This window comes from Pan troglodytes, chromosome 2 (assembly GCF_028858775.2).
Source record: "Pan troglodytes isolate AG18354 chromosome 2, NHGRI_mPanTro3-v2.0_pri, whole genome shotgun sequence".
NCBI lineage: Eukaryota > Metazoa > Chordata > Mammalia > Primates > Hominidae > Pan > Pan troglodytes.
In genome coordinates this window covers 151,086,550-151,230,728 of record NC_086015.1, presented here as the reverse complement: position 1 = coordinate 151,230,728, position 144,179 = coordinate 151,086,550, and the positions used below count along the sequence as shown (strand labels likewise).

The following is a 144,179-nucleotide window of genomic DNA, read 5'->3' as shown; positions in this document are numbered from 1 at the left end:
GTAGTGACATCTTGCTATATTCAAGGCACTGAGCTAATCCAGTGAATAGTCACCATCAGTTTATATGGCAGGTAATCATATTGTTTCCATTGCACAGATGAGGCTACTTAGAGAAGTAAAGCAACTTGCCCAAGAAAACATTTCTAATGAAGGTAGAGTTAGAATTTGAACCCAGATCTGCCTGACTACAGCATTCATGCTTTGATCCACATCTTTACTGCTCCTTTTTGAACAAAGCCTTCTCTGATTTCCCTGATTTTAGGATATGATTTCATGCACTGTGATATTTTTACACATGGGTACAAATTGAAACTTGTAAATTAATAGATAGTACAGGTTGAATACCCTGAAATCTGAAATGCTCTGCAATGTGAAACTTTTTGAATGCCACCATGACGCCACATTCTATACATGACCTCATGCAACAAATCACAGTCAAAACACAGTCAAAATGTTGATTCAGGTATACAATTACTAAAAACATTATATAACATTAACTTAAGGTTATGCATATAAGATATATATGAAACATAAATGGATTTTATGCTTAGACTTGGATCCCATCCTAAAGATTTCTCATTATGTATATGCAAATATTGCAAAATCAAAAAAAATAAATCCCCAAATCCAAAACACCTCTGATCCTAAGCATTTAGGATGAGGGATACTCAACCTGTGCTTCAGATATAATTCTTTCATTTAGTTTCCAAGTGTGCAGTGAATGCAATGAAACACTTTCACAGTCTGGAATGATTTTTTCTACCAAAAGATCTTAATGTATTTGGAAAACTGCCTTATTTCTCCTAAGAGGCAATAAATAATTTCCCCACAAGTTTATTCTCATGTTGCTATTGGCCCTGAGATTTCCCTTTTGAAGACTGACCTCCAACATTTATACAGTCCCAAAACCCCTTTTTGATGAAATATCCTTTAGGTCACATTTTCTGCAGTCTGCCTGAGCATCCAAAAAATACAACTGGTACTAAGCAAAGTAAGCTGTTAGGGACAGTGATGGTGAGAATGTCCTGTTAGTGGTAACCTGAAAGACTCCCAGCATTTTTCTTTCTAGTATTCAACTTTCCAGCTCTAGTTTTCTACCTTACTCTTTTTTTTTTTTTTTTTTTTTGTGGTGTGTAAACTACTTTTATTTTTTTTCTTTTTATTTATTTATTTATTTTTATTTTTTATTATACTTTAAGTTTTAGGGTACATGTGCACATTGTGCAGGTTAGTTACATATGTATACATGTGCCATGCTGGTGCGCTGCACCCACTAACTCGTCATCTAGCATTAGGTATATCTCCCAATGCTATCCCTCCCCCCTCCCCCCTCCCCACCACAGTCCCCAGAGTATGGTATTCCCCTTCCTGTGTCCATGTGATCTCATTGTTCAATTCCCACCTATGAGTGAGAATATGCGGTGTTTGGTTTTTTGTTCTTGCGATAGTTTACTGAGAATGATGGTTTCCAATTTCTCACCGCTCCTATTCAACATAGTGTTGGAAGTTCTGGCCAGGGCAATCAGGCAGGAGAAGGAAATAAAGGGTATAAAATTAGGAAAAGAGGAAGTCAAATTGTCCCTGTTTGCAGACGACATGATTGTTTATCTAGAAAACCCCATTGTCTCAGCCCAAAATCTCCTTAAGCTGATAAGCAACTTCAGCAAAGTCTCAGGATACAAAATCAATGTACAAAAATCACAAGCATTCCTATACACCAACAACAGACAAACAGAGAGCCAAATCATGAGTGAACTCCCATTCACAATTGCTTCAAAGAGAATAAAATACCTAGGAATCCAACTTACAAGGGATGTGAAGCACCTCTTCAAGGAGAACTACAAACCACTGCTCAAGGAAATAAAAGAGGATACAAACAAATGGAAGAACATTCCTTGCTCATGGGTAGGAAGAATCAATATCGTGAAAATGGCCATACTGCCCAAGGTAATTTACAGATTCAATGCCATCCCCATCAAGCTACCAATGACTTTCTTCACAGAATTGGAAAAAACTACTTTAAAGTTCATATGGAACCAAAAGAGAGCCCGCATCGCCAAGTCAATCCTAAGCCAAAAGAACAAAGCTGGAGGCATCACACTACCTGACTTCAAACTATACTACAAGGCTACAGTAACCAAAACAGCATGGTACTGGTACCAAAACAGAAATATAGATCAATGGAACAGAACAGAGCCCTCAGAAATAACGCCGCTTACCTACAACTATCTGATCTTTGACAAACCTGAGAAAAACAAGCAATGGGGAAAGGATTCCCTATTTAATAAATGGTGCTGGGAAAACTGGCTAGCCATATGTAGAAAGCTGAAACTGGATCCCTTCCTTACACCTTATACAAAAATCAATTCAAGATGGATTAAAGATTTAAACGTTAGACCTAAAACCATAAAAACCCTAGAAGAAAACCTAGGCATTACCATTCAGGACATAGGCGTGGGCAAGGACTTCATGTCCAAAACACCAAAAGCAATGGCAACAAAAGCCAAAATTGACAAATGGGATCTAATTAAACTAAAGAGCTTCTGCACAGCAAAAGAAACTACCATCAGAGTGAATAGGCAACCTACAACATGGGAGAAAATTTTCGCAACCTACTCATCTGACAAAGGGCTAATACCTTACTCTTAAAGCCATCACTGAGTCCATTCTCAAACCAGGTGCCTACGGCTGAAGCCAATGCCTGGTTCTCAGGGGAATAGATTCTGAAGAGCAGGTATTCTAAAACTCACGCTGCAGCTTTTCATCCACAACAGTGTCAGGAGAAAGAGATGGCTTCTCAGAGTTCTTTCTACTTTTTATTATTAGTTTATGCACAGTTTTGATCATGACTGACTAGAAGGACTGTAACCTGTTTCTCTCATGCTGTCTGCTGCTAGGATATACAGTAATGGGTAGAAGGGTAAGGCATAAGTTGGAAAATCTTAGAGAAGAAACTAAGAGTTGTTTTCATTTCTGTTTTCTTAGAATACAGAGACTTTATGAAATAAAGTATTTGCAAACTTATTCAAGAGGATAAAAAGGATATTTTAAAAAGAATTGTACAGCGAGTATCAAGGTGACTATAGTTTTACTATTGATCATTTTTTTTTAACGTTGAAGGACTTTGTAACACTTGTGATATATAAAAAAAAAACTTCCAACACTATGCCTTATATATAAAAGATGCTTAACAAATCTTTGAGGAGAAAATTAGAAAGTAATATAAAGGGGAAATTAATCAATACAAGGTTGTTTTCTATCAGCATGCCTCATCAGATCATTATCTATCTATCTATCTATCTATCTATCTATCTATCTATCTATCTATCTATCTATATCTGTTTTGGAATTTCTCATTGGAATCAGTTTTATTTTTTAAATACAACACAGGTCCTTGAGGCTACTTTATATTTTTAGAGTATTTCAAGCGTCATCATGAATATTGTTGGTAGCATAAGAAAATAAGCAGTTGTAAATAGCTCCAAAAATTTAGAGAAGAAACACATTTTCATTCCAAAACAAACACCTGTGTTACAACTGGGTATAACCAAAAGGCCTTCAGGTTTATCCCAACCTTTTATATGTCTAAAGATTAGAAAACTGTCAGATGTCTTATTATGTAAAACTAATACATGCTGTATGAATAAAACCTAAAACATATGGGGAAAGTATTACGTTCCTAGTAACAGAGACCATCCATGAAAGCAAACGAGCATTAATCAGGGATTAATTTGCAGTTGAATGCTATAAAACTTAGAGAATTTCTCCAAAACATGAGATGAGTAATTAAATTTATCCAAAAGATGAGTGAGTAAATCTTAATTTTTTTAACCAAAAATTAATTTACATTTGAACTGGTAGAACTTTGCTTGTCTACTATGTTACCCATTTGCAAAAACTAGTTGAATAGGCGTGCTGAAATTTTCTGGTATGGAATCATGACTCTAAAATACCTGGCAATGCCATGAAATATACAATACAAATTTTTAAATAAAAAGCTAGTTTCAGGACTTTAGGTGGTTACTTTTAAAGCCATCTATTGCTGAAGTCTTATGTGGGATTTACAAACAGTGAGTCTCTAAATCTCCTAATATTTCTCAGCTCTTGAAAGACTTTCTTTAAATTCACATAGAGATAATTAAAATTCTCTAACAAAAGTAACTTTACATTTTTGGCAGGCATTTCTGTGACACCAAAAATACATTTTTGGAATGAATGAATACCAACAGATGCAATATTTAAAACTTCCCAATTCATAATATAACTAAGGCTAAAAAAGTAATTTTCTTACTGACACAATAATTTAGACTTAATCCCCTTCTGGGGAAATAGACTTTAAATGTAGATGTATGAGACAATTGTACTGCCTTTTTCCGAAGTCTTTAATTGGCTGAAAATATTTCTAAGTAGGGCAAATCATTAGATCTTTTTTAACCATTCCAGCATTTTAGTATGTATGGGAGGGAAGAATGCCTAAAGAGTCTCAGGAGACATGCCCCTTCAGGGATGAAGCACAGATTGGGTTTGGTAGCTTGAGCCTCCTCGACAACACATGACATGCTAGGAAGACAGAGATGGAGGACTGAGAGCAAAGAGACACTGGGTGCTGAAAGATGACAGCTAATGGACAAAAACAAGCAACAAACAAATAAACAAAAACTGTACGAGGAAGGGAGGCTTGCACACCACAAACTCTCTATTTGCATAATTGCTATCAGATATCTCATCTTATTTCCTTCATACTGTTAGTCAACAAAGAGTCGCTATTATCTGTGATTACACTTTTCTGTAAAGTTCCTTTATACCACCTGTAAGAGACATGTACTAATCAATAAGCTTTCTTTAATAATATTTTTACAATTTTAAAATATCTTGCTTGAGTTGAAGTAATCAGAGATTCTAAATGAGGAATTAAATAACAAGAGAAGTCTGAAATTTGGGCTCTCGATTCAGAGTCTTGTTAAATAGCCAACACCACAGCCAATTTCAGGTGCAGGCAACATCCCCCTCTTTAGTAAATGTAAACTCCAGCCTAATCTCTGGTGTTGATATGCAATCCGCGAAATTTTGCCAGCAGACTGTGGGAACTCCCTCGTATCAAAGCCTGATGCCATGCTAAGGTTTTTTCCAAATAGAATGGAGAGAAAACAACTATAAATCAAGCTGTTCTTTGTGAATCCAATTCAAGATCCCCTTGTGTTGTGAGAAAATGAGGATGTTTATATCTAAAGGAGGTTATAATGGTAACTGTACCAGATGTAGACTAGCAGGAATTGTGGATATACTGTGTGTGGGAAAAAGATGCTAAAATTTTGCTTTTCAAATTTGTAAAAACAAAAACAAACAAACAAAAAACTACTCTGAATCAAAACCAGTAAACAAAACAATCCAGCAGGAATAATTAAATTATTGTAAGTAACAATGAAAATACTTACTTTTTAAAATCTAAATTATATTGTTTGTTAAGAACTATTGAGAGAAATATATGTATCATGTGTCTGCACGGAAATACAAATAGGTCAGCGTGATTTGGAGTCTCTTCAAAGCATAAAATGCAAAATAATTCTTTTCTCTATCTCCTTATAACTCACAGTTCTTACCAGACTTAAAGAGAATTGAACTTGAGTAATAGCTCCATTAGAGCTCTTTTCCGGGAGCCAGTTCCCGTGGTCTCTCTCTGGGTCCAGCTGCTGATGACTCACAGAGGAAGTGATAGAGATTAGGGTGTATGGGGGGAAAAATCAGAACAGCACAGAAATAAAGCAAATCAACCAACCATTACCTTTGTGCCAAACAGAACAATGGTTTAACTACTGTGGTTCAGAATGATCCTTCTGATTCCACTCATTTATGCTATTCCCGTTGGAAGGACCACCAGGAAACCTGTGAACCACTGTGGAACACACACCGGAATCTATGGCACATCTCAATTAATATTCCCTCCTGACTCAACTAGAACAATGAAGAACATCAAGCAGTTTAATCTCCGGCAATAATTCCTTTTGTTAAGTTGAGAGGTTTACCCCTTGAATTAGGTTCAAGATCGGATTTTCAAAATTAGTTAGTTATTCTATGTATTGTAAAGCAGAGAGCCCAGATTTTATAAACACATGCATACGTCTAGGTGGAACATAATGAAGTCTGTGTGTTAGTTTGGGCTTTGCTACTATCAGTAATTTTTACTTTCTCTGAAATAAAATTAGTATTTTATTAGCTAACAATTGTAACTAAACTGCACAGTTGTTAAAACTCTTTTTACAATTTTCTTTAATGGGTTGGGAATGTAAATAGATCCTTTATATCACCCAGTAAAATTAAATTTGATCAGGAAGATTTTAAAGGACTGCACTGCAGATTCTCAGCTTAGTTACTGATGAACTGAAATATTTCAGTAAGTTAAAAAGCCTGCGTGTTCTCAAATTTGTATTATACATATTATATACTTTATGTTCTCAATGTTTGTAAGATATACATTGTTTATAAGATATACATTTCTGTCTCTCCCTCTCTCTCTCTCTATATATATATTCCTTAATTATAATACTAATTAAGAGATAAGTGTTTTTTATATGATCATGTCCAGAAAGGGGAGTCACTGAGAAATTAACTTTAAATTATACACATATTAGAAACTTTGGTTTTAGTTTTTGATGGATGTTACTTCTCTGAGAAAAGTAATAGCAATTTCCCTATAATATCATATGTTTAGATTATTCAAAATAAACTTTGTGGGATTTCTTTTTAAATTAGTCTTAAACTTTGTTTTATAATAATATGAAAAAAAATATTCTATTGAGGCCCCTGTATTAAATAAAACCCGTCTACATGTATGAAATGATTTATAGATAAAGCATTCATGTTTACAGACATGTAGATGAAAGGTTTATGTTGTATTGACAAAAAAATACTTAAAATAATATTTTATTTTGCCAATTCTGAAAATAAGATTTCCAAAGTAAAAATTCCTTAATCTGATTGATTTCAAGAGATTATTTTACCAAATTCACAAAGTTTTAACATTTAAAATGTTAATATTAGTTAATTTAAATAACTTTGATTTGTAAGTAAATCTGCATAAGTGATATCATCCACAAAGATAATTATTTTTTATTATTTTGCCAACATGATTTGTTAATTAATCTTTCTAAGACTACCTCTAAGTACATTGTAGAATCAGAAAACACTGAAAAATTAGATTTATCTAATATTGAACACAGTGTTTATTCACATTTCCTTGGGAAGTAAAAATCGTTTGAGAAAATTTCTGAAACTAGAACAACAACTCAATCAAATTTCTAGGTATTGTCTGATTTGGTTAGCCATGTAGAAATTTGTCCTTATAGTAGAACATAATTCACTGAAATTTAAAAATCAAATAGCCAGATTTATAATGTCTGTTCTCTGTCTCTGGACTTGCAGTTGCCCAGTGCAAACAGGAACCTAATGTCTATGTGAATCGGTTTGCCCAGGTAACTATTCTTCAGAATGCATATTTAGCCATCCTAATGCTGTGTATTTACCAAGTGCCTCACAGCTTTGGCCTGTTCTGGGTCTCAAGAAACCTTACCAACTTATTTAGATGTTTTGCTTCTGCCTACTCTGGATTTCCAGTTTCTCATTTTGAGGAGAGAGAATTAGATTGGCCCAACATAGTATTTGTCCATTAGCTGTGGACAGCAAGGAATAGAGTCTTCGAGAAAGAAGTTGAGAGTGGGGAGATGGTTATTATCATGAGTGGGCAATAATGTGTGAGAAATGCTGTGCTACTAATAGTGTTTACTCAGCAAATATTTACTGCACAGCTACTACGGATCAGGCATTCCTTTAGGCATCTGCAGATTTAGAAAGTAATAGCAGCTGCCTAAAATCAAGATTAATTTTTTCTGTGATGTTTGGTGGAGATAAATCACCAATATATGGCATCTTTTGACCCAAAAAGATGCCAATTGCATGGAATTCAACTGCATATGTGTTTACACTTTTATGTTTATGACATAAGAGTATTTTATACTTATAAATAATTACTTATAATTTACACAGAAAAATAAGTGTTTTGTTCCTACCATAGGATAGTTATCAGGCTTTTTTCTAACACATAATTTGACCATGTATTCTACTGACCTCTCCATTATATGCTCCTTTTAAATCATTTTGGGGCAAACATATGGGAATTTTACACTATGTTCCTTTGAAGGCAAAAATCCCCACATATATTTTATCCTGTACTTAGTATGCTATCTTAATGTTTAATTAAGTTGTTGCTTTGTATCGTTACAATAAGGAGATGATCAAATATGATTTCACAAATCACACAGTTTATTGTCATACAAATAATTTTTTCTTGCATTCACAATGCTTAAACAGGGGGAAAATAATGAGAACAAACCTCACAAGGAATACATTAGATAAATCAGATACATTAACCACAAAGCGAGTGAGTTCCAAAATGATTAAAGTCTAGATGCTCAATTAGGATGGAAGCTGACCTCTGTGGGAAGTAAAGTCTGATTAAAGTTTGAGGTGTACCTTTATAGAGCAGTTCTCCAACACAGTGGAGACCTGTGATACATAAGGTTCTCTCCATGCTAGAAACCAGTGCCTGGGTCAACGGGCAAAGTTTCTGAGAATGGCTCAAAGGCTGACAAGTGTAGCCTGCCACAGTTTAAAATCTCAAAGTGTCTGTCAAGATCTTGAATCTATATGTATTTTGAAGTCCAGTGGGTTGAGGCTAGTAAGTAACATATGGAATCTGACAAAATGTGATGTAACATTCCTGAGGAAAGAGGGAGTTCACTCTAAGTTCTCACACATGGAATCTAATGTCACCCTCTAGAAGAAAGGAAAAATAAACTCCAAATTTTTATTACAACAAAACATGTATCATTCATGTAGCAAATTATAGAAGTGTTTGGAATCATTTCCAAGCTATACAACAGGAATATTGAATGAATGTATATGTCTACATGTGCTTATATATTAGGAGTGTGCATTTTTACACCCACGTGTGTGTTTCAGCTTATAGTCCCACTTACACACTCTTCATAAACTTCAGTATATTGAGTGCCAAATAACTCATTGTCTACCACAGGGGTATCGACACTTTTTGATCAGGTGATAACTTTGCTTGATTTAGCCAAATGCTTGAAAAAAAAATGACTATTTTTAGTTTTAATACATATATTTCTAATTACACTAATATATTCTATTGGTGTGTATGTATATTAATTCTGTTAATATATATCTTATACTCCAAAAGTTAGAATGAAATGAGTCTAGAATAAACAAAATTTAAAGTATCTACTTTACTTATTAATGTTGCCAACTCTATTACTCAAAACAATATTTGATGGAAGTCATGCCATTTGTTAGTATTTGCGATTTAAATGTGCTACTTTCATAATTTGAAATGTAGACATTTATTCAAAGTTCTAGTTTTAAGTTCAATTCGTATTGATACCTGCTTACTGTCACCACTGAAACAGATACTTCTCAAAGACAAGTAGTCCCAAATGGAAGAAGTGTATTATTGGTCTCTCTTACTAAATCAGAATGCTAATTTTTAAATCTCTTCTCTAATTATGCAAAGATTTTTGTTGAAATTCACTTGAATTTGCACGATGAGTATGTTCAGCTGCATTTTCTTTGCAGGAAACCTGTAAAGTCACTTGTCAATTTTGTGATGGTTAGTTTAATTAAAACTAAGTAACATAGTTAACAAAGCCACTTAACTATACACTATATGGAAATACATCCAAAGTAAAAAGATGTCTTGATGATTCCTCCATTGATACCTTCATACTGTGAACTTACTCTCTTGCCCTAGGGCACATTGCACAAAGGTTCTTGACACAGGACAGTGTGAGGACAAGGATGTCAATTATATATTAAATATTAATAAAGTATAATATACTTCTTTTTCAGGTAAAATGTAAATCTGTAACTTAAAGTTCAAATATTTTGTTTTCACACTTGAAGCAATTGTCTAGTTTACCTAGGTGCATACAACCCACTTGAAAGGCCATGGGCCATGATCACTGACAATGGTAAACTCACAAAGCCTACCAAGCAAATAAATGTTAAATTCTTCCTTTATAAATACTAATTTTTCTCAAAGCATTTACTTCATTCATTTTAGCAAATTTGGATAGGCTTAAAAAAATTCATTCAATTTTAAAATAAGTGTCTATTCAGGGAGGGGAACATCACACACAGGGGCCTGTTGGGGGATGGGAGGCAAGGGGAGGGAGAGCATTAGGACAAATACCTAATACATGCAGGCTTAAAACCTAGACAACGGGTTGATGGGTGCAGCAAACCACCATGGCACACGTATACCTATGTAGCAGACCTGCACGTTCTGCACATGTATCCCAGAACTTAAAGTATAAGAAAATAAAATAAAATAAATGTCTATTTACTATGTCCAATAAATGTATGTATAAATCCACCACGGCATAAAACATATTGATTTCCCTATGAACTGTTAACTTCTTAAATTACTCTTGTTTACAATTAGTAAAAATAGCATTTTAATTGCTAAATTGATTATAAATTGAAGTGCTTAATAATTCTCAAATTTGGGGCATTTCTATACATCTTGGTTGGAAAGAAATAGTAAACTTGTTCTAATTTTATCACTATTATATAGCATATACATTACTACTATAATTATTATTAGGAATATTATTCTTAATTTCCAAATCGTGCAGCTGAGATAAAATAATAGCTTTCCCCAGGTCTTTTAGTTAAAAACTAAATATTTTACTCTTAACTATTCATCTACACATTTTGTTTATGAAAAAAAGTACCCCACACATTAAATATTTTATTCCCTAAGTTATCTTCAATAGCTGCTGTGCTTATTCATGATTATTTCTAATTAATTTTAAATGCCATTCAATAGCCATTGTTCCAACAAGTACAGATGAATTAGGAGACGTAATGATTTTATTGTACAGAGAGTAGCCTGTGTAAACTCTCAAATTAAACCCACACTGTAGTCAAAACTCATTTGATGTTTGCATTTCCTACTTTATAGATGAGATGGTCTCAAAAGGCAGAATAGGCTAAAGATGTGTTGGACAACTCTATAAGTGCAGTCTCAAGACTCTTGTCATCTTAGCTCTCTAAATTACTTCAACAGGACTCAAGGGAATTTAAAGGGGAGAAATGACATGACAAACAATTATATTCTAACACTCTATTTATAACAATGCCCTTTCAGATTATTGTTCCTCTAGACTGACACATCACTGTAATCCCAGGGATGAATCAAGGGACTTAGAGTTAGATCACGCACAGCTTGTAGGCAAAGAAAAAAAAATACGAATGAAGAGCTGACATTCAGGAAATATAGAGTGACTCAAGGATAAATTCAGCTGGGATGAGCTTAATTTATCAATGTCAATAACAACGGTGAACACATCACTAGCATACATGCATATTAATTGAAAATAATTCAGATTAAATCACTGCAGTTTGACATTTTGAGATAGGCACTTTATCTTTTCAAGAAAAAGAGCACTATAAAATCTTTAATCTGAAAACACATCTTAATTGCATGTTATCACCTCCTAATTGCTTCTATATTATATTAAACATTTTGCTAATTACTAGCCTGATCATGGTGTAAATAGCTTGAGGCAAGATCTCACATCCAGCTGAAGACTACCAGGCTCAGTAGGGCCAGGAGGAAGTTCAGCACTCAGTGGATTCAATGGACTTGTATCTTCTTCAGGGGCCACTAACCTTTAATTCAGGTTTCTGGTGAGATAAAGAGATAAAGAGGCAATGGTAAAGATTAGAGATGTTTTATTCGGCTGTCAGATTCTAATATTATTCTTGGAAAAAGGTGGTCTTCTTTCTGATATTACAGATATGCTTTCAGTTGTGGCATATGAGTTCTTGCCTTCATGATAAAAATAGGCTCAGCGAAAGGCAAAGTTACATCTACTTTTAAAGTTTTATCTTTGAGGTATTTGTCAGTATAAGGTCTTGCTAAATATCAATTCCTTATTTGGAATTTTTGGCCAGTATGTGTGTAAAATATTTTATATATAATTAGAATTTAGAGTCCTTTTACAAAGTAGTAAATAATTTAGGATAGGTAAAATGTCTATTACTGAATGACAAATGTTTCTCTGAGAAAAAAATTAACCAAACAGTGACTAAATTTAAATAGTGACTAAATTTTTCATATCATCAAAAATATACACAAACAAAAAGATAAAAATAAGCCTGTATAGTAATAACATTTTTTAAAGTTTATTAAAGCAATTAAATAGTGTTTTTTGACACAATGCTTGGCAAAGGCTTTCTCCTTTCTTCTTGTCCTCCTTCTCTTCTTCTTAAGTAATAATGCCTAATTTTTGCAAGAATTTAAGAAATTGGGATGATTCCACAATATTTTTTGGAGCAAAATTGTCAAGACATAATAAAAGGCTAAAAATGTTCCAAATAGTTTAATATATCTATTCCACTTCTAAGAATTTTTGTGTGGAATACTTAATGGGAAAATAATAATCAGGGCATTATTGATTAGTTATAAAAAACAATAATGCAATAGAACATTATACTATTGTAATAGGCATTTGAGATATTGATCAATATTCCAGTTTTTCTCTTTTCAGGATCATGATAGACAGGATTGCATCTCTCCTTTGAAGGATCATGATAGGATAGAAAGGATCATGATACATAGGATTGCATCTCTCCTTTGAAGTTACTTATGGTCATGTGACTTTCAAGGCAACTATTATGAACTGAATTATGTCTCCCCAAAATTCATGTGTTGAAGTCCTAGCCCCCAAAGTTACTATATTTGCATATTAGGCATATAGAGAGGTAATAATAATTAAATTAGGTCATCAAGATGCTACTCTATCTGGTTAGAAGTTTAGAAGAGGAAGAGTCACTAGATCTCTCTCTCTCTCTCTCTGTCTCTCTGTCTCTCTGTGCAGAAGAAAGGCGATGCATGTGAAGACGAGATGCAAAGTCACCTGTTTATAAATCCAAATGAGAGGTCTTCCCAGAAACCGACACTGAAAGCATCCTGGATTTTGAGCTTCCAGAACTGTGGGAAAATAAGTATCTGTTGCTTAAGCCACTCGGCGAGTGGTATTTTGCTCTGGTAGTCCAAGCAGACTAATGCAACAACTCACAATTGGTAGTATTGCATGAGTGAGAAAAATAAACGTTTTTTGTTTGTTTATTTTAAGCCCCTGAGATTTAGGGACTTTTTTGTTGCCATGGCACAATCTAGCCTAGTCTGATTAAAACATAGCCATTTTGCTTATCTGTTTTACACAATATTTGCCATAAAATAAACAAAAATCAATTTTATAGTATAAAAAAGAAAACAATAATTTTACTATCAGTAAAGAAATATTAAGAACAAACTAGATTGTTACTCTAAAATAGTGTAATAAAATAAATTATCTAATTATCAGAAAATCTTTTGAGTTAAACCACTTCTTATTTTCTCCTGTACTTTTCTTCTTTGTGTGTGTATGTGTGTGTGTATGTGTAATATAAATACTATGTTCCATGTAAACTTTGCTGTGACTACATGTTTCTGCTTCCACTATTATTGATATAATTGCCTCTAAACATTTGCTGCATTAATATTGTTTAAAGATTTTTGAAGCAGTTCCTCAAGTTTCTGATTTCTTTTTTAATTTTGTGACACTGCATCTGGTTTATTTGCTTCCATGTTGGCATTGACTTTCCCTTAATTATCCAGAGAACAAAAGATTATCTTTAATAAAGAAAGAGAAAATAATAAAAGAGAATATAAAACATTAGAGGAAATTAATCCCCCTCTTTCCACTGAATGATATTTGTATGATCTTTTTCCAGATATTTTATTATATTCTCTCTTTAATAATAGCTTAGTGCTGTTTCAAAAAATCTTTTTTAACATTGTCCTCTTTTGCTTGCTTTTAGTTGTCTATAATACTTCTGAATATTATGGGAGAAAAAATATCTTACCTAAGATTTTAATTTTTTTTCAACGATTTATAAGCAATTTGCTCTTAACCTATGTCCGCATGTATCTGTGTCTCTCCCTGCTCCTAAGGTGTGGTTCTCTGGAATTTTTATCCCATGTAATTTTCTATTGTGTTTCATTTTAAATGCAAATATAATACTGATGGCATTAGGTAATTGTGAGGGTTAAATAAACAGAGCCAAGTCCTTAGTGGATTTCATTAAATACTAGTACTCTTTTGCTTCCTTTTTTCCTTTACCTTAAAGTGATAGGAAATCACTTTAAAATTATTTTCTTCAGTTAATAAATGCTATCACTTATTTAAGCTGTTCTTACATTGTCTCTTTTATACCACCACTCTGTGACTTTTCTTCATAGCCACATCTTTCAAAATTGCTCGTCTTTTTTTCTTTCCTTTTCCCTTTTCTCTCTTTCTTGTTAAAAAAAAAATTATGCTCTGAGATTCTGTGCAATCCTCTGCTGTTTAGGTTTGATTTTTTGTATTTGATGAAAGAATAATTATACATAAATATTTCAAATTAATATTTCTGTGTTCTGGATTTTTCATTGGTATGTCTAAACTAAGAAGGGAAGTCTTGTCAATATTTTAAAAACACAAATAATTGCTCTTGGATGAAACTTACACTAATCTTTCAACTTTGTACTGAATGTGGAACCTTGCAGAAGGTTCTACTCAAAATGTTTGCTTCATATGCCCAGTACTACAGTACAGATACTATTGGCTGGAATATTTTATCTCATCTATATTCAAATGTAATGTACAATAGCTAGTTATTCCTGATAGAAATGATACTAAGTAGTAAAATATAGTCCATTAGCTGTGTTCTACATATATAAATATAAATATGTTATGTACATATATTTATATAGTAATTTTAATAATACAAATTATGTTATGTATGTGTAGCAGCAGAGGCTATGCCCTTCTGAATAGATGAATTTTCTTCAGAAGACACTATTATATTTTTCTTGGTGAAGCTTTCATGTAAGTGGAAGTTACTCCTCCTCATCCCCTTCCTGCTCCCTTTTCTAAGAGCTAAGGCTGGTGTCTGCCAATTTGACGGGAGAGTATAATTTTGCTTAGATTAAATTAAAATTCTGTCTTTTCAATTTTGACCAAGAGAGACAAACGTTAATGAAGATTTAGTCAACATGAGAAGATAAAGCTATTTTTGAGCAACTATATAGTTATTTCTATAGAATCACATAGTTTTAAGGTGGAAAAGGACAGAGAAATCATCTAGTTATTTTAATTTTACATATAATAAGCATGAGAAAATGAGAGCATTAGTAACTTATCTACAATAGTTTTACAGAAGTATTTAGGCCAATCATTATATTTGTTCTGTACTATCCAGAGGGGGCCAGTCCAATGTTTTCTGTTTTCTACTTATATAGACCATAGAGAAGCCTTTTAAGTTTTATGTAAACAGATTCAGAATCAACTCAGCGACCATGATGTTGAAAATATACATGAAAATAAGATGTTAACAATTATTCAAAGGTGTTAGGCAGCCCAGACTAAAAATCAAGTGATGTTAGCCTTGTTTCAAGCTAAAGAAATTTTGAGGACCATAAATAGCGGTAGTTTTGTAGACCTCTGTGAGTTATTCCAAAGTTTGAGGCATGTTTTTTCATTGAGGTATGTATGTAAATCAGCATGTTAAATGGCATAGCTTTGTTTAAAACTTACAGAAGAATTTTCTCAATTTTTAAAGCAATGAAACTAATGTTTTCCTACTGCTAAAGTCATTTCTCTTTCCCCATAAATTTGAATTTAATCTTTCTAAAGCATTACTTTCATTATGTCACTCCTCTTTTAAAAGTCAGCAGAAGCTCCCCATTACACACAATAGAACCAAAATTTCCCCAGGCCACACCAGCCTATGGACGCAAATGAGATCACATTAACATTAATAACTGGAATCTCACTGCCTTGTGCCCTCACAAGCATTACACAGGACCTAACCCTCTTGCAAATCACACATCCCACCCAAGTAGTTCCAGAAGTCCCCAGAGAGTGTTTCACTCTTGCTCAAAACAAGAAAACTCCCACTGGCTATGGTTGCTCCCCTGCTTCGATTTGTATTTCTCCCATTCTACCACTCTTGTTTCCCCCAGGCTCTATAGGCAGGGCAAGCTCACGCTTCCTCTAGGCACTGCATGAAGCCAGATGCTGTAACTGTAAACCACAGTCCCGTTCTCAATTTAGCCCTGCTATCTCATCTCTGCCCTGTCATCTTATTCTCATGCTGGGGCTACTTCTGCTTTGAAGGACATGGAAGTTTCTGCTATGGAGGAAGACACTGCCGATGTTTATATGCCACCATTACTCTTTTGGACGCTGCCTTTTCTGGGTACCACCACCAATTTCCAATGGCTGCCATTAGCCCAAGGCTGTGGAGGGGTTTACAGTAAAGAACAGCACATGGTATTTAGCCTTGTATGGGCTATTGGCAATACTGCCTTTTTGCCAATGTTGTACAAAGTTTTCTTTCTTTCTTTTTTGTTTCTTTTTATTTTTTAGGACAGGAAAAATGGGAAGAGGGGAAAACATTTGTTTTATATTAATCAACTGCTATTTCCCATGATACTGGCCTGTGAGTTCTGAGACCTGCTCTAGGAGTGGCATCCCACTGCCTCTGTTAACTAAGATCCTCCCACTATCAAGGTTCACACTGCAAAATTAGTTCTTTGAAGAAGTTCTTCAGTTTACATTGTCAACATCTAAAGCCAGAGTCTGAATCTCATCTAGAGAGCCCAAGTCTGAATCTTACCTCATTTCACAGTGAAGTCCACTTTTTGACTGACATCCACAATTTTGGTCAATCCCATCTGTTCAACCCAATGCCTCATTTAACTCCTATATAATCCCTTCCTCCTTCCCAGGTAATCCTGACCATGGAGGTCCAAGTGTAAGCCATTTCCTAGAGCATTCTGTTTTTGCCTGCATCAAACTTTCCAACTGGTTCAATACTTCTCTGTAGTCTCAAAAATAAACCTGCTCCCATTAAGGGAAGTACAGAAATGTCTTAGGACAAACGCTATGGGCAGTGTCAACTGCAAATCCTAGCAGTTGCCTCCCACCTTTCTTCCTCTCGTCTCACCACTGAGTCTTCTCTTTCTTACCCTCCTCCCTTTGGTCTATCTCTCCCAAGATGTCTGGCTCTCTCCATTAAAATTTGTCTTCTGACTTCTTATAGCTCATTCCTTTCTTACAGAAAGCAATTTAGCTCCTATCTATCTTTTACCTCCAAAGTTGTATATCTACTACTCATTATACACCCAGTATTAGAAGACACTACAACTTATCCTTCTTAAAGGGCAGTGTTTGCCATTAGAAAATTATCTGCCACTGTTCCACAAAAATCTTTCAGTAAATGTAGCTAGACAAAATCAATCCTGGGGGATACCTGGCCTTATTAATCTCATGGATTAACCAATCTCCTTTTCTCCTAATGGGTTTAGTGAAACTCTACTCTAAGACCTTTTTGGGGTTCCTGCTGAATTCGTTTGCTTGGATTGCCATAACAAAGTACAATAGACTAGGAGTCTTAACAACAGAAATTTGTTTTCCCCCAGTTCTAAAGGCTAGAAGTCCAAGATCAAGGTGTCAATAGGGTTAATTTCTTATAAGGCCTCTTTCCTTGGCTTATCGATGGATGGCTACCTTCTCTCTCTGTCTTCATATAGTCTTCCCTCTGTCTGTATGTTAGTCCTAATTTTCTCTTCTTATAAGGACACCAGTCATATTGGGTTAGGGTCCACCCCAATGACCTCATTTTAACTTCATTACCTCTTTAAATACCCTATTTTCAAATCCAGTTATATTCTGAGCTACTAGGGGTTAGGACCTCAAAATATAAATTTTGTGGGACACAATTCCCATCCCATAACACCAGCTTTCATGCTTGCCTGTGATATGGTTTGGATGTTTGTCCTCTCCAAATCTCATGATGTAATGTGATCCCCAGTGTTGAAGGTGGGGCCGGGTATGAGGTATTTGGGTCATGGGGGCAGGTCCCTCAAGAATGGCTTGGTTCTTTCCTTGAAGGTAGGAGTGAGCTCTCACTCTTAGTTTATGTGAAAGCTGATTGTTTAAAGAGCCTGATATCTCCCCCATTTCTCTCTTGCCCCCCTCTCGCTGTGTGACACGCTTGCTTCTGCCTTGCCTTCCACTATGAGTAATAGCTTCCCGAAATCCTGACCAGATGCAGACGCTGGCGTCATGATTCTTGTGCAGCCTGCAATGTCATGAGCCAAGTAAAACTCTTTGTAAATTACTCAGCCTCTAGTATTCCTTTATAGCAATGCAAAATGGACTAACACAGACTGGTTGTTTAGATATTTTGTGTCCTCCCTGCAGGGTACTTCTTTCTGCTCACTACACCCCAAGCATCAGCTGGAACCATCTTTGATTCTTTGGGGCCCTAAAGAAGGAGTGGCCATCACCGATGTGAGACATTTTCATGGGCCCAACCCCTCCTCCATAACCCACACTCACTGGGGAAAGATTTTCATAAAGAGGACAACTTGCCTTCTTCATTCAACCACTCTAGTAAGTTTTCTTCCTACAAGGGGAAAGATTGAAGAAGCTGTCCATCTTTATTTTCCCCATTGGTCCGAATTGACTAGTCACGTTGTTTCCTCAGCTCATTTCTCAGCAAGGAAGGTCAGGGTAAGTTCTCCTCCTATGCAAAAACTCTTGATACATCCATTTTTGTCATAATGAAATCAAACAAGTGAATATTTCTAATTTACAGAGTTCCGAGGAATCCTTTATTTGTTCTGTTATGTCCTATTTTCTAAGCATATATTATTTATGTTACCTCTTTAGAACTTTTGCTCATTCACTCACCTGGAATGCTCTGCCAGTTCTGCAGTTTTATGTTATACATAACCACTCTTTCCAGCCTCAGGTGTTCTCTTTGAAGTGTCCCTATAACTGTAGTTTCCCTTCTTGCACTTCCAATAACTATTAACTAACTACACACTTATATCATATTACATAACAAGTAAAATAGTGCCCCTTCACTTTTGAACTTTACTAATATTCTACAATGGCCTCGTGCAATATTTTTCAGCATTGGCCCAGTTCGTGTTTTAATACATTAAGACATGGCAGTAATGAAAATGAAATTTTATCTCTTGATTTAGCTGTATTGTTTTAAAAAATTTCCTTAAAGAAAGAGAAAGCATGACTTTGAAATACAGCATCAACTGAACATCTCTCGTTCAGTATGCACAGTCATTAATTTGTGGACTAGTAATATGTTTGGAAATCAATTCTTAAAAAAAGAGAATGTGTTCAAGACAACTATCTAATATTTAATAATGGTTCCTTAATATGTTTTAGATAATAATCATATCCCAGTCATTGTGGCAGGTGCTGGGATATAAATACTATTTGGCATAGAGACTTTATCTGCCCATCATCACTTGTCCAGAATAGAGGATGAAAGTCATATATATGGAAAAGAATGAAAAAATTTGGATTTAAGAACCTATTATACTAAAACAATATAAACGAGTGTAACAATGAAAATATAGAGACTTTGTAACACAGAATTTCTCATGATTCCCTGATCATTAGTCCATATCCTGGGAGGCCGGTTTAATTTATGCCTCCCAGGAATTACAAAATGACATCCTGTCTGTAGAAGCACCCTCCCCACAGAACCCTGTAAGCTCTATCCACAGGCTCTGGTAACTCTGCACTCGTCTTTGTGTCTTGCTCTAACCCATATTATTGCCACACACACACACACACACATACAGCAGGCTGTTTCATGCTCAAAATAGGGACCTCAGTCTTCCCCAGAACTTTGTGGTAAATCTTTCCGTTGGTAGAGCTCATAATATTTTGCTTTATCTCTTTTGACAATATAGCTATCACTAGCCTTTAAAAACGATGATATAACATACTGGGCATGCTTTGTGGGGTGCCTTTCTCCAAGGACATCCAGATTCTTTACAAACAAATATTAGGTTGGTGCAAAAGTAACTGCGGTTTTTGCCATTACTTTCAATGTAATGTAATGACGTAAGTAGCAAATGAAATAGGACAATATTCTCTCCTGAATCCTCTACTCAACTTGAGGAAAAATAAAGCAAAGTCAAAAATAAAAGCAAACACATTGAAAGGTTCTAGAATGTCTAGATGATGAAATGACAAGAAAATAAAGAAGGAAAGGAGAAGAAAGCGATAAGAAGCATAGGGTAAAAAGGCTAAAGACATCTCTTGACAAACCGGTAGGAATTTTACTGGGATTCTTGAAAGTCTGAAAATACTCCAACAGCCTACAAGTGCATACACACAGTTAATATCTGAGGATAATTCCTTGATCGACTTTTACAAATGTCAAAATTGCATTTAACAAATACTAGAAAGATGAAAATTTAAAGACATAGTGTTGAGTATCTGCCAAAGAAGGACTGCCAAAATTGTTAATCATAAACCAATGTTTAAAATACATTGGTTTATGTTTGCAGTTGCATACCTATTATTCAGATTAAATAATCTGTCGTTCAGATTTTGCTCCATTTGGGAGTGGACCTACCAAGGTAAATTCTGTTTGTTCTCATTCTCTGAAGGAAAAGATCTTGAACAAAATAATTCAAGGCATGCAAATAATCTATTAACCAGTAAAAATGAGAGCAGGCTGCTATTGTTGACAGAATAATTTGATATCCTTTCAATTGTCTGAATGTGTCATCAGTTCTGATAGTCTTAGATAAAATCTGATCCGTCATTATACGCAAGATTGAAATAACAGTAGCTGGCCGGGCGCGGTGACTCACGCCTGTAATCCTAGCTCTTTGCGAAGCTGAGGCAGGCGGATCACCTGAGGTCAGGGGTTTGAGACCAGCCTGGCCAAAAAGGCAAAACCCTGTCTCTACTAAAAGACACCAAAATTAGCCAAGCGTGGCACATGCCTGTAATCCCAGCTACTCAGGAGGCTGAGGTGGGAGAATCACTTGAACCCAGGAGGCAGAGTTTGCAGTGAGCCGAGATCGCGACACTGCACTCCAGACTGGGTGACAGAGTGAGACTCTGTTTCAAAAGAAAAAAAAAAAAAGGAAAAGAAAAGAAAAAAAATAACAGTAGCTAATATACCTTGAGTATTATTATGTCAAGCACAAGACTCTCTTTTATAGGTGCTTTAAAAGTTATCATGAATTACTATTACTAACTTTACAGTAGAAAAAAAAAAAGGATGCTTAAAGGGCTATGTGGTATGTAAATTAGCCAAGGTCACACAGATTAAGTTAGTATGTTTGGACCTGGCTGGTTCCAAAGTTCTATGCTAAACGATGATGTCATTCCTAGTGGGCATTTTACAGCCACTACTGGATTATTTGCAGTGATAAGACATTCCTATTGCATAAGATCCCGGATGTAAAGGTAATAATGAAATTCAGCTATTTTTATTTTCATATTAATTATATATTTCTTACTTGTTATTTTCACCAGTTTCTTTTTAAAAAATATTGATGTAAATACTTGTACATATTTCTGGGGTACATGTGATATTTTGTTACATGCATACACTGTGTAATGAGCAGGTAAGGATATTTAAGGTGTCCACTACTTCAAGTATTTATCATTTTCATGTGTTGGGTCATTTTAAGTCTTCTCTTCTAGCTATTTTGAAATATACAATACATTGCTGTTAACTATAGTTGTCCTACTGTGCTATTGAACATTAGAGCTTATACCTTCTATCTAACTGTATGTTTGTACTCATTAAACAACCTCTTTTTATCCTAACCCTCAACTCACACACTCTTTCCAACCTCTGATATTTATAATCTCTACCTCTATGGGATCAACTATTTTAGCTTCCACATATGAGTGAGATATCCACATATGCGATATCCACATACATAATCTTTGTCTTTCTACACCTAGCTTATTTTACTTAACATGATGACATCCAGTTCTATCCATGTTGCTGCAAATGACGTGACTTTATTCTTTTTTGTGGTTGAATAGTATTCCATTGTGTTTATATACCACAGTTTCTTTATTCATTTATTTGCTGATGGACATGTAGGTTGATTTCACATCTTTGCTACTCTGAATAGTGCTGTAATAAAAATGGGAATGCAGGTTGTTGATATACTTATCTCCTTTCCTTTGGATAAATATCAGTAGTGGGAGTGCTGGATCATATAATAGTTCTATTTTTAAGTTTGTGAAGAAATCTTCATGTTGTTTTTCATAGTGACTGTACTAATTTACATTCCCATCGACAATGTGTAAGAGTTGCTTTTTCTCCACATCCTTGCCAGCATCTGTTATTTTTTGTCTTTTTAATATAGCTATTCTAATTGGAGTAAAATGATATCTAGTTGTGATTTTGATTTGCATTGCCCTGATGATTATTAACATTGAGCATTTTTTCATGTACTTGTTGGCTATTCATATATCTTCTTTTAAGAAATGTTTGTTTATGTTCTTTCCCCACTTTTCAACGGAATTTCTTAAATTTTTTATTTAGTACTGGTTACTTGGAGAGTCTGAATTATGAGTCCCTTCCTGGATGTATAGTTTTCGAATGTTTTCTCCCATCCAACAGGTTGTTTCTTCATTATGTTGATAGTTTCCTTTGCTGTACACAAGCTTTTTATAATAGTTTAATATACTCTCATGTGTCTACTCTTGTTTTTGTTGCCTATGCTTTTGAGGTCTTAGCCATAAAATCTTTGCCATGAGTCATGTCTCAAAGTGTTTCCTCTATGTTTTGTTCTAGCAGTTTTATAGAATTGGGCCCTATGTTTAAGTCTTTAATCCATTTGTAGCTGATTTTTGTATATGGTGAGAGGTAGGGGTCCAGTTTCATCCTTCTGCATATGGATATCCAATTTTTCCAGCACCATTTGTTGGAGAGACTGGTGTTTCCCCAATGATTGTTCTTGGCATTTTTGTCAGAAAAACAGTTGACTGTAGATATATGAATGAATTTCTGGGTTCATGGATATGCGAATTAATTTATTGGTTTTCTATTCTGTTCCACTGGTCTATGTGCCTGTTTTTCTGCCAGTACCATGCTGTTTTGGTTATTATAGCTTTGTATTGTTTTTTGAGATCTAGTAATGTGATACCTCCAGCTCTGTTACTTTTGTTCAAGATTTCTCCAGCTATTCAGGTTTTTTTTTGGTCATTCTACAAATATTTTAGGATTTTTTCCAATTACTATGAAAAATTGTATTTTTTTTTCTTTTGAGACAGAGTCTTGCTCTGTTGCCCAGGCTGGAGTGCAATTGCACAATTTCGGCTAACCACAACCTCCACCTCCCAGGTTCAAGACATTTTCGTGCCTCAGCCTCCCGAGCAGTTGGGACTACAAGCACATGCCACCACACCCAACTAATTTTTATATTTTAATAGAGATGGGGTTTTGCCATGTTTGCCAGGCTGGTCTTGAACTCCTGACCTCAGGTGATCCACCTGCCTCGGCCTCCCAAAGTGCTGGGATTACAGGCATGATCCACTGCAACAGGGTGAAAAATGGTGTTTTGATAGGAATTGCATTGAATCTGTAGATTGCATTCAATCTGTAGGTTGCTTTAGGCAATATGTAATTTTAACAATGTTCATTCTTCTGATGCATGAGAATAAGATGTCTTTCCATTTGTTTGTGTCTGCCTCAACTTCTTTCATCAGTGTTTTGTAGTTTTTCTTGTAGAAGGTCTTTTAACTTCTTGTTTAAATTTATTTCTAGTGTTTTTTTTGTAGCTATTGTAAATAGAATTGTCTTCTTGATTTCTTTCTCAACTAGTTAATTGGTGTATAGAAATGGTACTAATGTGTGTTGATTTTGTATCCTACAATATTACTAAATTTATTTTTCAGAGCTCAAAGTTTTGCAGTGGAGTCTTTAGGTTTTTATAGATTTTAGATCATACTATCGGCAAAGAGGGCTAATTTGACTTTTTATTTTCCAATTTTGATGGCTTTTATTTCTTTCTCTTGCCTGATTGCTCTGGCTAGGACTTCTAGTACTATGCTGAATAAGAGTAATGAAAGTGAGTATTCTTGTCTTGTTTGAGTTCTTAGAGAAAAGGCTTTCAGCTTTTTTCATTCAATATAATGTTGGGTGTGAATCTGTCTTATATAGCCTTTATTATGTTGAGGTATGTTTCCTCAATGCTTAGTTTGTTAAGGATTTTTATTAGGAAGGAATGTTGAACTTTATCAAAAGCTTTTTCTGCATCTATTGAGATGGTCATATGGTTTTGTCCTTCATTCTGTCAATGTAATATATCATAAACATTGATTTGCATATGTGGAACCATCCTTGCATCCCTGGGATAAATCCCACTTGATCATGATGTATTTTCTTTTTGACATGCTGCTGGAATCAGTTTTCTAGTAACTTTTTTGAAGATTTTTCATCTATGTTTATTGTGGATATTGGTCTGCAGTTTTCTTCTTCTGTTGTGTCCTTTTCTGGCTTTGGTATCAGGATAATGCTGGCCTCATAGAATGAGTTAGGGAGAATTCTTTTCTTTTCAATTTTTTGAACTAGTTTAAGGAGAATTGATGTTAGTTCTTTGAAAGTTAGGTAGAATTTGGCAGTGAAGACATCCAGTTCTTGACTTTTCATGGTTGGGAAATTCTTCATTACTGATTCAATCTTATTACTTATTATTGGTCTGTTCAGGTTTTTTATTTCTTCCTGATTTAATCTTTATTGGTTGTATGTGTCCATGAATTTATCCATTTATTCTAGGTTTTTTAGTTTGTTAGTGTACTGGTGTTCATCATAGTCTCTGATGATCTTTTGTATTTCTGTGTTGTAATGCCTTCTCTTTCTTTTCTGATTTTGTTTATCTAGGTCTTCTCTCTATTTCTTGTTGTTAGCCTAGGTAGTGGTTTATCAATTTTGTTTATTATTTAAAGATCAGACTTCATTTTGTTGATCCATTGCGATTTTATTTAGTCTCTATTTCATTTAGTTCTTCTCTAATCTTTATTATTTCTTTCCTCCTACTAATCTTGGGTTTGGTTTGTTCTTGCTTTTCTTGTTTTGGTTTTTGGTTGGTTCTTTGAGGTGCATGGTTATATTGTTTGCTTGAAATTTTTCTACTTTTTTGATGTAGACATTTATTCCTATAAAATTTCCTCTTAGCACTGCTTTTGCAGTTTCCCAAAGATTTTGGTATGTTGGGTTTCCATTTTCATTTGTTTCAATAAATTTTTTGATTTTCTCCTTAATTTCTTCCTTGACCCTAGGGTCATTTAGAAGCATTTTTTTTAAATTTCCATATATTTTTATAGTTTCCTGTTGCTCTTATTATTGATTTCTAGTTTTATTCTGTTATAGTCTGAGAATATATTTATATTATTTCATTTTTTTAAAAATTTGTTGAGATGTGTTTTACATTTTAACATATGGTCTACTCTGGAAAATGTTCTGTATGCTGAGAATATACTTATATTATAGTCTGAGAATATACTTATATTATTTCATTTTTTAAAAATTTGTTGAGATGTGTTTTATTTTCTAACATATGGTCTATTCTGGAAAATGTTCTATATGCTGATGAGAAGAATGTGTATTATGCAGCTATTGGTTAAAATGTTCTGTAAATGTCTATTAAGTCCATTTGGTCTAACATGCAGTTCAAATCCAATGTTTCTTTGTGAATTTTCTGTGTAGATGATCTGTCTAATGGTGAAAGTGGGGTGTTGAAGGCCTCAACTATTATTGTTTTGAAGTATATCTCTTCCTTCAGATCTAATCATTTTTTTACATATCTGAATGTTCCAGTGTTGGGTACATATGTGTTTAGAATTATTATATCCTCTTGCTGAATTGATCTCTTTATCATTATACAATAACCTTTTTTGTCTCTTTTTAATGTTTTTAACTTAAAGTTTGTTTTATCTGATATTAGTAAAGCTACTCCTGCCTATGTTTAGTTTCCATTTTCATAGAATATCTTTTAAAAAATACTTTTACTTTTAGCCTATATGTGTCTTTACAGTTGAAATGAGTTTCTTGTAAGCAACATATAGTTGGGTAACATTTTTTAATCCATTAAGCCAGCCTATATCTTTAAGTGGAAAGTTTAATCCATTTGCACTCAAGATTGTTGTTGATATGCAAGGCTTATTTCTGTCATTTTATTAAATGATTGCTGATTATTTCATGTGTCCACTGGTCATTTTTTTCTCTCTTAAGCTTATTGTGATTTGGTGGTTTTCTGTAGTGGTGTAATTTGATTTCTTTCTCTTTGTATTTTGTGTATTTGCTCCACAAGTGGGTTTTATACATTCATGAGTTTTCATAATGGTAGATAGTGTTCCTTTGCTTCTAGGTGCAGGACTTCCCCAAGCAGTTTTCTTTTTTTTTTTCTTTTTTCTTTGTTTTTACAGGCCAAGCCTGAGCAAGGACTGTAAGCATTTATTGTAAGATGAGTCTAGTGCTGATGAATTTCCTCAACTTTTGCTTGTCCTGGAAAGCCTTTATTTCTCCTTCACTTTTGGAAAATAACTTTGCTGGGCTGATTATCCTTACCTGGCAATGTTTTATTTTTTCTTTCAGCACTTCAAATATATAATTTCATTCTCTACTGATGGGGGTTCCCTTATAAGTGACTAGATACTTTTCTCTGGCTGTTTTCAGAATTTTCACTTTGTCTTTAACTTTTGACAGTTTGACTAAAATGTGCTGTGCAGAAGAGGTTTTTTGCGTTGTATCTGTTTGAAGATCTGTCAGATTCCCGTATCTGGAAGCCTAAATCTATTTCTAGACTTGGAAAGTTTTCAGCTATCATTTTGTTAAATAGATTTTCTAAACTTTTTGTTTCCTCTTCACCTTCAGGGACACTGAAAATTTGAATATTTGGTTGCTTACAGCATCTCATGTGTAATGTAAGCTTTGTTCATTTTTTTTCATTATTTTTTCTTTATAGGAGGCTGATCGAGTTATTTCAAAAGACCTGTCTTTAAGTTCTGAAATTCTTTCTTCTGCTTGATCTAGTCTATTGCTGAAGCTTCCAAATGTATTTTGTATTTCATTTAATGAATTCTCTAGTTCCAGAATTTCTTGTTGGTTGTGTTTTTGTTTGTTTGTTTGTTTGTTTGTTTTTGAGACGGGGTCTCACACTGTCACTCAGACTGGTGTGCAGTGATGCGATCTCAGCTAACTACAACCTTTGCCTCCCAAGTTCAAGCAATTCTCCTGCCTCAGCCTCCTGAGTAGCTGGGATTACAGGTACCCGCCACCACGCCCAGCTAATTTTTTGTATTTTTAGTAGTGATGGGGTTTCACCATTTTGGCCACGCTGGTCTCGAACTCCTGACCTCATGATTCACCTGCTGTGGTCTCCCAAAGTGCTGGTATTACAGATGTGAGCCACTGAACTTGGCCTGATTGTTTTTTATAATATCTTTTTGCTAAATTTCTCATTCGTATCTTGAATTATTTTTCTGATTTCTTTTTATTTTTTATCTTTGTTGTCTTGTGTCAGACATTTTTACATTTCACTATTTTGAATGATTTATTCAGGATTTCATGACTCTCTTCTTGATTGAATTTAGTTGCTGAAGAATAATGGTGCCCCTTTTGAAGTGTTATATTTCTTTGTCTTGTCATGTTTCTTGTGTTCTGATGACAATATGTGCACATCTGGTGTAATAGTTATTTTTTCCAATTTTTTGAATTTGCTTTTGTAGGGGAGAACTTTTTCCTGAAGATATATCTGTGGTGTTGGGTAAATAGAGAGCTCTTTGGCTGTGATTCTGAATGTGTGCAGTAGTGTAGTCTCCATATGAATTATTTGGCTGTAAACTGTGTCAGTGCTCTCTACAATTTCCTCAATGGCTTTGAGTGTGGTTGTTAGTGGAGGGTATAGTGAAGTTTTTCTTAGGATGGAGATGCCAGGTCTGCTTGTCCTCATGTCTCAGTGGTGGGAGTAGTGGACCAAGTGTGCCTGTTGTTGGGCCCCAGGAAACTGTACACTGTCATTGGTGTTAGTAGGTTCAGATGGGCCAATTCATGGCTTCCAGGTGGCTTTCTAAGGTGCTGGAAGTGGCAGCAGTGGGATGGGCGAGTGGGCAAGTTCTTAATGTCCTGGGCAGTGGGCATGGTGTGGTTGACAGCAGTAGCAGCAGTTGGACTAGCCTCTGGGTTTCAAGTGGTTCATGTTGGTGTTGGTAGTTGCTGTAATGGGCTAGGTGGACCAGTCTGCAGGCCCACAGGTGGCACATCTAGGTGGGTGCCCATTGTGGTGGTAGCAGCAGATCAAATGGACCCAACCTTGGGCTCCTGAGAGGAGTGCTTGGGTGCCAATTGTTGTGCACTGGGCACTGTGGTTCCCAGGCCCTGAGATAGTGTGCTGTAGCACTGGGGTAAGGAGGGGGAAACATCCAGGTTTGGTGGATCTGTCCTCAGGGCCCCTGGTGGTATGTTTGGGGGCTGGCCATGGTAGGCAGGGACAGGGTGATCTCCAGACCCAAGGCAGAATGCTGCAGTGCTGCTACTGAGTAGGGCAAGGTTGGATATTATTATTTTTATTTTCTAAGTGATCTGGCCAGATCTACCAGCACAATGTTTAATAGTGGTAGCAAAAATCAGGCATCCTTTTCTTGTTTTTGATTTTAGAGGAAAAGCTTTTTGCCTTTCACTATTGAGTATAATGCTAGCTGTTAGTTTTTCACAATGTTGAAAAATTCCCTTCTATGCCTAGTTTGTTGAATACTTTTATCATAAACGTGTATTACAATTTTTCAAATGATTTTTCTGTGACTGTTGAGATGATCATGTGTTTTTTGTTGTTATTGTTCTATGTGTATGATGTGTTAATTTGTTTTCTTATGTTGAACCATGTTTGCATTTCTAGAATAAATCCCATTTGGTCATGGTGTATAATCTTTTTAATATGCTGTTGGGTTTGGTTTGCTAGCATTTTATTGAGGACTTTTGCATCAATATTCACAATCAATATTGGTTTGTAGTTTTCTTTTATTTTGGTACATTTGTCTATCTTTGGTAACAGGGTAATGTTGGTCTCATGGAATATATTAGGAAGTGTCTCTTCCTCTTCTATTATATGCAAGAATTTGAAAAGGGTTGGTGTAAATTCTTCATTAAATGTTTGTTAGAAGTCACCAGTGTAGTCCTCTGGTCTTGGACTTTTCTTTGTTAAGAAGTTTTTGGTTACTGCTTTAATCTCTTTAGGTGTTATATGTCTGTTAAATTTTCTATTTGTTCTTGAGTTAGTTTGGTAATTTATGTGTTTCTAGAAATTTGTCCATTTTATTAAGGTTGTTAAATTTGTCAGTGTACAATTAATATTATTTTAGTTTATGTAATATTTGAAGTAAAGTGCCACTTTCATTTCTGAATTTAATAATTTTCATCTTCTCTCTTTTTTTCTTAGTTTATAGGCTCATCAAGTTTGTTGATCTTTGAATTTTGGTTTTGTTGAGTCGATTAAACAATTATCTCTGGGATGCTGGTTGTATTATATATTTTCCCCAGAAAGATAAGAAAAATTCAAGAGGAACTTTTGTACAACTGTTACATAAACTAATCTAACACTTGGAAACTATCAATTTTGCAGCTGTAGAGACCAAATCAATTGCTTCAATAACTGGTCTAACATCTTGGTGCTTGTAAGTAGTAATTTTCTTTTTCTATATAAGTACCCATCAGCCTCTTTACAACTGTATCAATAGGTTAGAGGATAGTTAAAAATGTTAATGAAGCTTAGATATTATAATTAGATGTACATTATCACCGAGAAGAGGACTTAGAGTCTCTCTGGTGTTAGATATAAAAACTGGTGATTTTTGTCAGCTCTCTGGTGATTTGGCCAAAATGGTCTTGCTCTTTCGGATTCCATTCCTTTGCCAGAGGTAGACAAAATTATTATAAATATGCACAAAGCTTATAAAAATGCAAAGGAGAAAAACCACTCAAACACTTAAAAAAGGACATAAACAAGAAACCAAGGCAGCTGGTAAAGCAAAATGGAAATTTTGCTGATGCAGATCCTTGGTTTTCTTTCAATTATAGTTCATTTTGCAGCCTTAAGTCTGTGGTTGTTAAATGCTTTCCTGCTGCCAATCTGAAATGGAGGTGGACAATCCAGTAAACTAATTCCCAAATTACTCCAAATGTGAATCGAATTAGAATAAAACATTTTTGGAAACTGAGAGAGGAAAACTGAAGGGTTATACTGAAATATATAGTTTTCATTTCTATGGAACTCTATTTTTCTAATTCCTACTGGGGGTAGATGTGTTGAAATTCTAAAAGAAAGTGTGTTCTTATGACACATTATTGACATAATTTTCCAAGCCAAAATGCAACTTTGGAAGATGTCAAAACCATACAGCCTCTTAAAAAACTCCCAGTCTCCATCTTTTATGACAAAATGCAACTGGTTTTAAGTATTACTTACTGTTGGTTATAATGTTACAAACATTTAGAAGTTAAATATTTAGAATTTAAGTTCACTAAAGTGCAATAAGCATACCCTTTCAAAAGAAAAGTAGGAAAAGCAGATAAATCTATGTTCATTTATTCCTGTGTGGTTTTTATATTTAATTTTTTGCCTCCCTTAATCCATTGTTATAACCAGTAAAATGAGACAAAACAAAAAATAGTGCATCTAAAATATAAAGACTTCAAAAGACATTCTAGGAAATAAATTTTACAGTTGGAAGGAGGCTTACTGATTAGTAAGTCAAATTTATTTATTTTATCAGTGAGACAACTGAAGTACCAAAAGGTAAATACTTAGTCAAGTTCAGCTAAATTGTCAATGACATAGTCAGGGTAAGAAGTGGATTTTAGACTTCCCAGACCAGGGAGATTCTTGCTAACCTTAATCAATATTATTAATTTTTATTGTATGTCCTATACAGTCTAGAACATTTCAAGTTAGTAGTTTATTCTATTGTCCTCTTTTTGTTTATTGATTATTTTAATGGTGATAAAAATTCCATCAATAAAGCTGATTTTCAACATTTATGATATTTAAACACATACTTTTAAGTTAAGGCAAGTTGATTCTTTTTCAATTTATCTTACTATTTTTCCTAAAATGCATTTATTTATTGACCTTTCATGGGATTTGATAATGACACAACTTATTATTTATTGTCTGTGTTCTGCCTACTTCCAAAAAAAATCATAAGAAAATTGATGGCCTTAAAAACACATATCATGGAATGTAAAACCAGTAAGTTCCAAGAAACAACAGAAAGTCCAAGTACTAAAGATAAATATAAAAATAATTATACCAGAAGAAAATGCTTTATTTAAAGTTATTTGAGCAAAATATTAATTTGAGCTTCCTGAGAGCCAAGAAGAAACAAGAAATGTGATGGTTCATAGAACTCTCATTTGACAAAAAGAGAATATGTCTCATTTTATTTTGTCTTAGGAAAGTCAAATCTAAAACATACAAGTTTTACCAATGTTTTTGTGATTTTACTTTTTCCTTTTATCTGTTTCTTTTTTTTTAGCATGACCCTCATAAAAATAATCACATAAATATAAGAAAATGAATAACATAAGGCATGCCATCCTTTTATAGTCATTTTTGTTCATTTATATTTTAATATTTCATGTTGATATTTTGTTCATATTTTCTACATAGCTCCTAGATAAAAGTAATGGCATAATTTTAAAATTATCCTAAATTGTTTTATATCATCCTAATAAGGCAATTTTGTGGGGAGCCATGATACTAAGATGTAGGTTTGTAACTTTCTGCTGCCATACAGTAATGATTAAAGTGCATATAGCAAGGAATAATTATATTTTATAAAAAGGAATACAAAAGCATAAGTAAAATTCACTTAAAGTTTTCCCATGAAGAAAAGACATTTTTCTGTCTAAACGTATTATACAAACTTTTTGATTTTTAAAAGTAGAAAGAAACTTTTTCATTAAGAGCTGAATACTTGTAACTTTTTGTGTGTTAGCACATTTAAGTCAATTATAAATTGGAGAAACTAATTTTTACAATGTTTGTACAACTCAAAATGTTCACATAATTTTTTTCAAAAGTTTAAAAGCAATTATCATAATATAACAAAACAAAGGATTTTAAAGATAATATTTTAAATTGTTAAGCCAAAAAAAAGTTTATGCTTCCAGTATCTGTGTTCTCCAGAAGCTACCAAGGTAACAATAAAGCTTCTTCCACTCTCCTAAAACTTCATATAAGTCTCTCACATGCTTTTGGAGGGTCAGCTCTTCATCTGGAGCAGAGCTAAAAGTTTTCATTCACACTACTTCTGCTAAACATTGTCTGTTTTCTCTCCTTCCCTTTATTACCCAACTCCTGAAATGCAAGCTCTTCACCACCTCAGCACTACCAGAACTACTCACCAGAGCATTTTTATACAAAGGTCTTTCCAGAATCCCAACCTTACACTTTGTTGAGTTCCTGAATTCCAAAGCAGTCTACCATAACATTCTTGATATTTCACTTTTGTGACTTATCTTCTCTCTCTTCTTGTTTTTCTTTTCTTAGACTACTGCCTTCCCATTACGGAAGTTCACGTTTTTGTTCTTGATAACTACAATTTTAGCTTAGCAGTTTTATTAAATCATCCATTTTAATAGATTTTGCTTCTTTTTCTGATTATTTCTAAATGTAGAACACCATTTGTGACCCACTGGCTTTGTCTCTGTGCCTGTTCTCAGCAGCTTACAAAACAAGTCTATGTAAAGGAAGCTCATACTCAATGTATCCCTCAGATACTACTTTCCTTCCAAAAATGCTACTTTCCTTCCAAAACATACACTTGTTTCAGACAGCTTCATTTCAGCCAAAGGTATTGGCATTATCAATCTCTTAAAAATAGAAAGCTCAACTCATTTTTAAAAATCTCTCATGTAAAACTAAATTTAATATTGACATCTATCCAAATATATCAGAAATAAGAAAATTCACACAATCTAATTTAAACCAAATCACCACAGTTGAGCACAGAACTTCCCAAATGTAATAAAGACTAGTTTACTAACTTCCAAGTTACTTGTTTATTTCATTTTATAGGAGTTATATTCATATTCCCATATAGGTTATTCAGAATTTTTTCTCTCCACACAATTTCATAATCTTCATTTTACCCTATTTTTTAGTGAATGATCTCAGATACCCCTATAGGAAGAAGATTAAAACATGGAACCATAAAAGAAACAATGACCTTGATTGTCTCAGGCACCCATCATGATTTATTGGTCAAAGACTGAATTTTGGTATCAGACTAAATTATATTTAAGTATTACCAGTTATGGAAGCTTAAACTTTCTTACTCCCAAGACGAGTGCATTTTCTGTTGTATTTCCCTTACTTGCAATATTGTATGTTTTTCCATATCTATTAGGAAATTTCTTTCCATATGTAATAAACTACCCAGCTAGGGAGTCTTAAACAAATAAGGGTTTGTTTTTGTTGTATAATAAGTCTGGAGAAGAGCAGTTACTGGCGCTGGTTGAGTGACATAGTGAAGTGACCCCCAGGCTTCAGATGTTCTCCTGGCAGGCTCCAGTTATCACATCTGCATTCCAACAAGAAGAAGCAAAAACAGTGGGTGGGGGTGCTGTCTCAGGAAAGCAACAGGCTTCCCAGGAATCACACAGCTGACTTTCACTTCCATGTCATCATTCAGAACTCTTCTGTGAAGTTTCTCCAACTGAAAGTTGACTGGGAATGAAGATTAAGTCAACCAAACATACCCATATTGTTCTTTCTGTATATCTGAATATTACTGATTATTCAAAGCTTACCTAAAATCTCACCTCCTCTATGAAAACTTCTTCAATGCAGCTGACCACACATATCTCTAATCTTTGTAGATTTTCATTTCAACTACAAAAGTCCCATACAATATACCACTAATATTTTTGTGCTCTAATAATTTTTTTTATTATTTAAAAATTTTTTTGGAGGTAGTGTCATTCTGTTGCCCAGGTTGGAGTGCAATGGCATGTTCTTGGCTCATTACAACCTCTCCCTCCCCAGTTCAAGTGATTCTCCTGCCTCAGCCTCCAGCGTATCTGGGACTACAGGCATGTGATGCCACTCCCGCCTAGTTTTTTTTTGTTTTTTTTTTTGTTTGTTTGTTTTTTTGTATTTTCAGTAGAGACGAGGTTTCAACATACTGGCCAAGCTGGTCTCCAACTCCTGACCTCAAATGATCTGCCCACCTCGGCCTCCCAAAGTGCTGAGATCACAGGTATGAGCCACAGTGCCCAGCCAATATTTCTCATTTAATGTTTTATTTTCTCAAAATTTAAATGTGGATTCAGGGTAGAGGCTGTGTTGTAATCCTTTTTTCTGTCTACACACAACAGGGCACTGTGCTAAGCACACAGTGGTGCTCCATATGATTTGGGAAACTAGATTCAGGCAAATTCAAATCTGAAATCAGGAACCACTAATTTCTTATTGTGTAATTCTAAATAAGAAAATTTGCCCCTCTAAATTTTTCTTTCTCTATAAATGTGTAAGAAAATAAAAGAATACATCATGGGAAAATAGGAGAACTCAATATATGCATGGAACATATATGCCTAATACACATTATTTTCCTTTATCAATGTTTAATTATAATTGATAGCAAAAGTATTTACATATGCTTTCTATAAAATATGATATGCAGAATTTGCATTTTCAGGAACCAAAGACTCACAATTTTAAAAATTAATTTCTTTGGAATTCACTCTATGAGAAAATTAAAAAACAAAACTTCGTTTTCCTTAAGAATAAAATGTATTTCAATTTCATTTAGCATTTAGTTCAAGACTACTAAATATTTATAGCTAATATTTTTTAATATTTGTAGTTTTTTGTTTGTTTCTTTTTTGCTACAATGAGCTCAAGGATTTTATCTGGAAGTTGTGCTTGCCAAGAAAACAGTCTTACTTACAGAATATGTTTATTTGTGGGAGAATGATAAATATTATGGTGTGGGGAGGTAACAAAATCACTTCTCCAAGTTCCTTTCTAGGGTCATCTATTTTATAATCCTACATGTTTTTATTAGTGTGACCTTTCTATTAAGATTTATTTTTTTAGAAAGTTGCTGGATGATGGTGAGGAAAATTCAAATGTATGTAAATATTATTGGGGAAAAATTGTAAAGGGGCTTAACATGACTCTTTTTAAAGAAAATAAATTTTAACTAAATTATTAATAGTTATTATTTAAATTAAATCCTTAGAAAAATAAAGAAAAATACAAGTGAATTTTAAAAAGTTTTATTATGGAATTATTCAAGTATACATGAAGGCAGGTAAAATATAGTACACCTGATATTTTCATAGAGAAAGAAAGAAAGAAAGAGAAAGAAAGTAAGAAAGAAAGAAGGAGGAAGAGGAAGGGGAAGGGGAAGAGGAAGAAGAGGAAGAAGATGAAGGAGGAGGAGGAGAGGGAGGGAGGAAGGAAGGAAGGAGAAGAGAAAAGAAAGGAAGGAAGGAAGGAGAAGAGAAAAGAAAGGAAGGAAGGAAGGAGAAGAGAAAAGAAAGGAAGGAAGGAAGGAAGGAAGGAAGGAAACCTAGTAGCAATAAACATTTATTATCTCAGTATCTGTGGGTTGGAAATATCTCAGCTGTGTGGTTTTGACTGAGTCACTCATGAGGCTCCACTCAAGCAAGATGTTGGCTTGGGCTGCAGTCATCTGAAGTATGACCAGGCCTGGAGGATCCACTTCCCAGGTGTTCCTCTCACATGGCTGTCAGCAGGAGGGCTCAGTTTTTCAGTGGCAGTTTTTGTTGGCAGGCTGACTCGGTTCTTTACCACATAGGGTTACTGGAATGTCCTCATGACATACATGGCCACTGCTTTCCTACAGAGCAAGAGAGATAAGATAGAAGACAAAGAGGAAGGCACCATGCTTTTTAATGACTTAGTGTTGGAGATCACACATTGTCACTTCTGTCACATTCTATTTATTAGGAGTAAGTCACTAAACATTGCTGACATTCAAGAAGAGAGGAATTAGTCTCCACTTGTTGAAAAGAGGATTATCAAAGAATTTTTAGACAAATTTTTAAATCAACACAATACTTTCATCCACTTCCCTCTCACCATTCCAACTATTTTGAAGAATATTCTGGTAAGCACACTATTTCACCCATGAATACTTCACAATGTGTGTCTCAAAATCATGAAAAAAGTAACTATTCCTCAGTGTCATCAAAAATCTAACCAGTATTCAAATTTCTCTGATTTTTTTCATAAAATTTTTAACAATTGGTTTGGTTTGTTAGAATTCAAAATAGACCACCAATTGCATTTAGCACCTTTTGAAGTAGTGTCAAATCCTCCTTAGATTAGCCAATTTGAAATATACTTACAATCAGACAAAGATAAAAGATATTCATACACTGCTTTGTTTCTACACTGTTTATTGTTCTTTTTATAAGAAACACTCAAGGAGTAAGAAAGCAGATTTTCCTAGGTTACCTTTGAACCTGGAATTTGTGTTACCACTTTGGTGATATTCCTAATAAGCCACAGGTGTACACTACAGGAGCAAGTAGAAACAGAGACAGGGATATGATGACAGTTAATTGTCCATAACCTATTTATCCCAAGGAACACTTATACATCTGTTACATATTTAGGTATTTGCTACTTGTCGTTTTTTTTGTGATTTTTGAGCAGAGAAACATCTATAACTAAAGCGCCGTAAAAAGGAATAATGCTATCAAGGGGCTTTAGAGAAGCACGACAAAGGAAGTGCAGCTTTTTGTGTGTTGGAAATGAATGGCTCCATTCATTTCAAAAGGGATTTTGTTTTATATGTACTGTATTGGGTTTGGGCACTAAACACTTGACTCCCATTTCAGAATGAATTAGTTTGTTAAATGCAAGTATTTAAATAGAATAGAAACTCTAACAATGAATTTCTTCAGTAAGTACTTTTATCTTATTGTATGAAATATTTTATAGTGTTATCCTTTTCTTTCACTAATATGTGTATATATGTATGCATTTCAACTTCTATTTTAAGTCAAATAGTTTTTATTTTTATTGTATTTATAAATTTGTTACACTTTTAAATCACTATTAACAAGTCATATTTTTATAAGTACAATTATAGGTAATCTTGCATAAATGATATTCTGTTATAAATGTTCAAAATAAAAAAATTGAAAAGTTCGTTGCTGACTATATGCTAGCTGCATATGAGAAATGTGGATTTAATCATATACTGAAATTAATATTTAACAATTTATCTAGAACACATTTTGAAATATTTAAAATATTCATTGTAGGTGGTTGTTTCTCCAACGACATTCCCACTTTTCCATTTAAATGCCAAATGTGTGTTCTGATATTGCATTTTCAGTGTATACATTTTACATTAATAAGTATCTAACTAATAAATTGCTTCATGATTCATTACTATATGAATTTGCAAGTTTCATATGACAAACGTTCTGTAGCTGATTTTTGCCTGTTATTCAACAAAATGTCAAAAATATAATTACTAGTAAATTTAAACTACTGTTCAACTTTGATTCACAAAGCACAACTCTTAATACTAAGAAATGTACACAAACAAGACTCCTGTTCATAGCTGGCATTAAACATCGAGAGCTGTTGACTTTGTTATCTTGATCCAATTTTTAATGCTTGCTGTTAAGTCTTTCTTTCTCCTTTCTTTTTCTTTCTTTTCTTTCTCTTCCTTTTTTTCTTTTCTTTCCTTTTCTCTTCTTATTTTTTCTTCCTTTCTTTTTTTAAATTTCCAAACCACCAGAGGATGATTTCCTTAAGAATGTTCTCTCAGGTATGTTCAGAATATTAATTAGGCCCATCTATTCCTGTCGGGTAATAACAATGTCCATGGGCTGAATGGATGCTGTGACCTGTGAAAGAACTATTCACATGCTTTAGTCTGCCCTAGCACATTCTTTAACAAGTGAACATAGACCTTTTTCACAGTCATCCTAAATGTTTCAACTGTGTGCTTTATGTTTGCTTCTTGCATCTCCAACCATACAGCTTTTCCTTCCCCTCTTTCGGGGAAGACTTCCTTGCACTACTCATTTCAATGCATCTGCCTTTATGACTACATTACTGCCATACCTATGGGGCTTCTTACTGTATTTGCCTATAACTGGAGGAGAGTTTAAAGAAATTAAATTTATTTAGACTAAATCTTCTGGGGGATGTAAAAATATCTTAAATAATTAGCAGTAATTAAAAAGGATCTATTCAGACTAGATAAAAGGTAAACAGAGTGGTTGCTTAAATATAGTCATTTAAGTATAGTGGTTAGTTGGCTTAGTTTTTCCATTTGCATGTGTTATTTAACCTCCTGTTGGCAAATAACTTCAAAAGAAGAAAAAGCATTGACTTTTGTTTATTCAGTTGGTGCAAAAGTAATTGCTGTTTTTGCCATTACTTTCAATGACAATTATTTTGCACCAACTTAATGGCATAATTTTTTGACTCATAAGTGCTATTAACAAATTGGTATTGTTAAAAAATTAATTATTTTTAATGTAGATGTTGCAACTAACACTGGATATAATATCAAGAAAACAATGCCTGAGTAAAACTAGGGTTTTTTTTTTTTTATTAATTTTTAGTGTGGACCTGACGGAAAGGTATTATGGTTATATTTTCCTATAAGTTTTATTCTGACATTTCTCTACCTCAATTAGCTATTCTTTTTGTGTATTAAAAGGATTAAATATTTAACTATTCTCAAAGTCCTCCTTAAATTGTTTCAAATTAGAACTTGTCTTATGAGTGGTCAGAGGAGATAGATTATATTTTTATGCAGAAACATTTACTAGCACCTGTTAGTATATATATATATATACTATATATATGCATAAAGGTAGTTTTCTAAGTATTTATTCATGCATATATGAGTACACACACACAGAGATTTGTACAAAACAAATACACATAATTTTCTTTTTTTTTTTTTTTTTACAATTTACAGTTTAGTAGATTGGGCAACCACATATGCTGTGCTTTGAGGAGGACATAAAGGAAGACATCTAAAACAGAAACTCTATCATTTGGTATTTTAGTGTTATAGTTCCATTCTTCAGAACTTTATGTGAAACCATATTTTATTTTAAATATGATCAGTTAACATATTTAAAAAATGATAACCAGCCTATGAAAAAATACAAAATGAAATAAAATGGACTGGGAAAAAGAGTGAAAAAGACAGAAAGGAGTATAGAAAATACTGAAAAAATACATGGCAGTCCAAAGATACATTTTTGCAAGGGCCATTCAAACTCAGTCATCCTATGATAGTCAAAAATACGTATAATGATTTTTGGTGCAAAAATATCACCACGAAGATCAGAGCATGATATTATTGATGTTAAGCTTACAGATTTGATCTCTTATAAGACATACAATTTCACTCATGTGTAACTGCCTATTCAGCCATTTTGCAAATGCATAAGAAATACAAAATTAGAAAACAAAAGCAAAATTGCAGATGAATTCATTTTATAATGATGGTGGGTTTGTTACACAACCTTTATATACAGAAGAGAATATATTACTTGAAAGTGTACATAGTCTTGGTTTTTGGGAAACAAATAATGTTTGCATCATTCTGGACTGCAGAAAGCATTAAGGGTTAGCCAGAAAAATCTGGGTTTAGAAAATGGTTCTGCTAATACATTGACTGAGAGAACTTCATGTCACCAAATAGGAGTCTTTACAAGAAGAATAATAATACATTCCTTGAGGAACAGTTGTGAGAAGATAACCTAAGTGTAATAACATTATAAAATAACTATCTCAGGGAAAGAAAGCCTTAACATTTTCATGTAATTAGTTTTGTGTAATATTGCTAAATAGAAAAATTGCTACCTTCAAAATATAGAAAAATACCTCTCTTAGGAAGATGTAATAAAGACATAATAAAAAACTTTAATGAATGTGAAACACAATATAGCACAAAAAGCAAATATATAGTGTTTGGACTATATTTAGAAAGTGAGAATTCTAGGTTATGTCAGCAGGTAAAGTCCCTGTATTTTATGCTCATACCTGCAGGTTGCATTCCCCTCCCAGCTGGCATGGAAGGTCATTGTATACTATTTTGTTCCTCTTTCTCTGGGATCTATTGCTTGTGCTGACTTCCATCCTGCACCTATCCACACCAGATATACCCACCAAGATGCACCAAGCCTGCCAGGAGAACCTTCTAGTTAAATACCATCTCATCTTTTCATAATAATTGGTCTTCATTTCTAGCAGTTCTTTCATTTAATAACAACAAAAATAACCTCATTAATAATATTTAAATTGATACGTTATTATCAAAGTACTAGATTCCATAGTTTAGTTTTATGTCCTTAACTGTCTAGGCGTATTTTGTTATTTAAATTGAAAAAAATACTTACATCTAATTATACACTGCCATTCTATAATTTATACTTGCAAACTCTGAGAATAGATTTAATGAGTATAAATATCCAATAGAGTCCCACTGTGCTGTAAATAAAATAATAATTTTAATATATCATAATATTCTATTAGCATGAGAGACCTTAAAATATGAATAAAGATATGCTAAAATTAAATTATTATAATTTGATACCATGACAAAAGAAAGCATCTGACTTAGAAACTTTTTTAGAAGGTTTTGTGTGTATAATTTCATGGAGGGAACTAAAACAAATCAGGTTATCATGCTCAGGATTTTGAGTAGGTGATTTTCAGGCATCAGTTTTCAAATGGGATGCCACATAAATAAGGTGACACATGAATTATTGACATTATGGCTCAGTTATAGGTAATCAATTTTTACCTCATCATAAATGTAGAAAAAATTATGTGAAATAAAAAGAATACTAAGCTACTGGATAAGGTGGCTTTTAAAGAATGTTTGGGAGTTAGGCATAAAGAAAACTAGCTTTCAATTATACCTCAAATTCTTGTAAGTTTTTCCAGAGAGTATTAGTTTGGATTTTGAGGATTTCTAACACTAATGACAAGCTATATAATTCCTCTGACTTTCAAAAGGCTTACTCTCAGCTAAAATAATAAAATTGTATTTTTAATCTAGAAATTTCTCTAAAGCGACCTGTTCTAGTATAGATAAGCCTGGTCTTATTGATGAGCTTCTAATGACTTATATTAACTAATCAATGGTAATATTGTTCCATATCAGTACTGGATCCTATTCTCTTGATGTCCAGCAATATGATGTCCAGCTCCATCCTGGAATATACATATTTTATACTATTTTATTTTTTGTCATCTTTTTAAAACATTATAATTGTTGTAAGGTAGCTATACCCCAATACAGATTACAATCTTGAAGATGTAGTGACAAAATGAACACACAACCAAAAATTGGCTTTCTTGCTGACCTTAAGAGAGTGATATAAATTATTTTGCAATTTTTATCACTCTCTTAAGGTCAGCAAAGAAAGCCAATTTTCTGTCATAACTTTTCCTTATGAATTTCATAAAAATGAGCAGTTTTCAAATATAAAGATATAATGTGGTACAGAAGAAAGACTGAAATCAAAGTGGAAATCCTGGTTTGTCACTTACTGATCCTATATTTTTAAGAACATTATTTCAACTCTTCAAGCTTATTTTTTCCTCCAAAGTAAGATCAGTATTACTCATAATTCTCTGACTCCAGGAAAATAAATAGGCAAGTTATTTAAAATTTGTATACTATGATAATTATAATATTTATCTTGCAAAGTTGTTGTTATGAATATGCAATCAAATGAGATCTATAACAGTGTCTGGAAAAAACAAATTTCTCCGTAAATGGTTATGTTTTTTAAATGTTGAGTGGTACTTTTCCTTGTTAATAGGGCTCCAAGGCAAAATAAGTGTTTTGAGCAGAGACCCAATGCATAAAAATGTTTGGAGTTTATTCAACCCAGAGCATGCCTCTGAAAAGTCTATCTATTAGCTCCTACTTCTAAAATCCTCAGAACTACTCAAGGCTCTTGACAATCATAGTTCGTTTCTGTTGTGTGTTACCAAAGAACCTTGAACTTTAATTTTAAAATATAATTTACTAAGAAAAAATTCTGTAAATAATTTTACTCTGTACCTAACTAATGATTTACATACAAGAAAGACCAGATTATTGCACATGAAAGTTGTGTCCATCTGAATGTAATCTGTGTCTTTGGGATCTGGACACAAAGCCTGTGGACAATCAGGTAAAAATAACTTTTTTTTTAATGAAAAAGAAAGTTATATATGTAGTTTACAAAAACGAATATATATATACATATATATATATATATGAATGAAAAAATTTTGAGTGGTGATCTATCCACATTTCGGATTTTCTTTAAATTTTCTTAAGATCACAAGGAAATATGGATGCCAAACTTCTGCTTCTGATAATATTAGTATAAGCATTTTGAACGAAACTTCACAGTGAGAATCACAAGAAAGACTAGATAAAACACTTTTGAAAAATCTGCTGAAATACCTCAGAGAAGTAAGAAGACAGTGAAGGTTCACAAAACTTAAATTCAGGAAAAGGATTCCCAGACTGATAAGCATTGTGTTGAGGAGATGTCATTTTCCATTAGAGGCATCTGCTGATGACTGAGAAGTTAATAACCTAATGAATAGTTTGACTAGCTTCCAAACTAAGAAGATGAATTCCAGCGTCTACCAAGAGAGAATATTTTGGTAAACATTCTCATAAATACACTCTGAAATAGGACCCTGAAAGGCTATTATCTAAGAATGAAGAGAAACTCAAAGTAGGCTCTCTACTGGAGCTGCTAAAGCCTAGCTTGAAAGCATCAAAAACTCTGAATGTAATTAAGTTAGCTGGAATTGTAAATGTCCTAACCACCCGCCAGTATCAAGAGTAAATTATTTTTAGAAGATTCAATTAGCACTACAGTGTTTCATATAAATGACTGACTCTCAATGAAAACTAAATTATATACTCTGAGATAAAACAAATGAATGAAAGCCAAGAGAAAAAAGAGTCAATAGAAGCAGCTTTACAGGATGTCAAGATAATGGAATACAGGGAAAAAACAAAATTGAAATCAACTAAACTTAATTAAGAAGACATATAAGAAAATTGAAAAGCTTGTTAGGGAACTTAAAACCACAACAAAGAACAAAACTGAAATTTTAGATGTGAAAATTATAGTAAGTAAATTATAATTGGAACTCAATGAAAGTTTTATTAGTGGCTGAAACAAAACTGGAGAGAGTGTTTATAAACTGGAAGATAAATCAAAAGAAAATATCTGGAATGAAGTCCTAGCAGAAAGAGAACAAACAAATGAAAGAGATAGATGTAAATATGGATATGAATAGATACAGAGAAAGAGAAAAGGAAAAGAGAGAGAGAGAGACATACCTAGACAGGAGGAAAGATAGAAGGAATACTTTAAAAGATAATTACAGGTATTGGGAATTTTCAAAAAATTGACCAAAAAATATCAAGTCACAGATTCAAAAAGCTTCACAAACACAAAATCCAAAAAGCTGGAACAGCATGTGAGCATACACACACACACACACACACACACACAGATTTGGATAATTCTATTAAAAGTTCTGAAAACCAATGACAGAAAATATTCAAATTATCTGGGGGAAAGGAGGAGGGATGACATAATATCTAAAAAGGAGCAACAATTAGACTGACATCTGACTTCTCAATAAAGCCAGACGATAATAAAATATTTTTAAAGTACTGATGAAAATACCTATGTGCCAAGAATTCTATTTCCGTGGAAAATATCCTTCAAAAATACATACGAATTATAGACATTGTCACAATGAGAAAATATGAAAAAATTAATCACCAATAGATCTTCACTAAAGGTAATCATTTCACTCCAGATGCAACTTAGATATGCAGAAAGGAATAAAGAACAGAGAAAGAGGTAAAAGTATGGACAAATCTAAATTAATACAGATTATATAAAATAATAGAAACAGTGTCTAAAACATATATAGCATATAGAGAATGTCAAAATAAATGACAAGAATAGCGTGCAAGTTAGGAGAAAAATAAATGGAGTGAAAAGATTATAAGGTTTTTGCACTGTCCAGAAAGAGATTTATTATGTTCAATCAAGCTGCTATTTTTAAAAAACTACAGAAGAAAGAAAACTAAAACTAAAAGAAATACAACTAAATATGAACAGTAATAGGAATAGTTAAGCCTCTTTTTATTTTTCTACTTCTTTTTAAACTTATATGAAGTAAATGGAGTGAAAGGGATATAAGGTTTTTGCATTGTCCATAAAGAGGGTAGATAGTTTTATTAGACTTTGATAAGTCAAGAATGAATGCTTTAATTCTAGTGTAAACACTAGCATTGTCTAAGTAGTGTATTTCTTACAAATGAATGAGACTTAGAATAACAAGGATTTAATCAGATGAAAATAACATAAGAAATTAAAGAAACAAAATAAGTTGAACAAATACAAATATTCAAATAGTAGATTTAAATCCAAATTTAATTTGGATTTAAATAATAAACTAAATTTTCCATTTCCAAGCCAAAGATTGTCACACAAATTAAAAATAAAATGAATAAAAGAGTAGCAAAGAGCACACTCAGCACTAGTTCTAAATATCATTTTCCAGTAATAGGAACTAAAGCTTCTTAGAGAAATGTCTGATTCCATGACTGAGCCAGGGAATATTGAATGTGGAGCACCTTGCTTTGCCAGAAAGTAAGAAAGTGTTCAAAAACCAGAGAAACACAGCATTTAAAAAGGGCACAGGGGCTGATTGAAAAGAGTTCCTAGTGGTCAAAACTGAAGCAATTTGAGCTACAAAATAAATACTGTACTGTTGTATTAATGATTACAAATACAAAAAATTACCAGATTTAATCAATGTTTTCTTATACCAATTTGTTTTTATTTGGCCAATTATTGAAGCTATTATAATTTTTAAAATTACCTCACTGTCCATTGCCAAATGGCTTCCATGGTCAAAGAACAATGTAATACAACTCAAGAAAAAAAACACAACAAATGTAATATGATTACTGGCTTAAGTACAGGCACATACAAAGACGTGCAAAGATTTTTAAAAATGGAATACCAAGAACTGAGACCAAGTCAGAATATCATAGCTAAATGAAATACCTGCTAGATAAACCTAAGAATTGTGTGAGAAACAGAACCTATAAGATATGTTAAAAAAACAAAAATTTCAAATAAGAAGGTAGCTCTGATATGTTATTTGTAATGATGTCTTTTACACAAGAAATAAAGCTGGAGACAATTGCACTTTTAGATTAAAACTATTGGTTCTTTGTACGTCTATGAACCAGAGGCCTAAGTATATACTTTTAATTTCAAGCAAATATCTTGAACACATCATGGGCACAAATCTTTTTGTAAATGTTGTGAGAGAGAAAAGAAAAGAAGGAAGTATTAAATGTTAAAAGTATTTTTAAAATTCTTACAGAAAGCAACATGACTTAGATACAATATTTTGCATTCATTCAACTACTGTTTATTGAGATCTACTATGTGCTAGGTAATGTCCTAAGTGTTTGGGATAATTTAAAGATCTCACCTTTATAGAACTCACATTCCAGCAGGGAAAGACATGAAATAATCCATATACATAATCAATTAATAATCTCATATGTTAGAAGCTGATGACTGCAATTGAAAAAGAAATAGTATAGGTAAAAGTAATCGGGAGTGTATCAGGAAAATGGTGGTGGGTGCAGATGAATAATTATGAACCCAGAATTTAAGAGATAGTGTTAAGCACAGAAAGAACTTCAGAAAAACTTCAAGAGACAGAGGTTGATTGTGCCTGGGAGTTAGCAAATGATTTTATATAAGAACAAAATATTTAAAAAAGCTTTGAAGTTTTTAAGTCTACGAGATTGGGGACGTAGTGCCACTTTCACTAAAAGAAAGAAATCATTATGAGCATTTAATTTAAAGCTAAAATTGATGAAATTGATTAGGGCAACCTAAAAGTGTGGTACCACCTAGAGATATCCAGATGAATTTTTAAATATTTAGAGAAAACAGTGGGAGTCACAAGGACAACTGGCAATGAAAGAAACTAAAATAGAGAATAAGGTACAATATTTTATGAAATGATTTTTAGGATTTTCTAGTAAAGCCTTAAAAAGTCAATTTGCAAATTAGAAATGATTAGCAAAACTATTATCTTTTGGTATCTGTATTTTTGGATGAGTAAAATTAAGCTAAAATCTAGATCCAAACTGAAGGTCAAGCCTTAGAAAAGGTGTGATATTATTCATTAATCAAATAAGCATATATGAACATATGCATACATAAATATTACATGCCTGTATATGCATATGTGCATTTTAGAGGCAAATATACAAACATGCCAAAGTGTCTGTTTTTAAGAATGAATTGTCTTCACAACTCAACCGATATGGAATATTTTTTCCAAGATTATATTCTCCACAGGTATGAGAGAATTACCTAGAATTTCTAACATGCTGTAGAATTAGACATCTTGAAGGAGATTTATGTTGACTTTCTGCTTGTTTGTTTATTTACCTTTATTTTCCAGCTCCACCACTAGATTACAATCTTCTTGAGGAAAAAGGCTTCTTTTATCTTCGTTCTTTGTCTTCTTTCTGCCCTCTGCACCATGCCTAATGGATAATAAGTATCCATTGTTTAAAAGAATCAGTTAGTAAAATTAATTAGTCGGGACAATATATTCTCCAGTAGTTATTCTCTTTTTTTCTTGTTCTTGTATGATTTCAAATCTGTTACTGAGACTACTTGCCATCATGTTCAGTACTGAGCTCTACAAAAGAAGTAATTAGTACAATATTTGTTCACATATAAGACATCATTTTTGTCTCCTTGCTTCATGTAACCTGTCAGACAGAGCAGGGGAAGTTTTACATTCAATTGCTCTGTATTCCCCAATACACACTAGGAGAAGGAAAAAGCCATATTTAATAGCAGACGTCTGCTCTTAACATAAACCTATATAAGATCATATTAATTGAAAACTGTAGAACATACTGAAATCTCCAGACGCCATATAGAAATGGAAAATAATTATAATTAAGGTATTTAATTAATATCAGTTTAATATTGAATATAATCTTGATATTAAATGTAATTAAATATTAAATGAAACTTCCTTAGTTACACCTACACTTATAACCTATGCTCGTGAAAACCTGCTGATCTATTGTACCTCTATGTACTACTGGGCCGGAGAAGCATGGTATGAGTGTATTCTGATTAATGGTAATTGAAACTTCCTTAAACTATCCCTTTACTACTCACCCTTCCCATTTCAAGTTCCAGCAGAAGGTTTCCAAGCTTGAGCATGACTACTCGCATATTTGGTTTAATTCATTATGTTTTAATTCAGAAGATTGTTTTACAATCATCCAGAATTCTTTCTAATAAATGATAATCTATGAATATGGTTGAACTCCACTATACTCTGATGATGTTATAAGAAATTATTCAAGTTTCTATTGCTATGTAACAACCCACCCCGAAATTAATTCTATGAATTGACTGAGTTCAGTGTGTGGATCTTGCTTGGGGTCTCTCATGTGGTTACAGTCAGATGGCAGCACAGGAGTCATCTGAAAGCTTGACTGGGCTGCATATCTGAGATGGTTTCTTCTCTCACATGTCTAGTGCTTCAGCTGAGAAAGCTAGAATACTAGGAGACAGACTGGGCATCTCCATCTCCCCATGCAGCTTTTTCATGTGGCTAGCTTGGACTTATTTACAGTATGGCAGTCTCAGATAGTGAGTCTTCTTGCCTGGTGGCTGGTTCCCCAAGAGTGCTCCTTCTAAGAGAGCAAGAAGGAAACTGCTAGGCTTCTTATGATCAACTCTTAAAGTCACATCGAGTTACTTTTACTGCCTTTTATTTATTTTATTTGGTCTGCCTAGATGCAATGTAGGAGGAGACTACACAAATATATTAATACCAGGAGCCATAGTTCTCTGGGGGCCACCTTTGAAAAGTTTATGCCATCTTTCATACCCTCTCAAGCCAAGAAAAGCAAACACAATCTACAAGACATGTATTTTGCCTTTGCCTCTTTTTTGTTTGTTTGTTTGTTTGTTTTTGGAGACAGGTTCTCACTCTGCTACCCAGGCCGTAGTGCAGTGGTGTAATCATAGCTCACTATAGCCTTGAACTCCTGGACGTAAGGGATCCTCCTGCCTCAGCCTCCTGAGTAGCTAGGACTATAGGTGTACACCACCTTGCCCATCTAATTTTTTAATTTTTTTATAGAGATGGCATTTTGCTATGTTGCCAGGCTGATCTTGAACTTCTGGCCTCAAGTGATCTTCTCAGCTTGGCCTCCCAAAACAGCGGGATTACAGGCATAAACCACTGCACTCTGCCTGCCTTTGCCTTTGACTATTTGCTTAACACTTTTAATTTTTGAACCAGCTTCAACAACATTCTCTATTACATATCACAAAGAGTAACTTTCACACCAGGCACAAAAATGAGTGGTATGCAATAGACACTCTCTCTTTATGCCTAATTTATGCTGATTATTCTTTTGTTCAGCACATTAATATTTGGAAGAATTCATGGTATCTTAATTAAAATGTCATTTGAAACTCAAAGTATTTCAAGGTATACTTACTGAATACTTATTATGTGCCAGAAACCATGCTAAGTGCTAGGGATACGCCAATTAACATAAGACTATTCTATCTTCAGAGAGCTTAGAATGAGGACAGGCAGAGCATGCAGCTTCCACATTTCAATATCCCCTTGCACAGATTCTCATATAGTTATCCAAAACTCTTTTTCTCAAACCCTCACATTTTATCTGAAATCTCCTTCAGGCTGAAAAGAAACCATCTTTCAGGTTCCAAGAAGAGTTTAGCAAATGAAACAGTACAAGTGATAAATGTTAACTGTTGTTCCTTCTTTCCTTCCCCTACATGATTTCAGGTGGGATTTATTAAGAGAAGATGTATTTCTTCTTCTAGGTCATGAAGAACATTTTTTCTTTATCTGTATCCTCCAAGGAAGCTCATGGTGAAATAGATAAAATGTCAGAAATAATTAAGAAAAATGCAGGGGTATCCAACAATCTAAAATTACACCTTTTGGTGATGCCTAGTTTTTATCTCCTTGGTCCCTTGACAGGTATAAACACCAACTTATCACATTCTTTAGATGGTGGTGTGTTAAATCAATGATGAACACCTGGTGCAGTGAACAGGGAGGATGAAAAGGAAATTCTCTTAGAAAGCAGAGGTCATGGGTTCTAGAAGGTCAATGTACACTATGTGATCAATACAGAATCTAGAATCCCTCAGAATTATTGCATTAAAAGACTCCTAAATCTCTTTAATCATTTTACTAGATTCAATCACACCTCTATTTTATCACTTTTTTAACCTACTATTTTCTGTAACTACAAAAATTGCTGTTTTAAACATTTGTTTCAGTATTTTTTTTCAGTAGTAGGTGTTTAAATCAGTATGGTAGTAAACTCAACACACGGGCAACGTGGACCCCCGTATCAGAAATGTGATATCTCACAGTTATGAGCCTCTCTTTTGTAAAGACCTTGAACATATTTTTCTACCTCAGTTAAAATCCTCCTACTCTAGATATACAAACTAGTTTTAATTAAGTGCACTTAAGAATCAGTTTTTTCCCAATGGGCCATAATAAATAGATATGGACCATTTATTACTATACTATTAATTATTTAAAATACATGCTACTAAAGTCTTTGAACAAGTAAATAAAAAACATCTGTAACTACATTAATTCACCTAATGCTTTTAATTACTCATTAGTAGTGGTAGTTATAATAAAACAGATACAAACTTTTAAATATACCGGTGTCAAGTAATGCTAAATATTTTTATATAACCTTAATTGTTCTAATAACAATTGGAACTGTTCTTATTTCTACAATGTGGATGTAAAAATAAGGCATAGAGCGAAAAAATAATTTTTCCATGTTCTCTCAGGAGGAAGTAGAAAAATGAGAGGTGACAGCATGCTGGCAGCCCTCACGGCCCTCGCTGGCTCTCAGCGCCTCCTCTGCCTGGGCTCCCACTTTGGCAGCACTTGAGGAGCCCTTCAGCCTGCCGCTGCACTGTGGGAGCCCCTTTCTAGGCTGGCCAAGGCCAGAGCCGGCTCCCTCAGCTTGCAGGGAGGTGTGGAGGGAGAGGCTTGGGCAGGAACTGGGGCTGCATGCAGTGCTTGCGGGCCAGCTCGAGTTCCGGGTGGGTGTGGGCTCGGCGGCCCCACACTCGGAGTGGCCGGCTGGCTCTGCCGGCCCCAGGAAATGAGGGGCTTAGCACGTGGGCCAGCGGCTGCAGAGGGTGTGCTGGGTCCCCCAGCAGTGCCAGCCCACCAGCGCTGCGCTCGATTTCTCACCGGGCCTTAGCTGCCTCCCCGCGGGGCACGGCTCGGGACCTGCAGCCCGCCATGCCTGAGCCTCCCAGCCACCGCCTCCATGGGCTCCTGTGCGACCGGAGCCTCCCTGATGACCACTGCCCTCTGCTGTAAGGCGCCAAGTCCCATCGACCACCCAAGGGCTGGGGAGTGCAGGCGCACAGCGCGGGACTGGCAGGTAGCTCCACCTGCAGTCCCGGTGCGGGATCCACTGGGGGAAGCCAGCTGGGCTCCTGAGTCTGGTGGGGACTTGGAGAACCTTTGTGTCTAGCTCAGGGATTGTAAATACACCAGTCGGCACTCTGTATCTAGGTTTGTAAACACACCAATCAGCACCCTGTGTCTAGCTCAGGGTTTGTGAATGCACCAATAGACACTCTGTATCTAGCTACTCTGGTGGGGACTTCGAGAACCTTTGTGTCCACACTCTGTATCTAGCTAATCTGGTGGGGATGTGGAGAACCTTTGTGTCTAGCTCAGGGATTGTAAACACACCAATCAGTGCCCTGTCAAAATAGACCTCTCGCTCTCTGTAAAATGGACCAATCAGCAGGATGTGGGTGGGGCCAGATAAGAGAATAAAAGCAGGCTGCCTGAGACAGCAGTGGCAATCCGCTCGGGTCCCCTTCCACACTGTGGAAGCTTTGTTCTTTCGCTCTTTGCGATAAATCTTGCTGCTGCTCACTCTTGGGGTCCACACTGCCTTTATGAGCTGCAACACTCACCGCAAAGGTCTGCAGCTTCACTCCTGAAGCCAGGGAGACCACGAACCCACCGGGAGGAACGACCAACTCCAGACAGGCCGCCTTAAGAGCTGTAACACTCACCAGGAAGGTCTGCAGCTTCACTCCTGAGCCAGGGAGACTACGAACCCCACCAGAAGGAAGAAACTCCAAGCACATCTGCGCATCAGAAGGAAGAAACTCCGGACACGCCACCTTTAAGAACTGTAACACTCACTGCGAGGGTCCGCGGCTTCATTCTTGAAGTCAGTGAGACCAAGAACCCACCAATTCCGGACACAATTATATATAAATCATTTTCTGTCTCTGATTATTCCATAAAAGTACATTCTTTCAAGTGGAATACTGGATCAATCGTGTGGTATTTTTCAGTTTTGCTTACATATTATCAAATTATTCTTTAGATTCTGGAATATGTTTAGAGTCTGGAAAGTTTTCACCAATTTGTGCTTATTTCATGAAAATAAGAAAGCTTCAGTATCTTCAAACTCTATTCAACATTGGAATTTTCCAATACAATAGTTTCAGTGAGAGCATTTTGATATTCACTTCTTTATTAGTGAGGTTAAACTTTTTTATACTTTATTAAATATTTATATTGATGTTTATGTTAATTGTATATACCTAGCCCTTATCCACTCTTTTGTTAATGTTTTCTATTTTAATATTTTTTCAATTTCTAACATTAAACTTTTTTTTAATCTGGTGGAAGTCAAATTAATCTTCCCCCCTTGCTAGTGTCATGTCATCTTTGCACTTTGAGAATTCTTTTAAAACCTAATAATAGAAAAAAGATTAAAAAGGGGTAAAAAGGATTAAAAATGGACTTTTGGGCCAGGCACAGTGGCATACCTATAATCCCAAACTTTGTGAGGCTGAGGCAGTAGGACTGCTTGAACCCAGGAGTTCAAGACCGACCTAGGCAACATGGAGAGACCCTGTCTCTACAAAAAATTTTAAAATTAGCCAGGCATAGTGGCATGCATCTGTGGTCCCAGCTACTTGGGAGGCCGAGGCAGGAAGATCACTTGAGCTCAGGAGGTCAAGGTTGCAGTAAACGGTGTTTACACCACTGCATTCCAACCTGTGTGGCAGAGTGAGGTTGGAATGCAGTGGTCCCAGCACAGTTCTCTGCAGCCTTGTCTCAAAAAAAAAAAAGAACTTTTATTTATTATTTTATTAACTTCTTAATATTTAGAGTGTTTACAATGAGCATGCATTTGTGAAATAATTTTGTAATTGCAATAATATAAATTTGTGTCATAATTTGGAAAGAGGTTATATGAAGAAAGCATCAGAAAAAAATAAAATTGATCGTTAAAACACAAATAAAGGTTTCAAATCAAAATGAAGAGAACATATTCATGAATTATGAAAAAATCTAAAAACATAAAACCTGCTTATAGTTTTCAGTCTGTATTTTAAAAATTAATAGAGTATAAGAGAAAAGCAAATAACTATGGTGGTCATGGCTTTTTTTTTTTTTAACTTTATACTATCCTAGGTTCTATTAAAAGAAAGAAATTAGCAAAAATATTTTGTGGAGTATAATGCAAGCTACCTAGAACCCTTGACTATGAAGTTCTTGGTAGGTTCATTTTCAGAACAGCAGAAAATTCACCATAAAGTTAACAGTTTAAAATTTAATTAATTCAAATGAAAATATTTTTAAAATAAAAACCATCTCTTGATTTTCTAAACATAGTCTTGCTCAGTTAAGATTATTTGTTTTATTTTACTCGGTTAAATAAAAATAAGTTATACAAGAATTGTAAGGGCAGACACAGTGGCTTAGGCTTATAATCCCAGCACTTCGGGAAGCTGAGACAAGAAGATCTCTTGAGCCCAGGAGTTCGAGACCAACCTGGGCAACACAGGGAGACCTCATCTCTACAAAAAAAATTAATAAATAAAATAAAAGTAACTGTGGTTCCAGCTACTCAGAAGGCTGAGCTGGAATAATCACTTGAGCCTGGGAGATTGAGGCTGCAGTGAGCCGTGATCATGCCACTGCGCTGCAGCCTGCGTGACAGAGAACAACTGTCTCAGAAAAATAATAATAATAGTGATACACTCAGAATGTGTCAAAGTATGAAATTCAACTTTGCTTTTTATCTATGCCTATGAAATAACACTATTCTTCTTGAATGGTTAAGTATACTGAGGAACAGACTGATAGTCTACATGGATATTTGAAACTTGTGTGTATAACATACCTAAACCTACATGACAATTCCAACTCTGTATTTGTAAAACTAATACACAAACATAAGAAAAAACAAACTATGGTGGTCAACATTATTTTACTTTATAAAATAAAATAAAATCTGAAATGTACTGATGGCAAAAGAAAAAAAATTTTAAAGGCGGCTGTGGTTTTTGAAATTTTGAAAGCTATAGTTTTTTCACTAATATTCATAGGCTTAGTGCTGGCAGCCCTTGTTGTCATTTGCTCTTTCTAAATTTTACTCAGGGATAACTGAGTCCAGGGCACAGAGAATTAAGTAAAAATAAATTATTTTTTTTTAATAACTTAAATAAATCATCCCTGAGCAGTAGCTCCAGAGGCTTTTTGAATAGAAATAGTCAATTTGAACTTTTCCTAATTGGTTTTCTTTGGAGGAGTCTTATTTGCTTGATTCACATGTTGTACCATGTTCCAAACAGGTATTATTGTGAAGTGGCTGATGTTAGAGTTCATGACATATGGTTGTGTGATTGCATTTTTTTTTTGTAAAATATTTGTGGCAGAGTTTTTAAAGCACCTTTATGTGGTGAGAGTAGCGACACTATGAAATAAAACTATGCTTATTTTTTGAAATTCAGTTTCCCAAATGTTTAGTTCTAGAAGAGAATTGAAGCCTGAATTTTGTTTTTGAGGTTTCCAAATTCTCCTCTGGTAATTTACCATCCCAACCACACATTGCAGAGTAATGGCCAGTACATCCTATTGCAAAGGTGCATTACTCAACCCTTTGGTGACCACTGAATATCTTCTAGACTGTCTTCATAGTACCCCAAAAGAGAGAAATGGCCCACCTGCATAATCCTGGGAAATTCTAAAAACAACTATAGGAAAGACAGTAATTTATGTACTGAATGCTCCTCTGTCCTATTCGACACATTTTTTAGAGTATGTCATTTTCTAAAGCACTTTGACAGGTCACCTTTAATGAAATCAAAGCTTTTAAGGGGAAAGGACTGATGACATTGCAGCCCTAATATTCTCTCTCTTCCAGATGGGCATAGTGTTAGCTGCTTAACTTAGCACAGTATTAGCTGCAAGATGCATGAGTTCCAAAATGATTCTAAGTGTTCATTTAACATGAGGCTTCCTTTGAGAAAAGGCTGCCAGTGGTGCATAATTGTGCCAAATGTGCAGCAGTTTCATAATGTGGGCTGTAATCCACTAGGAACTAAATCCTGCTATTACTCTCTTTAGGGAGACTTCTAAAATCCTACTCTTCTTATTGTCAATAGTAACCTGGAGTAGTTAGAGGTTACTGGAAATCTCCTTTAAAAATTGCTGCACATATGTTGAAGCTTTCTTAATGTAAGTCACAGTAATGTGTTTATCAATTGGGCTACTGCTAAAGCCACAAGATGGGCATCCAACACATTTCTTCTCTCCTAATAAGTTATTCTTTTATTTTGTGTATTATGACTTTAGTTATAATTTAATCTTAAAATTTAAAAAAATTGACTTCAATAACTGGAATATTTTTGCATACTAACAAAAAAAGATCCTCTTCCGTGGTATCAGTGACACAATGGGATCTAGTTTTATGAAAATGTAAAAGTGTGCAGAAGCATGTCTTTCATATGGAGATTTCAATTCACCACTCATATATTTGTGTGTGTGTGTGTCTGTGTGTGTGTGTGTTGCAGTGTTGACATTCACTCATCTAAAGAACAAACCCAGCAACCATTTCCCAGAGCACAGCCACATTCTGTAACTGTTCAGGCAGGAAGCGAAGACCTCCTCATTGAACTGAACCAACCAGGGGCCTTTAAAGGACAGAATGCAATTATCCAAATTGAAATTTGTCCAAGACATTGGAGCTAGCACCTTCACTCTTCCAGAAAGTACCAGGACTCTGGTTTTATGTCTTAGCTGAAAGTTGATGCCTGCTGTCAAAAAGTGCCTTGCATTCGTATACTGTCAGGCAACCCAGAACTGAAGCGGCCATTTTTTGGAAAAAAAAAAAAAAAAAAAATCTGTACAAATAGTGGATCGGTGCAACCAGGATTCATTGGGGCAGTTGTTTTATTTATTTATTTATTTCATTTTTAAAATTTCTGTGGCTACGTAGTAGGTGTGTATATTTATGGGGTACATGAGATGTTTTGATACAGGCATGCAATGTGAAATAAGCACAGCATGGTGAATGGAGTATCCATCCCCTCAAGCATTTATCCTTTGAGTTACAAACAATGCAATTACAGTCTTTAAGTTACTTTAAAATGTAAAATTAAGTTATTATTGACAATAGTCACCCTGTTGTGCTATCAAATTTGTAAGTCCTATTCATTCTTTCTAACTATATTTTGTACCCGTTAACCATCTTCACTACCACCATATTATTTTTTTTTAATTTTTTAAATTTAATTAATTTTTTTTTTTTTGAGATGGCATTTCGCTCTTGTTGCCCAGGCTGTAGTGCAATGTCCCAACCTTGGCTCACTGCAACCTCCGTCTCCTGGGTTCAAGCAATTCTCCTGCCTCAGCCTCCCAAGTAGCTGGGACTACAGGCATACACCGCCACACCTGGCTAATTTTGTATTTTTAGTAGAGACGGGGTTTCACCATGTTGCCCAGGCTGGTCTTGAACTCCTGACCTCAGGTGATCTACCCACCTCAGCCTCTCCAAGTGCTGGGATTACAGGCATGAACCACCATGCCTGGCCTGTTTTATTTTTTAAAAGAGAAAAATACAGATCATGATTTTTCCCCTCAGACCAACTCACAGCTCCCTTTCTTATCTCAATGGCCAAAAAATACGTTGCATGTAACTGCCTATGATTTATCATGAAAATTAACCCTACCTCTTACCAAAGTAAAAATGAACCTGAGCAATAACTTTATTCTGTATGTTTTCACATAATTTGTATCTAGGTATAGCACATTTTCAATTTCTGCTATTAATACGCCTTCCATACACCATCAAATAATTAATGTGTTAATGAATTTATTATGCAAGCATTGTAGTAATACAAATTCAAGATATAAATTCAGAATTACCAGCATTAACAGAGAAGCTGCATGGTAGGTGTCTAATTACGATTGAAGAAGGTCTTCTTCATAACATGTAGTGAAAAGAATTCTTTGATTCTACTCAGTTATAATCTAAATATACATCAATTGATAAAAATGATATTTCAAAATTTCTAAAGAGAGTACAATTTCAGTATATTCTTCAAATAGACCTAATAAATGCATCTTTGAAAAAGAAAAAGGCTTAAAGCATTTTCTAGTGGCTTTAATTATTATAATAAGATTTGGTTCTTATTAACTAAGGAAACATTAAAGGAGAGGTAATTCTGATGTTAGTTAAAAGGAATGATAATGTAATTCAATTTACAAGTGTAATAGTTTTCAGTTTAAGTTTTATGTTTCAAATATTACACAATTACCTAAGTCTTTCTACTTGTGAGTAGAATTTATTTTCTCATTTATCTTTATACTCATAGAACTAATCCCAAAGTTACTCTTAAATGTACTGCCCAAGCTTTTCTAATTTTTGTTTGGGTCAGAGGGTCAGAACACTATTCTCCCGAGGTCAGGGTCATCCTCATTAGCGTTGCTCTGTTCTGAGGTCACCGATTACGCTTTTCGTCCTGAGAAGCCTGGGGTGCCTGGAAGGAAAGGCAGATGGACCCAAAAAAATCTACCACAGCCATAAGTGCCCCGACTAATAGCAGGTCAGGACTGCCATTTTCGTATACAAAGAATAGCATATTATGACTCTTCAGCTTTTATATTCTTCTTAAAATTCCTCACTGAAAAAAAATGCCTGTAAGTCAACAAGAAGCCAAAAATTAATCAGTATATTGTAATTTAAAAAGTAATGCTTCTTCAATATAAAAGGAAGAGTTTTTAGACAATTAAATTTAAAAGGCAATAATTTATAAAAGTTGAATTTTAAAACTTTTACAGAATATTTAGTGATATGAAGAAATTCTCATAATGTAATTTTAACTAAATTGTGCTCACAATACAAGGTTAGATTGAGTAGAAATTTCATATATATATTAGGATTCCAAGACAATACTACATATTACTATATACCTAAAGGAAACACTTGGTAGGAGAAGCAAGACCAACATAAAAAAGGCTGAGGAACAAGGAATAGGATGAGAGGAGAAAAAGAGAGAGAGAAAAGATGGGTTGGCAGGGTGGTGAGAAGTGATTGTAAATGATACAATTTGACACCCTGGATCCAAGTGTGTCTGAAGTATGCCTGATTTACTCCTAGAATTTTAATTACATGAAACTATAAATCTTTTTTTTTGTTGTTTTCTTAAGTTGATTTAAGGACCCCAAAGAGTCCTTACTAATACATCTGATATTACCTCAATGAATAGGTAATTAACTAAAGAAATAAGCTATGCAATACTTCAAAATTTAAAGCATGGGTATTCATACTTGCATAATGTCTTGAGATTCCAGTGTGTATGTACATCTTATAGAGGAAAAAAGGAATTTATTTCATTTAACAAAATGAAAAAGATGTAGTCAATACTTTTAGGAGTATAATATTAAAGAACATGTTTAATGATTAATCAAAAATATAATAGAAGCATTTTATGTAGTAGTGTTGTTCATTAGATATTAAAAAACGTTTAGAAATAATCAATTTGGCCTGGCACAGTGGCTCACACCTGTAATCCCAGCACTTTGGGAGGCCAAGGTGGGCGGATCACGAGGTCAAGAGATTGAGACCATCCTGGACAACATGGTGAAACCTCGTCTCTACTAAAAATATAAAAATTAGCTGGGTATGGTGGCATGTGCCTGTAGTCCCAGCTACTCGGGAGGCTGAGGCAGGAGAATCACTTGAACCCGGGAGGCAGAAGTTGCAGTGAGTCGAGATTGCGCCACTGCACTCCAGCCTAGCAACAGAGCAAGACTCTGTCTCAAAAAAAAAAAAGAAAAAAATCAATTTACTTAGTCAATGTACTGAATATTTACTGTATGACAGACACTGTAGACACTGAAGGTACAAGGATAAATTAAAGACTTGACAGCACAGGAAAGAGGCACAGCCTAGAGGGGTAGAAACAGGGAAGGAAAAGTCAAAGAACAAGAAAGTCTCACCCAAAATCTGACACCGTGACACTAACAGGCATCTTGCTTATGATAGGTAGAAAGATAGAAAGATAGATAGAAAGATTAAATCAAAAGATAGATTATAGATAAATAGATTTAAAAAATAGTTATGCCCATTTGATACATACACTTTTAAATACATAGCTGTTTGGCCTCCTAGATAGTCTAGTAATAATTCTTTCCACTTCAGAAGTATTTTTTAAAATATATAGTACTTTACGTGGAGCTTTTAGTTATTTTCAAATATTGTAACATTCCAAAGTGAAGTTCCCATGAAAAACACTCTTTATGTGCTCCTTCTTTTTGACTGGATAAAGGAAAGGTCTCAGATGAATAAGGAATAGAGAAAGGGAAGCTGTAGAGAGGTAGGTGAACCTGGAAGTTTTCCTGGGCCATTCCTGGCTGCTGCTTCGCATGGAAGAACTGCTGCAATTCTGAAAGGCACGTGGAGATAGAAGTAGTATTCCTCTGTGATGTCTGAAGTGTCTGGAAATATATGTTGTCTCCTGTATAAAGGGCTAAAGGACTTGCTAACATTACTCTGCAGATTGTTGATCTCAGTTCTCAGTATAAGAGTATCAGATTTACAAATAAAATAGTAGATGTCAATGATAAAGCAGATCTCTTTGCTGCCATCTCACTTTGAAAACATCAGCTAGCATTTTGGATTGGACTTACAGGTTCCTCCTCCCTATGTGATGAACCCATCCAGTGTTCTTTCTCTTTCCATTCCTCCTACTGCTCAGGTACCAGCAAATTATTACACTATATGGATGCCTTGCTTCTGAAACTACTGAACTGGGGCCCAAGATCTTTCACTTTCAAAGCTCTGGCTGAGCTTACAGAATTGTCAATGTATGTTAAAGAAAACTTCCAGGAAAACTGCTCTCTGGAGGATTCCTGTAAAATACTGTACTTAGTTCTACTTAAAGGGAAAGTAACCCAAGCAAAAATAACAGACCATTAGAATGAGGAAAGTAGATTCTAGAAATCAAAGCAGAGGAAACACATTCAGACTGTAAACTCTGCTATTTTAGTAAGTTCTGTGGAGAAGCATGATTAAGGTAATCAAAAATTGAATTGCCAAAAAGAGTGGATCCAGCATATGTGTGGTCTAATGATTATATAATTAGGGAGGTCCTCTTTAAGAATAATCACACAAACTTATGAATATAAAATGTAAAACTACTGTATGTTTATGAATAATAATAAATGAAATCACAACAACAAATTTAAAATTTTCTAAAGCTGGCCAAAAATATACCTGCCTGCAAGCTTCAATAGCATCTCAGTAATCTACTTCTGATTCCAAAAGATCCTCCAGGAGCATCCTAAGTAATTCTCTATTCTCAGTGACATTCTTTTTGTATTCTAGATTTTCCTTGCAAGCAAGTCTTTTCTATTCATATTTAAATGTACTCAAGCCTCTTTTAACCTAACTTATTATTATTATTGTTATTATACTTTAAGTTCTGGGGTACCTGTGCAGAATGTGCAGGTTTGTTACACAGGTATTCATGTGCCGTGGTGGTTTGCTGCACCCTTCAACCTGTCATCTACATTAGGTATTTCTCCTAATGTTATCCCTCCCCTAGCTCCCCACACCACGATAGGCCCTGGTGTGTGATGTTCTCCTCCCTGTGTCCATGTGTTTTCATTGTTCAACTGCCACTTATGAGTGAGAACATGCAGTGTTTGGTTTTCTGTTTTTGTGTTAGTTTGCTGAAAATGATGGTTTCCAGCTTCATCCACGTCCCTGCAAAGGACATGAACTCATCCTTTTTTATGGCTGCATAGTATTCCATGGTGTATATGTACCACATTTTCTTTATCCAGTCTATTATTGATGGGCATTTAGATTGGTTCCAAGTTTTTGCTATTATGAATAGTGCCTCAATAAACGTATGTGTGCATGTGTCTTTATAGTAGAATGATTTATAATCCTCTGGGTATATACCCAGTAATGGGATTGCTGGGTCAAATGGTATTTCTGGTTCTAGGTCCTTGAGGAATTGCTGCACTGTCTTTAGCCTAATTTTTAATAAATTTCTTACGACCCACATCCCTCTCCTAGTAGGACCCTAACACTCTTTACAACCAAACTCCTGACTGAAACTGTTTCTGGCCCCCTTTGACTCAAAAACCCTCAGAAACCTGACCTCTCCCTTCAGCAAAATAGCTCTTTCTAAGATCTCCCTGAGGATAACAATAGCCTTAATATCAAAATAAATCTTTGTCTTCACCGAACTTTTCAGCATAGTTTGTTCTGGCAACATTCTCTCTTCATCCAAAATACTTTTTTCTTATGTGGTGGCAAACGTTGCTTGTCTTTCTCTTATCTCTCTGGCTACCCATTTTCATTCTCTTTTCGTAGCTTCCTATCTTCAGCTCAGTTATTAAATTTAGGAATTCCTCAAATCTCAGTCTTAGTCCTCTTTTTTTTTTTAATTCTATTGTCTGTCTCTAAAAATCTCATTTAAGTCCATAGTTTCAATTGACATCTGTAAAGATTCACAAGTTTATATGTCAAGGCCAGTCCTATTTTTTAGACACCTTCATTTGGTATCTCGTACCTCAAACTGTGCTGCGATCTTCTCCATTAGACCTAACCAGTGATACCCATCCTTTCAGGTCCCAATGTGAGCATCCCATGAGCCAACTCTGACACCTTCCTTTCTATCACACCCAAGTCTAATTCATCATCAAATCCTGTCAATTACACCTTTTAACTATCTCCTCAATTCGTACATGCCTTTTCATATAAACTCTATCACTCTAATCCATGTCACCATCATCTCATAAATGAAGTCCTATAATAGCCTACTAAGAATTTTCCTATATCCTGTCTTTGTGCCTGTTTTAGTCTGGGTTCTCTAGAGAAATAGAAAGGAGATATATTTATATTCATTATATATATATATAAGTATGAATATAAACATATGTCTATATATGTAAATATGAATATAAATATATGTCTATATTTGTATTTATACTTATATGAATAAGGAAATTTACTATAAGGAATTGGCTCACGTGATTTCGGAGAGTGAGAATCCAAGATCTGCAATCTGCAAGCTGCAAACCCAAAAAAGTCAATGGTATAGCTCCCATCTGAGTCAGAAGGCCTGAGAACCAGGGTAGCAGATGGAGTAAGTTCCAGTGTGAGTGCAGACCCATGTATGAGCTCAGATAGTCAGAGAGAGCAAATTCTACCTTATTCAGCCTTTTGTTCCATACAGGACATCAAGGGATTGGATGAGGGACATCGACATGAGGGAGGGCAGTCTGCTTTACTCATTCTACTGATTTCAGTGTTAATCTCATCCAACAAGGCCTTCATGGAACACTCAGAATAATGTTTCACCAAATATCTGGATATGCCCTGGCCTAATCACGCTGACTTATAAAATTAACTGTCATATCACCTACAATCTAATCACCATAGAGTTGTAAAACAGATGCCTCTACACCACAAATCTGATCACTCACTCTCTGCTTAAATAATTTCAATAATTATTTCCTAAGCTTCAGGTACTGGCTCTGGTCCTTCCAGTGACCTGTGACTTCCTGCATGGACTGGCCTCTGCTTACTTTGACATATCACAGATCTATTCTCCTGGATCTCCTTGTTCTAGACTTTCTGGCCATCTTTCCATATTGAGCACTTTTTCATTCCTCCTCCACTCAGCCTTTGTGCTCTTAAATTCTCTTTGGAATGCTGCTCATTCCCACACATTAATGGAATCTCAGAAAAAAATATTACTTCCTTGGGCAAGCCTCCCTAATTTCTGTCCCTACATCACCACCATCATCACTACAATGTAGGTGAGGTTTCTTTATAATCCACTGTAATAGAATAATGTTATTTTCATAATGAGCAGCTAACTTTATTAATATATGGTATTGTTAATCAAGAAAAGTTACCAAGGGAAGCCTCAATCATTTTAGGAGGTCTATTTGCCAAAGTTAAGGATGTGTGCCCAGGATACAGGTCTATGCCTTTCTCTGAAGATGATGTTGAGGGCTTCAGTATTTAAAGGGGACAGGGCAAGATATTGAGAAATACACAATTTTCATGTGAGGAGGGATTAGGGAAAACAGTCATTCATCGCTTTGTCTGGTGGCAGACAATACAGCAGAAGAAACAATCAGGTATGCATTTGTCTCAGACAGGCACAGGGATGACTTTGAGTTCTGTCCCATGTCCCTGCACCTGTGAAGATAAGCTATCAATTTACATTGCCACGGTGAACTTTAACAGAAACACTTTAGTGTAAAGATCTTGGGACCCACAGGAAATTCCTGTGGGCAAAATGTGAGGGAAGTATGTAGCTCTTTATCTTTGTAACCATCTTCTTTAGGAACCAAAATGGGAAGCAGGTTTTCATGACCCAGTTCCAGCTTGACTTTTCCCTTTGGCTTAGTGAGTTTGGGGTCTTGAGATTTATTTTCTTTTCACAGTATTGATCTGACAATATCTAACAATATCTTTTACTTACTTGAGAGCTTTATGAGAGCAGGAACCAATTTTAAATGCACTTTCCATTATGTCACTATCGCCTAACAAATTGCCGTACTGATATTAACCTAGTCAATAAACATATGTTGAATGTTGAATAAAGTAGACCTTCAACCCTTATTTCTACCAGGAAGCATGGCTCTCCATTTTTTAAAAAAGCGAATACCCCAACTCTTGCAAGAATTGCTCCAGGTCACAACTTCCATCCTCCTCCACACCAACCTCTTTGGATTCTGAAATTCTTGATATCCCCACTTGGCTCGTCCTTCATTGTTTTCTTTGTTTGATTTTGGAAATTTCTTTTTATATCATTTATTTTTAATATTAACCTAAAAATTCTTATGAAATACCACTTCTTACAAATGTCTCCTTTTCTCCCAGAATCTATCTACAATTCGAGGCTCCAGAGGTTGTGCCCACCAGCCAGCTTGGGTTCTAGTACCCCAGGGAATAGGGCACCTCCAGGCTTTCCACCATGCCCAGAGGAAATATCAGACAGACATCACCGAAAACAAGTTTACAGTTGGTCCTACTTGAATTACTGAGATCTGCCCTTCCTAGCCTAGAGATAAATACAATAAAAATACAATAAAAATGTATTTATCTCTCTTTTGGGCTCCATCATCACCAACCTGCCAGATCTTGTACTCCTTACTAGGCTAATGTATTAATATATACTAATGGAAAAATATGTTTTAATTTAAACAGAGATGCTCTGGAAGCAGCATTTGAAATGAAAAGATCTTACAGCATTCTTTATTTCATATGTTCTTTCTTTTATGTGTGTTGAGATTTTATTTTTTTTAGATACCTAAGGTAATTTAAATAATAAATTAGACTCTTCAAGACCTAATGTCAATTCTAAAAGATTCTCCCAGAAGATGGTATACTACCAGAATTGAGCTCATGAAAAGGCATAGTGTTCTGTATACTGTATAGAAAATAAATAGGACACAACATCTGCTCTAGAGAACTTGCATCTATTATTAGGGAAGACTACGTAACTATGGGGAAATAGGCAATGGTGTCTTGGACATTTAGCAGTTCACAAGAGTTATTTTAGTGACAACCCTGCACATAAAATTAAAGCATCTTATATATTAGACTGCAGACCTGAAGAAGTCTTTGGAAAACATTATAACTTTATGGACTTTAATGAATTAAGTCAATAAAATAATTGAAGTAGGCCCTCTAGGGAAACAACTACTTTTGTTTAATTAGTCCTTCTAAATAGCTTTTGATGGAGTAACACTGTGTTTCAAAGTAGCATGCAAATGTTTGTTTTGATTATTACTTATTCCTTTAAGTAGCTACAATCAATAATAAAATAATAAGTTTTCATTTATTTAAGCATTATGTCAAAGATGTTGGACTCCAAGCTTGAAATGTATTAGCTCATTTATCTACTCAATAATTATTTGCATTAGGAGCAATATTATGACCATTTTACAGCTGAAGATACTGAGGTTAAGTATCCTGCTCAAGATTACTTAGTTACTGGTGGAAACTGAGATTTGAAACAAAGTATTTGACCAGTGGTTCTCCACTGGGGACAAATTTGGCAATGTCCAGAAATGGTTTTAGTTGTCAGTACTTGGGGAGTACTACTGGTATCTAGTGGGTAGAAGATTCACATTAAATTGAGCTTGAAAGGGACACTCGGTTCAGTATGAGAGCTGAAACAAGAGAGCAGAGTGTTGCCTTGTTTGACCTCAGTTGGGAATGTCCATGTCCACAACTAATAATTTTGGGGTTACAAATAAATTCTTTCAAGTATGCAAATTCACAAATATAGAATCAATGAATAATGAGAATCTGCTGTACCTCAGTGACTGCCCATAATACATTCTTATGCTCAAAGAAACATTAATACAAAGTCTTATAAAATAGTTCAGTTTATTTTTTTCTATACTTTTTGTAGCCTTGTTGGTTTGCCTAAAGATATTACTTAATAGCATGGTGTTATAGGTCATAATTTTAGAAATTATTTAAATTGTTTACTAGGCCACAATCTTGCTTTTTTCATTTCAATCTATCTTCAAGAAAAGTGGTTCTCAATTGTTGATACAAGGTAGACTTACCCACGGAGTTTTGTAAAGATATAGATGTTTAGGCCTTACTCTTTACTTACTGAATCTATTTGCTTCATATTCTACATATATTTTTTGTATATTATGTATATAATGTTTCAGAATTATTGATTGTGAACATTGTGTTCATTTATTTTTATAAATCAGGTGTAACACATATTGAATTTTTGAAAATGGGCTTATCAGTTATCTCTAGAGATAGTTTGTCTAAAATTTTTTTGGAATGGCTTTCTTTTTATACTTTGTAGGCTGCAGAAACAACCAACATTTGTTGTCACTTACAGATTCTCTTTATGAACTCTCATTAGTCCTTTCACATTTGAAAAATTTCAATAATAGATTAGCAATAGCCATTACGTCTCTGTAATCTACAAATAGTCTTTATTTTACTCAGATGCTTATCTGATTTTGTGTTTGACAAAAAAAGACTTTGACATGGACAGGAAAGTCCTTTTCCACGCTGTTGGAACACCATGAAAAAGGGCTATTGCAGGTTCTTCACATTATTGGCAATTCAGAGAAAAGACTCTTGGGTAAAGGCTTCTGAGGACATCACTTATACAACATTCAGACTGGGTTGAGTCAAGAACAAAACAGCTTCGCAAGACTTATAACCCAAAATCTAATGAAACATACCAATTTAATCAATTCTGTTTTTGTTATCTGAATTGAAACATTTTAAAATAATATCTATTTCCATTGGGCCCTCCAGAAATTCTTCAGCTTCTAACTTTTCATGTTAATTCAGTTACTTACATATGTTCAGTAAGAATCTGTTCTCATTTCTACCAAGATATAATTTTTAGTATTGACTATGCAACCAAGGCTTCACCTGGAGTGTTATAATTGAGAATAATGCTCATTTAATCAGGTTGACAAGCAACTTTTACAGAACTATAATTGACTTTACCTATGAAACTGCCTACAAAGTCCTCCCAGGGAAACTGCCTGGTACCTGGCTATAGAGTCACATTTACAAATGGTAAGAAAGGTCATATCAGGCATGTGAGAAAAAAAAAAAGACCTACAAATATTTTGGGGACTTGAAGAGGAAGAGGAGAGAAAATTCATCCACATCTACATGTACTACAGGTGAAATCTGGTATAGATAGTCTTTTGAGACTTGGTTTCCTACCTTCAGGGTAGTAAGTAAGAGAGGATTTTAAAATTAAAATCCAACCTGATATTCTTTATGACAACTTCTAGAAATAAGTTAACCTTCTGATTGCTCAATACTTTATGGCTGTGGACTTTACTCTTGCTGCATATATGCAAATAATCAGGTTAAATATAATGAGACAATTCTTATTTTGTGATAAAGAATAATCTTTCTTTGAGTTTATTAAGATCACAATGGAGAGAAAAATTATTGAAGACTTTGAGGCTGGGTGTAGTGGCTGACACCTGTAATCCTAGCACTTTGGTAGGATGAGGTGGAGGATTCTGTGAGCCTAGGAGTTCAAGACCAGCTTGGGCAACATAGGTAGACCCTTTGTCTACAAAAAAATTTAAAAGTTAGCGAGCCATGGTGGCTCATGCCTGTAGTCCCAGCTACTCTGGAGGCTGAGGCGGGACGATTGCTTGAGCCCATTAGATTGAGGCTGTGGTGAGCTGTGATCACGCTTCTGTACTCCAGCCTGGGTGACAGAGCAAGATCCTGTCTCAAAGAGAAGAAAAAAGACTTTGAAGTAGAGGAAAGAGACTGCTACTACTTATCTTTTCAATGGAGAACACCATAGCATCTGCTGATTAACTCATCCAGTAGGAGTGTGCACTTTACTCTGTCTTCGACTAGGCTATTTTACAATTTTGTAGAAATAGGCATTAACTTGTCTAAAACTAATAGTATTACAACTAATTTCTGTCTATAAATATATAAACTGTGTCTGGTGAAATGCATGTGACCAGTGTATATTAACTTATGCATATTGACCAATTTTTCCAGTTCTGAATTCATTCATAAATGTATTTCAATATTTCTTATCTGATTATAAACTTAGAAAAATTTAAATATTTTTGCACCTGTGTTATTCTCTCATTGATTAATAAGTTAAAATCTTTGACATATGCTAAATTTATATTATATGAGAGTCATGATATTATCTTTTAGTTAGAAAGTTATCTTCTAACATTTCCTACGCAAGAAAATGATCTATTGAGTTTTTGGAAACTGGAAACAGTAAACAATCTATTGCTAAAGCAATATAATGAATGAAAGTTAAGAAAACTAGCTTCACATTATTGTCATGATTCTGAAATTACTTCTTATTTTCACTATTTATATGAATGTGCAGGTTTTTACAGTTTCAAGTGTGCATCATCATGAGTACAGAGAAGGCCTCTCAAATCTATTTGATAATAAGAAAACAGATATTCTTAAAATACCATTGATATGACATCAGAATTTGAGTATAGAAAATATTTATCAAGTGGTTAACGAAAAAAATAGTGGTAAACATGCTTAATGAATAGAGAAAGTGCATGAGACAGAATAAAAGGTACATGCTTAAAAAGAAGCCATGAAGATATACTGCCAGCTACAGATGTTTATGATAGCATAGATATGTCTATTTGGGCATAAATCTGAACTATATCTCCTGGTCTAGGGGAATAAGATAATAGTCCTAGAGTTTATCAATAATTTCAAGGACTACATATTACAATGGCATGGAAGCAATAAAGAGCCTGATATGAAGAAGCTTGTGTTGATAAAGTAGGCGGTCCTGTGAGGCTGAAAGACAATTAAACTCAAAGTCTCAAATTTCAAGGTCTTTTTCCTGTATTTTAAGGACACTGAGACACTATGCTTTCCCATGGTCACTCATGCTATAGTCCTGTCCTTTTTGTCATTAATGAGCAAAGGCCAACTATACTAGAAGCAGAAATTTGCATAGATGCCCTTTTAATTCACTGACACTGACAAAAAAGACATAGTTGAACCTCCAATAGTCACTGATAGTGAACTATGCAAAATATCTTTGCTATTCATTCATACTTTGTTATAAATAAGCTAGATATCTGTGCCACTATTCTAATAATCACAGTCTTATCCATCCCCTCCCTCTACACTGACAGTTTACATTAAATATAATCACTGTCATGTAGTTCCATGGTGTCAGGTAGGGGAAACCTGGAGGATGGAGATCTTGTTTCTACCAGGAGGAAGTGACAAACAGACTGAGCAGAATTCAAAGATAAATAATAAAATTAAGAGAAATACATAAGCAAGAACTTTTTGCTCTACTGTTGAAGGATAAAACTAGCTGAAATGAAGAAAAAGCAAATATTTAAATGATCACAAAAGACAAAAATGTGTATATTATGGGGTCAGGGTTCTACTCAAGGAAGAAAGTTTTCTTTTAGAGGGGATAATCAAGAAAGCTCGCCTGGCAAAAGTTAAGTTATATGGATATAATTATTAAGTTAGAGAAAACACAATAGTCTAATAAATAGAGTAAGATACATACTGTACTCCCGATATTTCCTCAGATCATTTGCTGTTTTTCAGGGGAAAATGAGTCATTGCTAACAAGACACATTGTCTATTTTTTTTTTTTTTTTTTTGAGATGGAGTCTCACTCTATTGCACAAGCTGGAGTGCAGCGGCGCAATCTCGGTTCACTGCAACCTTTGCCTCCCAGGTTCAAACAATTCTCCTGCCTCAGCCTCCTAAGTAGCTGGGACTACAGGCACGTGCCACCATGTCTAGCTAATTTTTGTATTTTTAGTAGAGATGGGGTTTCACCATATTGGCCAGGCTGGTCTCGAACTCCTGACCTCGTGATCCTCCTGCCTTGGCCTCCCAAAGTGCTGGGATTACAGGCTTGAGCCACTGCACCCAGCCACATTGTCTATTTTCCACTTCCCCAGGATTGAAAAGACCTTGCCTGAAAAGTACCTCCAATACTATGGGATCTGGCTAATGAGCCATAGGAATTTTAAATGAGGCCCCCTGTCTTTTAGTTAAATTTAGTACAATTTACATATAAAGATAAATAAGAAAATAGTCCAATAGATTAAGAGGACACACAATTTTGATGGCTTGGAACCTGTTTCAGAATAACGGGGAAAGTTTTAAACATGCTTTAAGGGATAGTTTTCTAGCAATGAAGATATGGAGAAGATATGGATAGACTCTTTCTGAGTCTCTGGGAACCAAGTAAAGAAACTTTCTGCAAAATTCCAATAGGAAAAAAAAATAGAGAGTACTGGTGTACCTACAATGCAGCAATGGGTTTATATGAAGTAGTACGGGTAGAATTTCTGCTAATACAGTTCTACTACAGCATAAACTCTAAGGACAGCATTAAAAGGCTTGGCTTATTTTACATATTTCATAATTCAATTCTTCAAATAGTGGGCACTATAATATGACAGACACTTTGCTATGCAGTAGGGGTATAATACAGAATAAGACAAGGTCTTTTCTTCTGAAGAGGTCAGAATAGATTGTGTTGCAAAGCTTTAGCATTTTACGGAATTTTTTAAATTGAGAGTTTCTCAACAGAGAGTACTGCTTTGTCACGATTAGGAGACCCAAAATAAGACTTCCTACCCTAAGAATTATTTCATTAAAACAGGACAAAAATTACAGAATAAATTACAGTTCTGCAAACTGAATCAATTTGGCTTCATCAAAATGCACTATAATGTCTTTATTTTTCTCATTTTGTCACAGACCAGTAAAAAATTCAAGAACTCCACTAATTTAAGAATCACCAACTTTGACATATAAAAAGAGTTTGCGGTGTTATGTGCCCTCTTCTTTCAAAAGGAAGCGTACGTCTCATCACTGAGTGGACAAGGAGAAGGAATGGAACACACAGACACAGACATGCCCATATATCATCTACCAAAAAGATAAGTACGATAACAAAATCCAATTTTAAAATGCAACATACTTCCTGGGGATTTTCTATCCACTTTTAATATCTACATGTGAATTTTTAATCAAATAATTCTGTAACATCTTGATAAGATCCAATACACTTGTGGAATTTACATTTTTATTGGGGGAACAGGGAAAGGTTATTTTGGATTGCTTGGAATATAACTATTGAAGGCTGAGTCTGAATGTGTTTTAGGATCTGAGAACAGCATGTGGTTGTAGGCATCTGGAAGGCAGGTCATAAGAAGAATTGAAAATGAGGAAAGATTGAGGAAAATATTGGGAGAAAGCCAAAGATAAACTCATAAATTCTGACTGCTTTTGTTTTTCTTCTAAAGACGATGTTCCAACTTAAAAAAAAAAAAAACAAAAAACAAAAAACAAACAAACAAACAAAAAACACCCCTCTTTTCTTTTCTTGAGACAGGGTCTTGCCCTGTTGCCCAGGCTGGAGTGCAGCGGTGTGATCTCGGCTCACTGCAACCTCTGCCTCTGGGGTACAAGAGAGCCTCCCATCTCAGCCTCCTGAGTAACAGAGATTACAGGCATGCACCACCATGACTGGCTAATTTTTGTATTTTTAGTACAGACGGGGTCTCACCATGTTGGCCAGGCTGGTATCGAACTCCTGGGCTCAAGCAATTCGCTGCCTCGGTCTCCCAAAGTGCTGGGATTACAGCCCTGAGCCACCTTGCCCAACCCCACACCTTTTATTGATAGGACTTTAAACAAATAAAGTATAAATTGATAAAAATTAAATGGGTCTGATAGAAATGAGAATAAGCAACCCAATGCCCTAGCTGCAGAAGTTGTGCCTTCAACAATCATGTCTGCCTATGTTCAAAAACAATGGTTTTAAAAGAGAAATAAAAACTGGAAAGGAAAGATGGCAATAGGCTGAAACTCAGAGGACTAGAATAAATATTCTGAACTCAGGAAATGTAAGGAGTCATCTGTGCTCTAAAAACATTTAGTTTTGTAAGTACTTACACTTAGCCTGATTACCCTTCAAGGCTGATACGGAAATTCTAAGGTGGTAAAATAGGAGAGGAGGTTGGATAAAGATGATGAACTGAGCATACAGGAGTCCCCCTTATCCATGGTTTCTGAGCATAGAGGAGTCCCCCATATCCATGGTTTCGATTATCCGTGGTCAACAATGGTCTGAAAATATTAAATGGCAAATTCCAGAAAAAAGCAATTTATAAATTTTAAATTGTAAGCCATCTTAGTAGCATGACAGAATCTTGCCTTGTCTTGTCCTCACCCAGGTTTTGAATCATCCCTTTGTCTAGCATAGCTACACTGCCTATGCTACTGGCCCCTTAGTCACATAGTGGCCCTCTTGGTTATTAGATTGACTGTCCTGATATCACAGTGCTTGTATTTAAGGTCAATAGTAGCCAAACTCTATGTCATTTACCTGACTTCGTTTCATTATGCAAGCATTTTATCATCTGACATTATCACAAGAAGGGTAGGTACACCTACAATTCCCCAGCACAAAATTCTAGGAGACTTTATTTAGGTTCTTTATAAACAGATATAGGACATGGAGGGGGATAAATGATTAGGAGAACTTTTGAGGAAAAATCTTGAAAGACAGCAGAAGAAACTACAGCCAAAAATATCTGTACAAGAGCTGTGGAGGTAGAAGTGGCTCAGGGTTTAGAACCCATACTCAACACAACAGTGAACAGGAATCAGCACTAGTGGAGTCTCTAATAATAACTGAAAATAATTACTCAAAATTCCGCATAGCCAAGCCTCTTGATTCTGATTACCAATTCATAGGTGTGTTCGATAAAGAACTGCTAGAGAAATGATGGGAGGAAATAATCAAAGAAATAGGAGTATTTCTCATTGCCAAAGAAATGAATCTCAAATTTGAAATGAGCTTCATACTAAAAATATTCAAAAAATAATTTTAAAAGCTTGTTTGAAGATTTTTCCCCCAGGCTCTAAAATCAAAATATGCTTGCTGTTATGAACCAAAATATAGACATCTACAAAGCAAAAGTAAACTGCCTATACTTTCCCAGTCCAATACTAGCACCTGCATTAACTAGTGTTAAAGTGATGTGTATTCTTCCACGCTTTCTCTATATTCACTTAAAAAATATGCATACCTTCCTGAAGAGTGATTCTTTTTCCTTTCTTATAACAAAAGTGGGATTACAGTATACCATATTTTTTTATACTTTTTCTTTTTACATATACTCTGTGCATTCCTCTGGAGTCATTGATAGGGCTGTAAATTAGTTGTTCATTCTGCTTAAAATAATCTTTTTCATTATCTTTGGGAAGCTGTCTTTCTCATTTTCTTCAGGTTCCAGTTTATATCGTATCTGTAATTTTCTATTATATAACTTTGTTTTATTTTATTCTTAGTACATAACCACTCTCTGAAATTATTTTTATTTGTTTACCTGTTTATTTCCTACCCTCACTAGAATATAACAGTCATGAAAGATACACTTTCCTTCAGTACTTGCTCTAATGTTCACACTTAAAACAGGACATGAACATTGTAGAGATAAGTTAAATATTTCCTGAATGAAAAATTAATAAGCTCATTCTTTTTTTATAGTTGAAAAGCATTTCACAGCATGAATATACCTTAATTTATTCAACCTGTCTCCTATTAATTGACAATATAGTTTGCTGATTTATTTTTGCCACTTATATAATGCTACAATAACATTCTTGTACATATTTCCTTACTTATTTGTGATGTCATTTCTATCTGATAGATACCCTAAACACAGAAATTGCTTGATTAAAGAATGTGTGCATGTGTGTGTGTATGAGTGTATGTATGCGTGTGTATATATATGTATATACACAAATATCTATGTGTATATATATATTTTTTATTTTAATGGATACTACCCAATATTTTCCAAAGAGGTCATAGCACTTTACACTTCTTCTAGAATGTATGAGTTCCCATTTCCCCACATCTTCATTGGCACCCAGCATTATCTATAGAGCATACTGACATGCACACGTATTTTTGCCAACCTGATGGGTTAAAAAAGTAGTCTGTTATCATTGTTTTCATTTCCATTTTCCTACTAGTGAAATTAACATATTTTCATATATTAATACCTATTTTCCAAAAAAAGGGCTCTCATAAGGAACTTAATTGTCCAGGACCTTGAATTTGGACTTTGCTGTTCCCAGAATTGTGAGAAACATATTTTTGTTGTTTCAGCCACACAATATATGGTATTTTTATTATATCAGCCCAAATTGACTAAGACACTAGGTATTCAATTTTGATTACTGCAGCTTTGCAATAAATTTAAAATTGTGTTGAGTGAGTCTTTCCTCATAAATCATCTACTTTTTAAAGTTTTTGGTAATTTTCTCCTGAAATCTTCAAATAGATTTAACCTATTTAGTAGGGATTCTGATAGACTTTTAAAATTAATTTTATATAATCATTTGGTAATGTTGACATTTTAATGATATTGAGTTGACACTGTGGTTTGGTTCCCATTATCTATTCTTTCTCATGGTATGAACTCTCATTTTAATTCAACCATTCATATGTCCCCAGTGCATCTCATCAGCTTGGAGAGATGTTGAATCCTCTGTATCTCCAGGGGTACGGGAATGTGGCATATAGTAATCAGCATTATCCCATCTCCTAGCCCATGCTTACAGACAGTCCTATGACCCAAGTTGGGCAATGAAACACAATGAGAAAGTGATTGTGGGCTTTTGAGAAAGAAATTTCCTTAGCTCCATAAGGAAGCGCCCATATGTAAACTAGTCTTTCTTCCTCTAGTCGTTAGGAAGTCTAGAGTCCTGACAGTGTTGGCAGTGCCTAGAGATCCCTAAAGGAAGCAGAATAAGGATGGAACTGACAAGTGGAAGGCAGAACAGAAAAAGCAAAAAGATGCATTAAACACTGAATCTAACCTTAAACTTCCAGTTTGTCAACAGATAAATCTCTTTCACTTATGCTTCTTAAATGTCAGTGTGAATAAGGCATGTTAAAACACAGATTCTTAGGCTGCACCTCCAGAGATTCTGATTCAGTATTTCTGGGATAGGGCCTGAAATTTGCATCTCTAACAAGATCCCAAATGGTGTTTCCCACTGACCACATTGTGAGAAGCAGAGCCCAGCATTATTTCAGCTAGTTTGAGTTTCATTTTTCCTTCCTTGCAACCAAATGCATCCTAACTGATGTACCATTCAGGAGTGTGTGTATGTGTGTGTGTGTGTGTGTGTGTGTGTGTGTTTTCAAGGTCATGATTCTTATCCACCAATAAAATTCATTTATTTGTTTATTTATGGAATTTTATAATTTTCTTCATCTAGGTTTTTTTCTTTTCACGGTTAATTTATTTCCTAGGAAAGTTACAGATTTTGTTAATTATCATAAGTACTAACAAGTTATTGTGTGTTTTGGGGCTTTTTAGCCTGTGTGTAAAACATGTATTTCGGTATATTTCATATATATATATATATAATTTGTGTGTATATATGTGTATATACACATAGCCTTTTTTACATTTATTAAAATGATAATGGCAGATGGCTTGCACTGTAGCTTCTTCGGTTTTCAAGATATAAAATCTGTCACATTCAGGATCTTGACAGAAAACAATCAACACACTTTTTCACTAAAGAAAGTTTAGCAGGTTATTTACAGAATAGTTAGCAGGTTTAAAGAAACATGGTTGAGAAGGGGAAGCCTTCAAGTAAGAGATTAAAATAAATATTTTCATATATGCAAAGGTTTATTTCCATTACCACTTTCTGAAAAAAGTGGAGTATGTATATTAGCAAAGCAATAGTCTCGAAAAGGAAAAATGTAAGAAACAAGACAGAGTAGAGAAAAATAATTCTATAAAATGAATAACTGAATCTAAATAATTGGTGACACTCTAAAAATAATATGCTCATAATATTACTTATAATTTTCCCTTATTACAACAGGGCAGTGGTGACAGGTAAGAAAAATGAAGAGAGTTGGGCAAGGTTCCCATCTATCGTAGAGAGTAAATTGATATGGCTAAACCTTCATAACAACTGAAAAATAAGTTGGAATATGTATGTTAAGATTTGAAGGATATACACTAGGCAGGGAGAAACACAATTTGTAACTTCAACCCATAAATGGAAAAAGAAAACCAGTAACAAGTAATCTTGATGGATCAAATTAAAAGCAGATAAGAACAGCACAGTAACAGAGCAGAAGAGTATCAGTGATAAGCAAAGTAATATGGAAAGGAAATATTCGTGCATTTTAGAATTCACAAAACATAAATGGATTAAATTCCCCAAGTCAAAGGTTTGAAAAAAAATACAGTTATCTTTTATTTAAAGATAAGTACCATAAAAGTGATGTTGTAGAAAGACTGAAAATTAAGTAATGATGATTAAGTATTAGGTAAATGGTAACTCAAAGAAAGCAGATATATCAATACTGAGAATGGACAAAAGAGAATTCAAGGTGAAGTACATTAAAAGGGGAGAAGGGATAATGGATGCTGATAACATTATAGGCCAATAAGAAGATACAGTAGTCATAAAACTGCCACATGGCTTTAGAAACTTTTAAAGTAAAAGCTGATATAAATACCAGTTGAGTGTTTAATTCACCAGTTGAGAATTTCACAGTGGTAGACACTTACGCAACCCTTTTAGAAAGTGATTAAGTGAGTAAAAGTTAGGAAAGATGTAAGTCAAAGGTAGCAAGCTTTTTCTGCAAAGAGCCAGATAAGAAATATTTTAGACTTGAAGGCCATGTGTCTCTGTCACACAAGTGAATCCTGCTACTGTAATGTGAAAACAACCATTAACAATATGATGTAGGCCCAGCACTTTGGGAGGCCCAGGCGGGCAGATCACCTGAGGTCAGGAGTTCAATACCAGCCTGGGCAACATGGCGAAACCCCATCTCTACTAAAAATACAAAAATTAGCCAGGTGTGGTGGCACGCGCCTGTAGTCCCAGCTACTTGGGCGGCTGAGGCAGGAGAATCGCTTGAACCCAGGAGGCAGAGGTTGCAGTGAGCTGAGATCGCACCACTGCACTCCAGCCTGGGTGACATAGTGAGACTCTGTCTCAAAAAAAAAAAAAAATGTATATATATATGATTTAGCTGTGTTTCAATAAAACTTAGTTTATAGCTACAGGTGATAGATGATATTTGGCCTGTCACTGTACTTTGCTAACCTCTGATACAGATAATTTAAATAACAAAACAAAAAAACCTGATCATATACAAGGCAATCATTAAACAAATAAGACTTACAGGTTACAATTCGAAATCAACTACTTCCACCCCAAATCAATACACTGTGGAGCTACTCTTTCCCTCTCCTTGGGTGAAATCTACGATTTTTATAATCACTTTAAGAAACTAAAAAAATTCTTCAATCACGTTGACTCACAATGCACACCTAATTCAGTAGCTAAAATATCCAGCTCCATGCGATAGTTGAAACTCTGAGCCTTATTCTACATTAGAGCTTCAGCCTCACTCCAGGCAGCCTTTTTCCCGTCTTGATAGGAAGCCTTCAGTGGGAAGGAAAGGAGGGGAGCATAGGTGACTTCTGCAATACTTTCCCTGCTTATGAGTCTATTGCTTCTCCCTCCTACTCACTGGGATCTTCCAATGCCACAGCAGGGAAGGAAGGGAAAAGGAGGGACAAAGAGGCTTTCTTGATTGATGCTGATATAATTAAAGCTATGGCAGATGTTAAAACTTATTCTTTCTTTGAAGAGTATATAGGTTCCTTTGGAGACAGCTAAAAATTGGTTCCCTTGAGGCATTTAAAAAAATATCCTGTTGTTGGTAACTCAGGTCCAGATATGCCTTTTTCCTCTTTTCACAGAGGTCGCCTTCCCCTCACCCCAGATAGCCATCTTGAGCTGTTTCTAAAATGACCCCTGCTGATCTCTTCCTATGGGTAACACCTAGGCATTCAGCTTAAAGAGTATAAGTACATGAATTGTGATGCTAAACCCCAATTATGGCCACAGTATTTCGTTTGCATCAATGAATGAGGCTTGTTTACTTTGCAAATCTATGAAACCTTTGATAATATGAGTGGGACAGCAGAATGAACATCTGTGTGCTAATATTATCTGGGATTAAAACTTTAGGATTAGTTAATTTACACATAGCCAATCATAGTAAATGTTCAAAAAGGAATCATACACCCAGAGAATCAATCACAGAAAAGGGGTTTCTTGCTATAGACAAGGAAAGCCTTAAGATTCATAGTTCAAAGGCACTTTCTCCCACTGCAGGGTCCCAGCTTTTCTTCTGTTCTAACACTTGAGGAATCTGACTAGACACTACAGACCTGGTTCTGACAATAGTCATTGCACTGGACTCCATCTACAATGAAGATTTATACTGCTGCTGGGAAGAGAAGCATCCCTTTAAAGGAACTTTATCACTACTACCCCAAATAATATGTGTGTAGTAGGTATATTAATAAGAACATGTAGTTGGGACTGACTGGGTAATCTTACGTGTAATCTCTTTTTCAGTTTATAATCCTATACGAAGTGCAAGTAGTTTGGAAGGCTTGCCTTTGATCAGCTTTCACATGTGACAGAATCAGTGGAGTGAATGTCAAGCTTAGACCACTACCCACCAATGTAGCCTTAACATTGGGAAATGCACATCTTTGGCCCACTGTCAGTGGGAATGCTCTTACTATAGCCCTCTACTCTGATGCCACAGGAGCTTCGTACAGTTTACATTCTTTAAATTTCTCAAGAGTGTGTCTGATACTCTAGGGGACACATATCAATCTCTCTGACTGTTCTCAGTAAAGTCTTTTCCATAAGATACTTGAAGTGAATTTAATGGATATCTCATTCTGACACAGAGGGGTGGGTAGTATTTAATGTCCGTCAGTAATTCTTTCCAGAAAAGGCCTCTTTCTCTCGGTTTATTAATTTATCTCTGGCTGAAGTCTAGGTCTGCAATTTACATGTGCAAGGTGTTTGCAAAAGTGATTTTTTAGGATTTTCTTTGCAAAAGTTGTCTAACTTGGTATAGCTCCTTACAGTGGAATGTGAAAATACTTGCCATTAATTTTTTGTGACCTCAGCCAAACCTGACATAGAAAGAGTTTCAATGTAACATTCTGTTACATAAAAGTTTTTAGTATCCATGGGCATTCCATAAAAAGGATCATGTTATCTTTGTACAGTGAAAATCTCAATGAAAACTCCAGATTCAGAAATCACTCAGGCCACATTTTCAGGCAATAAACTTTTGAAATAAAGACAAATGTTCACTCCGATATTAAGAAGACTTTTTAAAGCAACCCTTGGGTAAATTTGGGAGACCAACACTAAAATTAAATTCTAATTAGAAATCAACAATGAGAACACTAGCTCATCATGCGAATGTGATTGACATGCTACACAGAGGGAAATGTATAGTCCTTAAAGCATTTATTTAAAAAAAATAGAACAAATATAAATGTAAAGACACCCTGGGACAGAAGATAAAAGATATGGCTGAGGCAATGCGCTGTTAAGCTACACCTGCACACGGTTGCCATAGTAACAGTGAGTTTTATTTTATTTTTACAGGTGAACCAAGGGAATGCAACACTAGGGACACAAGGGGCTCAAGACATTATATCTCACTAATCAAGATGACAATGAAATATTGATTTTCTTAAACATCTGATGGGATAAAACGCCAGTGAAAACACCAAATTTGGTCAGTATTTTCTCATATTGCCTACTCAAAGCCACTCTACAGCTGAAAATTAAGTAAAACAGAACATACAAAAGTGAATTTGCAATTGTTTAAAGTGGAATTAAATTGGTTTAACTAAAAGGCCAAACAGATTGCAGTTAAATGAAATGGGGTATCTAAAGTTAAGTAATTCAATTCTAATTCACTTGGTTGTAATAAAACATTTAAACATACACATTATGGATATAAGGTCACCCACTGTTTTGAGTCTCCCAAAAAGAAGCTCATAGTTAACTTATAAATTAATTTGAAAGGTTTTATAAAATTGTAAATGTTTTCCTGAGCCTTTAGAAATGCTTTCAAGGGAAATTACCAAGAATGCAATAAAAATATTTTTAGCAGGCTTAAACTGGCAATTTAAACTTTTCTAATATGAAAGATGATGAGTTTTCATAATCTTCTCAGCATCGGAATTTTTTAAAGATTTAAGTATGTTTAAAGAAATAATTTCTCAAAAATATTTTTTCTTCTTCCTATTTTTCTCTGAGTAGAAGATTTAGAATCATTTCAAGAAAATGAAGCCAATGTATACTTTTTTGAGATTCATATCAAGCTAATTTTTGAGTTATTAAAAGATGTTCAGGTCTATTTTATTTTGATTTCAATTCTGTCTTACAAGTTTAAAATATACAGTCAGACTGTATTCAGGTTTTGATTATTGAGTTTTTTATATCCTTTCAAATGCAGCATTGATTAGTATATCATTGCAATGCAAACAAGTGAGTCTTATCCTGCCAAAGAGTAAAAATACAAATATTTTAAAATCATACATACATATAACAAAGAATTGCATTAAGAATAAATAGAGTAGTGTGCATTTATTCTATTTCCTCTCCCCAGATTAGAAGTACAAGAGAGATATATATATTAGTTTTACTGGGGAGAAGTAGGTTCAGAAAGACCACATAGAATACATAAGACTTGAATCTTAAATGATGAGGCAATACTTACCAGGTAGACAATAAGACTGCATGTACTTTGTGCTCCTTCTCACTAACTTTACCCCTACAAGTTAAAGAGGGAGTAATTAAATTACAGAAATTGAAAAACTACATATTATATGGAGTCAATTATTTTGAGCATGTACTTTGGACTCCCAGACATGACCCTTATGTTGAGTGCAGTATCACATGAAGAAATAGATTTCTCTAGAGCATGTAAAATGTTGGTTCACCCAGATAGATTCTGTGGACATGATACTTGTAGTTGTACAGTTGTTTACTTATTTACTGTGATTATTACCATACCGCATCCAGTGAAACTAGTGTCAATTAATAATGCTTTTAAGCTTGTCAGGAAAGGGTAAATAACATCACACTAATAATAGTCTTGAAATCAATGATGAGATAAAAGGGAGGATAAAAACTAGAAGTGCTATGACAATATACTTTTTATTTGAAAAATTAATAAAATATATGCTATCCGCTCAAAAGATTCTGAATAATTTATCATACTTCAAATTTATTCTCCTAAATTTAACACATGTTCTATTTTTTAAAAAAGGATATTAAAGTTTTTATATGACTAAAGAAATTTTTTAAATAATCAACATAAATTCTAATAGAAGACTGATGCTTTTGTGCTCTGTGGCTTTATCCATACTCACTTCCTTGCAGTTTTCCTTCTTGGACATTATCGGTCAATCTGGGTTTTCTTTTGATATTTTCTTGCTAAAATCTGCATCTCTCTCTCTTTTAAAAAAATCAACTGACATCAAAGCATTTTTACTCATATTGAAAACCCTGTTTTTAAACAACTGCTGTTTGTTTCTCTTTAGTAACATCACCAATCCGCTTGGATCTAGGCAACCTTAGCAGGATATATTCCTTTCTCATGTTCTCCTATCCTATTTCCTGCGGAGTCTGATGTAAAACAGATTTTAAAGTTCATAATAGAACAGAGGTCAACATGAAAGACTCTAGGATCCTGGCCTTTGGTTTTTGCTTCTGGTCTTTATTATTACAGCAAATAGTTAGTTGAACTATTATTTTCTGTGTCATATAAAAACATTGGAATGACAGTTCTTTCTTTTTAATCATAGATTGCAATTTTAAAGGATTTTCTAATATATAAGAAGGGATATAAGGGAAAAAAATGATAGGAACACAGTAATCAAAATGAATTGTAATATGCTTAAATTTCTAAAATCTGGGAAACAGAAAGCACATCGTCTTTGTACATGCCCCTCTCTTTCTTTCTTAAATATTTTGATCCAGAATGTGTCTAAGGCAGTCTCTTCTCCTGTGTTTTAGATTCTATTCCCTGCTGTTTCATCTGGAAACATGCTCTGAGGATTTTCTTCTTTTTGTTTTTTTTTTTTTTTGAGATGGAGTCTTGCTCTGTTGCCAGACTGGAGTGCAGTGGCGCAATCTTGGCTCACTGCAACCTCCTTCCTACCAGGTTCAAGCGATTCTCCTGCCTCAGCCTCCGGAGTAGCTGGGACTACAGGCATCTGCCACCACTCCCAGCTAATTTTTGTATTTTTTAGTAGAGACGGGGTTTCACCATGTTGACCAGGATTGTGTCAATCTCTTGACCTCAGGTGATGCACCCACCTCAGCCTCCCAAAGTGCTGGGATTACAGGCATGAGCCACTGCACCCAGCCAATTTTCTCCTTTTTTCTTCTGCATAGTCAAAGTAGATTCTTTTCAGCTTTTAAACACACACTAGTCTCACCCATTTCAAAACAATCACCAGTCTTGTCCTATCTCCAAGGCACCCACAGCTCTGGCCTGACTCTCTTCTTTCCCACAAAGCTAAACTTCTCTAGTGGGTGACCTATTCTTCTCACTCCACTTCCTCACCTTCCTTTCTTAGCCCACACAGTCTGCTCCTATCAGCATCATGCTACCGAAATAGCTCTTGCTGAAGTCATCAAATCAGAGGTCCATTTTTCAATGCCCCTCTCAGCAGCAGTCAACTGAGAAGGACCCACCTTCTTTCTTTAAAACATTCTGATCCTAGGCATCATAATTCTACATGAAGGTGCAAAAAAATGACTAACATCATCATCATCCCTGAAGATCTCACCCTCCCAACCTCTCCCATGTTCTTCCCTTTCTCTCTCATTTTTCTCTCCCCAAATGGAGAAATCCTAGACTCTTCTACTATACCGTACTTTAGGATTTTGAGATGTAGAATTGGTAGAAAGGGAAGAAAAACAACAAAGAGGACAAAAAAAATAGGGAGACTATTACAGAAGAAAAGAGTGGCAATTACATAATAATGCTAGTACAGTATTAAGTAGGTAGATATGAAGGAAAATAAAATCAAAAATGTTCTTTGTGAACAGCATAGTTTTATCCTTTAGAGTAAACTTTTTTTTTTTCTTTAAGTAAGGTAGAAAACCACTGATATGTTTTAAGAAAAAGACATTGTGGCAGATGGGCTCTGATGAAAATGGAACAGAGTGAGAAATTTTATTAAATGGTTAATATTAGCTGGATAATTGTGTATCTTCAAAGTTGTTGACACACTTGGAAGTAAAGAATAGGGGCATTTTGAAAATATTTTCAGTGGCTTGACTTTCTCTTGAGATAAATGCATCCATTCCCACATCAATATGTATCCACTATATGCAAATTACTTCTAAATATATGTCTTCAACTCTGATACCACCTCTGAATAGTAGACTCAGATATCTGCTTCCTATGTGATATTCCCACTTAGATGTATAAAGAGTATTACCAAGTCAAAAGAGAACTCATAGTTCTCTTTTGCACATCTTTCTCCTCCACCTAAAACATATCCTCTTCTAGGGTCACTTATCACCCTGAATGCTACCCCTATCTATTGAGTTTCTCCACAAGCCGTGAACTTACCTTGGATCAACCATTAAGAGAAAATAGTTTATAACCCTCTCTCCAGTTAGAATAATTACAGCTAGAACTAACAGAACAACTAACCAAAGTAGCTTAACAATGAGGAAGTTTCACATATAACAAGAAGTAAAAATGTGCAATTTCAAGAATGGCTTACTCATCATTATATAAGTGATTTCCATACTTCAGCATTTGGCAGTGCATCCTCTTAAAAGCTCAAGGTGGTTGGTGCAGTTCTAAAAATGTGTGATCACAGTGACATTGTTCCAAAGTCACACAGAAAATTTAAAAATGAAAGAATAAATATCATTGACATGCTATTCAAAAGAAACCTTTTGTAGCAATATTACTATCAAGTATACTGGCACAGATGCTGAAATAAGACTTCCTCAGTTTGAACCTCAGCCTGCTAGATGTTAGCTGTGTCATCTTGAGCACATTACTAAATCTCTTTGTGCTTCCATTGTCTTTTTTTTTTGGAGACCGAGTCTCACTCTGTCGCCTAGGCTGGAGTGCAGTAGTACAGTCTCCACTCACTGCAACCTCTGCCTCCCAGGTTCAAGTTCAAGCAATTCTCCTGCCTCAGCCTTCTGAGTAGCTGGGATTACAGGCACCCGCCACCATGGCTGGCTAATTTTGGTATTTTTACTAGAGACGAGGTTTCACCATGTTGGCCAGGCTGGTCAAGAACTCCTGACCTCAGGTGGTACACCTGCCTTGGCCTCCCAAAGTGTTCAGATTACAGGCGTGAGCCAATGCACCCAGCCCTATTGTTTTTTTTAATAAGCATAGTATAATAATAGTATTTGTCTAATGGGTCTGTGTGAGAATTAAGTGGTTTTGTACATTTGTAGAACTTAGAACAATGTCTGATAAGAAGTTAGTATATGATAGTTGTTGTCTGATTATAAACTCAGAAACAATGGATAAGGATGAAAAGGAAACTTCATAACAACAAAATTAAAAATATACTGAGAAGATATAAAAATAATAAGATTATATGCTTATAATTAAAGCTTCAAGATAATATTAAAATAATCCTTCATAATAAATAAACTATGAAAGATTTATGCCACTCTCCCTACTTGGAAACTACTTAATTGCCTACCAAGATAACTCTAGAGAGCATACATTTTATTAATGCTAATAAACTAATTCATCAAACTTTCTAGATGCAAGGTTCATGTACAAAAATCAATATTATCCCTATACTAATAATTGCCAGAAAAGGCATAGATTTCACGTTCTATAGAAACAAAAACAAAACAAATCTTACCTAGAAATAAATCTAAACAAATGTGCAATTCTCTTGTGAAGAAACTCCAAGACATTATCGAAAGACATAAAAGAAGCAGTAAATATTTGCAAGTATATACCATGTTCATGGATGAGAAGACTCAATATCAGAAAGATGCTATGGAAACAATAGTACAAGTCCCCTCCTTGAAAAAGGAATTATTAAATCCAAAATATAAATCTTCCGATAATAAAAGGTTCATCTTTGATTAAAGCAAACTTATGAAGCAAATTATTTCAACTAAGATGAATCATCCAAATAAGCTTTAATAACTATTTCTCACTCTTTCTCATAAATAACAGATATACTCTGATGTATCTTCTGATTTTCTTAAGGAGTTCAAACCCCTTTTATCAAATTGTTTTATTGCAGAGCTGACTTTTAATTATTTAAATGTATTTACATTTATAGGTGTGTTAGAAGATATTAATTGTCAGTAGATTGCATTTATCTTAAATCATCTGTGATGTAAATAGAGTTACATAAAAATCACTAAATTTTCAAAATTATTGTTGTATTTTCATCTGATCTATGGTATTTGTACACCAACACTACAAAATCAGCACTATCTGTATTAGTTCATTATCACGCTGCTGATAAAGAGGTACTTGAGACTGGGTAGTTTATAAAGGAAAAAGGTTTCATTGACTCACAGTTCGACATGGCTGGGGAGGCCACAGGAAACTTGCAATTATGGCAAAATGTGAAGCAAACATCCTTCTTAAATGGTGGCAGAAAGGAGAAGAATGAGCAAAAGCGGGGAAAGCCCCTTATAAAATCATCAGATCTCATGAGAACTCACTCACTATCATGAGAACAGCATGGAAGTAACACCCCGATGATTCAATTACCTCACACCAGGTCCCTCCCACTACATGTAGGGATTATGGGAACTACAACTCAAGATGAGATTTAGGTGGGGACACAGCCAAACATTATTACTATATTTTATGATATTTTTTATGCATCTTAGTGTATTACTAGTTTTATAATGATTTAGAAATAAAATTTGCTAACATTTCCTAATAGCAAAATAAAATGCAGAAGTTTATTGCTTTCATGATGGCAAATTATTACAAAAAGTAATCTGTAAATATGATACAATTCCAATCAAAATTCTAACACAGATTAAGAAATTTGACAAACATATAGTAATATTGTCAAAGTAGAGGACAAAAAAGAGACAAAAGAAATCTGAAAATAAAAAGTGGAGGACTTGCCTACTTAGCTACCAATAAGCAGCTAATATAGTGTGATATTCATGCACAGGGATGATAACCAAGTCGAGTGAAAAGAACAGAGAATATAGTAATGCACATTTGAACATGCAAAGATTTACATGTGATAAAGGACTTTATAGATGACAAATCAAAGGAGAAAATATGTACAAGTAAAAAAAGAGTTGCTGGGACAACTGGATGAATAATAGACATAGTTAGATATATAAATCTAAATCCCAATCACAGCATACACAAATAATTAACCACCTACAATAAAGAACAAAAATAAACCCAATGAATTTTAGAAACATATTCATATTAACAGAAACAGGTAAAAATGATAATCTCATTTACATGAAATTAAACTCACGTTCAAAAAGTATAAAATGATTTTTAAAACAACACCACAGAAGGGAAAATATATTTTTACCACACAAAAACAAAAAAAAGAGGCCAGGCACGGTGGCTCACACCTGTAATTCCAGCACTTTGGGAGGCCGAGGTGGGTGGATCACCTGAGGTCAGGAGTTTGAGACCAGCCTGGCCAACATGGTGAAACCTCATCTGTACTAATAATACAAAAATTAGCCAGGTATGGTGGCACTTGCCTGTAATCCCAGGTATTCAGGAGGCTGAGGCAGGAGAATCGCTTGAACCTGGGAGGCAGAGGTTGCAGTGAGCCAAGATCGTGCCACTGCACTCCAGCTTGGGCAACAGAGTGAGACTCTATCTCAAAAAATAAATAAATAAATAAATAAATGAATAATAAAAAAAGACTAGTACACATCAATAAGAAAAAGCAAATAATCCATTACACAATTGGTCAAAGGGCATGAAAATTAATTAGGAATTAAGATGGCTAATAAACGTGAAAATATGATCATACTCAGTAGCACTTAACAAAACACGAGTAAAACAATAATGAAATATAATCAAATACCTTCCAGATTGCCAGAAATTAAAAAAGTTTAACAAGGCTAAGTTTTGAGAAGAATCTGTGGAAATGCAATTTGTCAGTCATTGCTGATGGTAGTATAAAATGATGTGGCTACTTTGGAGAATTTGTAAAGCTGACCAAACAATTCCTCTTCTATATATTTGCTCTAGAGAAACTCTCATATATCATCACAAGAACACTCACCATGTTATTTTTTAAGCTTTTTTATTTTGAAATAATTATAGACTCACAGAAAATTGCAGAGATAGTACAGAGAAATTCCCTATATCCTTCACCAAGTTTCCCCCAAATGACTACATTTTACAAACTATAGTACAATATCAAAACCAGGAAACTGACATTAATATAATGTGTGTTCAGTTCTATGCTATTTTATCACATGTGTAGGTTTGTGTAACCACCACTGCAATGAAGACACAGAGCTATTCCACCATCACAAAGATCTCCCGTGATCCTATATTCACACTCACACCTTGCCTCCTACCTACCATCTCTAATCCCTGGAAATTTGTCATCGATTTTTTGTCTCTATAATTCTGTCATTTTGATAACATTATATAAATAAAATGATGTGTATGTGACCTTTTGAAATTGGCTTTTTTCACTCAGCACAATGTCCTTGAAAGTCATTCACGTTGTTGCATGTGCCAACAGTTTGTTCCTTTTTATTGCTGAGTAGTATTCTATAGCATGGATATATTATTACAGTTCGTGTAACCATTTACCTATAGAGAGACATTTTGGTTGTTTCCAAGTTTTGGTTATTACAAACATTCATATACAGGCTTTTGTATGGATATAAATTTTCAGTTCTCTGGAATAAATGCCTAGGAGTGCAATTGTTGCTTTTTAAAATAAATGTATCTTTAGTTTTTTTTTAATTGCTGAACTATTTTCTAGAAAATTTGCAAAGTTCACTAAGAAATTCCTCTTCTACATATTTACTCTAGAAAAACTCTCATATAAAAGCACAAAAACTCACTGCCAGGTTTATATAATAGTAAAAACTGGAAACAATCTGAATATGCATCAGAAAAATAAAATGAATTTTTTAAAATTATATTTTTGTTTACTTATGCAATAAAATATTATAAAGGTCTAAATAAATTAGCTAGAGACACATGGTGAATATAAGAAACCGTAATTTCAAACAAAAGTAAATGTCAAAATGACACGCATTATGATTATATATTTATTTTGTAATGTCATTATTATGATCTCTTTTTAGTAATTGTAGAAAAACATAAATGGGAATGGTAAACATCAGATTCAAACAAGTGGTTATTTCTAGAGAGGGAGGGAGTTTAGAGTCGAAATTCAATTGGGAGTTCAGCAAGATATACACTATTTTATTTTTAAAAATAATTTGAAAGACATTTTTCAAATATTTGAATTTGGTAGCATTGGGTGGATGATACATGGGTGTTTCTTTTATTGTTCTCTTTTGTTGCCTGTATGTTTACCACATTTCGTAGTAAAAAAGTAATTAAATGAAAAATATGTGCTTAAAACATAATTTTATTCTTAGATTTAAGTCACAAATACAAAGTAATAATTATCTTCCAAAAATCACAAGATAATAATAGTTGCATTAAAGCCATGTAAATTGTATACATGAATTTTTTAAGTATTTTAAAATTTATGTTTTAAACATTTGAAAATATTCTTTAGGAACTTATTTGTGAGACTCTAATTATGTTAAAAACAATACAAATAAGAGTGAGGAATTAAACAAACAACGGCATATAAGAAAAGGGCGTATAAGAACCTTTAATTAATTGTTGGAAAATGGACAGTTGGTGGGTTGTTTACCAATTAATTAGCCAGATCAGAGCAAAACACAGTGCAAAATACATGTGTCGGGGCTATTACCAAGAATGAGCACATCGGCCTGATATAATTCCAAAGGGGGATCAGGCTCAAATAAATCTAGCACCTAGTGAGGGTGTGAGAAACAAGGCTGAAAGCAGGGAAGTCTGCATGCCTAGTAATCTTTCCCCTTCAACAATAAGATGCTTACCACATAAAAAGGAAATTTCAGGCTCCTTTGTAAAGGAATTGAATAAAATATCTGAGGTGAACTAAGAGATTTAGGAGTCCTACAGCATAATTGCTAGGTCCTCAGCCCACTCACCCAAAAATAAATAGCACTCATTGCAAAGTCCCACCCATGTACTCAACGTGCTTTCAGTTAAACTTTCTCGTCTTGTATTTAAATATGAATCAGCAACCATGGATTACCTGCCACCTAAAGGAAAGCTTGCAACATAAAATAAACAAAGCAATAGATACTAGCAGCCATAGAGCAAGTAAATAATTTGGAGCAAATAGTATGCTAACTAGTATCTTCAGCAAAATTTGAGATAATTTTATATGCACAAAGCAAGACCAGGATGCTATGAAAAGGGAATGTAGAACGAGAAAGTTCTTGGATATTGAAACTGTGACTTTACAAAACTGCACCTGAATGATTACAAAAAAAACTGAAGAATTTTCCCCAAATTGTAGACTCCAGTAACAATGAGGCCCAAAGGAAAAAGGACAAAGATGATCATATGACTAAAAGTCTTTCCGGAAAAAAAAGAGAGAAAATTGAGGGCAAGAATGCAAAGAGAATATTCATGGTGGTGAGGTATGGCTGGTGGTGCTGTCAATGGCACATGGAGAGCAGTAATGTTCTAATCAGACTGATGTGACACTGAGACATTGGCTGTGTTCTTAGAAGTGTGGATTTGCTTGTTTTCCACTCATTGCCAGAGTCTGTTTCCTGAGCCTTTTTGTCCATTCAATGACACTATATTCCCTTTCTGTTGAAATTATCCAGTGTTATTTTCTAGTCATTGTAGATCCTAAGAAAGATCTCAAAGAGCTAGCATACATGCTATTCCAAAGGTACTTGAATAAGGATGCAAAGTTGACTCATTGTGTTTTAGAAAGAAATTTTTTAATGGTCAAGACTATGACACACGTTCCTACTCTAACTTCAGAAAACTAGATTTTTTAAAAATCTAGTATGTGAATGGAGAAAACTGCTCTTTATCTTTCATAGCAAGAAGCAGGTTTTTGCCCCTTGTTAATCTACACAGTAGGTGTTTCCCCTAACATAAGAAAAGGGTATAAATACTAGATAGTCAACAACAGCAACAACAAAGCACCTTACTCCACCACGCACACACACTGCAGAATTAAATATATGTTTGTTAATAAATGAATAAATCGCAAAAAATAATAAAGAATAAATCTCAAAATTAAATGTGAAAATGTTAAAAATAAAATGATGAAAACCTTGTTATGGACAGATAAAATATAATTTTATTTCAATTTCCTTAAATCTCCAATTTATTGGAAAATTTTGTTAAATGCATTCCAATATTTGAGAAATTTTAAATGTTTTATTTTGAAATATAGAAAATACATAGAACAGATGATATATACATACACACATATATGTATATACTGTATATACATATATGTGTGTATGAATATGCATCATATATATGAGGTCACATAAAGTAATAGAATATTCACTCAGAGGTCAGAATTGTAGAACAAATTGTAGTATTAGTCCTTGGGGTTCGTCTCATATGTAAATGGGAAATTTCAATGAGATAAAATAGTCTGTTTTAAATTTGTTTATTTTATTTTTATTTTATTTATTTTAGAGACATGGTCTCATTATGTTGCCCAGGCTGGAGTGCAGTGGATACTCACAGGTATGATCATAGTGCACTGTAGCCTCCAGCTCCTGAGCTCAAGTCATTCTCCTGCCTCAGCCTCCTGAGTAGCTGGGACTACAGATGTATGCCACTGCAACTGGCTCAATTTTTAACTTTAAAAGTCTATGATTCTTAGTAACTTTAAAAGTCTATGATTCTTAGTAACTGAATGTGTGTGTATATGTGTGGGTGTATGAATATAAGGTAAGGATGGAGAGACTACCCCAAAATACCTTGGACTTTTTATTTTTTAAATTTATTATTTATTTTTGAGATAGGATCTTAATCTGTCACTCAGACTGGACTGCAGTGGCACAATCACGGCTCACTGCAGCCTTGACTTCCTGGCCTCCAGCAACACTGCCACCTTAACCTTCTGAGTAGCTGGGACCACAGGCACGCACCACCACGCCCTGCTAATTTTTCTATGTTTTGTAGAGATGGGGTTTCTCTGTGTTGCCCTGGCTGGTCTTGAACTCCTGGGCTTAAGCCATCTGCCCTCGTTGGTCTCCCAAAGTGCTGTGATTACAGGCCTGAGTCACTGCACCCAGCCTACCTAGTAATTTATAATGGACATTTTTGATTTTCATCTACTTGGAAACTTTTCTTCCTTTTTAAACTAATGTATCTTCTTTCCTTGGGATACTGATTTTTCTTTATCCCAATCAACTGATTCTTGTAAGTTTCAATCATAGTACACAGCAGTGTGCAGGCAATCCTGGCCTGACCATAAGTATGTCATAGCCCCTGGCCATTGTGCTTGGTCCAGAAGTAAGGCATGTTACTTGGGACAGGGTAATCAGAACTTTTACTAACATCCTTTATATTAAAGCCAGAGGGAAGATCCATGCTGACCATGCTATGACCACATCTCTACTTTCTACCCCTGAAGGTGAATGCGGCCATAATTCAGAGAAGGACTAAAATGAGACATGAAGAGAAAAATGGAGAGTCTTGATCACATTGTTAGAGTCCAGCTCTACCTCCCCAGTTAGAAGAGCCAGCATATCCTCTTTTTGGCTTGAGCTAGATTTAAATGGATTTTATTTGTTTACAGGGAATAGTAGTCTTTAGCCCTATATCTCATGGAACAAGCTAACTGCAAACTATAGTTTTTAGCCTCTAACTGACATTATAGTGAAGTTCTTTGATCAGTGTATGGGTCTTGAACACCTCTTCTCCAAACTTTAAACAGCAGGTACAGCTTAAAGGACATCAACCAAGTAGAAGGAATTGAACATTTGAAATTAAGCCATATGAAAATAGTTAGTTGACATTATCCATGGACACATAAGATTAAATATGAATCAACTAGCTTTGTGCTTGTCACATAGTAGGGGTTCCATAAAGATTTATTCTCCCTGGTAAAAAGTTTTGAAAATAACATAAAAGAGAAATAGTCTCCCTCTCCAATATATAAACAGATATGTTATTATCATTAGTCTCTACCTCAGTTGGAAACGTTAATATTTATGTTTAACGATAGGGAAAATTGACATCTTTTCTGGCCTTTTAAAAGTTTAGATGCTACTTAAACTGTTTCTTCATAATTTCAGAATTTGTCGGTGTATGTATCTGGTTTGAGGATATATTATGTAACTACTTGTCTATTATTGTTTTATTTCACTATTTTTTAATACTCAGTCTATTTTAATTATTTAGGATCCTATTGTACCACATGTTGAAGTTTCAGTAATCTACAGAATATATTTACCCCGCTATAATGCCATTCTATGTATAAATTCATAGATATAATGAAGACAGAAATAGAATGAGAGAGACAGAAATAAAATGAAATAAAATTCAAATTGAGTGCTTTGAAAATACAATGTTTATTTAAAAGCACATAGTGCAAAACTTTTCATGAATGTGTTCTTCACAAACTAACCATTCTATCTCCCACCCCAATCAACATCTGCCATTTCAAAGAAGGTATCCCAAGATTAAAATTTGACTGGAGTTGGGGCCGGGCGCAGGGGCTCACGCCTGTAACCCCAGCACTTTGGGAGGCCAAGGCGAGTGGAACAAAAGGTCAGGCGATCTAGACCATCCTGGCTGACACGGTGAAACCCCGTCTCTACTAAAAATACAAAAAAATTAGCCAGGCGTGGTGGGGGGCGCCTGTAGTCCCAGCTACTCCGGAAGCTGAGGCAGGAGAATGGCGTGAATCCGGAAGGCGGAGCTTGCAGTGAGCCGAGATAGCGCCACGGCACTCCAGCCTGGGCGACAGAGCGGGACTCCATTTCAAAAAAAAAAAAGAAGCTTTGACTGGAGTCAAGAATTTTAATTTTACTCCTGAATCTGACATTGACCAGTACAATGAATGATATTGGATAAATCATATTTTGGACTTCGGTTATTCATGTGATTTGGACTATTATAGTGCCTGTGCATTAAAAATAATTTAAATTGTATATGAGAATCCAGTGAGTCTCATCAGGGCAAAACCATGCAAAGAAGTTAAGAATTTATTTTGTGTCTTTTCAACTCCCTCTTCAGTCACATAGGTTTCTCTTTGATGTCTTCATCCAGTATAGCTCTTAGTAGAGACTCAGTACGTGTTAGGTCTTTTCTTCACTTCCATGTTCTAGTGCCTCTATCCCTTTGCTACACCGAGCTTCTCATTGTAAACGCCACCGTTGTAAACTCCACCAAGGCCAAAGAAATTACCTTGGGCAGGATCCTAAAATTCAAATATCTCTTTTGCAGCTGCTCTATTTACTAGGTGTTAGGGTAATTTGTTTTACCATGTGGGACTTGTGCCTCTATTGATATTAATAGTAAACAACAGGCTTACAGTTGTCACCCTTCCAAAGGATATTTTTTATTTCAATAGAAGTGTCTTACCATTATTCAAAGGAATTGGTATCTAAAAATGAGACTGAGGGCCCTACCACAGAGAGGCTTCAGGCTAGTTAGAGGAATATTTGGGAAACATGGAAAAAAATAATAATTTAGGTTTTCTAGAGCCTATCTAACTGTAATCAAACATGAGTTTTTAATCAATGACAAATTATTTTGATACTTAAAACCTTGAGTGAGCATTTGATTAATATCCCCTGCCTGTTAACTTTTTCATTGTTTTTATTGTCATTTTATAAACTGGGATTTGAACTTGTTTGGACTGGTTTTCTCCCTCGTTTTAAGGGGAAGGGAGGGAGAGTAAGTGAAGAGGGGAAAGGTTGTGCTTCTAGCAAGCATGACTAGATTTCAGAATTGTTTCTGTAACTAGAGAGAGAATATGCTTGCAGGTATTCCAGGCTATAGCTCTCTCAAAGATCTTCCCACATGGCTTGCTTAGCTTTTACTTTCATTTTGTATTAAACAAAAAGTCATTTGAGGGCTATTTAATGCTCTGGTTTGCGTTTTCCAATACCAGATAAAAGTTAAACAGATGAACCATTTGGGGGGTAAGGATTGGGAAATCCACGGCTGCTAAAATGCTTTAAAGTTTCAAAATGGTTTTGTTTTTTTAAACCCATTTTCCATGTTCCAGCAGCTGTGGGTTTTCCCAGGGCTCCCCCTGTGGCTCAAAAGGGAGCTGCTTAATGCTTAACAGATGAGCCAATTGAGTTTTTAAATGCAAAATTAAACTTAAAGTGCACAAAGAGCACAGGGGAATCCACAGCCAAGAATAGACTGGAGGAGGAGAGTGAGCTGCGAGCATAGTGCTGTGGGGAGACACAGACTCATCTACTGCAACCAGCAGCGACTGGGGGGATGGTACAGGCACGTTTATCTTTTTACCATTCCTCCAACAGGCTGCCGTTATACTCCATAGTACCAAAAGTTTTCTTTGTAACTACTGGTTTTATGTATATTTATATGATGTGTCTATTTTTAAGAGCGAAAAAGAGAAATAAGAAAGAAAGGAAGGAAGGAAAGAAAGAAAAAGAAAGAAAGAAAGAAAGGAAGGAAGGAAGGAAGGAAAGAAAGAAAGAAAGAAAGAGAAAGAAAGAAAGGAAAGATCAGCTCTGTAAAATAGGAGGACAAACATGTTTTGCTCTCCACCAGGTTTGTTCTGCCAGTGATAGTGAGAGAATTTGGTCCCCTCAGCATTATTTTTCCGCTCAGGTTCCTAGGTGCCTTGCTTCCTATGTCGCAGACACCCTTACCAGATCTGGATTCTCAGAACCTTCTACTTTGAACATGAGGAGCTGCGATGATTGTAAACTTTGGTTGAAACACTATTTGCCAAATCACTGGATAAACTGTTTTGTCATTCGTCTGAATATTTGAACATAAAAAAAAAATGGATTTTTACTTTTTTTTTTTGAGACAGAGTCTAGCTCTGTCGCTAGGCTGGAGTGCAGTGGCGGTTCACTGCAACCTCTGCCTCCTAGGTTCAAGTGATTCTCCTGCCTTAGCTTCCTGAGCAGCTGCCCACCTTGGCCTCCAAAAGTGCTGGGATTACAGGCGTGAGCCACTGTGCCTGCCTAAAGCACCAGATTTTGATGCCTAAAAAAAAAGTTTCGATTAACATTTTGGCCAACTTCGTGACAAGTCTCTGATTAAAAACCAATCATTCTAACACCTTTAAAAATAAAACCTCCCGCCGGGCGCGGTGGCTTACGCCTGTAATCCCAGCACTTTGGGAGGCTGAGGAGGGTGGATCACTTGAGGTCAGGAGTTCGAGACCAGCCTGGCCAACATGGGGAAACCCCATTTCTACTGAAAATAGAAAAATTAGCCAGGCATGGTGGCACATGCCTGTAATCTCAGCTACTTGGCAGGCTGAGACAGGAGAATCGCTTGAACCCGGAAGGCGGAGGTTGCAGTGAGCAAAGATCGTGCCATTGCACTCCAGCCTGGGCAATAAGAGCGAGACTCTGTCTCAAAAAAATAATAATAAATAAAAATAAAGCCCTATTTTAATTGTGCAAGTGCTTTATTTATACAGGGGCTCCCAACATCATCAAGACTAAAATATCATTGGTGCAATTTCTTTCATTGAAGATGACAAAAGTAACTGTTGAATTCCAAATCATGGAAATCTGTTTGAAAGCCAATTTCATAATATTTCAATACGTTTTTCATAGCAATATGTACATTGACATTCCAGAACGGGATACAGCCCAGCTCATCAGACTCACACGGTCTCTCAGATTTTTAGACAATAAGTTCTGGAAACATAAATATCTTAGCATTTGAAGGGATATGTCAGTTGTTGTCTATTGCTTTCAAGAAAGTGCTGAGAAATGATAATTCCCATGCAAAATTTCTATTACCTAGATTTTGCATTCATACTAGGCTTTTAAACTTTGCAAACATTGAAAATTCTTTAATTTCTCACTTTTGGGGAAATATATATATTTTTGAACAGAGTCTTTCTCGGTCCCCTGGTCTGGAGGGCAGTGGTGTGATCATGGCTCACTGCAACCTCCACCTTTCTGGCTGAAGCCATCCTCCCACCTCAGCCTTTCCAGTAGCTAGGACTACAGGTGTTCATCACCATGCCCAGCTAATTTTTGTGTGTGTCATTTTTGGAAAAGATGGGGTTTCTCCATGTTGCCCAGGCTGGTCTCTAGGTTTTGGGCTAAAGTAAACTGCCCACTTCGGCCTTCCAGTGTGTTGGGATTACAGGTGTGAGCCACTGCTCCTGGCCTGGAGAAATAATTTTAATAGATAGTAACCAAAAATTATATCAATATGCCAGTAGAAATGTCTTTATTAGGATTCATTAAGAAGAAGATGCTAGAAAGCTTCTAGTTCACATTTGATTTTGTGAGGGGTTCAGAAAAAGATAACCCAAAGTACAGCACTTTGACATACCAGCTACTTAGAGCTAAAGCACATTGGAAGGCCTCAGAAGCAGCATCAGGACTAATGTATGCCTCTGACCTTCTCCTGCCCTCCTGTTTCTTGCCCCTCATTCTTCCCTGAAGTGAGTCACAGAAATCAGAATTCCTCTTCCAAGTGAGTCATAGAAACTAGAACTCTTTTTCCCCAAACCAAGCCGTAAAACCTAGAATTATTACCCTAACTTTCCTCTGCCTTTTTGTGTAAAAGCTTGTCCATAAGAAATTATATGACCTAATTTGTCTCAAAGTAGATGAGAAGAACCTTATTCTGGAAGGAGTCCTGCCCTATATCCAGGAGGAAAAAATGCCACAACAGACAGGCCAAGTAGAATCCAAACAGACAGGCCTTGCTGGCTTTTCCCACTCAGTCTATTGCTGTTAGATCATTTCTCTCTTTGTTCAATCATATTTTTATATGACTGTTCACTCATCATTGAATCTAAGCATAAAAATGGACAGTTTTCCCTTGGGAGATTGGGCTTCATTTCTGAAGGCTCTCATGACTCATAAAACTTTGATTAAATAAATGTGTTACGCTTTTCTCTCATTAACCTGTCTTTTGTGATAGGAGGGTCAGCGGTGATTCTTATGATGGGGAGGAAAGATATCATACCCTTTCTGCCCCTACAATATGTTATCTAGTCCAGCAATGATTTGTAAAGTTGCAAGGTCAAATAAGGTTAAAAAAGTACACACACACATACACATAGGTGTATCTGTATGTACACACACACAAACACACACACACATATCTAAAGTTACCTATTCAACTACAAATTATATTCCTTAGGCATTTTTACCTCTTTCAGTTCTCCAAGTAAATCTTTTTTTTTTCTTTCTTTTTTTTTTTTTTTTTGAGACTGAGTTTTACTCTTGTTGACCAGGCTGGAGTGCATTGGTGTGATCTCGGCTCACTGCAACCTTCGCCTCCCGGGTTCAAGTTATTGTCCTGCCTCAGTCTCCAGAGTAGCTAGGATTACAGGCACCCACCACCATGCCTGGCTAATTTTTTGTATTTTTAATAGAGACAGGGTCTCATCGTGTTGACCAGGCTGGTCTCAAACTCCTTACCTCAGGTGATCCACCTGCCTTGGCCTCTCAAAATGCAGGGATTACAGGAGTGAGCCACTGTGCCTGGTCAGTTCTCCAAGTAAATCTTATTTTTAGTTTTAACTATCATGGCCCTCTCCCATCCTCCCTCAAACAAAACAAAACAAACACACAACCCAATAAATAAACAAACAAACTATAAAACGGATCATTTTCATTTGGATGTAGTCTTCACCTTCATCCTGATAATTGTCAACTCTTAATTATTTCATGGAACAATTATTTTACCTTAATTGCTTAAATTTATAGTTGATTGTGAAATGATAACTACTAGAAAATAGGTTGGAGATGAACATTCCTACTGTGCATTTGTGACTGCATATGCAGAGCCTTGTACCTCTTAGCTAATCAAATTCTCTTGAGTCATTGACTAGATCCAGCATTGTCAGTTTGCCTAAAGGAAAGATACTGATGAGGTTAGGCTCCTTCGAAAGCAATCATATGGTTAATTGCATTAGTGTGAACCTAGCCTTTGTGATTAAAGCCTAGGACTTTTGTTTAGGTAGAGCAGGGCTTCCACGCTTGAAGGCACTTCTTGTCATATCTAGTACTCTCCAGGCCTTGAGGAAATATGCTGAGGCATCAATATATTTCCCTGAGGAGTTGCCATGTTTGGGAGATCATTCAATCATTAGACCATATTCAAAGAAACAGGTTAATTTGAATATGTAAACACTAGATCACATATTCATATATATGCAATCTCTTTGAAAAGATCATCATCAGAATGCAGATTTAAATAAACAAGAACATACTCAAAACTTGACATATTATGTACTTGAATTTAATGTGCATCAGTGCTTGCCCAAAGGATTTTATACCTGTCATCTAATGATGCCTGTATACTGCTACTGGTATGCTTTTCATAGATGTACATTAAAAAGACTCTCTGCTCTGTTTTTGAATAAAATCCTGTGGCTCATATTTTCACAATTCCGAATGTAGTTATTTCTCATAAAATTTGGTTAGCAACATTTAGGCCACATTTATATACACACACACATCACACATACACACACATATATGCAGGCACACATATACACATGTATATATATGTGTGTGTAAATATGTACATAGATTAAATTTAGTACATAAAACATTTCAAAACTTGTTTTTAAGCTTTAAAAAAATTACATAGAATTAAAATCATTATTCTTTCCCTCTCCAGTGAAATATTGACTTCAGAGTTCACTTTTTGTAAAGAAATTCTAAATCATTAAGCAAGTAGAGTACTATCCTTATTTTTTTAAATTACCCAACATACTTTTGGAGTTTTCGCAAGTGGAGGCTAGAATGCATTGATGCATAAAGAAAGAGCTATCTATGTCCCAGTAATTCAAATCCAACACCATTTTGGCTAGATACATACTCATGGGAGTAACCAAGGGTAATTGACGATAAGTTCGAATTACTTGCATCTTATTCATCTTAAAATCAATCCCATAAGCTGTTATTACCCTATAGGCAATAATATCATTCTGTCAATTGTGAAAACAACGAAGTTTTATTAATCTTACTGTATTTACTGCTCCTCTATAACCTCATAAAAACTGGCTCCTGTGTATATAAAGCATTTAAGAAACCCTACTTCCTTGGAAATAGATGCAATCAATAAGATTTACCATTTTAAGAAATATTAATATAAAAAGGGGGTCATAGGATGGTCTATTCTCATCATTTTACATTGTTCTCCAAACAGTTGCCTTCATTTTCAGGGTGAATCTCTGAATGTTAATAGCAGATGCATCACGTGCAGAAGCTGGGAGCATGCAAGCCATGTTAGGCGCATAGATTCTTGACAAGGAAAAATGTTACACAAAGCATATTGGATCAGGGGCTTGATTTCAGAAATGGAATCTTTCCTTTCTATTTTAGACCTGTCTGACTCAGTATTACACACCACTATAAAAATTTGCTCATAAAAAGATTAAATATTAAAATTGAATGCAAAGTAATAGACAAACAAAACCTCTATTCCCCAATGCAAAAATCAAATATGCAAATATGAAAATGAGGGGACTCTGCTTTTTTCCCACTTACACAACTGATTAAATTGTCACTGCTGGAGATTACATGGGGTTTTATTCCCTTTACAGCCATATTCAATTGGACAGATAGAAAATTATATTGCCACAGACGAGACCCCCCACTTGGGTACACTGTGCTTCCAGTTGCTGCAGAGGTCTTTTCCAAAACTTTGCAGCTACCCTTTAAAAAAAGAAAAGTATTAGATGTGGTCATTCATGACACACTAGATTTTTTCTAAAGTCCTTTCCAACTTGGAGATTTCAGGACAAAAACTACTCCTTTTACTTCTACATATTAGCCTACAGCTTACTTCCCATGTAACAAAACCTTCACCAACACATCCCCTTTTTTTATATATATCTTATAAATGTATGTATGCGCAAATATATGTATGTGCATATATATATATATATCTCAGAGGCTTTTTTCTTTTTGTGTTTATACTCTATTTCCTAATTTGTGACTTTATTTCCTGGCTCAGCAGTTCTAACACAGAACCTCCCCCACCCCAACTCCTTTTTTTGCCCAGTTGTCTCTTCCAGATGAATATATTTGATTCTTGCACAAACTGAATACAGAAACAGGATTACCTGTGCTTCTCTCATGCCTTGCCGTGGTTCTGAAATGGTTTTCGCTGTCTGCCTCCGTGGAATAGAAGTTAGTGCTCAGCGACGCTGTCGCCTGTCTGTGTCACTCTGCACTGGGGCTGAACAGAGAGCTGCCTCCAGCTGCAGGCGAGGGGCCTCAGTGTTAAGGACGCACAGAACTAGTTTGTTAATGAGATCATTTCTCCAGTGCAAAGAAATGTAGCCACAAGCACAGGGATATTTAACAACTAAAAGAGGTGGTAGGAGGATGTTTTTGAATTGGAGTAATCAGGAAAAAAAATAACAAAAAACAGTGAGCAGCAGATGCTTCATTGCAATGACAAGTGAATAGGAACAGGACTATTTGCCTTAAGATTTGTAGTAGACATGCATATGTTACTTTGCTATAGAAATGAAGAAATTGATCCCCAAAGAATTTGTAGGTGGTTTGATATGTGGCTGGAAATATTTTTGTTGTCGTCAGCAAAATAATGCTTAAGGATGTTTTTACTAGCTAAGATCTCTACTGTATCTGTTGATATAACTGTAATTTGAAAATTTTCTTTCTCTGATTGGGTAGTTGAGTAAACAATCAAGGTTTTCATTTCTAGCACCCAGATGGGTAAATTTATCATGAAATCAAATGATTTCTTCATGCAAAAACTTCCAACAATTTTGCATTTGAAAACACAAACACATACATCATGCTTAAACAAAGCATTCTGTTTAAATTTGAGAATTTTAAAAATCATTGCTTTCTAACATTGTGAATGCCCTTTCTTGATTCAGATATCTTTTTGCTGTCAAAATTAAAAGCAGAGTTGTGTTCATTCTACTGGCTTGAACATTTAGATGTATCCTTTAGTCTCTGCTTGTGTTTGCTTTTTTTCTGTCTTTCCCATGTTTCTTTGTTTTCCTTTTGTCTTCTTCTCAAGACTTCCCATGGTTTTTGTTTTATCATATTGTTCTCTTTGCATTGTTCAACTGCTCTTTGACAAAAATTCCATATTTAATCTAATTTTCTTGTTTTTGTTTCATTTCCCTTATAGTTTTATATGATTACTTTTTTTGTTGTTTTTGTTAGGGCATTGTGTTTATTTGTGAAAACACAGTTCCAAAAGTCACAATAGTACTATGTGAACAAACTTTTCTATTGAGTGTCCTTATCTTTTAATATTTTGGTTTTTTTTACTTGTTTATTCTCTTTCCCAGTTCTGGCCATTTTAAATTATCTTTTCATCTATTGCATTGACTTTTCCATTACTAATAGCCTTCTCTTTTAATTCTTCCCTTGATGTCTTGATTTACTAGGCATCTCTTCATTACTAAAACATGACCACCATTTTTTCAACACTTAGTATAAGCACTATGCTCAATGCTTCGTGTCTATTCTTTTGAACTCTTACTGCAATCCGGAAAGGTAGACATTCTCATTCTCATTTGACACAAGAGGAGACAGAGGCCCAATGATTAAGGTACTGTCTGAAGACCACACAATAACTACGATAGCAATGATTTGTTCCCAGAGCTACCTGACACCAAATCACCCCCTCTTTCAACTAAACCATATTGAGGCTCAAAATCAGAATTAGGTTTTGAAATTTTGTTATGTATTGGGGAAAATATACTCACTTGTTAAACTTCACAGATATATACTCATTTCAGTCTTAGTATGCATGTATACCTAAAACGATTCAATACAAATTACTCCTTATACCTTCCTTTTGATAACATTTACCAACTTTAGTTTTATTTGTGATAAAAGAAACCTCTAAACTCAAGTTACTATCTTCAACAACATTTTTGAGACTAAGAGTAGGTCCAATTTTCCTTTGCATACATACCATTCTGCTAATATATGGTTGTAAATGTACATGAATTGTAATAATAAGTTCCTACTAGTACAATAAACAAGAAAAGACAACACTAGAATAATAAATAGCCTGTGTTGTCTGCAAACCTCACAACACTATATCAGCCTTTCCAGTAATGACATCAGTAATCAAATATGTTTTTACAGTTGTCAATGTAGCGGATCAGACATCTAATCCCAGTCTGCTTGCAGCTGCTTTTCCTCATCCTTCCCTCACTGTATTAAATTTGCCTTTTGGGAAAATAAGAAAATTATGCGTTGCCTTATATTCCTTGTTCAGGTTTAAAAACTCTTATTCTTCTTGCTATGATGATGACATGCAGGTGTCATTCTCTAAACAGGACACTTTGCAAGTTTCATAAACCCACTGTTTAATCATTACCATTTTCTTCACCTTATTATTGCAATGATAATACATATATATGTATGTGTATATGTGTACATATATAAACATACATACAGACATATTTACTTTTGAGAAGCAGATGGATATTTGATATTCTATTAGAAGTCTCTAAAATTGCTGCAGCTATTTCTGTGAAGAAAGTTGTATTTCTAGACTTTGGAAGAGAGCTTAACAAAATTCTCTTTGATGGATTGCAGTCCTGAAAGTTGCTCTTGTATTAAGCTGCAATTAATGCTTGTACCCAGCAGTCTCCTAAGGAATTACAGAGGAACAAAGTTAGCAACTAGCAGGCCTAAAATAGCTAGAGGGCTTTGACCACAAGGATAGGATAACAGTAATGCAGTGACTAAGAGGAGAGACTGAGGAGTAAGGAAATCTTGACTTCAAACTTCAGCTCTTATAATTTGCTACCTTTGTGACCTGGGCAAGTTACCTAATTCTTCTAATAAGAAATATTCTTCTAGTATTTCTTTGTTTAAATGGAGATAATGCCCACCTCAAAGGGTTTGGGGAAAATTTACCAGTTAATAAATATAAAGCATCCAAGACAGAATGGTATTTACTAAGTCCAGTATAAAAGACAATGGTTATCATTGTCACTATTATCATCTATGCAATGACTAAAAATGAATTTCTCTTTCTTTCCTTCTTTTGTCATGATGTACTGAACTATAGAGTCTTTTATGCATCTTATGAGTAGCATTTATACTTCTAGTATTTCCCTGTTTTGGTTGTTCTCACCACACTATAACGGCTATTATATACAACTCCTGCAATAATTTTAAGATCAACATAAATCTGTACCAAGTGAAATATACACGAGTCAACTCTTCAGCACATGTAGCAGAAAGTTTCTAGGACTAAGCTCAATGCCTACACAATGCCACATAAAAGATGTTCAATAAATTACTGTTACAACTAGCTGCATTGAACCCATATATTGTATTTGCCCAATGCAAACCGTAAATTCATTAAATGTATGCTTCATTCGTGTTCCTGTACATACATATATGCTTTTATTCATGTATCACATGTCTACTGTATGATAGGGACTGCCCCCAAATTAAGCTACGATGGGCAGGAACCATTTGTTTCATGTATGTGTGTGTGCGTGTATGTATATACAGCATACATACATAGATATATATATCTGTATATATAAGCTTTACTTTCATCTGTAAAAATTAGAAGGACAGTCTGATTTCTAATGTCTATAAGCAATAACATTCTACGATTCTTATCTAAATACACTATTTCTTTCTTAGAGAACTCCCAGTAAAGCTGGTATACCAGGACCACCTCTACTCCTAATAATCAGATTTCCCAAACTTTGTATAATTGCAAGGGCTGTATATTTATTACAGTTGACTATAACCTTCACTATTCTTTCACCTACCATTCACTCTTTTAAATTTTATTTCAAGGAAAAACTGTTGATTTGAAACCTTTTTGGTTAGGAAAACTCTGACACATCCAATTGAAAACATACTGGCTCACAGTAGTGAAACCTTGAAATAAACTTTCAAGATCTGATTACTCACAGCCTGACAAGTAATTGAAAAGATGGATCTTATTATCATTGGATTGTTTGTTGTTTTTGTTTTTATCATGCATTTCTTCAGGCTGTTCCTATGTATCCTGAAAAGCAATCCATCTAAAGATATAATTTAATTGATTGATTCAGCAAACATTTCTTGAGTACCTATCATATGCTAGGCACTATATTAAGTATTGAGGATACAGATATATAATCTATATTCTCACCACTATATCACAAAACCTATTAAATAGAAATGCTAACATAGATAAATCCATGAATAGCTACATTTAAAATTATCTGTATGACATTCAAAAATACTAACCAAAAGCAGAAAATGTGCAATAAAATACTCAACATGCTGCTTGTGTTGTTGTCTATTAAAAAAGGTTTCAAAATAATAGAAATTTCAGTTGTTCAAGCATAATGTACTTCTATTCAATTGAGCCCCTAAATCCAGATTAAGACCAGAGTTGGTTCCAATGGGCATGTTCCCCCCAGCACCCTCCCGCCGCAAGCCATTCATATTGAATTTTAAATTCATGTTAGCAACTGCCTATACAATCCAGGGAGGAAAAGGAGAGAATAGGGAGAGGGGTGGTGTTGAAAAAGTTTCTGAATGAAAATTTGCAAGTTAATCTCAGAAGATGAGATTTTTTAGGAGTTCCTGCATCTACAACACCAGAGTTGTTTGCAAATAACAATTTGGAGGCTTTTTTAAAAATTCAGTATTAAAAAATTGCAACTGAGCCTTTGCAAGTAACCATTCAAACAGTAATAAAAGAAAGCAATGCTCAGTTCTATAGTTTGTTCATCTGGATGTGAAAGGCACAGGTTTAGAGAGGGGCATGTGTTTATAATGTTGCCATGTGAAAGAAACAGGGGCAGTTACATATTTCACAGAAAGTTAACACTTGGGATAGGCTATATTAAACATGTTTAACTGGATGGCATAAATATTCTTGAGAAGTGAATTTATCTATGTAATCTTCTATAGACCTAACAGGAAGGGTGACCCTGTAGAACCAGGATCAAGGCTTTAGAGTGAATGATTGTAAGCACGTGTAATTATTTCTTTCAGATTTATAACAACATTCTTGCTGTTAACAAATATAAATGTAACATTTACTAGGAAATAAGAGACTGCAGACGGAAATAAACAAACCTAGGATGTAGTTCATCTAAGTAAACACTGAGGTTATAAACCTTCCAACTCAAATATCAAGAGCCCTGCAAATTAATGCTACACACAATAGGCCCTTTGGAAGCTAACTTAATCCACCCCCCTGAATCTACATGAGGGCCATGCATAACAATGCAGGAGCTGGGTTTCCATTAAGAGTTTCCTCTGCAGGCTGTCAGCTGTTTGAAGAAATAACAATTTCCTAGGCATGAAAGCTTTTTCAGAAGGTTCCCACTGATGTGTAATAAAAGTGACTTTCCTTTTTTTTCTTCTGCTTCTTACTTTCTCCCCAACCTCAGATGTAACATTGTGGGGGAAAAAAAGGGTGGACTAAGGCCATAGGCCCCCTACTAGTTTACCTTACTTGGATTATCAGTGCAGGTGTTAATATAATTGAAGGTGTGGTAGCAGATACAACCCCCTAATAGCTTTTCCTATATAGAGATTACCTAGGTAGAGAATGCCAGAGTACCTGAAGAATAGGCAAGTGAGTACCTTATTAACATATCACCATTCAGCGGCAGCTGCATATCTGGAAGAAGAAGAAGAAGAAAAGAAAAAACCTCTAAAGAGCCTATTCATCTATGTTAATGGGCCCATTGCACAGTACATTGTGTGAGAAATTAAGTCTCTGGCTGTGAACTTCCTGTGCTGTGCAAGCTGCCTTGACTCTTTTTTATTGCTTCAGTGTTATTATCTCCTCCTGGAAATAAAAACAATCATGTTCTCACATTTGAGAAGCCAAAACATTCCAATATAACAAACTGGAGATGCTGGTTGAAAGTTTCTTTTGTCTCCTTTATTAACTGAAAAAATATGTTTTGAAATTAAAACAACCCCTAAATTTACATCAAAGCACATCAAATTAACTGAGCTGCCCTGTGAATGACAAAGTTTTTTTTTTTCTTTTCTTATAAAATATACAATTTAAATTGCTTTTCTAGTTATCATTCCTTTTTAGAATTAATTTTTGTAGACAAAATATGTTAATTTATTCAAATTAGGCTTTAAAAAAAATGTCCAACTGGCAAAAGAACTGCTTTCCTCCTGAATGATAAGTAAAATAGACACTTTTTTTTAAAAAATGATATTTATTGTGGGCAAATAATTTAAATTTCAGAACAAGGTTGGCTAGCATTTCAAAAATAAAAATAAGAAAGGTAATTTAAGATTAAAGAAAATCCCTCTTTTAGGTGTTCAAAGTCCAGAATGTTTGCTCTTACTTTTTTCGTGGTTGTTGCAAAGCAATCATGTAAACCCATGTACATCATTTGGTATAAAAATGAATTCTGTTCAGATTAATAAAACACATTTTCATCACTTTGTGTGCACATTACCTAATCATTACCACCATCATCATTAAGATCCTTATCATAAAATAAAAAGCTAATGACCAATAGTGATTACAACTCAATTAACAATGACTCTCCCAGTGCGATTTTAAAAATTCAGTTTCCTTCCAACTTGAAGCATTTTCAAGTTAACCTAATATGTTTTACTATTTAATAGGTTACTGAATATGAGAGATGATAAAAAGAATACCATGATTCAATCTGCTACTTTACTTTGCTAAGGTACATTCTGTCTTCACTGACAAAATTTGTCTAAGGAGAATAATGATTATTGTCTGATGTACCTAAGTTTTCAGCAATCATCAATCTTTATTTTAAGAATGTGGCAAATCAGCCAATGGTAAAACAAGGTTGAATACATCCAGGATGGATATATAAACACCATAGAGTTTGTCAAGAAAATTCTTACAGTGTTAAAACTTTAGATTTTTCATTGATTTTTGTTGTTTTCTTTAAAATATAAGTAAGAGTTTGTAAAAGTAGGATGTAGTCAAACAGATCCTTCTTTAAATGATATCATGGCATGGATGTTTCTTTAATTTGCACAGTAAAATCAGCATTAATTATTTGAAATAATATTCACTTTCAAGCCTTTTTCAAGGATGAGTGCAAGTGTTCCAAACTACTACTTACTAATATATCTATATTACATTTATTTATTTATTTACATACACTTATTCATGTGAAGTACTGAAAGAGATGACTCTGTTTGCTTTGGAGTCAGTGCTTTAGTCGCTGGGATATGACTATAAATGGTACACTTTCATAGGCTTTGGAAGGCATTGCTAACTTTGGTTTCTTAAAGAGAAGACAAATTATTAATCTACAGTAGGAAGGGAACTTGACTATCCATTCTTTCCTTAACTAGTTTATATTTCATGTTGCTTTATATAGATGACTATGTAGACTACTAAATAAACAAGGTTTTCTAGAATGAGTTCATATTTTGTTATTTAAAAACCTCCTCTTTACATGGGGTTCCTTTCATAAAATACTTTCTTTTTTCAGACAAAAATGCCTTCTAGTTTTTTTGGCTAACATTTTATGGTCACAATCTGCTGCTGGGGGCACTCGGACAAAAAGAACTGAACACCAATGTTTTCTACAGCAAGGGCGCAGTTGATATTTCAAAAATAATGGACACCAATAATTTAAAGAACAGTAAAATTGAACTAGTTCCTTTAAAATAATTCGGATTAATGGGCCATTCACAGTCCTGTTAACACTTAACAACCCTATGCTCCAGATAATCAGGGTAACATTGTTGCCAGCACAAAAGTGACACCAGAACTTGTCTTCATTGGCATCAGAAATGCCAGCCATATCACCTCTGACTGCATGGCCCCATGTCTATTAACCTTATTGATTTGGAGTCCTGCTGGGCCTCCCTGGAAAACTACTCCCTGCTGAAAGGTTGAAGTGGATCAATCCTGAACCATGGACAAGAATTCAATAAAACAACATAGTAAAGACCTTTAACCATTAAGTATTCCTTAAAGTAAATCAAATTAAGAACTTTGCCATAATGAAGCTATTTTAAGATTTTTGAGATGCCAGTTGATTCCAAGTCCCCAAAAGTAAACTATTGTCTAGAAGGGACATCAGACTATTTCAAGAGATGCCTTTTTATCTGTTGTGAGGTAGTTAATGGAATATAATAAGGAGTGCTGGGTTTGTGTATTCAAGATGGCTGTTATGTAAATAAGTGGTTGTAAAGTCAAATTTTAAAATGTTATTATTTTCATAACAAAATTGAACATTATGCAGATTCACAGTAGAAAATGTCCTAACAGAAAGAAAAATGTTTTCCTCACTAGCTACTAACATAAATTTATTGTACTTACTACTTGTTTTCCATAACATGCTACCAAATTTTCTGAAGTTGTTAGTAAACTTGCAATCTTTTTCAAATTCATAGTTAATAAAGAAGACAAGTGCAGAGGTTCAGAGCTCCATATTTCTCTACAAAGGCAGAAGTGATCTACATATATAACAGGACTGCAACAAACCCATTCATATTTAAATGCAACTGGATTTCTTAGGAATTCAGTTTCCATCTTTCCAAATTTTATATTCTTTGGGCTTTGTTTATTCACAAGTCCCTGATCTGGGCTTCAGAAAAAAATCTCATCCCCTGAAAACCGAACACTTTTGAAAACTTTTAACACTTGCAAAATTGAAGCATCTTATCAATACTTATCTTTAAGTCTCAAAAGTCCTAAATTCACAATAGAGATTATATATTAATATATATAATATTTCATGTAAATATATAATATAACAATATGTAAACATTTATGTATATTTACTTTATATATTACATATAAATATATGTATATGTGTGTATACATTATATATATTTATTTACTTCTGAATGTTTCTTTCTCCTAATTACTTTTAAAATGATTGGCTGTTTTTAAATTATCTATAATATCATGTTAGTGAATGTATATAACTAAAAGTTTTAAATAAAACACTTTTGCCATTAAGAATGCAGATACAGTTTGATTTTTAAAAAAATACTGGTTGACATTTTTGTTTCCTAAAATATTTTCTCTGTAGTATTTTAGAAAATGTAGTATTGGGATTTTTTTTCTTGCTGGAAAATAAATACTATATTGTGTTGTTCATTGAAAAATGGCCCAATTAGTTATTACACTGAAATAATGCCATACAACTAGAATAACAAAAATTAATGATTGCTGGCTATAATAGGTATTCGTCTTTGATCAATAATGCATTATAGCCTATGTGAAACACCTAACATAGAACATAACATATATTACCTCTATTTAGCACCTCTAGGCAAGAATATTGTAAAAAGAAAAGAATCAAAATTACAGTTTTTCTTTATTGACAGCTCTCTAAGGAATACACTGGAATGAGTTCTGTCTGCCCAACTAATTGATAATTATTTAATTAGCAATTTATAATGACAATGGGATTTTACCCTCCACTAGTCCATCTCTTCTTTAAGACAGAAGTAGACAACTTTACGCATCTTTGTACTAACTTCTGGCAGTCAACACTGGCCAAAGTGTGCCCTCACTAAGATTTCCAAAGTTAAACTCTAAAAGCAGTGTGTGCCACCACCTCCTTTAAATCACAGCATTTCCTTTTCCCATTACCAGGGATGACTGGCATTTTAACAATGTGTGTGGGTGTACACCCTTGTTGTGTCACTGTGGACAGTTCTAACAGCAGCTTCATTAGTTCTTTTTACAACAAAAGATAGGGTTTCCCCCCCTGCCTTTTTCTTTCTTTCCCTTAGTTGGCATGCGGGCTGAATTTTCCTCGGACTCCCTGCTTGACTTTTTTTTTTTTTTAATTCCAGAACTTCTTTAGAATGGTGCTGCTATTCGAACACTACGAATTGTAACTGATAGACTGTTTGCAGAGGAACTCATGAAAGTTCTCTTTGTTCTCCCTTCTTTAACCAGGTTTACCAGCCCCTCCCTCCCACCATCCAAAAAGGAAAAGGAAATCCACTTTTAATTATACATTGATGGAAATCACTGTGTAGGAAGGATGCATTCACTGTAGAATACCCATTATATACTTTATTACAAACAAAAAGAGGTGCTTGCATCAGAACAATCAGGACAGTAATTCTCTATACTGAGCAAAAGCTCAAGTTAAAATGTATTTTTCTCCATAACATTTCTGTTCAGTTTAATATTTCTCCCCTAATGACAGAGTTCTTTTAAGACATAAAACTGGTTAGTAGCTTTAAATATATATGTGTGTGTGTGTCTGTGTGTGTGTGTGTGTAATCTTCAAGTAACTATATAGAGAAGGTTTGTGTAGATAAAAACAAGATTGAATCCCATCTGACTGACGTTTTGACAATTCATTATTTTTTATCTTTCATGCAAAGAAATAGGCTTGGAGTCAAAATGATTTGAAATGGAAGAAGGTGAAGTTGTGAGATCTCCTCGGTAATAATGAGGGAAAAGCTATATTTTAAGGTGAATCAGTGATTAATGATGAAACTTCAATATTCTCTCTAGGAATGAAAAGAAGAAAGAAAATTAAAGGATCAAGAAATAGGCACATTCTTGAAATAAAATTTCAACTGAACTTGCCTTTTAGTTTTTTACTTCTAAAGCATATGTACACTCATTTTCTTTAGGTTAGAAACCCTTTTTTTTTACTTTTGAGGGTTTACTTATATAAGAAAAAAAAATAGTAATGTCCTGCATGCTAAAGCAAAGGCATTTGCTCTAGAGGACCAACATTCAGGCTCCAAAAAGGTCATCCATTTACACTTTACACACCAGACCCATTATCACCAGATTCTCATTACAGCTGTATGGATCAAGCAGGACAACTCATTTTTTATAGGCAAGGAGGATAGGGCTTAAGAGAGTAAATAACTGGTCTTATAAGTTGAGGTCCATAAAGAAAACATAACTAATGCAAGTACTTTGGCAATAAGAAATTTAGTATAAGAATTAGATCTTCTATGAATGTTGGTGGGAGCTGTTTAAGTGAAAGTCTGGAAGAAGGGAGTAGAGAATCAGAGATATAATCAATGCCAGATTTACATGAAGAAGTGGCCCAGGAGAACAAGTAAGTGCTTGTAGGAAAATATGAGAAACTGTGCTCATCTGATAGCAAAGTTGCACTATGATGTATGGAGGTGTCTGTGGAAACTATCCTCTCTGGAGAACATGTTGCTTCTGCAGGGGAGAAAAAGTAATACCTTTTCTTCACCCATTACTAGGGTCATGGCTGACACCCCTATAACAAAAAGACAGATTAACAAGAGGAAAAACATAACAAATTTATTTATCAAAGTTTTATTTGACGTATGAACCTTTTTGAAGTTTTATGTGACATGGAATCCTTCAGAAATGAAGACACAAAGACCAGAGGAAAACTGTATCTTTACGCTTAGGTTCAATGAAGAATAGACAGTTATGTAAAAGCATGATTGGACAAAAAGTGTATGATCTAATGGTAATAAATTAGTGTGTGTAGGGGGTGCCCAGCAAGGTCTATCTGTTTAGATCCTTTCTGGCCTCTGGGACAGGACAGGACATCTCTGGAATGAGGGTCTTATTACCTACTTTCAGGTGAGGTAAGTCAGATAATTTCAGTATTTTGTTCTAAGCCCTGACATACCTATAATCTCACAGCCAAGCCTGTAATGTTGCGCCTGAGGGCAAGGTGAGTTGGCAGGGCCCGAAATCAGAAAGACATGCTGGACATGGAGCAACAGTAGAGCAATGATGAACTGGGGCTCACTGGGGACTTTTGCATCTGTCCTTAAAGTATCTGACTACCATGGCCTTCCAAGAGTAATGGCTTCCTCACTTCTATCTTCCAAATCTCACGTAAATTCCTTTCTTGGGCAACTCTAACTCAGAACCATGCAGGGAAAGGGATTCTGGAAAATGTAATTCCCATCCTTGCATAGGAGTAGAAGTGCCAAGTTGACAATACACACTTCAATGTGTTGGTCTAAAGTCACATACCAAGAAAACAGAAGGACCAAAGCTAGAGTAGGTTTTCATCTGTGAGGACAATATTGTTTTCATTCTGTCAGGCTATGTTAAACCATAAATTGTCAAATGGGGATTAGTTGTCAATAGGAAATTTATTGCTTCATTGAAATATTCAGACTTCGGGGGTGACTAGATCCTGGGATTCAAATGGTATTGTTAGGATTTAATTTTTTTCTTTTTCTCTCTTGTTTCTACACTTTGGAATGGCTTCATTCTTATCTGCTAAGAATGGTAAAGAAAAAGAGAAATCAAAATTGCTAAAAGAGTAGCTTTTTGCCAGGTGCAGTGGCTCACATGTGTAATCCAAGCTACTCCGGAGGTTGAGCCCGGGATTCTGAGATTGCAGTGGGCATGACTGTGCCATTGCACTCCAGCCTGGGCAACAGAGTGGGAAACCCCCATCTTTAAAATAATACATGAATAAATAATAAATATTTTAAAGTACATAAGGGGATGGATGTTTTAATTAGCTTGATATTATCATTCCACAATGTATAATATAATAAAACATCACATTATACCACCCAAGGGGTGGTATAAGGGAAGTGGAAAAAGGATGGGTTTATCAACTCTCATCACCTTTAAGAATCTAGGCTGGGTGTGTTGGCTCACGCTTGTAATCCCAGCACTTTGGGAAGCTGAGGTGGGCGGATCATCTGAGGTCAGGAGCTCGAGACCAGCTTGGCCAACATTGCGAAACCCTGTCTCTACTAAAAATACAAAAATTAGCGTGGTGTGGTGGTGCATGCCTGTAATCCCAGCTACTTGGGAGGCTGAGTTAGGAGAATTGCTTGAACTCAGGAGGTGGAGGTTGCAGTGAGCCAAGATTGTGCCACTGCATTCCAGCCTGGGCGACAGAGCAAGACTCCATCTCAAAAAAAAACAAAAAAACAAAAAACTAAACTAAATATTTATGAAGCAAAATTGAAATGGAATAATATAACTGAAGTAGCAATTATTTTTTAATCAATTGGCCATATATTATATGTGCCCAGTAGTATTCTGAGCATTAATGGGAATATAAAAGTATAATTTATAGTTTCTCTTCACAAGACTTACAGTTTTGTTGAGGACAGAAATTTTATGCACACAACAATTAGCAAACAGCTTAAGACAGAAGGTAATTAATGGCTACTTTAAGTGATATGGCTTATAAAGAATAGCAGTCTATTAGGAAGGACTATATAGGCAGTCCTCCCAAAAGCGCTGGTACATTGGTCAGTCTTTAAAAAGTGATGGAAAAAAGGAAAGATATTCCATTCTAGAGAAATAACATAGAAATAGATATAGAGACAGAACCAAGCATATGATAGGATATATCACAAATGTTACCTCCCCTTCTTCACTAATAGAATCTTTTTGCTGCTGTTGAGCACAGCAATTTTCCAAGCTTAGGGGATGAGTAATCATTGTTTCAAGCCAAACATCAAAATTTTGTTATCTAATTTCCCGGCTTTCTGCATGGGGAGAAGAGTCCATGTGACCCAAATAGCTAATGAGATAAATGAAATCTTTGACAAAGTTTTGGACAAGCTATTGTTTTCCTAATGTAAAGGAACAAATGTGGCTAGCTTCAGCTTTCTCTTTTTTTCTGCCTTAAATATATACAGTCTCTGAAGGTATAGCAGCTACCTTCAACCATGAGACAACAAACCTGGAAAGAAAAAGTCTATATATATATATTTTTTGTCTCTGTCGCCCAGGCTGGAGTCCAGTGGTGTGATCTCAGCTCACAGCAACCTCTGCCTCCCGGGTTCAAGCGATTCTCCTGCCTCAGCCTCTGGAGTAGCTGGGACTACACGTGCGTGCCACCGCACCTGGCTGATATATATATATATATATATTTTGTATTTTTTGTAGAGACGGAATTTCACCATGTTGGCCAGGCTGTGCTCGAACTCCTGACCTCAAGTGATCTGCCCGTCTCAGCATCCCAAAGCGCTGGGATTACAGGCGTGAGCCACCGTACCTGGCTGAAAATGACCAATATTCTAAAAGTGGTGAAGCAGAAAGAAAAAATCCAAAACCAAACTCCTTCTAGATATTTAGGGGTTAAAGAAGTGTCTTTTTGTTTAAGCCACTGTAATTATTTCCTTACTTGCAGCCAGATCTATTTCTAACTAATGCAGATAAGAAAGAAATCAACCTGGTGAAGGGTTGAAAAATAGGGGGAAATATGATTTCAATAATCACCATATACCATTCACACATCTCTGATTTTCTATGTTGAATATCTGCTGTCTTAAATGCCTTTTCTTTACTTCCTTAGCAAAAATGTCATCTACTTAGGCCTAGAAATTTGTTACTTCTTACACAAAATTTTCTTTAATTACCACAGTCAGAATAAATGAGGCTTTGGGCTCCCACAAAATATAGCTTGTACTTAGATATAGCACTAAATAATTTTTCAGTCTCATGATATGATTAAGTGTTTAGATATGCACCTCTTTTCCTAGCCTGCAGATTTCCTGAGGACAAAGATGTCTTACTCAATTTTTTTGTTTTGTATAGAAGTGTCTTACACATATCCTGCTTTCAATCCAGTTTTGCTTAAATGAAGTTTTGTGTTGTAAACTGAAAAAAAAAAAAAGGGTAGCATTATTTTCCAGCTCCCAGCTCCTTCTCCAGTAGGTGAAATCTATCTCTCCATTCTTAAATCTGTACTTGGGGGAGTCTCTCTGAATCTGCTGTGATTCTGGGGGCTGCCACCCAAAAAGATATATATATATATATAAATATATATATAAAAATATATATATATATAAAAATATATATAAAAATATATATAAATATATATATAAATATATATATACACATATATACACACACACATATATATATATACACACTCACATATATATATAAAAATTAAAAAAATTAAATCTGTACTTGGCTTTGTGACTTGCCTTGCCAATGGGATGTAGCAAGTAAGATACAAGTAGAGACTTGAAAGTTATGGTGCATTGGCGCTTGCACTTCTCACTGCATTTTAGAACCATGAGACTCTATGTGGAGAGCTCAAGTTTGTCTGCCAGATGATCAGAGACCACAGGAGCAGCTGACCCAGCTAAACACATCTTCTATCCACCAGCAGACCCATTAATTGGCCTCAGTTGCTTGAGAGCAGCCAAGACCAGCAAAAGAATTGCACAACTGAGCCCAGCTAAATTAATGACACATAGAAATATGAAGTAAATAAAATGATTGTTTTAAGCTACTTAATTTGGGGGTAGATTATTATATAGCAACAACAAATGCACCATCAAATTTTCAGGGTTGCTTTTTAGAACTTTCCACTTCATAGGTTCAGTTTAAAATACACAGATGATTGGAGCAAATGTATCTTTTGGTTAAGAAGAAATTTATTTTCATAATTTTGGTTGACTTGCAAAAATTACTCAAATTACTGGTTTGTATTATAGGCCTACCCTGACTCATAAAATAAATTGGTTGCTGTTGATTTTCAAAACAGTATCATGGGACCAACAAAAGTAAAATAAAAATTCTCTGCTTTTTAAGATTTTTATCAAGTGGCACAATGTTTCAAGCTGTTAAAAAACCTTGAGTATCCTTTATAAAACTCATGAGATCTGTGACCTACCCCAGCTATGTTGTTCTTTGTGAAACTTTTATGAATATTTTAATATTTTAAGCTAGGGTATTAATAGAATTTTCTGTTTGGTCTTAGCTTGATTCACATGAACTTGGTTCTCCTTGGGCAATAAGAAATTCCTCAGCGTCATACCTTACTAAAAATCTACCCATTTTATACTGCATTAGGTATGAATTTCAAAGCCTTAATTGAGGTTTCTTAGATTTAATCTTTAGTAAATTGCTTTAACTCGAGGGCAGTTAGAAAAATCTAAGTTATCTCTAAGCCACTTTCTGTGTCTATTTCTCTTGTCCCTTTCCACATAGATAACAAACAGGAGACAGCAAGCAGAGGAAAAGTAAGGAGTATGGCTGGGCACAATGGCTCACGCCTGTAATCCCAGCACTTTGGGAGGCCGAGGCAGGTGGATCACATGAGGTCAGGAGTTCGAGATCAGCCTAGCCAACATGGTGAAACCCTGTCTGTACTAAAAATACAAAAATTAGCCAGACATGGTGGCAGGCGCCTGTAATCCCAGCTACTTGAGAGGATGAGGCAGGAGAATCACTTGAATCCAGGAGGCAGAGGTTATAGTGAGCCAAGATCGGGCCACTACACTCCAGCCTGGGCAACTGAGTGAGACTCTGTATCAAAAAATAAATAAAGTAAAGGGTATGGTTGGCTGGTTCATTCTGTCTGCCTCCAAAAGTTTCTGCCTTAAATTTTGTGGAGGAAGGTGAATGTAGGATGGAGAACAGGTCTTGCATATTCTGAAATGTTGGGCAAATCAGCCAGGAGTAAAGATGCCATTCTCACAGAACTTTCATGTAAAAGCTGTTTGTGCAGCTCTGCCTCTTGGGGTGTCTCGCTGTGACATGCGAAGTCACAGCTTCTCATGTCAGCCTCTCAAAAAGGGCATCTTCTTTGTGAATGGGGTCCCCTGCCCAACCAAGCCCTAACTTGACAGGCATTTTCTTCTTAATATGGAAGATAAATTTCTGAGATATGCTCTCAGCTGCCCCAACATAGTCTTTAAAATCTGTTTTAATACAGCCTTTCCCACATCTTAGATGGTCTACAGAAAATAACATATAACTTCAACTTTATGATCTCTACAAACAACAGTCCATAGTTATAAGCAAAATTTCCATAGCATTCTTAAAGCAAAGTTGGAATTAATGTGCTATGGCTATAAAGGTTGAAGTTTGCAGTGAGTGTTTCTCCCAAATCCCCTGTGCTGTGGACCTAATGTCTGTGTCCTCCCAAAAGTCACATGCTGAAATCCTAACTCCAAGGTGACAGTTTTAGGAGGTGGGGACTTTGGGAGGTAGGAGGTCATAAGGATGGACTCCTCTTGATGGGATTAATGCACTTATAAGAAGAAGCATGAGGAAGATGATTCTTCTCTCAGCCATGTAATGGTACAAGAAGATAGTTGTCTGCAAACCAGGAAGTATGTCCTCAGTAGACACCAGATCTGCTGGCACCTTCAGAACTATTAGAGATATACTTTTGCTTTTTAAGCCATCTCAGGTATTCTGTGATAGTAGCCTGAACTAAGATACACTAAAACACTAACAATTAGGAAGCAGAAACTACAATCTACAAAAATCATAATCCTAATATTATTTCCTACTTTTAAAACATTTATCTGAGTTTTTTACTGTATTGTACATTATCATTTCCAGTAGAGTATGCTAGGGAGAAGCTACTTCTGAGGAATTAACCTTCAAGTCGCATGTAAACATGTGTTTACAATGAGATGCACTGGAGATATTAATGACTACTTCCAAACTTTGAAAAAGGAGATGGATAGTCAGAATCTCTAAATCAGCTGGGAAAGATTCAGATGGGGGAAACCTCTGATGGGGGAAAATCGTGAATTAAACAATGTAAAAATTTGTTTTCGTGGCCGCACACTGTGGCTCATACCTGTAATCCCAGCACTTTGGGAGGCTGAGCGGGGAAGATCACCTGAGGTCAGCCTGGCCAACATGGTGAAACCCCCTCTGAACTAAAAACACAAAAAAGCAACTGGACATGGTGACGGGCACCTGTAATTCCAGCTACTTGGGAGGCTGAGGTGGGAGAATTGCCTGAACCCGGGAGACAGAGGTTGCAGTGAGCCAAGATCACGTCATTGCACTCCAGCCTGGGTGACAAGAGTGAGACTCCAACTTAAAAAAAAAAAAAAAAAAAGAAATATTGTTTTGGTGCCACATAGAGATAGGAAAGTCAGGCTTGGTATGATGATTCCAAAAGCATAAGTCTTCCTTTTTTTAATTGAAAAAAAGTCTCTGACTTTTGGACCACAGCTCAAAAGAGCCACACTAAATATATTTCTTTAACCTACCTATTGAGTTTTCTTTATCTTCATAACTGGTAGAGAGACCAGTTTAAATATCAAAAGACAACATAAAATGTATGGTCAATTGCCTAATACAGCAAAAGGAAATGGCTATAATTGACTATTTTACTGCCTATCTTTTTTTGTCCAATTGCTACAGAATACTGGAATTATATGGGGACACTGAGGCAGCTGGGACATTTTGTGAAGTTGAACAAATCCAACTTTCAGGTTCTTAGATTTAAGCTTACAGTCTTAAAATATGGTTGCTCTCAAGTCAGTCTGTTTCAGCCAACTGGGCCTAGAGTCTCTTTCTCTATTAGTTACTAAAAGTCAGTTTTTTATTGTGAGGTTTTCTGTTGTTGTCATGTTATGTGTTGGTTTTTTAATTTCATTTTTAATGAAGTGGAGAGAACATGCTTTAGAAAAAAACACTTATGGTAAATTTTAAGTGCTCGATACAATATTCTAATTGAGTGTTCATGTTCAAGTACTTTCTTTAGAAATATTTTAATGTGAAACACTTCACAAACAGTAAATCCCAGGTTAGTTATTAGTAAGTGAGACATATACGTTATCAAAAGCTTTAATTAGATAAACTAGTTTACTTCTCTTTACTTCTTCAGATATCGACTGTCACCTCTGAGTAAAAATCTTCAGCCAGATCTATTTTTTCATTCAGCTTCTCACTTACTGCAAACTACAAGCAGACTTTTTGAAAAAAATATGGCTGCCATCCCAGCTCCATAGTTTCTGTGACTGTTTTTGTCTAATAGAGGAAGAACTGGCACATGTCTGTTGAAAAACAGTAGGAACCCTTCCCTCTCTGTTTTGCAGTCATTTGCTTTTCTCTTGGCATCTGTAACTAAAACAATTTCACATAAAACTGAAATGATTCACTACTCATGCCTTCTGTTAAAGATTCCTGATTTTCAACCCATCTTGGTATTTACATGACTTCTTTCTTTTGAACATTTTTCTTTTTTTGCATCAGGATCTATTTGAACATTCACATTAGCACAAAATGAACAGTTGTAACATTGCTACATTTTCATTTCTGAACACTATATGTTATAATTTACTCTTGTGGTCTTACAGATTAGTGAATAAATTCTTAGAACACAAAACTACTTTAGATGCATAAATGAAAGCACCTGTTTACATCATAAACATTTTACTTGTGTGTTTTTAATCATGTTAAAACATGTCAATGTCTTTAAAATGTTTAAAATACAATATAAATTCTATTAAATATGTTTTTAAAGTTATAGAAAGGTGAGCATTATTCTTTGGAAAAAAAGTACTTCACATCAGAGACCCAGATATAATGGAGCTGTGATAATAATTATGGAGAACAAAGACAACCTCTAATAGAAAATATAAAATGTACTTCCTTGTGATTGATAAAAGTCCTCTTGAGATTTTCACACAGGCTAATAGCACCACATTGCTCCTTAAATTTCTTTTTTTTTTTTAACTTTCTATAAGATAAGGTAAGTACTGTATATACACAAGAAACGTGAAAAAGTGAAGCAATTTTGTCCCTTGATCACTTTTAAGTAGGAAATTGTCAGGCATTCCTGTTTAAATACAACCTAAGGTCATATGTATCTGTCTACAACTTCCCAAAGTGCTACTCACCTTGTGCACACACTCTAGCTTTTTAGTTGTGTGTTTACTCTCATCTTCCACAGAATTAGTTGAACCTCCGTGAGGTTGATAGAGTCAGTGTTGTGAAGTCCTTCAGATCATAGATAATTATACATTCTTTAAAAGAGAATCTGGATAATTTGAAAACTTTTTTGACTTGGCTAAACTCAAGGCACAAAACAAATTCAATTAGGCTTAGATAATAAATGATCCAGACAAGTTTTGATATTTATACATGTGCTTGAAATAATGATTGGTTCAGTTAACACCTCTACTCACTAGGGGTTGCAATCATATCACAAATTCTATTTCAAAACTTTAGTAGTTGTTCCTCTTACCATTGTATTACTTTTACTTTGAATATCTCTCTTCTCAGAAGTAATCACAATTCTGTGTGTGGCGATTATCATTCCCAAGCTTATTTGTAAACATTTATTAGAAATGCTTTTGTCTGGACAAAAATTATTTTGTCCAGAAACAATATTTGGCTGGATTGTGGTCAATATGACATTGCTACCATCCCTTTTAAGGTCTCCTCTGCAATGACATTTCAGTCCCTTTTTCTACATGGTTCTTGGTCAGAGTTTGCCAGTGAGAGGTACTCCAGTGATATTGGAATGCAGAAACGAAAGGAAGGTTATGATGTTCTGGAGGTGCTTTCAGGCAGGCCCCGGTCAGATTGCAAACAAGAAAATCACGAGAGCTTTCTGGCAAGCTTACCTGCTTTAGTGCCCCAGGCAGTTGAGGTAGCAAGTAATGACTTCTTGAGAACCAGGGCTGCTGGCTGAAATAATATTAGGCTCAGTGCTTTCTGAAGAACCTTTTGAAAACTTCTAGCTCTATTGCTACAATTAAGATTATCACTAGTAAATTCCCTTATTTATTATACTCTCCCAGCCATTTTAATTATTGCACATGACTCTAATCTCTCGTATCAAAGTCCATACTTGAAATATAATGTGGCTTCTGATTTTCTAATCAGATACCAACTGATAGAAATAATAAGCATTGTTCTATATGATTTTAAACTTTACACAAATGGCAAACTTCTATACCTATTTTTTTTTTTTTTTTGAGACGGAGTCTTGCGCTGTTGCCCAGGCTGGAGTGCAGTGGCGCGATCTCAGCTCATTGCAAGCTCCGCCTCCCGGGTTCACGCCATTCTCCTGCCTCAGCCTCCCGAGTAGCTGGGGACTACAGGCACCCGCCACCAAGCCCGGCTAATTTTTGTATTTTTAGTAGAGACGGGGTTTCACTGTGTTAGCCAGGATGGTCTTGATCTCCTGACCTCATGATCCGCCCGCCTCGGCCTCCCAAAGTGCTGGGATTACAGGCGTGAGCCACGGCGCCCGGCTATACCTATTTTTTTATGTTAACATAGTTTCAGTTCATTCCTTTCAATTGATATGTAATATGCTAATATTTTATTTATTATAATTTATCCATTTTCCTATTAAGGAACATTTAGTTGGTTTTCAAAGTTTTGCTATTACTCCGAATGTTCGAATGAAAATCCTGTGTCTCGTCTTCATACATACAATACTTTTTTGAGCTCTATATTAGGAGTAGCATTGACGACTCCAATGGTATAAGAAAATTCCTTTTCCTGTACATTCTCGTTAAAGCCTAGTAATGTCGAACTTTAAAGTTTTGTTAACATAATAAATGTTTAATAATACCACATTATTGGCCAGGCGCAGTGGCTCACGCCTGTAATCCCAGAACTTTGGGAGGCTGAGGCTGGCGGATCACGAGGTCAGGAGATCGAGACCATCCTGGCTAACATGGTGAAACCCCGTCTCTACTAAAAATACAAAAAAGTAGCTGGGCGTGGTGGTGGGCGCCTGTAGTCCCAGCTACTCGGGAGGCTGAGGTAGGAGAATGGCGTGAACCCGGGAGGCAGAACTTGCTGTGAGCCGAGATAGTGCCACTGCACCCTGGCCTAGGCGAAAGAGCAAGACTCCGTCTCAAAAAATAAAAATAATAATAATACCACATTATCTTATTATTATTATTATTTGAGATGGAGTCTCACTCTGTTGCCGAGGCTGGAGCGCAGTGGCATGATCTTGGCTCACTGCAATCTCTGCCTCCTGGGTTCAAGCTGTTCTCCTGCCTCAGCCTCCCAAGTAGCTGGGATTACAGGCACCTGCCACCACACCCAGGTCATTTTTGTATTTTTTTTTTTTTTAGTAGAGACGGGGGTTTCACCATGTTGACCAGGCTGGTCTCAAACTCCTGATCTCAAGTGATCCACCCACCTCGGCCTCCTAAAGTCCTGAGATTACAAGAGTGAGCCACCGTACCCGGCCAGTACCACATTATTTTAATTAAAAATTCTAAAATTCCTATTAATAGAAATTAGATATAAATCATCTGCTTGATGTCATATAAAATTGTAAGTTTCACTTACATGTAGATGTTCACTTGAAAGTTATTTTGTGATGAGAACTGATGAAGGTATTACAATAAGACAGCTACTGAATATTATACCATATAGCACATAAAACAGGAATTGTTCATTTAAAGATTATTTCCTCTTACTAGACTATGAGTGTCTTGAGGACTGGGCTCATATTTTCATTTATGAATCCTTTAATCCAAACTTGAACACCACTTAAAGGTGTGACCCAAACTTTAACATCAGTTAATGGAGGAGGAGTTAAGTCATTTCTATTCCTCCTCTTTTCCAAAACTAGCCAAACGTTACAGAGAACAAAAATAATTATAAACTCCTTCTTCAAAAAACTAGGAAAAAGCCACAACTCGTAATTACAACTATTGAAATTTGAAGTCCAGATCAACTAGAGGTAGAATGACAAGTAGGAAACATATTTCTAAGATACAGTGCAGATTTTAATCTTTCCCTAATGTAGAAGGGATCCTCTCCTAAATAATCAGTGTCCATGTAATTGGTACAGCAAGATTTGAGCGGGGGTGGTCTGAGGGAGTATCTGAATCCAGTATACCTTACAAAAGGGAGATGAGGGAGAAACAGCAGAGACATGCCATCGGTGCTTATCATAGGCAGCTAAAAATAAATGATTGAATGTCAAGCCATTGCACAAAAATGAGTGACACTGGAGATTTTGCTGCGATCCTCACAAATACTCTACTTTCTCTGAACAGCTACTCAGAAGAGCGAGTAAAGACATATTCCCAAGGTAAAGCCTGTGGAATATTTAGCATGAAGGTTCAGAGATGCCATATCTAGAATAAATTTTCCTGACTTTCCTGCTCAATCGTTGTTTTACTCCTCCATCTTTTCTTAAACAATAAGCTGATTCAGATAGAATTGACCGCATTTAAAGATGAGTAATAACTAGATGAAAACAGGCATGGAGCTAACCAAAAATGAATAAAAAGTAAGAGAAGAAGAAGGGAGAAGGAGAAAGGGAAGAGGTGGAAAAGAAGTTAATATATGAAGTCAGGAGAAAAAAATCTCTGCGTCAAAATAATAACACCAGGCAACTTAACAAGGACATATTCATGATCTGAGAGAACTAACTAAAGACATGGTTTATTTGAAAAGTGATGTCAAAGACATATATATGTAAGAATAAATAAAGAGATGAAAGTAAACTGTCAGACTCAGCTTACCTATGTTATTAAAACTAGAACACAAAATTAAAATAGACACTACTGAAAACACAGTTGGGGGTATGAAAAAGAGACAAGTTAATCGAGCAAAATTAGGTACCAAGTTTATAAAAGTTTAAAGTGATTAGAAAAGAAGAATAGGTGTGGAGGACAGACACAGTGGATGAGAGACACTTATATATTGTAACTGAAGAAGAATGCAAAACTAATTGGTACTGAAAATATTTGCTGCAACAGAATCTGAATACCAAAGGGTACATTATATCTGAGAAATAATTGATACAGAATAATTGACAAGTTATGTATTTTTAAAATTGCTGGAATTCAAGGGTTAAAAAACTCATTAAAAAAAAATCTGCCTACTGAGCCTAAAAATTAAGCTGCTCTTGGATTTCTCAATATCAACATTCAATACCAGAAGATGATAAAACAATGTTAAACCAATATTCAGTAATGAAAATATGATTTGAGAATTTTATATTAAGTGAAATCATTGCTCAAAAATAAAGGCAAAAAGCATGCAGTTTCAAATATGCAAGAACTCATAGCACGATGATACCATCAGGATGATGAAGTTTGGTCACTTAATATATTACTAGAGAAAACAGGAAAAAACATTTGGAAATGAATATTGAATTCACTAAAATATAGAAATAAAGCTAAGCAATTAGGGAAATTTTGATTATAGGATAAAATATGATTAATCTTAACCAAGAAAGCCTAGCCAGAAATGATGAGAATTTCAGAGAGGTAGTCAGATCCCAGATCATACAGGGCATTGTCATCCAGGGAAGGCAATATTTTGCTGTAGGAGCTAAAATAATTTTTAGATTATTAGAGATAGGCAAAAAAGAGGAATCAAAAATGACTCCAGGCCGGGTGCAGTGCTGTAATCTCAGCATTTTGGGAGGCCAAAGCAGGTGGATCACTTGAGCCCAAGAGTTGGCGAACAGCCTGGGAAACATGGTGAAACCCCATTTCCAAAAGAAAACACACACACACACACACACAAATGAGGTGGGTGAGGTGGCAAGCACCTGTAGTCCCAGCTACTTGGGAGGCTGAGGTGGGAGGATCACTTGAACTCAGGAGGTTGAGGCTGCAGTGAGCTGCGATTGCACCATTGCACCCCAAACTGGGTGACAGAACTTACAGAGTGAGTGAGACCCTGTCTCAAAAAAAAAAGAAAAGAAAAAAAGAATGACTCCAAATGTTTGGCCTGAACAATTTGGAATGGAGTGCCCCTTAGTAAAATGAGGAAACCAGAAGCCTAGGAGAGAAGCCAGTTGAGGTTGGGGGTAATACAAACAGTTTGGCATATGTTAAAGCCCAAATGTTTGTGTCCCTTCCCAATTTGTATGTTGAAACCATACTCTTAATTTGATGGTATTTGAACATAGGGCCTTTGAGAGGTAATTAAGGTTAGATGAGGTAATAAGGGTGGGGACATCATGATAGGATTTTTGCCCTGATTCAAAGAGAAACTAGAGAGCTTGCATGTTCACTTTCCCACTCGCCTGTGGGAGGACACAAGCCGGTGACTGTTCAAGCCACGAAGAGAGCCCTTTCCAGGAACTGAATCAGCCTTGATCTTGGACTACTCAGCTTCCAGAACTGTGAGAAAATAAATTTCTGTTGCTTAAAACACCCAATCGATGGTGTTTTGTTATAGTAGCCTAAGCAGACTAACACAGCCTATGTTAATTTTGAGATGTCTTCTATACCTCAAGTAGGAAGTTGGATATACAGTTCCAGAGTTCAGGGAGAGTTGGTACTGTTGATATGAATTTGGAAGTCATCAGAAATCGTCAGTGACATTTAAAGCCAAATTGAAGGTAAATTGCATAAGTCTACTATGTGTTCCAGGTATAATTATTCTTTGTAGAGAAATAAATGGAATCGACCAGTTGTGCTTGTTGTCTAATGTAATAAAAAAAAATTAGCACCAAGTTTTGTCTGCTTTTTTCTCAGCTTACTTGGTTTTGAACATAATGACTCATTTTTACACTTCTACTTACCTCTAGATATAGCCCTTCTGTAAAATACTCCTATTGCTTCTCTTTTTTAAGTTCAGTGAGTCAAATTTCAAGAACCAAAATAATGCAATTATTGTACGAGGTCCAGGTTACAAAACTACTGAACTAGCTAAATCTCCATTTCTCCCTGCCCTGTTTGCATATGACAAAAGTTACTACAAAGCCAAATATATATCTAGGTCACCAAACAACACAGTTTGCACAGGACTATTCAGGTTTACACCCGTTGTCCTAGCATAATTATTAATAGCACCCAGCATAATTATTAACACTCTCTTGCACTCTCTAAAGTGTGCTGAGGGTTTGAACAACAACTTTTATGGTTATTTTCTAAGTAGTAGATACTTTTCCTTCACAGTTCACTATGTTAGTACCAGCTATTGGTCTTAATTGACACTATGTTGGCCTATAATTTTGTCTTACACAGTTGAGTAATTCAAAGACATTTTTTAAAAAGAAGTGTTCTTAAGGACTCCTTATGTTGATTAAAATTGATTATATATTGGTAATTAGGAACAAACATGAAACCCAATATAAAAGTTTTATTATCTTCTATAGCAAAACCAGATTTTAAATTAAATGTCCGAAATCCTACAAAACCCATAAAATCTAAAATAACAATAATGATTTAAGATGAAAAAGTATTACTTTTTGCAGAAAGTAAATCTCTTTTCAGAATATGACTATAGTACTTATGGAGGTTGTTTGAGTTTTCCCAGCAACTCTCTGTTTTTAAATTATGATGGCATTAATATTCATAGAGCATATCACCACAGCATCCTTTGGCCTTCAGTTGGTATGAAAACATCGTTTTATTATAAGGTCTGCCTTCATTCTTTTTTTCATTATTGATGAGTAAAGTTGTGTTATGTAGTTCCTTTTTTATCATAATGAAAACATTGGTATTAAAATCAGTTAGTAGGTCCTGACTTTATAGTGGTTTTCCAGCTAGCCAGAATATGCCTATATTAATTTCTTTAGTATCATTTTATCCAAATGAAGACACAATATTTGAAAAATATTCCAGATCTCTAAGAATACATTTTTGGAACCTCAGGCATCTATGAATCTTTGTTTGTACAATGTCACTGAAGGATTTTAACCTGAGAATTAATACAATAAGAAGTACAAATGATCAATAAACATAATTATTCTTTCTCACTAGGGGAAAAAAAAAGGACTGAAAATAAGACCTGGTGACAATAATAAGTATTTTGGAGGGTTCAAGGAGAAGAATTGTCACCCTTATACACTGCTTTTGGGATTTTAATTAAGTTTCACATTTCTTGAAAGCAAATTGATCATGTATATTAAAGACATAAAAATATGTATACCCTTGACTCAATTGTTTCCACTTCTAGACATGTATTATAAAAATATAATAAAATTCAGATGGATACATTAATTAACATAGTAAGTGGCACATAATATGCACTCGATAAATATTTACATACACACACACAGACATACTATGCCTGTACTTGTGTCTGTCAATATGCTAGGTGTTGGACATACAATGATGACGAGAAAGTACAGTTTAGTTGTGGAGATAAATTAAAAATTACATAAACATGTAACAACTATGGCACGTTTCATGGGAAAAGGAGATGTGGATGCCTTTAAGAGAGGTTTTTTTTAAAAATGTGTAATTTTTATTGGTACATAGTAGGTGTATATATTCATTGGGTACATGTGGCGTTCTGATACAGGAATACAATGTGTACATAGAACACATCAGGGCAAATGAGATATCCATCACTTCAAACGTTTATTTCTTTGTGTTAGGAACATTCCAATTCCATTCTTTTAGTTATTTTAAAATTTGCAATAAATTACTGTTGACTATAGCCACCCTGTTGTGCTATCAAGTACCAGATCTTATTTATTTTATCCAACTATCTTTTGGTACCTATTAACCATCCCCTTTCCCCACCCCTCTCCCCACAACCAACACCCTTCCCAGCCTCTGATAACTGTCACCCTACCATCTATTACCATGAGTTCAATACTTTTAATATTTAGCTCCCACAAAAGAGTGAGAACATGCAGAACTTCTCTTTTTGTGCCTGGCTTATTTCACATAACAAAATATCCTCCAGTGCCACCCATGTTGTTGCTAATGACAGGATCTCATTCTATTTTATGGCTGAATAGCATATCATTGTGTATATGTACCACATTTTCTTTATCCATTCATCTTTTGGATACTTACGTTGATTCCAAATCTTGGCTATTGTGAATAGTGCTACAATAAACATGGGAGTACAGATCTCTTTCTTCAATACACCCTCCCTTTTGGGTATATAACTAGTGGTAGGATTGCTGGATCCTATGATAGGTCTATTTTAGTTTTGTAAGGAACCTCCACACTGTTCTTCATAGTGGTTGTACTAATTTACATTCCCACCAACAGTCTATGGAAGGTTCACTTTCTCCACATCCTTGTCAGCATTTGTGATTGCCTATCTTTTGGATGAAAGCCATTTTAACCAGGGTGAGGTGATATCTTATTGTGATTTGTATTTGCATTTCTCTGATGATTAGTGATGTTGATCATTTTTCCTATATACCTGTTGCCCCTTTGTATGTCTTATTTTAAGAAATGTCTATTCAGACATTTTGCCTATTTTTAAATCATATTATCAATTAGGTTTTTTCCTATTGAGATGTTTGAGCTTCTTATATATTCTGGTTATTAATCCCTTGTCAAATGGATAGTTTGCAAATATTTTCTCCCATTTCTGTCTGTTTTTGCTTTTGAGGTATTACTTAAGAAATTTTTGCCCAGACCAATGGGCAAAACTCTTTGAGAGCTTCCCCAATGTTTTCTTTGTTGTTTAATAGTTTGAGGTCTTAGATTTAATTCTTTAATCCATTTGGATTTGTTTTTTATATGTGACAAGAGATAAGGGTCTAGTTTCATTCTTCTGCATGTGGATATTCAATTTTCCCAGCACTATTTATTGAAGAGACTGTCCCTTCCCCAATGTATGTTCTTAGCACCTTTGCTGAAAATGTTTACTGTAGATGTATGGATTTACTTCTGGGTGATCTATTATTTTCCATAGGTCTATGTGTCTGTTTTTATGCCAGTACCATGCTGTTTTGATTACTATAGCTCTGTAGTATAACTTGAGGTCAGGCAATGTGATTCCTTCAGTGTTGTTCTTGTTGCTCCAGATGGCTTTGGCTATTCTGGGTCTTTTGCAGCTCCATGTAAACTTTAGGATTTTAAAAAATTTTGAACAGAGGTATTTATTAGGTTGGTTCAAAAGTAATTGCGGTTTTTGCCATTGAAAGTTATGGTAAAGCCCACAATTGCTTTTGCAACAACATAATAACATGATCAAAGAGATCAAAAATGGTTTCCCCCAAGAAAACACCTATAAGCTGAAAGCTGAATGATGGACAGGAGCTAACTAGAAGACCAGAAAAAGCAAGTTTCAAACAGAGAAGTGGCACGTGCAAAGGTCCTGAGGTGGGAAGAAACATGCTGGATACAAGACTTGATGGGAAACCATTGTGACTGCCATGGCAAGAAAAGGGGGAATGTGGTATGTGATGAAGGTGGCATAAGAAAGCAACAGAGCTCTCTCTTTTTTTTGGTTAGAGTTTTGTTTTTTCTCAAATAACTAACATTTTCTTTAAAACTTTTAAGGAATTTTAATATGGACAGAGTACTTCAACTGTGTGCTGGGATATAAATTGTAGAATATTTGTTAAATGAATGAGATTAATTATAATTTTGTTTTTCAAAGTAACTTTAATAGTAATAAAAAATAAAAAATATCCTAAAGGTACAATATTGGTTTGTTTAAATTGATTTTAGTACATTAATACAGTACAATGTTTTGAAGTTGTTAATAATGATAATTCTGTGGAAGAATATTCATTGGCGTGAAGAACTGTCCTCAATACAGTAAATGAAGGCAGCATTTGACAATAAAACCTCAGACCGGCATGGAATCCGTGACAAAATATATCTACTTACATAACGCATTGGCTAAATGTAGGTCTAAATAGGAAGAGAGAATACATTTGGTAGTTATCAAGCTAATTTGTTGCTTTTTAACAAATGCAACATAAAACAAATTAATAGTCTATGCAGCTCTGATGTACTAGCTGATCTACTTAGGAAGTTTTATTTTCATTGCTCCGTAGAAAAATGAAGCAGCACAGGAAATTAGGGACCATCAATACAAAAAACAATTTGACTGAATAAATAAATGTGCAATTTTGTTGTGAGGTAGTTACTTTCCTCCATAAAAGTGTCCTGTCTTGGCTCCCTCAGAAGAAAGGGAAAAGGAAGAATGCAATAATATGACTTCAGAATAAATAAATAATGGAAGAATTTCAAAACAGAATGAGGCTTTGCTTTGAAATATCCAATCTTCTTGAGACTGCAAATTGTGCAGGAATAGAGAATAGTTTCTCTCATGAGTTTTCTTCCAATCAGAAGAAAAATATAAGATGAGACTTTCTCATGGATTTCAACATATCTAATCATATACTTGTTGGCAATCTGGAAGAGAAGAAACAGATGAAAAATTCATAAAGAACTCATGTACATAGTATGCTCAGCTCAATTTTTATTTTATACAAAAATTTTGAAATAAAAGTATTTACTTTTCTGTACCAATTCACATTATATTTTATAGTTTATAAATGCAGCTAACATAAATTACTGTCTAAATTATTCTTTCGTGTTATTTTGCTTAAATGTTTTCAATATAGTAAAGTTTTTCAATTTTTTAGTAGAAGATTGTTTTTCATTATATCTTATTTTCTGTGCCTTCATATTTCATAATATATTTCAGAGATTCAAAATATGTTATTAGTGATATAACAGACTCTCTTTAAGTAAAAATAAACTTTGATAAAAATTCAAAGTTTGAGTTTAGAATTTGATTTGGGTAATATCAGAAGTAAGGCAATACTTGGAAGTATAGATTGTTAGAAGCTCAGTCTTTGGAGTAAAACGCATCTACTGAGGTGAGGTTTGAATCAAAACTTCACCACTAATTAGCAGTTTGACCCTGGAGAATTTACTTAATTTTTCCAAATCTGTTTCAGTTCATGTCACTGTCGTATCTAAAATCCTTCAAAAGCTCTTCTTTCCACTGAGAATAAAATTCAAAGTCTTAATAAAATTATTCATGGGTTTCACATGATTGTGCCCCTCACCATCTCCCCGGCCTTTCCTTCTCATTTCTCACCTATGTTGGTGCCCTCAGGCACTTGCATGTGTTCTTCCTTGAACCTGTGTCTTTCCTTCTTTTCCAGTGACAGTCCAACCCATCCATATACAATTATGCATTGGTTCCTAAATATTTATTTAATTTGCTACTAACATATGAAGATAGCACCAGGTGTATGTTGGCCCTGAAAACACACTTAAAAATAATGAATTCTAACCTAGAGGGGTGTGTATTCAATGCTTCCTATGTTTACTCTCAAAAGTCCTGTTCCTCAAGCTGCCCAGTCTTGAATTAATGATAAATTTGGTCATCAGTTTGAAATAACAAGAATATTAGTGGTGGAGTGCCTAGTATACATTAGCTTGAATCAATTAATTATCAGGTAAGGTAGCTATAAGAAAAGAACTTTTTGTTAAACAGAACTTAAATTTTGTTTTGATTTCGTATATTATGGTGCACTCTTATATTGAGTTGCTCATTAACCAGTCAATGGTTGAAATGTGTTGTTAAAAATAAAAACAACTAAAAGTTACCTTACAGCAGTGAAGAAAATGCCAACAAGATTTCCAGATATAGCAGCCTTGACATTGTTGAACCCCTAAACTAATGCCAGTAATTGCCTATCTACAGATTTGTTACTACTTCTGTCTTGGTCTTTTAGTTATAACAAAATACTTTAGACTGGCTAATTAATAAGTAATAGAAATTCATTTCTCACAGTATTGGAGGTTGGGAAGTCCAAGATCAAGGCATTGGCAGATTTGGTATTTGGGAAGCGCTTACTCTCTGCTTCAAAGATAGCATTTTCTCTCTGCGTTCTCATATGATGGAAGGGGCAAATGCTGTGTCCTCACATGGTGGAAGGGTCCTCACATGGTGGAAGGGGCAAGGTAGCTCCCTTCAACCCTTTTGATAAGGACTCTGGTGCCATTCATGAAGGGAGAACCCTCATGACTTAATCACTTCCACAAAGGCCTCATCTCTTAATAACACTACAATGGGAATTAGGTTTCTACATGAAGTTTGGAGGAACACATTCAGACCACAACACCATGCGTTAACAATAAATTACTATTTCTGTAAACTTTTGTAAATCTTGTTTGCTGTTATATGCATGTGGAATCATTCCTGGTGATACAACTGGAAATTTAATTTCATCAAAGCAAATAATCCATCACAAACAATTCATTCTGGCAACTTTAGTCTTTATTAATTTTGTGGTTTATATCATATTTGATTTGTAAATTAATCTATGGTTTTACTATTGTATAAGAACTAGAAGGCTAATAAATTCATACTCTATTATTTTTTATAAGGTTGTACATTACTCAAAACATTAAGCTCTAAACTGGAGTGAACATTTATTTGCAAAGTAGAGCACTGCACCGCTAAGTAGATGGCCACATTTTGCATCCTAGTTTTAGTGCAATCAGTCATGAGGCTTGGGGATGTCAGCCTACATCTATAGGCTGTGTTCTTTATATGGAGAATATAGGACATACAAGTTGATATATTGGGGTATGAGAGAGAAACATAACTTTCATATTTTCAAGTCATTATTTATATATTTTATTTTGTATATATTTCATTTTTTGCTGTATGTTTTATAAGCAGCATATTATGTTACTATATATGGTATATGAGGATACCTTCAAAATGTTTTTACTGATAAAATATGTGATCTGAAAATTTTGAAGACAACACCTCTCATAATTCTTTCATCTTTAAATTAAAGAAATTAGTGCTTTTTAGACCCTACTTCAAGGGGACCTACAGGGTTCTTAAAAAGTGGTTAGGGTACAGAAGCAACCTGGGAAATTAGAGGTCTGAGGAAGTCCAGTCCACGAGGTTCTGCCCTCCTAGCTCCTTTTTTATGTCTCCTTTACACATTAGGCTTCTTTATAAGAATAGGTTCAGATATTTAAACAAAAGGTTTGAAGGACAACTGACTAAATGGTGTCTGAGGTCTTGATAAAATCTAAACTTCTTTGATCATCTAGGTTCTGAGCTGTCCTCTATTCTGGAGGTAAAATAGTGACAAGCATTAAACACGTAATATAGTACATTTTCATGTTAGGAAGTTGTATTATAGACCCAATTAGTGATATGAGACATATGTGTGAGAAGATAACCAGAAATCTCTGAGAAAATTGAGTGGTGGGCACAATGTGTAATAGTGGTAAAAGGTATATTTTAAGAGGTCCTTAAGGTCATTCCATCTGACATCCCACACCTACCAATGCCATATTTTAAACTTTTACCTTTAGCCACCACCCTAATATAGTTGCATTCTATCAGTCTTGGTTATAAAGTTGATTAATGCAAATGATTCCTGTGCAGTGTTGTTTCAAATAAGACTACACCTAGATTTTGGTAATATATTTTTAAAGTATTGGGCAGCCTAGCCCCTAATTGTCTGGATGCTTTTAATAAGAATCAGGTGTAGGCACAATTGCCTCTTAAATAAAGACAGGCACGTTGTTGTAAGCTATTTCACTTGTTCACCAGTTAATCCTCAGAAAGTAAATATAAATGCAACATTTCTTAGATTCTTCCTTCTCTACCCATTCCCTAGAATCAACCCAAGCATTTTGTGAAATCTAAAAGCAAAAAGAAAAACAGCTTGCAATTGTATTTCTGATTAAGATTTTCAGCCAAGTTGTTGGCATGAATCATAAAGAAACAAGTAAGAGACAAAATAAACTAATAATATGACTATTACCAGAGGCAATTCTGAATCATTTCCAAGACTTGTTAGCTGTTTCAGTTTACAAAGTCAGTAGGCATACATGTCAACTTTTTTTCAGGCAATGCATTTTCACAATGATTGTGCGAGGAAATGAAGTGGCAGAGATGATACAGATGCACTTGTAATTGGTGTGGCTCCCATAGCAATGAACCTAGATTTGTCCTTTAATGAAGGGTTGGAATGCACAGTGGGAAAAGACACATTCTTCTGCCTGTGTCTGTACCCATCTGAGAGAGCACTGTTTTCTGAATTTTCTGACAGAGAACCTTTTGCAACTAGCCTTTCCTAGTTTCTTATTTTTCTAAGATAATCACATCTCTTCTTGCCGCATATATGTATTTCCCTCCTTGGCTAGAAATTTGAATACCAAAATCCAGTGGTTAATGAACAATTTTGTCTATAAAATGCCACACCTTTCTTTATATATGGATATTTATACATAAATATTTTTATACTCTGAATCAACCTAAAAGCTTCAATAAAGAAGTTGCTGTAAAATTTAGGTGCCCTAAGAAAAGTAGACAAAGAAAACAAAATAATGCATATTGCTAAAATATGCGATTATAAGCAGAGACTTCGGGGTGTGTGTGTGTGTGTGTGTGTGTGTGTGTCTTTAGAGAAAGCCCAGGGCCCAAAGTTCCTCACATTTAGACTTTTGATAAAGCAAAATATTTAAAGAAATATAAATAGAGAAGCCAAGACATGCACAAAAGACTTTGGTGAGAGGTGTTCAATCTGTAATTTTTGCATTTAAGAGATCACAGTATTTCAAACCCTATCTTGGCATTTCTTTACTTTTTACCCTTCTGGAGGCCTTGGAACTAGAAAGGCCCTAATACTTAGCAAGCTTTGAGACTCTAATTACAGGCATATTGGTTGTATCTTAAATATGTAATGCCTGATTTTCTACACTTTGACTCAGAAAGTATATCTCTCTCCATGTTCACAAACCCACCAAAATATGGTCACTGTGGTTTTTTTAAAAAATATTTTTTAAATTTTTAATGGGCCTAGTAAAAAGGGGTAAGAGACCAAGGAGAGAGGCAGAAAAGGAGTTAGAGGAAGGATTGACATCACCATGCAAACAGTCCCATCACTCAGCCCCTTGATTCCTTTCCTTTCACAGAGGAAATGTAGTTTCTGTTCCTGTACACAATCTATTAGCCTCTAGGTGCCTGTTAAACTCTCAGAAGAGGGAAAGCATAAACTCTTACCTAGGAGCCCTCTGACCTCTCCATTTATAGTGAGTGAGCTTTCATGTGGAGTTAAGGTAGCTGTGCACAACAGGAAAAGGCAGGAGGTTTTGTCCGAGCACTTGAGCAGCCAGATCCATGATCAAGCAACATGATTAGGAAGACTATACAGTTGATCATTCCAACTGGAATGTTTTTGTCTGAGACAACTGCTGCATTGAACAGAGCACTGGGTCCTCCTGGCAAACTAAAGACAGCCACAGAGTAGACATTCGTTATTCACTGAATGAAGGAATAAATGAGTAAGACTGTAGCCCATCATATGCTTGTCATCTAAGGGATGACAAAGGTCAAGAAGTCATTCTGGGTTAATTTAGATAGCAATCCAAGGGATAGAAGTTGTGAAGTGGTGGGTTTTATATTTTATGGTTTTTTTGTTTGTTTGTATGTTTGTTTGAGACAAGGTCTCACTCAGTCATCCAGGATGGAGTGCAGTGGAGTGATCTTGGCTCACTGCAACATCTGCCTCCCCAGCTGAAGTGATCCTCCCACCTCAGACTCCTGAGTAGCTGGGACCACAGGCGAGCACCACCATGCCTGGCTAATCTTTTGCCATTTTTGTAGAATAGAGTTTTGGCATGTTGCCCAGCCTGGACTCGAACTCCTGGGCTCAAGCAGTCCACCTGCCTCGGCCTCCCACAGTGCTGGGATTATAGGCTTGAGCCACTGGCCCATCTGAAGTGGTGGGTTTTACCTCTTCATTAGGGCTGGCCTTGAGACTCTTGAGGAAAAGGATCTGCAATCACCTAAGCTATCATCCAGCAGCATAGGCTATCTTGGAATGCAGTCATTGGAAATAGTCTCTGGCCAGGCTTGGTGGGTCACGCTGTAGTCCCACCACTTGGGGAGGCCAATGCAGAATGATAGGTTAAAGCCAGGAGTTCAAGACCAGCCTGGGCAACAAAGTGAGACCCTGTCGCTACAAAAAATAAAATAAAATAAATAGGCCAGGTATGGTGGCACCTGCCTGACTAGCTATTCTGGACACTGAGGTGGATGGATTGCTTGAGGCCAGGAGTTCAGGCTGCAGTGAGCTATGATCATGCCACTATACTGATAGAGTGCAGTGACGGAGTGAGACATTGTCTCTAAAACAATACATAAGTAAATAAAATAGAAATAAAGTAAAACAAAATAATTAAAATTAAAATATTCTCAAAGTTTAAATATTACTTTTATTTTTAAATAAACATTTACTTCAAATTTTTTTTAATAGAAGAGGGTAAGACTAAAAAAATGCTGTAGAAAAACAGGCTTTGGAATAGGAATCTAAAGCTCCAAGACTAACTCTGTTCTGTCAGTTCACTCTGAAATATTGGAAAGCTACTTGCATTTCTATAACATCTTTTTTTTCTTTTTTGAGACAGAGTCTTGCTGTCGCCCAGCCTGGAATGCAGTGGTGTGATTATAGCTCACTGCAGCCTCGATCTCCTGGCCTCAAGTGATCCTCTCCTTAGCTGCCAGGGTAGCTGGGACTACAGTTGAGAGCCACCATGCCCAGCTATTTAAAAAAAATTTTTTTGTAGAGATGAAATCTTGCTATGTTACCCAACTTGGTCTCAAACTCCTGGCCTCAAGTGATCCTCCTGCCTTGGCCTCCTAAAATGCTGGGATTACAGGTGTGAGCCACCTGACCTGGTCGCTACAATATCTTATCTGTAAAATTAACAAAAGGAGGCATCTACCAATCTCTGACTTTCTCAGACCTACCTATCTGCCTAACAGGGTTATTTAAAGAAAGAGTGACACATTCTAGCTCAAAAATCTTTTCCCAAAAGAGGGAAGGAAAAGAGGGAGGAAAAGAAAATTTTAAAGACATAGTTGGCTTGAATAAAGGCAAACATTTTCTCAGACAAGAAATGGATCATCATGTTCGACTTAAGCCTCAAACAGGGCTTGCTGGGCTCAGGGTCCAGCAGGAGGAAGCGGTGGTCAGGCAATTGTTCCCTATGGAACAAAAGAAGCAAAAGTGCTCACCTTTCATAGGCATCTGGAATCAAACTCACTGTGTGTGGCCAAGAACTCAGCACAGCCCTTTTGGTTTTAAAGAAGGCTGAAAATTTCTCCTACCAACTATCACTTATTGTCTAGGGTTTTCGTTTAGGGGAAGCAGTAGGCCTAAAGATGCAGAGGAAACAGGCAGAGCCTCCAATCTGGAGACGAAGCAAATTGCTTGTTGAATCAGAGGCTGGATCTGCAAACCCTTAATGTCATTGTGCACTCTGAGTGGCCTTTAAAAACCTGGTTCTAGATTGGGGGCCCAGTGGGCTGAGTAGTGTAAAACCTACAAGGGCAAAACTTACAAGCAAGTGTAAAACTTACAAGGGCAGGGAAGGGTAGGCAAAAATGAGAATTAATGGAGAGAAACAAATATAAAATCTTTCCAAATTAAAATTTATCTGTCTGCATGACTAGGTATGAAATATACATAAATAAATTAATTAAATTAATCTGCAACTATAAATTCCAAAGCACACACAAAATAGCGAATGCTAAGAAGGACAAATCAAGATAAACTTTTAGAAGAAAAATTTATTTCAGATAAGTTCAGATCCTGTAGAATAGTCTGATAAAAACTTTAAATATGCTACTGATTTCAAAAGAAATGTAAAAATGTATTGCTTTCTTTAAAAAGAAAGACAATTTATAAAACAAAAAAGCTCAGAAAGAATACAAAAAATGAAGATGAGAAAAAATAAGTGTAAAGTCTTGAAAATAAAAAGTATAATCATTAAAATGAAAAATAATATATGGGATCAATGTAAGACTGGATATGATCAGAAAGAAAATAAGTCAATTGGAATATGGTACCATAAGATATATTATATATATAAAATATGTATAATATATTAAACACATACTATATATTATATATAAAATATATATTATATATATATATATTTAATATATATTTTATATATGTATTTTTTTTGTTTTGTTTTGTTTTGTTTTTTGAGACGGAGTCAGAGTCTTGCTCTGTCACCCAGGCTGGAGTGCAGTGGCATGATCTTGGCTCACTGCAACCTCCATCTCCTGGTTTCAAGCGATTCTCCTGCCTCAGCCTCCTGAGTAGCTGGGATTACAGGTGCGTGCCACCACGCCTGGCTAATTTTTGTATTTTTAGTAGACACAGGGTTTCACCATGTTGATCAACTTGGTCTCGAACTCCTGACCTTGTGATCCATCCGCCTCGGCCTCCCAAAGTGCTGGGATTACAGGTGTGAGCCATCATGCCCAGCCATCATTATATATTAAAGATATGAAGATGTGAAGACCAGTTAAGAAACATCACAGATTAAATTGAAATGCTCTGATATTGATTTAATAAGAGCACCAGAAGAACAGACTGGAAGGACTGGCAGAAAAATCCATATTTGGAGAGGTAATTATTGACAACTTTTCAAAATTAAAATTATGCTTCAAATATGAGCAGAATTTAAAAATAATAAATAATTATTATTTGGATTCATTACAGTTGTACCTCAGATCATCAACTATAAACATATCATTTAAAAAACAACCAGGTGAAAAAATATATGTTGCCTACAAAGGAATGACATTTAAACTAACAGCAACAATTTTTTGCCAGAATTACTTGGTATCAATTTATGCCAGAAGTTAGTAAAATTGTGTCTTAAATAATAGAAGAAAAAATCTGTCAAAATAGAATTTTATTCTCAGCCACATTCTCCTTTAAAAGCAAAGAAAAACTGATATTTTCAAACTTATAAAAATATATAAAGAAGCTCATCTGAAACTGCCTTTGCAAAATTATGACAGTAAGAGAAATCTGACATAGTTGACTCCATCTTGTTTCTGACCTGCAATCTGTCCTTACTCTTTCCTGGGTATATGCCAAGCAAACTTTAGGAGGAATTTAGATTATAGTTTAACCTTAAAGCAAAGATGATAATAGCCCTTCCTCAAACTAAATGACCTTTGTAAACCTAATGAAAAGCCACAAGGTTACGATTACGAGAAGGGCCAGAATTCTGATAACATCGGCATAGTTTCTATAATCCCTTATTCCTCAGGGGTCATGTGGCCAGAGGTTGCAAGATTTGTGACTTTCCTGATTGCTCTTATAGATAACATCACTATGTAAAACCTAAGAAATTTTTTTAAGATATCTTTCAGATTGACCCGAGCTGGACTCATGACCCATGGCTCAACTCATCCTGTGGCCCGCCTAGAGGCTGACTCAGTGCATGAGGGCCATTTCCCACACCCCTATGATTTCATCCCCAACCAATCAGCAGCACCCATTCCCTAGCCCCTGCCCAACAAATTGTTTATGAAAACCTTAACCTCCAAGCCTTCAGGGAGACAGATTTGAGTGATAACTCCAGTTTTCTTGCATGGGCTGGCCTCGTGCCAATTAAACTCTTTCTCTACTACAGTGCTGAGGTCTCAGTGAACTGATTTTGTCTGCAGCAGGTAAGAAGACCCTGTCAAGTGATTACAGGCTGCTACTCAAAGGATTATTAAAAAATGTATTTCTGAAAAAATAAAAGTAAGCACAGATAAAAAGTATTAAACATGAGATTATGGTATATATTATCATTGATAAAATATGCCTCAAGCTTATTAGGTATTAACTTCTAAAACTAACTTTAACGCTTTGTTTGTTTGATTAAAAGAAAGTGAAACTGGAATTATGCACAACAATAATATATGATGGGGAGGTAGGTAAAAGTTGCTTAGTGGGAATTGTTAAGGCACACTAAATGTCTTCTTGTGGTTGGAAGAATAGAAAAATATTGAATATAGATCTGTATGTATTTTAAAATCCAAAAGTAAGGAAGTGGGCGGATCACAAAGTGAGGAGATTGAAACCATCTTGGCTAACATGGTGAAACCCCATCTCTACTAAAAATACAAAACATTAGCTGGGCATGGTGGCAGTCACCTGTAGTCCCAGCTACTAGGGAGGCTGAGGCAGGAGAATGGCATGAACCTGGGAAGTGGAGCTTGCAGTGAGCCGAGATCCTGCCACTGCACTCCACCCTGGGTGACAGAGCGAGACTCCATCTCAAAAAAAAAAAAAAATCTATAGTTTCCAAATCTATATACAGAAGGAAATATATATTATATATTTATATATGTTGAATACTATATATTATATGTATATGTAAAGTAAATAACAAGATACAGTAACAAAATAAAATGGCAGGAATAACTCCAATTCTGTCAGTAAACAAGCTAAAGTTAAATGGGTAAAAACAACCTATTAAAAAGATTATCAATATGTAAATAATAATAATAAAATCCACTATGCTGTGCTCATCAGAAATACTAAAGCAAAAATATACAGAAAGGCTGAGAATAAACTGATGGAAAAAGATATATCTTGCAAATTATTAACTAAAAATACTATGGCAATATTATTATAAAATAGAATTTAAGTGAAAGGGCATTAAGAGAAAAATTACATTGTAATAAAAAGAAAAAACATAATCACAAATTCGTATGCAGTTAATAACATAGCTTCAAAATATAAAGCAATAACTGACAGAGGTACAAAAAGAAATAGATTAATACATTTATAGTGAATTATTTTTACACATCTTAGCAGAAACTGAGAGATCAAGAAAATTAGCAAGGATAAGGGGGCTGAGAAAAGGGGTTGCCAATATGGGCTGTTGTATTAATGCCTTCAGTGGTCTTCTTGCTTCCTTCTTGACCACCCTGTGGCAATATTACATCATTTTAACTGACCGTTTCTGAATGTGTTATGCTATCCAAGAGTTAAAGTGTTCCTCACTGTTCTACCTTTTCTTTCAAAATATTCTTAGGAATTAGAGTTTCTCTTTCAGCTTTAAAATTTGCCCTTCAATTTTCAAAAATTAAACTTCTTGTTATAAACTTTGAGAAATGCATTACATTTATAGATTAATTTGTAAAGAATTGACATTTTCTACAACATTTAATATTTTTATTCAAAAAAAAGTGTATCCTCAATTTTTCATCCCCTTTAATGCCCTCTGCAAAGTTGTATAATTGCCTTCATGTCATTATTGTGTTGTTTAGAAAAGCATTAGATGTAAAAATTGCTAGTAGTTAAAAATATGATATGTCAATTTCATCTACTTTGACTAATTATGCTCTAAGTTAAAGTTCATCCAGCTTTTTCAGTTAGATGTGAAATTATCTTATCTCCCTGACCATCAGTCTTTCATTCATCATCATTAATTCAATAATTCAAGAAATACTGATTTTGGACCAAATTCACACTTGGAGCCCTGAGATGCAAAGAAAAATAAAATGTAGTTTCAATCCCCAAAAGGCTTATAAATCTAAAATAGAGTAAGTAGAAAGAAGAAATAAATAAACTCAAAAAGTAAGAAAATATAAGAAAAATATAATCAAGAAAGAAGGAAGAAGAAAAAAAAAAGAAACCACAGATTGCATGTTGTGGACCCAGAAGTAACTCCTATATTCTTTTCACATCTGCATCAATGCAACATAATTTATAATTCATTAAGAGCTATATAAATAAATTTAAATATAAAAATAATTCTATTACCAAATGCATACCTAAAAATACTGTGACGAACAAGGAAAGAACAAATTCTGAGCATCATTTTTAAACTAAAGATGTTATCATGTCTTAGATTTTTTTTACGTACTTGAATTGTTTGAGTTTAATATAGTTAATTATTGATTGCTTTGTGGTCAATTCACTGGCTTACCTTTTAATATTTAAATATCTAGCAGGCATCTGATTTATTGAAAGGCTTATAATCCACCCCAAAATGAAACTATTTGTTGGCATTTTAAAATGATTTATTGGTAAAATGCTGCCAAGGACTTTTAAAATCAAATCCTGCAAAGAGCAGCTTGAAGTAGGTGAACAAAAATAATTTACATTACTCAAAAATACATTTTTCATTTAATACCTAGGGTAAACTAATTGAAAATATAAAATTATGCTGCTTTCCTGTAGAGTACAAAAAGGGATAATAACATGAAAAAAAAACTTTAAATCTGAATATGCCATACCTTTCTGACTCGCACTTCCACTGTCATCGCTTCCTATCAGGTAATATTTAGGTCTGTGTTAATGGATTAGGGTCCATTGATCTCAGTTGGAAAATATGAGTCACTCTTGCTGATCACTGTGTGCTATTGCCAAAATTGCCTTCCTTACTAGCAAAGTATGATTCTATTGAAGTCTGTCCCAAATAATCATCTGTATAAACAATGATATGTGGTTTTAAACTTGAAGCTTATTTTCTAACCAGCTGAACTATTTTATTTAACTTTTACTTAAGAGCAGTGTGCTACATGCTGTGACTTCTTTTTCATGAAAAAAATATATAATTTTTTTTTAAATGGAATATAGTGATCGTTTATTTGGTCAGATTCTGGCTGTTCATCACAGGAACAGCAATTTGTGCCCAAGATTCACCACTAGATTCAAAAAATCTATATTAATAAGGTCCTTTTGACATGTTTTAGATGAGAGGTTAAGTCATAATAATAATTCACTCCTTCACTTAATAACACTGAATTGAACAAGTAGGAGATGAGACTATGCCACCCCAAAATATGACCTGTAGTAGACCAGAATATGTTCACCCCAAAATGTGTCTCTTTGGATTAAGAATTATTTTGAACTGGCTATTTTGAGAAACTACAAACACGGGAGAAGCTCTGAAAACAGTAAAAATTACCCTTTTATAAGGGAAATGTACATCTATAAAGGAAATCTCCATTTGTATGGGCGTCTCCCTCTGTGTAGCAGGAAGAGAAGAAACAGTACATCACTGGAGACTCTCATCAATGGAGAGCACTGACATAATACTGTTGAACAAAACTCACTCTTGTTCACTGCGCTTTTCCTGGGCATCTCCTCTTAACTGACCTCCTTCAGCACCCTTCTTTGTTTGTTTCAGCAAATAATGGTATTTAAGCCTGAACTCAAAGCCACCTCTTGAAGATTTACCTGTTTTTCTTTGGGTAACTCCCATTTATATGTTAGAGTGAGAGAATCCTCTCTCTCCTCTGTTGAGATTTGATATTTGAGGCTGGCTATAATGCCTCACACCTGTAATCCCAGCACTTTGGGAGGCTGAAGCAGAAGGATTGCTAGAGTCCAGGAGTTTGAGACCAGCCTGAGTAATGTAGTGAGACCTTATCTCTACAAAAAAAGAAAAAGAAAAAGAAAGAAAAAAAAAAAGAAAAATTAGCCAGGTGTGGTGGTGCACGCGCCTGTAGTCCCAGCTATTTGGGAGGCTGCGGTGGGAAGATTGCTTAAGCTCAGAGGGTCAAGGATGCAGTTAGCTGTGATTGTGCCACTGTACTCCAGCTTGGGACAACAGAGTAAGACCCTGCCTTAAAAAAAATTGAGAGAGAGATTCAGTAACAAAAGAGAGCATCTAGAACACCTGGACACAGGAAGGGGAACATCACACACCAGGGCCTGTCATGGGGTTGGGGGGAGCAGGGAGAGATAGCATTAGGAGATATACCTAATGTAAATGATGAGTTAGTGGGTGCAGCACTCCAACATGGCACATGTATATGTATGTAACAAACCTGCACGTTGTGCACATGTACCCTAGAACTTAAAGTATAATAAAAAAAATATGTATATATAAAAGAAATGAACAATAGACCAATTAACAGGAAAAGAGGCATATAAATGTCTTACATGCAGGGAGATTAAAGGAAGGTGAGTAACAAATAGCCCAGTGAGATTTAGAAGCTTATACACTCTCCTTCACAGGGGAGGGGGAAGTGGGGGACATAGGGAGATTTAGAGGAAGAACAGATAATTTTAGGGGAGAAGAATGGGGCAGAACAGAAAATGGCCTGGGACATAGTTCTCCTGGGGCTCTGGGTGTGGTGTCAACTCTCGTCTTCTTTTCTTGGAGTTTAATCTTCCCTGATTGGTGAGATTACAGGGAGGAGGCTCAACACAATTATACTCCTTCTGTGGGAGCTTCCCTTAGTCAGAGAAGTGAACTTCAGAGAAAGCCCCTCCCTGTGCTTCAGGAGAGACAGAGGGGCAAGATTGGCAAGGGGAGGAGAAGGGTCAGAGAGATCTTGGTTTTGAGGTTGCTTCTTTAGTTCAAAACACTCAGCATGTCATAGCACCACACTTTGGTGTATCATTTCCTAAGTCCCCAACATATACATGAACCATATACATGTTAATAAACTAAAGTTTGCTCTTCTCTTGTTAATCTGTTATAGCCATCTGTCCCAACTGAAAACTATAAAGGGTAGAGAGAAAATTATTGTTTTCTCCTCCATGTAAACAAAAAATAAAGTCCTAAGCCTCCACTGACTGAACAGACCTCCTTGTGGCCAAAGGGACCCCAGAAAAACCTTAAAACTCAGTTCCCCGTCATGCTAGGACAGGAGGTCAGACGCATCTCATTTTACCCACTCCCTTTTGGGGTTTAGGCACAACAACTGGTCAGCATTAATGTTAAAATATAGACCATAAGACTGACAGAACAGACTCTGTGACAGTAAGAAACCAAATTATAAATAGGACCTAAGGCCGTGCTAGGCAAGTGCTATGTCACACACACCTGCACTTAAGAATAAACTATGTTTTAACTGCGACAAAGTTTTTCTTTTTCTCTAGCAACTAAACAAGCACAGGCCTTAAATAACCAGTATTAAAACAATCACAACTCATCCACTTCATAGATGCTGACTAACTGAATCCCTGTTCCACAAGCCATAATTACAGATTTGACTGGACAAGAGACTAATTGCAATAATTTTCTCCCAATAAAAAGACTACTGACCATGGACTGGCTCTGTCTGTTTTACAGAGACTCTGCACTCATGTGCCTTTGGTCCTGACACATGCCTATTGAACAAACATGCATGTTACATATGACCCATGTTCACTTTGGTGCAGATACTTCACATTTAAATGTGTTACAGTTAGGCCCTATACATAAAAAGGTTTTTTTCCGGGCACAAAGGCACACACTTTGAAGGAGGAGGTGCTGGGGTTGGAGCTTTAGCCAACCTATTCAGCATAAAGCTCCTACCCCAACCCCTCCTCCATCAAAGTGCCTGTCTCTGGTCTTAGCTGGAGGCTGTGTTTCCCAGCTTGCGGGACAGCCATTTTGCAGGCCGTAACCCTTTATATGATTGGGCACTCAGCTCCTCCCTCATTAGCATGTAGTTTATTTTTTGAAATTTTTAGTTTCTTCTCTTTTTTTCCTATTTTGAGACAGAGTCTCACTTTGTTGCCCAGGCTAGAGGGCAGTGGTGCAAACAAGAGTCACTGCAGCCTTGACCTCCTGGGCTCAAGTGATCCTCCTGCCTCCGCCTCCTGAGTAGCTGGGACCACAGGCACTCACCATCACATCCGGCTAATTTTTAAATTTTTTTATAAAAATGGGGTCTTACCATGCTGATCTCAAACTCCTGGACTCAAGAGATCCTCCCACCTTGGCCTTCCAAGCGATCCTTCCACCTTGGCTGGAATTATAGGCATGAGCCAGCAAGCCCAGACTGAAATTTCAAGTTTCTATTGCTTACATTTTAACCAAATGTGATTGACAGTGTAAAACATAACATGCTCACTTGGAAAACGTGATATTGGGTTTTTATGATGAATAGGTACAGTTCCTTTCAGAGGAAAAATTCATTATTCAAATTCTCTAATA

The 144,179-nt window shown here is 35.2% G+C and overlaps 1 long non-coding RNA gene across 2 annotated transcripts; it reads right to left on the bottom strand.

Moving 5' to 3' along the window:
• Window positions 1-35,234: 35,234 nt before the first annotated feature.
• LOC736130 (uncharacterized) lies at window positions 35,235-99,451 on the bottom strand. Of its 2 annotated transcripts, XR_001713709.4 has the most exons (4): window positions 99,254-99,451; window positions 79,663-79,716; window positions 46,516-46,613; window positions 35,235-35,837 (listed from the first exon to the last, which is right to left on the bottom strand). It is a non-coding gene; the product is annotated as an uncharacterized LOC736130 (long non-coding RNA). The 2 variants fall into 2 exon arrangements; XR_001713708.4 differs by lacking the exon at window positions 79,663-79,716 and having other exon boundaries at window positions 99,254-99,447.
• Between the last annotated feature and the right edge of the window lie 44,728 nt (window positions 99,452-144,179).